The 135,595-nt window shown below is 35.8% G+C and overlaps 8 protein-coding genes across 11 annotated transcripts; 4 read left to right on the top strand and 4 right to left on the bottom strand.

Annotated features, from left to right (window-relative positions):
• Positions 1-4,629: 4,629 nt before the first annotated feature.
• LOC123865777 (partitioning defective protein 6) lies at positions 4,630-16,099 on the bottom strand. The gene is made up of 7 exons (XM_045907009.1): positions 15,864-16,099; positions 14,570-14,795; positions 7,760-7,887; positions 6,792-6,889; positions 5,949-6,117; positions 5,290-5,426; positions 4,630-5,030 (listed from the first exon to the last, which is right to left on the bottom strand). Exons 1-7 carry the CDS (start codon positions 15,921-15,923, stop codon positions 4,910-4,912), a joined length of 939 nt encoding a protein of 312 aa, XP_045762965.1. The 5' UTR covers positions 15,924-16,099; the 3' UTR covers positions 4,630-4,909.
• A 444-nt stretch (positions 16,100-16,543) lies between these two features.
• LOC123865778 (coiled-coil-helix-coiled-coil-helix domain-containing protein 7) lies at positions 16,544-19,649 on the top strand. Its single transcript, XM_045907010.1, has 3 exons — positions 16,544-16,700; positions 16,793-16,891; positions 17,500-19,649. Exons 1-3 carry the CDS (start codon positions 16,650-16,652, stop codon positions 17,617-17,619), a joined length of 270 nt encoding a protein of 89 aa, XP_045762966.1. The 5' UTR covers positions 16,544-16,649; the 3' UTR covers positions 17,620-19,649.
• Positions 19,650-20,264: 615 nt separating this feature from the next.
• On the bottom strand, positions 20,265-30,446 carry LOC123865776 (ethanolaminephosphotransferase 1-like). 2 transcript variants are annotated; one of them, XM_045907007.1, is made up of 10 exons: positions 30,417-30,446; positions 30,124-30,288; positions 29,289-29,357; positions 28,193-28,421; positions 27,052-27,205; positions 26,231-26,339; positions 25,865-26,022; positions 24,892-25,069; positions 24,166-24,342; positions 20,265-23,761 (listed from the first exon to the last, which is right to left on the bottom strand). In XM_045907007.1, the coding sequence occupies exons 2-10, from the start codon at positions 30,178-30,180 to the stop codon at positions 23,699-23,701; spliced, it is 1,194 nt and encodes a 397-aa protein (XP_045762963.1). In that variant the 5' UTR covers positions 30,181-30,288; positions 30,417-30,446; the 3' UTR covers positions 20,265-23,698. The 2 variants fall into 2 exon arrangements, with proteins under 2 accessions (XP_045762963.1, XP_045762962.1); XM_045907006.1 differs by having other exon boundaries at positions 30,381-30,444.
• A 1,841-nt stretch (positions 30,447-32,287) lies between these two features.
• LOC123865775 (caspase-7-like) lies at positions 32,288-37,038 on the top strand. Its single transcript, XM_045907005.1, has 5 exons — positions 32,288-32,888; positions 34,153-34,331; positions 35,652-35,806; positions 36,105-36,488; positions 36,793-37,038. Exons 1-5 carry the CDS (start codon positions 32,447-32,449, stop codon positions 36,980-36,982), a joined length of 1,350 nt encoding a protein of 449 aa, XP_045762961.1. The 5' UTR covers positions 32,288-32,446; the 3' UTR covers positions 36,983-37,038.
• A 20,354-nt stretch (positions 37,039-57,392) lies between these two features.
• On the top strand, positions 57,393-90,454 carry LOC123865123 (uncharacterized peptidase C1-like protein F26E4.3). The gene is made up of 9 exons (XM_045905969.1): positions 57,393-57,723; positions 75,267-75,406; positions 75,764-75,944; positions 83,515-83,693; positions 84,550-84,733; positions 86,088-86,219; positions 86,720-86,916; positions 87,233-87,372; positions 87,845-90,454. The coding sequence occupies exons 1-9, from the start codon at positions 57,713-57,715 to the stop codon at positions 87,980-87,982; spliced, it is 1,302 nt and encodes a 433-aa protein (XP_045761925.1). The 5' UTR covers positions 57,393-57,712; the 3' UTR covers positions 87,983-90,454.
• Positions 90,455-90,459: 5 nt separating this feature from the next.
• Positions 90,460-92,969, bottom strand: LOC123865124. The gene is made up of 5 exons (XM_045905970.1): positions 92,801-92,969; positions 92,610-92,729; positions 92,048-92,135; positions 91,698-91,784; positions 90,460-91,117 (listed from the first exon to the last, which is right to left on the bottom strand). The coding sequence occupies exons 1-5, from the start codon at positions 92,851-92,853 to the stop codon at positions 91,055-91,057; spliced, it is 411 nt and encodes a 136-aa protein (XP_045761926.1). The 5' UTR covers positions 92,854-92,969; the 3' UTR covers positions 90,460-91,054.
• A 164-nt stretch (positions 92,970-93,133) lies between these two features.
• LOC123865126 (protein CASC3-like) lies at positions 93,134-111,903 on the top strand. Of its 3 annotated transcripts, XM_045905973.1 has the most exons (19): positions 93,135-93,526; positions 93,828-93,941; positions 95,600-95,700; positions 97,373-97,517; positions 98,241-98,335; positions 99,822-99,953; positions 100,310-100,558; positions 101,228-101,321; positions 102,060-102,159; positions 102,611-102,844; positions 103,158-103,234; positions 103,589-103,672; positions 103,792-103,879; positions 104,365-104,426; positions 104,710-104,799; positions 104,948-105,063; positions 105,516-105,601; positions 107,493-107,668; positions 111,745-111,903. In XM_045905973.1, exons 1-18 carry the CDS (start codon positions 93,437-93,439, stop codon positions 107,663-107,665), a joined length of 2,130 nt encoding a protein of 709 aa, XP_045761929.1. In that variant the 5' UTR covers positions 93,135-93,436; the 3' UTR covers positions 107,666-107,668; positions 111,745-111,903. The 3 variants fall into 3 exon arrangements, with proteins under 3 accessions (XP_045761930.1, XP_045761929.1, XP_045761928.1); XM_045905974.1 differs by lacking the exon at positions 111,745-111,903 and having other exon boundaries at positions 93,134-93,526; positions 100,313-100,558; positions 107,493-109,428; XM_045905972.1 differs by lacking the exon at positions 111,745-111,903 and having other exon boundaries at positions 93,136-93,526; positions 107,493-109,428.
• LOC123865127 (facilitated trehalose transporter Tret1-like) lies at positions 109,751-129,553 on the bottom strand. Its single transcript, XM_045905975.1, has 8 exons — positions 129,260-129,553; positions 123,743-123,972; positions 122,963-123,133; positions 117,247-117,399; positions 116,522-116,648; positions 114,109-114,344; positions 113,529-113,723; positions 109,751-112,955 (listed from the first exon to the last, which is right to left on the bottom strand). The coding sequence occupies exons 1-8, from the start codon at positions 129,342-129,344 to the stop codon at positions 112,689-112,691; spliced, it is 1,464 nt and encodes a 487-aa protein (XP_045761931.1). The 5' UTR covers positions 129,345-129,553; the 3' UTR covers positions 109,751-112,688.
• Positions 129,554-135,595: the final 6,042 nt, after the last annotated feature.

Below are 135,595 nucleotides of genomic sequence, written 5' to 3'. Positions count from 1 at the left end.
TTTTTAAATTAGTCTAATTGTAAGAGAATTTGGTATTTTGTTAAAAAACCCAAAAATATTCATAACTCTTAGGGCAATTTAAATATGGCCATGCTGTAGAAAATTTTTTTGCTGGAAATGACCTCCTCTATCTCCCTATTGCGTTTGATCCACGACTTTTTGACCACCCTGTATATGTGAAATAAAAATAATTAAGTACATTCGTAAAGAAAAAATAATGATTATAATAGAAGAATGTCACAGAAAGTGTAAAATATCACTAGATCCATAAGAAACAGCTGAATCCAAATCTATATACATTATACATTTTTAATAATATAAAGAAAACGAGTATAAGGGCACAACTCTTTTGTTTGAAATAATTTTATGGAGTTTTCTGCCTTAGTTCTGCAAAAACTATTTATTTCTAAGAAAGTTTTTTGAAATCAAGTTGGTAGGTAAGTATTGTTACAAAAATAATTTGATAACACGCACACACATTTGATAGTTCATTTAAAGAATAATAAATGAAAATACATGAAAAATGATCTTATATAAAAAAATCATATAAATTGGAAGAAGACTATAATTGCCGATGGAATGATTTTTAACACATAATTCATAAAATAATCTTTGATATGTGCAAAGATATAATATTGACCTTACATACTAAATACTTAGTATATGCCCTTAGTTACATTAAATACTCTTAAAAAACTAAAGTTTTAAAGTAAACTCCAATCACTAAAATACTTTGATCTAGACGATAAACCTGTAGTTTCTAAAGCATGTGATATACTTAATAAAAGATCATATTATAGTCATATAAGTTCTTAAGAATTCATATCACACCTGGACTGATAGCCAAATACTGAAAAATCATTTAGTATTTGAGCGCATCTTAATAATTATAGACTTGTTTCTAGTCTCATTAACTAAGTTTATTTTTTACTTATGAGTTCAGATGCATTTCCACGCTATTTGCAGAAGAGGTGGGTGTTCTATAAAATATTTCAATGAAATGTTATTATTTACGCTAATGATCCAATTGGCAAGTTTAGATATTTTTCACCTAAATTCTTGTATCAAAAATCTTTGTCGAGTCGTTTTTGACTCGGGAGATTTAGCAACAGTGTTGCCGTTTGCTAATACGTATTATAATGCTTAAATCACACATTTTTTAGATTATAATTTGGTAACTAAAGTTGCCAAGTGGAACACTAGCCTTAAAAAAGAATAAACGAAAGACTTTGATTAAGTAATTCATACAAAATTCTATCAAAATTATTTCCTACAATTACCTAATATAATTGCGACAGTAAAAATATCATTTAAAAAGTTCGTATAACATAAATGATACAAATATAATATTATACTTATTATAGTAACTATTAAGGGTACCACAAGGCACGACGTTAGGCCCTTTATTCTTTACTCGTGTAGCTAGCTACATCACAAATAAGTTCGAGTGCAAATTATTACTTATTTTCTTAACATTGGCAACATCCTGACATAGAGATTCAAGGCACAAAATGTCTACAGTGGAATGTAAAAATCCAATAAAAACAATAAAAAAAAATAAAGAAATAGAAAACACAGAAGTTTATGTAATAATTATGTATTGCTCATATCAATTAGGATTTTATTTTACAAAATATTAACGGTGTTCTATAATTTTCTAGCACCGTCCATGGAAAGTGATTATATATATTTAATAATATACTATCTTAGTGCTTACCGTCGATCTTCAATCACAAAAATAGTAAAATATGAACTAAATTTCAGATTTTCAATCTAACATAAACAATTTGATTTATCAACACAATTAAATTGTCGATCGCAACGCAATTAAATAAAAGCCCACGACTATTATTTTGTTTAAAATAATTTGTAGGTTGTCCAAAAAATATAATTAATGATTAGGAACTTCAGTATATTCACTTGTTACTTAGTTCATATTTTACGGCGAAAATTTCTGAAAATGCATTTTCTAGTAACAAAATGGATGGAATTTGACACATATTCAATACAAAACATTTTACTACATCTAAATTTATTGTCCATGATTAAAAGTTCTAGATGTGTAACAATCGTCGTAACTCTACAACTTATAAGGTTTGTTACAAAAAAGCAACAAAATATGAATTTACACAATTTTATTTATATCAGAAAAATTTAATCTTGTTGATAATTTATTTTCTGATTCATTAGATAAGAGATATAATTTATCAAAAAAAAAATGTAAATTATTGTGAAATAATTTTGCTTGATAAAATTAATAAATTACTTACTATAATGTAAATATAAATGGTCAAGCAATTATATCATTGAGGAGTAGTATTTATTTCAGCCAACAAGTAAAGTATCGACTAAATAAACTAACTACGAATAGCAACAGTTCTCATCTAAGTGTGAATGATTATAAACAACAACATTTATAACGCGAGTACCTTCAACACAAGAGTGTAGAGAGGTTGCTTAGGAGATTTAAGCAAGCGAGCTCCAACTTAGACCTCATCACTGTTTTCTATTAAGGTGCACTAAATGGGTCTAACCGCGAAATTCAAATTTAATTTGGTTTTTCGCAATTTGTAAACTAATACAACAAAGTAGGCTTATGGCATTCTAATAGCGACAATGGCAGTATCATCTCCACAGGTTTATATAAAAATATTTACTTGAAAGTGTTCAGTTTAAGAAATTAATCAAAATAATGAGTTTGACGTGAGTTACTCACAAATTAGTCGATACTCTGACTAACATATAACATTTCATGTGAAAGTTTTAGTATTTATCATGATGATCGCTTTTACTACGATTCGATAAGTTCACTTTTTAAACTACTTCAAAACATCAATAATTTGAATTCCGAGAGTATATTTTAACGATTTTTAAACTATTTTGCCTCAATAATATTGATATGCTTTTGAACACAACGCATACTCATTAAATTCCTATTCATATTCATATTTACCTAATTATAGCAACTTTGATATTGTTGTTCCTTATAATTTTCAATAGTCGAGTTCTTTTGATTAAGATGGTTCATTTTCGAGACTGCATCATAAAATGTATGTTATTTCATTGCTTTTCACTATAGTAATTCGATTTAGATGAACAGTCTAATATGATAGATGTTTGTGTTCAATTTTGTTAAAATTATTTTTCAATACATTTGCTCGTAAGTGGCTATTACTGCACCGCTATTAAAACTATAAAGTAGACTTTTACCATCCTTAATTTATAGAATTCTTACTACTTTAGATTGGGTATCGTATAAGAAGGACAATAATAAATTATAGAATAAAAATAATTTCAAAAACCGCGTCATTTAATCCTATTGCGCGATTTGAAGCAATTTAATTTGTTTTTAAAATATTTTCAGTATTGCTTAAAGCAATTTCCATTTCAAATATTATAACGTTTCTAGTGCTCAAAAAAAACTTTTAAGTACATTATACCTTATTATTGTATACGAAATAAATTCTATAATGGAATGCTCACTGCACCAGATTACTATAATGGAATGTTTATGTACCACATTTGGAGGTGCGGAATTACAAATTAAACAGTAATAATAAAAAAGGCCGCCTCTAGACCCATTCTTTAAGAGAAAGACCCTAGCGCGCTGCCCAGCGCCTTCCATACAAACGAAGTTTGTTTCTCATTTGAATAAACTCAAACAAAAAACAAAATAAACAAACTCAATGAAATATTTGTAGACACGTTGTAGAAACAAATGTCTGTGATTTATCAGATTTCCGTAAAATGTAGTGTCGTTTCAACAGGTTGTACGTATATAAATCTTTGCGCGGGTGTAACTATATTTGTATGGAAAGCGCTGTGGAGTCCATCCTATTCCACGTCAACCAATAATATTAGGAGACCCTTAGACCAAGAGTTACTTAGCCAAAGCATTCAATAGTGGACCAATCCAGCATCAAAAATAGATGATCATATATTACAGCACCGCATTTCCGCTAAATGTGGATGACGTCACCTGCACGTACCATACGTGCAGGTGACGTCATCCACATTTCTCTGACATGTCCAATGCGATGCTACAATGGGCGATCGGATTTGAAAGAAAACTAGTCATTTACCTACCATAGCGTATAAGAATTTATACGCCATGTAATATGAACGTACAGTACTACCAGTTTTATAAGTTACAAGTTACGCCATTCAAAAATAACATTTCTGCGAATAACACAATGTTATTTTTGAATGGCGCGAAAATATCTTAGCCAAATAGCGCGCATCCGTCCGCTATTCGTTATTCGCTATGCGCAATGTTTTGTATGCGTGAATTATGAGCGAGATAGAACGAGTATCTGTCGTTCTTATGTTTAAATCTTAACGTCACATACATTTCTCCTTTTACATGTATAGAATACAGGGTGTAACCAGAACGCTAGCGAAAACTTGGCGTTATACTACCTTAACACAATCCAATGCCAATAACCAGTTGCCTTATTTAGTATTTTCCAAACCCGTTATGTATAGCGTGCAAAACTCGGATCAATGGCCCATCTACGACGCAGCATTGACTTCGAGTGACCTATTTACGGAACGTTCGTTGACCTCTAGCGTCAGTCATTTTATTATATTTACAATATATTGTATTATTTTATTTACAATATATTTGTACAATATATATGAGTGTGAATTTTAAAAATTACAGGATTAAAAAAAAATCAGTTTTTTATGGTATGTTATCAGTAATCATCAGTACTATCACCTGTCTTCGTTTTTGTTAGCGTTCTGGTTATACCCTGCATATATAGAAGTTATTATTGCTTTAACGTAAATGAGCAAATGCTTTGGCTGAGAACGATTATTCAGGCCTTGCTTCGCTATAGAGGGTAAATGGGCGTGTGCAAGCTCAAGTCGTGGCTTGCCTCGCGCGGCGGTACCAGTGCAGTATGTACTATAGGTGCAGGATCTGGCCGTCGTCCTTGCTGGGCAGGTGCGGGAAGGCGGGCTCGGGCTGCTCCTCCAGCGTGACGGCCGTCAGGTCGACGATCTCGTCATTGTCGTCTTGATCGAATCTGGAACAAGGTATAAATTAATTATAACTAGCTGATGCCCGTGATTCGTCCGCGTGGATTCGGGTTATTTTTTAAATGCCATGGGAACGCTTAGATTTTCTGGGATAAAAGTAGCCTATGTCTGGCCCCGGGATATAAGCTAACTCTGTACCAAATTTCATCAAAATCAGTTAAGCTGTTGAGCCAGGAAAAGCCAGCAGATGAACAGACCGGCAGACAGACACAATTTCGTATAGACAATATTAGTATGGATTAATACCTGTCTTCGTCGGTCTCGCTGGGCGGCTGCGAGGCGCGGGGCTCGCGCGGATCGGGCGGCGGCGGGCCGGCGCGCTGGTTGGCGGGCCGCACCGTTATTATAAGGTTCGACGAGTTGGCCACCATCATGTCCGTCACCTGGACAAACGATCCATTTAAAAATTGTTTAGTTAATTTTAGGTACATAAACCTGCTTCTAATAAAATTATCCTTCTTCTCCAATTAAAACTAAAGAGGATAGATATCCGTGGAATCACATTCGTGGAACTAACTTTCTACCTATAGCCTGCTACTGCAGTCATAGAAACAATAGTTCATATGTTCATAAATATAAGTGCCAGAATTGTGTGCAAGGCGCAGAGTGTGGAGTGCAGGGTTACGGGTGCGGCGTACAAGGACATTCTAACAAGCACTATCAGAGTAATCAACATTTAGAACTGTTTTTAAGTGGCTGTCATGATACCTTATTATTTACGACTCCAGCAAAGCCAAATTTTTAAGTTTTGTAAGTTTTTCCTAAATAAGTTTTAGTTTTGGTTCAAATTGCATACGATCATCATAAATAACTTAAAAAAAGAAGGGTGGTACTTAGTCCATTGTCCTTGGACAGAGGCAATGCAGCATGCAGGAGATTAGCAAGTTCTATCCCTATAAAGTCACCTGGTCCAGAGTCTTGTTGGAGACGTCGATGCCGTTGACCTCGAGCACCTCGTCGTTGACGCCCAGCAGGCCCGTGGACTCGGCCAGGCCGCCCGGCACCAGCCGCGAGATGAAGATGCCAGGCGAGCGCTCCACGCCGTTCGGCGTCACCCGCACTGACGTGCCATCTCTGGAAATTATTAATTCTTTGATTAATTGTTTTGACTACTAACGCTTTTATCCATACTAATATAATAAATGTAAAAGTGTGCCTTTGAAGTTAACGCTTGACTACGATCTCACGATGGTAAGTGATGATACTTACGATATGAGTGATGATACATACGGTGATGAGTGAGCTAAAGCTGAGATTTATAGTACACTGTTAAAAAGAGACAGCGGTAAACCACTCGCGTAAATCTGTCTCGTTTCAACTGAAACTTAGGTCTAAGCAAAGTCAAAATGCGCTCTATAGATTTCAACCTAAGATGGAAGCGGTCTAACTTCTACTTTTTATCCCGAAAAAAATCAGAGTTCCAACATAATTTTTCAGAGGAAGAAATATTAAGTTAAATAAACTATTGTAATTGAAAAAAATAAGCTGATATTTCGCTTTGCAAATGTTAAGTTACCAATGTTTCTCATGTAATCATTATTAAGTTTTGGGTGAGTAATCCTAAAGCTGAAAAACTGTTTCAATCAGATAAAATATATGCTACTGGTATTTAAACTTATAGGATGCTGAAATAACCGAATTTGATAGTATGATTGAACTGTTTTGGAGAACGGTGTTAAAATTAGGAGAAAATATAAATAAAGTTTATGTTTTTATGTTATTTCAATTTTATGTTTTCAATTAGATACCTTATAAAGAATCCTAAAGGTCTGTCAAAGCCATGCTTTAGTAATTTCACTCTTCTGCATGTCTCTGGAACTATATCTACATCTATGATTGCTGACACCTGAAACAATTACATTTAATTACGTTAATTAGAGAGTATAAAATTCATCGCCAGTTGGGCGTGATAATTTGATAACTACTAACAATTATTCATATACTCGAATTCCTGGCGAAGAAACGTTTTGAAGAAGTATAGGTACTTCGTTAAATCGATGAATGCGCAATGGCGTAAAAGAAGAAATATAGCACGAAAATCTTGAGAAGGGCTCATTGTGACAGTGTGCTTTGACAGATAATTGCAATCCAGTTCCGATTGGCAGACACTTTTGGCTTAAAAGCACAGTAGTACTTCTTCAGTATAGTTCTTGCATTACAGGAGAGCGCGTAGCTCCTGCTTGTGCAGTCGTATCAGTAAATGTCTGCGTTTGCGACACCGATTTAACTTTGCTGTATTTGACTCAAAATATATACACCCGGCCTCTCTCGGGGTGAGGTGCGGTTGGAGGGAAAGAGTGACATGGACAGATAACGTTGTTTCCGTCATTTGTGGAAACAGCACTATTTTCGGCTCCACCCACTAACGAGCTATCGCTTCGGTGAAGCGATCTCTTAACCCATCAAACGTCTAGTACACACTCGTGTGTTTACGATCTTTTTTGGTCTGTAGCGTCTTGCAAACACCTGTGTATACCAAACAAAACGCGCTCACATAAATTTCTTTTATATAGCATGCGAAATATTATCTAGTTTCTAATGGTCAATATTTCATACCCTAACTTTTAAATACAAAGCCGTATGTTTGCTTTTTATATGTGAGGGCGGGCAAAAATAAAAAAATTGTGCAATATGCTTGGACACTCAGCGGTATTACAATTTGCGCGAGGCTGGACGTTCGATGGGCTAAGAAGAAAATAGATGTCAAATTACTCACCATTCTAAAGTCGTGAGGATTAGATATTGCGAGCCCTTTGTTCTTAGCCGGCGTGCCGCTCAGTATTGACGAGATTATGTTTCGCGGTCGCATCGTGCCATAGCCGTTCAGTTCTTCCAGACTATCTCCTAGAACAAGGAAAGAAATACTTTAGTTGGAAAATAATAATTTCTAAAGCAGGCTACTCACTGACATGCCTTACATTGGCCCAGCGGCATGATGCCGCTGGGCCAATCTAAGGCCGATATCTACAGACTTTGACTTGGGTTAAGTTTCAGTTAAAACGGGATAGATTTATGTCGGCAATATAACGCTGTCTCGTTTTAACAGTGTCTTAAGTCTGAGCAAAGTCAAAGTATGCTCTATAGATCTCAGAGTGTTACGAAATAGAGAGCGCACCTTTGTTTGCGGTTTCAGTTTAATTCTGTGGTTTCAACTGTTAGAATACCTTTGTGTAACACTAAAACTAATTAAACTATAAATATTATAAGTTATAACTGATTACACTTTTTAAAATGTCCTATCAAATAGCCATTTTAATTTTAAATGTTGGTTTTTGTAGTTTTCTCGATTCAAATCTGTAACTAGATAGTAGAGATGACTCTGAATTCTTTGAACATGTCTAAATAACGAGAGCAAAGGTGGATACAATAATTAAGAATAGTTTTCCTCACAAAGTTAGTTGTAAATTTCTCGAGCAGTATTGATATAATAAATAAAGGCTTTGACCTAGATAAGTTACTATACGCCAGACATGGTGGTTTTGAAAGGAAGTACCTACAATGATGTGACTAATCAATATGGCATAGAACTCTATTTGGTAACCTGCTTCCAATGTCTCATTACTTGACATTTTAGTCTTTGTTCTAATATGCTTGGTACTACATATTATATGAGGACTTGGTATTTCTTTGTCATCCATTGGCTAATATCATATTGACAAGACAAATCACGTTTTTAGGGTTCTAACCCTGAAAAAGAAAAACGGAACCCTTATAGGATCACTTTGTTATCTGTCTGTCTGTCTGTCTGCATGTCGTGTCTGTCAAGAAAACCTATAGAATCATTAAATTTGGCAAGTAGGTAAGTCTTATAAGTTATAGCACAAGTAAAGGAAAAAATCCGAAAACCTGAATTTGTGACGACCGTTGAACCGTGACGGACGCACAGACAGACAGACAACAAAGTGATCCTATGAGGGTTCCGTTTTTCCTTTTGAGGTACGGAACCCTAAAAAAACCTTTTTTATACAATCTTTAAAACTGTTAAATAAAAATAGCCTTAATTATAATCAACGGTCAAGGAGTGGACTGAAATCCGAAAGATTGACGGTTCAAAGTTCAAACCACATCCGTTGCACTATTGTCATGTTCCTAGCACAAGCTTTACCTAATATTCTTAGAAAAAAAAACATTCTGCGAGATTATGTGGTATTATTTCAAATGCTTCACATGTAAACGCTCTTTTAAGCGATTGATTTAACACAGTATAAAGCAGCTACTGGCCTATACAATAAACAACAAGCATTTGCTGTAATCCGTTAAACCAGATCAATCTGTTGGTAGGTAACCTACAACGTGCAGTATACACTCTATGTATTGCCAGCCCACTCGCAACTAACTACTTAGCAGATTATACCTAGCTTAAGCCCGTGACTTGGTTTACCTCATGTATGCATGTCTAGGGTTCCGTACCTCAAAAGGAAAAACGGAATCCTTTATAGAATCACTTTGACTTAGTTTTTGATTTATCGTGCAAAATGTCGGAAAAATACCCGGGTACGGAACCCTCCGTGCACGAGTCTGACTCGCACTTGGCCGGTTTTTTCATGTTTTGAGTAATCTTCACTGCGTCACGTTTACGTCACACATAAACCGTCTTTACGCGTCATTTACTTTGAATAAAAGGCTTGTAGTTGTAATCAACATGTACATTGTACCTATTTACCTCAACATCCGAGATTCTTTCAGTACTTAGGTATGTAAAAATATAATAAGTAGGTATCTATATAAAACTGGCGGGTCTCATGTCCGAGACTTCATTCGCATGGTTTGGGTTTCGAAAAATTCCGTGAGAACTCTTTGATTTTCCGGGATAAAAAAAAGCTTATATTCGTCTCTAGCATGTAAGCTACCACCACATATGTACCACATATGTGGTGGTATATGTATATGTATATGTATGTAGTATGTACCACATTTTATCAAGATCGGTTAAGAATGAAACGTAAAAGGTAACAAGCCGACACTCTTTCGCATTTATAATATTAGCATGGATTAATATGGATTAGATTGGATAACGGTCATTACGAGTATGTTAAGTACGTACCTATTAACCGAAACAATGTTAGAAACGCGTTACGCTTACGTCACGACTCACAAGTGCATTTGTAAAAATTTGCAGATGCACCTCGTGCACAAGTAGGTACGCGAATTGCATTTTTATCGTATTTCAATATACCTATAGTACGCGACAGGTCGAGATGGCAATCGGGGTATGAGGCGCGGGGACCCACGCTATCCCGCACCGGGTTAACGCGGGGGCTGTGCGGGTGTGCGGGGCGTCTCCACCCCAATTGACATCTTGACCTATCACGTCCTATAGCTTGCATTCTGAATGTTGACCGTTTTACAACAGGACCTAGGACTCGTATCTTTGTCGCACAGTTAAACTGAAATTCCACGTAGATTGCGGGCAACACCAGTTTTAAACAAATAGGACATTGTAAGCTCTATGAAGAGATCACTTCATAGAAACCTTGAGGAAAAAGCTCTTGATCTTAGTTGAGAGGTTGAGGCATTCTATGAATAGAAGTGCATTGTAATGAAAATTTTATTTTCTTCCAGGTTTTTCCGATAAGTTTTTAACTCATACTTGGTAGAATAGATACTAAAGTGAATTAATTTTTAGCTAGGTAAATAGATTGGTAGAGAACAAGCACGGCATAAATCCAACTTAATACTTATTATAAACGCGAAAGTGTGTCTGTCTGTCTGCTAGCTTTTCATGGCTCAACAGTTTAACAGATTTTGATGAAATTGGTACAGAGCTCGCTTGCACACCGGGGAAAGGACATAGGCTACTTTTCATCCTAGGAAAATCAAAGAGTTCCGCCGGGATTCTTAAAAACCCCTTCGGTTTAACCAATTTATATGTTTGGTACAGAGGTAGCTTGCGTCCCAGGAATTGACATAGGCAACTTTTTATCCCAGAAAAGAAAAGAGTTCCCACGGGATTTTTAAAGAACCTTAATCCACGCGGAAGAACTCACGGAGATCATCTGGTATTTTATATTATTTGATACTTGACTAATGTTAGAATTTGTTAGCCTTGGGGCCATTGGTTTACACAATATTTGTGAATTTGAATTATGTATGTACTTTAAATTCAGAATTTTATTTACAAGGCTCTGATAGACAGATGGCAATGCGCATTCACACAAGTAGACTCGGAGACCTCGATTCACTCGGTCAAATATAAAACGGACACTAACGGGAATTGACTGCATCATTAAATTAAAATCCTTAAACAAATTCACAAAAGTAGGGTAACAATACATAGTACCAAAAAATACTGACAAAAACGTTATAGGTAGATATCTAATTCTGTACATTCGCTACCTCATTAAAACGATGTGCTCTGCTGGATAAGCTTATGGCATCTGAACATAGTCAGCGCACCGTGAAAGTTACTAGATTAAAAACCAGCCAAGTGCGACTCAGACTCGCGCACTGAGGGTTCCGTACTCGGGTATTTTTTCCAACATTTTGCACGATAAATCAAAAACTATTATACATAAAAATAAATAAAAATCTGTTTTAGAATAACAGGTAAAGCCCTTTCATATGATACCCCACTTGGTATAGGTACATTTTGAAAATTGAAACACATTTTAATTTTTTTTTTAATGTAACCACAAATTCGCGGTTTTCAGATTTATTCCTGTACTTGTGCTATAAGACCTACCTACCTACCTTTCATGATTCTAGGTCAACGGGAAGTATCCTATAGGTTTCTTGACAGACAGACAGACAGACAACAAAGTGATCCTATAAGGGTTCCGTTTTTCCTTTTGAGGTACGGAACCCTAAAAATTAATAAATTTTGGTGCAAGGTAACAGAAAAACTGCACATCGTCGCTGCGCATGAAAACTCCGCAACGTGGAAAATCACAAGTTTTCAGGAGATCCTTTTAAACTTCAATTTTTTGTAAAAAAAATGCCCTTTTTAACCCCCGACCCAAAAAGAGAAGATAGGAATCCGAAAGATTATAAAGCACGATGATTTGATATTAATGACTGATTCATCATTGGTAAAGAATTATACCTATGTCTTCAATCTTATATACTGGAAACATGGTTTCTGGCCTGGGTCAGTTTTAGTGGTCAGAGCGCGGCGGTGCGAGATTCTATTTTTAGTTCCTTGCTTTAAACGCACATAACTCCGAAAAGTTAGAGATGTGGCCCCGGGATCGAACCTTCAACCTTCCGAATAGGAGGCGGACGTCTTAACCACTAGGCTATTACGGCTCTTTTTAACCCCCGACCCAAAAAGAGGGGTGTTATACGTTTGACGTGTGTATCTGTCTGTGGCATCGTAGCTCCTAAACTAATGAACCGATTTTAATTTAGTTTTTTTTGTTTGAATGGTGGCTTGATCGAGAGTGTTCTTAGCTATAATTCAAGAAAATCGGTTCAGCCGTTTGAAAGTTATCAGCTCTTTTCTAGTTACTGTAACCTGCACTTGTCGGGGGTGTTATAAATTTTTAATTTACACTTGTAGATCGAAATCACATGGCTAAAAAGATTGTCTCTTAAACTAGCACACATTTTAAACGGGTTTCTACATGTAAATACGCCTTTTAAACCAGACAAAATGACATAATATTTTAATAATACTGTCATACTAAATGCTAAAATACTGGTACCTAAGTACAGCACTTCGATACAACTCAAATCAGCATCTATGTACTTCAGTTGTACTCTAAATATTGTATCGATCAATGCGAAATTGGGTGTCTGTCTGTTAAGGCTATTCTCATGGCTCATTTTCAAAAACCTAAAAAAGTCGCGAGAAGTTCTCGCGACTTTGTCTGCGTGACCTAATGTTTTGTAGTTTGAACTGCTTGTTTTTTATAAATCATTAGCTGATCAGCCTGGCGTCACTCGGGTGAAAAATATACGTCATATGAGGCCTATGTTAGTTCTGAATAAAGTATAGCTTCTAAAGGTGAACAAATTATTAAAATCGGTTCATTAGTTCCAGAGTTTATAGATTACAAACAAACAAATCTTTCCTCTTCATATTATTTATTATAAGCAAAGTACAGAAAAACGTTTCAAAATTTCATGAATGCCTACTGATGATGTTCAACAAACAAACCTCACAAGGATGATTGGACACCTTATCACAATACACACTTAACAAGTACAGGAGTGTCACATTCTATGCTAATATGCCATTGCAATAATGAGTGCCATATCCGACCTGTACAATGGGCCACAAATTGAAACATAATATAAACTCTGCTGCCTTAAAAATAAGAGCGATTTAATGATATACATTAATTATGCTCTAAGGTCGCCCATTGTACGTTCGCGTCAATGCAATATTCGCACATGAAAGTAACCATATAATAAACATTAGCATTATACTTTGCAAGATTCTATAGTTATTAAAGCAAGTCACCTTATTACCTCAATTGGGAAATTAGATAGAGAATCAGCTTTTAACTGGACTCTTGGAGCAATTAACGTGTGTCCTTCACAGGCACTTGTGGAGGAACTTTATTGATTTTACTAAGGATGTTACGATCCTTAATCAATATACACATAGTCATTTAAAAAAAAACAGGCCAAGTGCGGTGTCTGACTCGCACACGAAACCATTGTACAAGAAATAACACTTATTTTTTTTTGTGAGGTAACTGTAATTCACAGTTTGAAGATCTTTCCCTTAAATTATGTTTAAGACATTACTACTGCCAAATTACATCATTCTAGATCCCCGGGAAGTACCCTACAGGTTTGATTCCCTTGGTGGGTCTTGACAGACAACGAAGTGAGATATCCAGAGAAAACAAATCTCACTTTTCCCCTATCGCAACCCTATAAACAACCATCACTAATTAGAAAAGCTTTATCCTTATACTAGGTACTTGACCACAGCTTTGCATGGGAGCCTACCCATTCTATAGACAAAATATGATATTAGAATATTGAAAAACCTTTCTCATAAAATTACTAAATGATAATGAAAGCTGTATTGAATTGCACTGAGTTTAGGTACCTACCAAATTTATTTTTACCGAAATCAATCCTTTTACTTATAGGAAATAAATGAAAATGTATGTACTACATAATTTTTAAATACTACATATCAAAAACTACAGAACCCGCAGGATTCGATTGAGAACCTTGCACACTTGAGATGTGTATGAGAACATGTGCCAGTATTTCATAGAAGCTAGTTCTGTGAAATACAGGTATATGATGTCCCAATGATTTGACATGCTTTCTTAGTTTAATCAATAATTTTAAACAGCTTATTACACGTATATCTGACAAAGGGTGTGGACTTAAGATATTTTGGAAGACCATCTATTTAAAAATTCCTAAGAAATAATTTGTTTTAACATAGGCAAATAGCTGTTAAGGTTTGGAATGTGTGTAAAACCTTATTTAGCCCCAGTTTTTTGTAAGTGTGTGGATAAGAAAGACAGAGGGCTATGTGTAGTGACACTCTCTCCAAATAGCCTGTGCCCAGCATTCAACATGTACAAGATTATGATATGGATGAAATTTGACATACCTTTTCTTTGAATAATAACCCTGAGAAGTGGTCTTGCTGTGAGCAAAGCCCTAGCCAAGTTATCATCATTGTTGATGGGCAACAAATCACCATCTCGAGGATCTGTATAGCTGATCAGGAAAGCCACATCATGCAGTCTATGAAGTTTTTCTATTAATGCTTTGAAGTCCTCATATTTTAGTTTCTCGGACCTATTCAGTGAAAACCGACGGAATTCTGCATCAAACTGGAAAGACAATTTTATTTTTATGTAAAGCTGTAATTAAACTTGAAACATCACAGTATTTTTATAACAAAACAAACAACAAATTATTGTAAAGCTGGAGAAATAAAACAGACATATATTAAAATGTCTGTTTTTGATATGGCTGATTGTGTTTGATATGAAAACTGTTTTCGCCATATCTCAACAAATCAAAATATTTTATCCCAAATCGGTTAACACTGTAAACTAACTTATTATATTATCAGAATATATAATAACTATTAACATTATCGAAGTCAAAGATTAAAGAACCTCATTTGTAAACTTTCTTATTTTATTGAACATCGTTGGTCAATAGATTGGTGTAAGTTTACTTATATTTTATTAACTTGATCAAGATGATCAAGTTAATACAATTACAATTTTAATTATTACTTAACTTAATCCAAATTGTGACCAAAAAGCTATTAAGAAATATTTTAACTAAAGTAGGTACTTAATTACAAAATGCCCATCCTACGCCTGGATAAAGAAGAAGGATTCATAATGATGATATTATGACATATACCCACTATAGCTGTAAAGTTTAATACAAGCAATTAACTAAATGAAGGAAAACTGTCCTGAAGGTTTATTTAACAAGGTATATAAACAAAGGTTTATTGCACCAAAAGAAGTAAGCAAAGTATTATAAGTTTTTAAATTATCTCAACACCAAATAATTTAGTTATTTTCTGTAATATGGAAAGAATATCTGTGAAGCTATTTTCAGATTGATTCTAGTCATGCAAATTGCAAATAAAGATAAAGTATTCTGTTATCTACATAGTTTTATTAGAACTTAAATTAATTGACTATTAATTACAGACCCGAAGATCAATTTGATTATTTACTTTAACATCAGTTATCCCTGGGTCAAGTTTTTATCAATATTAGGACAGATAAAATGTTACTAAACAGTTTTATAACAATTTTCAGATTTGATGGTAAAGTCCAGGGGTAGGAGACTCAAATATTAAGTAGGTTTATTGCAAAATATGAATCACAATCTTTAAAAGTAAGGAAATTAGAAATTTTGCTCCCACATACCTTAGTCTTAACTTCAACACTTTGGCTGTCGATTCGAGCGGCGATTTTGTTTTTCGACATCTCGAAAGCATTTATCACAATACTAAAACAAGATTATCTTTGAAATATTTAGGCACTTATTTTGATAATTATTAACATTGTAAAAAATCAAAAGTTTCAAATTTATTAGACTTCATTCAACACCACTCTCGCGTCGTAATTTTGGACAGTTCTGTTTGGTTTACAGAATATTTCTTGCATTAGTAATATTTGACCAATCATACCAGTGCTGCTAGCAAACATACTAGCAAAAGCTGGAGTTTCATTGGTTGAAAGTTTGAAACTTAAACTTTTTTGCAGAGTGCTAATAGAAAACAAATAGTTCCATAAAACGCATACCTCAAAAACCAACAATAAAATATTATTTTATAAAATAAATAATATAAAATAAAACTTTGAACTGTATATTTTGTACCAACTTATGGAAACGGGTTATTGTAAGTCAGTTAAATATAACACGTTAGCCGATATATAGCCTCACAGGGGATTGTACTGGTTCAAAAAGACTAGAGTCCAGAGCCGTAAAGCAAGTTATAAAAAAGCATAGATATGATAGATTAAAAGAAGACGTTTAGGTTTTGGTTCAAAAAGTTTCAAACATAGAGTAGGATTAACAAAAGGCCCCACAGACCCATAGGTACCCAGAGCCGTAAAGCCATTATTAGCCAGTTAAAAAAACAGTCGTAAAAATAAAAATACAGATTTTGTTTTGAGCCGAATAAGAGAAACAAATATTTTAAAGTAATAATGAAACAGTTAAAAAATGCAGATGCGGAGCGCTTAAATCCATGTTTAAAGGTATAAGTCAGATTTCAACTAGTTTTACTGTATGAACTTGTGTATGAATTATATAACCTATTGCCTAAACTTTACTTTGTATCTTATTGCAGGAGCAAGAAAAGTCGTATCAGTGTCTTAATAAAAACGGATTTGATCGCGAAAAGTGTGAACCCTATTTTGATAACTATAACACCTGTAAGAAATTCTGGGTAAGTCAGTTATTTGTTTTCAATTTTAGCAATTGCAGTTACCATACTTATGCTCTGGGTAGGCAAGCCAAATCTACAAACTATTGTACATTTAAAAATTCATTATTTCTAAAATCTCTCCATTCATCATATCAATATTATTATGAGGGATCTATGGCCTAGGTGACAGCAAGTCATCCGTGAGCAACTTTGACCTGAATTGTTAACTAGATGAACCTTTTTACGTCCCTAGGAACTTTCAGAGCATGTAAAACTCTCAGTCTTCAATTAATTTAAATAAAGCTGATCTGGGCTGTACTCACGTGGTTAATTACCACATACTAAGCCCAACTAGTTAAATAATTATTACTATCACTAAAATCTGTAAATAATTGTTAAACCTAAAAGTTAAAATCCCATATTCTTAATTGAGTTGTATGGGGAGAGAACCTTGAGCTACATACTTCAAAGACAATATGTGATTAATGGATCTCTATCCATAAACTTCATTACTAAATTCACTAAGAGGGATTTGCACTAAGTCTGCGTCTTTTATGTTCAATATATTAAACAGAGCTCTTAAATGGTTGCAGATGGTGGTAAATAGATAAAAAATATTTTGATTTTAGGGTAAAGTGACAAAAGACAGGAGAGCCAGAGGTATAGTGCCATATTTACCTGATGTTGAAGACAGGGAGAAAATAAAAGCAGAATATGTTCAGAAGATGGGAGGAAAAACTAATCAATAAATAATAATCCAATTATACTAATGGTTTATGAAATGTGTGGTTGTACTATGAATTCTGTCCAAGAAAGAAACAAGATGTTTGAAATTAGAGCCTTATTTAATTTCACTTGTTTTGTAACTTTGTAGTATTTGGATTTATATTGAGTGAATAGATAGGCAAATCTGATATTAGCTTTTAGGCTATTATGACAGTTGGTCTGTTTATGCATAACACTAAAGCTGAGGTCAGACTGCTCATACTTAAGGGCTTATACACAAAACTGTGATGTGTCACATTGAAAAACCTGCCAGCTCGCACGTCGCGTCGCAAGAACTTGCGAATTGATTCGCATCAAATTCGAAGGAATTGTCACCTTATCGTGGAAGGGAAACGCCTTGCCTCACATAATCACATCGCAGCAATTCGTGTCACATCTTTCTGCGTTGCGAATACGCATCGCGTCGCATCACAGTTTTGTGTACAGTCCCTTAGATGCAAGATGTTGTAAGTCTTAGCAAAGTCAAAGTATGCGCTCCAGTAGTCTGGTTATTATTTTGTTTTCTATGTAGCAATATCAGGTATTGAAAACATATCCAGCACACAATTTTTTTCAACAGCAATATTGTTGTCACCACAGATTAGGCAACATACACTAAAATTTTAGAACCATTGATGTTGGAAGAGCCGGTTGGTTGGTTCAGGACCATCAATATTCTTACATAATCTTACAAATATATCAAAATGATAGCATTATAAGTATCAATATCTTTTCGCACTGCTGACATCCCTATTGTATATAACATAGACTCTACATAATTTAGATGTCAGAAGAATTCTGATCTCAGCCTCAAACTACTAGAATGTTAAGACCAATTATTCACAGCTGTTGCATAGTAAACATACCTTGTCACATTACATACTTTTCCAAATTAGATCAAAATCGGTTCAGTAGAATTTGAGACCACACAGGGGTGAGACAGAGGGCAAAACTAGTAAGTATGTAATATATTATTTCTTATATACTAAGTAATAATTAAATAGATATACAGTAAAATTGTGGCTTATTCTATTGTACCCAATCTGTAAACTAAATTGACAGGTTCAAATCTAGTGTCATCCTTTTCCACAGGCTGTATTATGAAAGGTATAGTTTTAGTTAAGAGGTTTGTGTATAACAGAATTAGCCACATGTGTGTAGCTAATATTTAATTTAGTTTATTGTTTGCATTTCATTAATGTTAAAGGCTGATGTGTAAAAAAGTACCACCTTAAGAAATATTATAATAGTAATTTACTACTATTTTACTTACTACCTCATTAGTAATTTATGAAAAGGGTGCATAATAGGGGTTATTATTTGAAACACAAGTTTAAGAACCTAGCGAGGTTTTTGATAGTGTCACACCTGAGAACTAATTATGTGCATTTTCCTACACTACCTACTGTATCTAAATTCTTAGCGAAAAATTCGTAAGTCTATGTTCTAACCCATATCTCAAAATCATAAAATCGTAAGTAACATGTTTTGTCGTAAGCTTTTCTTGAGATTGCTTGCAAAAGATTGTTTCTGGTTTTTGTTGCTGATTTTACTGAATGTCAGATGGAGTCAAATTCTGCAGTTTTTTGTAAATACCACACAGACAATTTAGGGTTTTACGATATGAGCGTAGACTAATCACCTTATACCTATACCCTATAGTATTTTACTGTGTGTTTGTATATTTATACAGTATTGTAAATACTTTTATTTTATGCACAATAAATTACAATTAATATTGGGTATCATTTTTTTTTCTTCAACCTTCCGTGGTATTTAATATATTAAACAAAAATGGGGATAATCAAAAAATAAAACAAATAATTTCTTTCTTAGTAGGTATTATATTGTCACATGATAGTGTTTAGTGAGAAGCAATGACATGCCAGTCTGTGTAAAAGCGATTATCTAGCTAAGAGCTAACTAAGCTATCACAATCAAGGCAAATTGGGAAGAACATGTTCCATAATACAACCAACTAGACGCTAGAAGGATTTTTACAATAGCACAGATTTGAATGTAAGAAAAAGAAAAATCTTTTTCACTGCATTTATTTCTTTCTACTTCAGCAAGAATGGGATGAGCGATTCAATCTTAATTTAGTTGACAAAACAATAGACAGTGACACAGTGTGAGCGATGTGGTGTTATTAGTGGGAGGTCCCCTGTTCGATTCCCGGCAGAGGAAATTTAGAATTTTATAATTTCTAAACTTTCTCTGGTCTGGTTTGGCTTCGGCTGTGGCTAGTTACCACCCTACAGGAAAACCCGTGCCGCCAAGCGATTTGGCGTTCCGGTACGATGCCGTGTATGGGTACCAACAGGGTATGGGTTTAATAAAAACTACCATACCCCCTTCCAGGTTAGCCAGCTTCCATCTTAGACTGCATCCTCACTTACCAGCAGGTGAGATTGCAGTCAAGGGCTAACTTGTAATTGTAATAAATAAATAAACATATCTGGACTCCATTACAATTTTAAATAAGTATTGTTCCTATTATTTTCTTATCAAACAAGATGCACTGATTAGTTTACCAACTCAAAATATGTCTTCCAGAGGTCCAACAAAAATCCACCCATTTAACGCCTAGTATTGTTAGATATTTAACATTTAAAAGTTAAGTATTTCAAATTAGTTATGTACAGAATTCCATTTCATCGCCTATCATAATTGCTCATGAAATTCTTAACACTGCTTTCATTTTGATTTTTACAACTGCAATGGCAGAATCATCAATCACCATATTATTACTTAGTTAAAAATTAAAATATAAGAATATACTCAATAGTCTATTTTCAGAAGGTAAATTTATAAAGTACAAGGTAAATAAAAATGCCTCTTTTTACTTATTTATAATATAAAAAATAATTGATTTGATTGTAGGGTGCCCGGACCAATAGTTGACCGGCACCCAGTAGATGAACAAATCTGTTTTTATTTAATTATTTACCACATACAACTTAGCACTGGCTTTTGGTGTACTTTTTTTTTGCTTATCTCAGTCTTTTTGAAATATTCATTATTTGCTGATAAAGCGGCAATAGAAATACATTTTTCGTACATGCTTTATTCTTTTTGAGTAAAATTAGTAAGAATAGTAATAGATAATAGAATAGAAGTAGTAAGATTTTATTATTCTGAACCACTATTTTTTTAAACATTAAATCATGCATTTTATATTGCTTAAAATTACATTTTGTCCTGGTCTTAATTAGAATAAAGGGAATTTTAATTACCTACTTTATTTGCAAGCCAAATCATACTGAAATAATTTAAAAAAAAAATCGCCTTTTAATTTTTTTAGTTCATAAATAGGGCGGATTTCAGTCATACTTAGGGATACATCAGTCACAATCATTGTAGGAGGCACTTTTTCAATATTTTTGCAATTTTAGCCTAGTTTGCGTTCATTTAGAAAAAATAAAAATAACTAATTAATCTATTACCTACCCAGCTTATGCTGTGCAGCAAAACATTAAGAATTCAGTTCATGAGGTTTGAGAATAGGTAATTATAACAAGTTGAATTCAGCTTATTCGTTCATCTATTGGTCCAACTACCCTACCTATGCAGATACCCACTAATAGTTCTTACTAATAATACTGAAATTTTCAGTAAAGTTATTTATACAAATTAATCTTGATAAAAATGTCAAAGAGCTGATCGATAGTTTTATTTTTCACTTTGTAAAAAATATACCGACCTACTATGATAGGATTCCATAACTTAAGAGGTAAATTCGTATTTACAATTTTTTTCCTTACAATACTGGGATTAAAAACTAAATACTAACAAACAAAACGAACAACAAAATAAATAAGAAATATATTTTGTCATAAATTGTAAAATACTGCCAATAGCATATGTAGCTAAAAATAACACATTTGTTGTAAAAAAACTTTTTCCCTAACATTTAACATTAATTTAACTATATTAATTATAACTAACAGTTATATAAAAGTAAAAGATATTAGTAGGTATAGAAATAAGAAAAATATTGAATGACTCATCATTGGCACTTCTAGTTGAGTCTGATTTCTGTGATTTAATTCCCTCTTCATTCATGAGCGAATCCACTGTATAGTCTATAATCATAATGTAATAAATAATATTATCCTGTCAAGAAACATTTCAGAATCTATTCTAAGCATTTTATATTCCCTTGTCTATTAAATAAAATCTATTAGCTTTAAGCATCGAGTATTATAAAACACAGATATGTAACCACAAAAATACTGCGCGCGCAACCGCTTTGCGTACTTTTGCTGATCGTATATTACATTATAGTTAGTCGAGCCGCACGTGGCGAATTTTTTATTCTGAATTTTACTGAAATTCGGCAATGAAAATATATGGATCATAATCATCCGATACGACGTCCACAGCTGGACAAAGGTGGGAATTCACCTTCCATACAAGGATGGCATTTTCATTAAATGCGTTGCTTCTGACCTCTTGCGGCTCGACTCGTGTACGATCCATTTTTATCGTCAAGTGACAATCTTATGAACAAAACTCTCTAAAAATAGTATGATATTACTAAAATACAAGAATAAAATATAATTGTTAAATTCGTTAAAGCTGATCGCTCATATAGCTACAATAAACTATAATAATATAACTGACGAAATAAAAATGCGTTGCATACTGGACGTGCGACTAGATGGGAGATCAGCTTTATTCAGGTTTTGCGTACATGGTTATTCGCATAAAATATTCTTTATATTATGTTAAAGGCCAAGGACAAATCTAGCAAAATATCGCGAGCGGAGTTTTGCGCGCCAAAACTTTCAGCGCTGATATGGCGCGTTCTGATATTTCAATGCGTTAAATTGAACGAAAACAGAATTACGCGCGCGATTTCCTGCAAGGTTTGTCCATGGCCTTATCATGAATATTATCATAACAATCAGTATTTTGTAATTCATATGAAAATAATAATAATTTCTTTCGATTTTGGTATATAGTGTATAATGAGGATATCCTTAAATTATTGTAATTAATATAAAATAAAACACATAGACGCTTAAAATTATTTTTAAATAATCCATAGACAATGCGTGCTTTAAGCATTTAAATTAAGAGTGTACACTGAATAATAAAAATTATAGAAAAAAGATATAATAATTTTATTCATAGTGTTAATTCTGTTGTGCATATGTGAACATACACAATAATATCTTAACTAATCTGAGAGGCCTAAATCGAATGCTATCCTTTTCCATAGGGAATATTATGAAAGATATAACAATACGTTCAGATCTGTCCATTTAGTTTAGAAATCGTCAACAGAATTAACCACAATGTCATTTCATACACATTCTTATATAAACAACATCAAAAACATCAGTGCTGATAAAACAAGATTATTATAATTATTTACAGATAAAAGACGGTGGTGTTTATTAATATATTATTAGATTAAAAAAAAATACATTTTTTTAAAAGACTGATTATTATTATTTTGCAAGGAAAAGAATTACTATCGTCTTAAAAATAGAATTGAAAGAAAAACTCTAGTTTGTTTTCGGAAATAACAAAAACGTTGTCGTGCCTCGTCAAGGTTTTGTATCATTACGATTTACGAAAATTATTTAACGTTTAGTTTGTTTTTATAAATAACAATTTAAAACAAACACAATCTGCTTTGTGTAATAGCTAACTTTGATTTTTGCAATGCTTTTAAATTCGTGGTAGGTACTTATAACATATTTTTTTCACTAGTAACCATCTCAAAATTTTTACAATCAGTCTCACGCTATATGTCGATATTCTTATATTCATAGGTGTGTGTATATGTTTCAGCACGAATTATGTGAATGCCATGGTTGATTTCATTGCTCAATAATCTTTATGTATCACGCCATAATAACTTATTGTTCTGAGAAAGTAGTACTTTTTTTTTCAAGTAAAGATTGTTCATCAATCTCTTTAGGCAATAATGGCAATAAAGTAACTGGTTTTTATGGCGTTGACATAAAGTTCAATTTGCAATGAAAAACTATTGAATTGTGATAATGGCTTTAGTATGTTATGTATTCAGCACGCATTGTCATCTAAAAGTCAATCCGCTCGTTGTTTTATGTGGAAACAGCTTATTCTGAAGTGATCGCACATTTGTCTAACCTGGAAGTAAGAAAACAGAAATGGCCTTGTCATAAAATAAAAGAACTATACTTAATTTTAATCCTTATATCTTAATTTAGGCCTTCCGACGCTGTGCTTTTCGGTGCGAGGTCGCCACTCCAGCACCTTGGGACCCCAACGTATATCAGTTTTTCGAATTATGTGCCCTGCCAATTGCCACTTCAGCTTCGCCACTCACTCACTGAGCTATGTCGGTTACTTTGGTATTCCTACGGATCAAGCATAGCTCTCTCCATCCCTTGCTGAGGGATTCTGAGTTTTCCTATGAGGCCCATAGTTGGCGACCATATCTCGGATCCATAGGTCATCCCTGGCAACACGCACTGTTCGAAGACTTTGGTGTTCAAGTACTGAGGAATAGTATGGATAAAAAAATATCTTACCACGCAGGTTCCGTAGTGTATGTGCGCAAGGACACTTAAGCTGGTCATCGCGTAGAACACTGACAGCTCATACTGCGGTAGTGCGAGGGAGAGCACGGTGGCCATCGACAGCGGCCACAGCAACCAGTTGACCACCTCGCATCGCTGATTGCTCATTTGACTTACGATGAGACGACACTGAATAAGGATATAATACGTGTTAGTAGCTTATGCTCGGGACTATCCGCGTGGATTTAAGTTTTTAAAAATCTTGTGGGAATTCTTTGATTTTTTGGGACAAATAGCATATATCCCTCCATGGGATGCAAGCTGAAGTAACAAACATCAAAACCATGATGTAACCGTAAAACAAAAAAGGTTCAAAGTAATCAAGAATCATTTTTAACGAACTTCCAAAAAGGAGAAGATTTTCAATGTGATGCGTATTATTTAATACTTTCGTTAAATGGAGTTTTACGGCAGAGATTTTTCAACATCATCCAAACCTTCGTAATATCAGATTAGGTTTCACGCGTTTTTTCATAAGAGGTATAGAGAAAATAATTTACGCAACGCTTTGCGACCTGAATTACACTTTATTGCGTCGTATTCTGTAGAAATAAGTAGAATTCTGTAGAATTCTGTAGAATAAATGCTATTATGTTACTGTGTTATGTCCTCAACTGCAATACGCAATTTTGCTATCTTGAATGATAATGTACTACATAATAAAATAATTAAACTTACCGCTACATTGCTAAAGAGCGTCCCAATTAGAAGGAAAAGCGCGCGCGGGTCACAGTCCGGCAACCGATCAGATTTGTGAACCCAAATAGTACATACTATGAACATACTCAATAACGACCATAACGGCCGTAACGCTTCCGTAGTTGAACGCATTTTGCCTGTACGTAGTTTGTATGACCTGTAATACGAAAAAAAGAGTATACGACCTGGCTTCAATGAATCAATCAGCTTGTTTGCGTCCACTGCCGGACACAGGTCTTCCCGAGAGGGCGCCACTACACACAGTCCTCCGCCTTCCTTATCCGTCCACTTTCCGCTACCTTTTTAAGGCCCTCAGTCCAGTGGGTTGAAAGTCGTCCCAAACTGGACTTACTGGTACACGGTCTCCACTCCAAAACACGGCCATCGGTTCTACGACAGGCATGATCTGCCCACAGCCATTTCAGCTTATAATTTGTTAAGCTATTATTTGGTTACTTTTGGATTTCCATAGACCTATAACAGATACACCTAGTATCTGTTGCCACTTACATTCGACTAAAATAGGCTACGCCAGAAGACTGGCTTCATCGACCCTTCATTCAGCTTCACCTACTCGGACTTTTTTAATTTGGGTTAAGTTTACAGTTTCGGGTCTTATGTATTATCTCGTAGAAGCGCATTCACGATTAAAAGCTATGATAGCCATCGTCGTTAAGTCGTCGGCCTCCTATTTGTGGGGTCAGAGTTTTGATTCCGGACACGCACCTTAACTTTTTGGAGTTATGTGCGTTTTAGAAATTAATTATTACTTATTTTTACGATGAAGGAAACCTGCATGCTTGCTAGTTCTCCATAATGTTCTCAAAGGCGTGTGAAATCAGCCAATTTGCACTTGACCAGAATGGTGGTTTATGGTCAAAATCCTTCTTATTTTGAGAGCAGGGCCGGCGATGGGTTTATGACGATAATGAATAGAATAATTTGCACTTACAGGTAGGTGTTGTAGAGAGCAACTGGTAGATTAGTGAACACTCCCGTAGCATATATGAGCCATTCGAAGGCGTTGGCGAGAGTGTAGCTGCCGAATATGTAGCGCTTATAGAAACTGGTGCCTTTCACCCCCGTCCATAGAAACACGAATGTTGACGTCTATAAAGAGATTTTATTAGTACAATTATTCATTAGCTAATGCCGGCAACTTCGTCCACATGGATTTTAAAAATCTTATATTACAGAGAGGTTTACATTGTAGAGAAAAATGCAAACTACATGTGGATCTGTGATCTTCTAAATATTTTTATTATTATATCAGCATTCTACTTTTGTTTAATAAGACAGAGGTTTATCTATCACTTACCCACATACTGAAGTCGTAGCCCCAGGGCAGAAATAATACGCCAGTATTATATTTCTCCCAGTGACTCAAGTAAAAGTTGACTAGAAGATTCCACATTATGTAATACATTCTGTAAAGAATATTAGATATATATTGTACATAAATATAAATAGTATAGTTAGTATAGTATAAATGCGAGTGTTGGTTTGTCCTTCAATCACGCCACAACGGAGCAATGGAACGACCTGATTTTTACATGAATATAGTATACTTTTTTGCAATTATGTTTCCTACCAATTATAATCCGGGCTACTTTAAAACAATAGTCAATAGGCATCTTCTAGGTCAAATGTGGATTGGCAGACTTGACACACGTTTGAAAACACTATGGAGAACTCTCAGGCACGCAGGTTTCCTCACGATATTTTCCTTCACTGTTAAAGCAAGTGATATCAATTAATTGCTAAAACACAGCTCCAAAAAGTTAAAGGTGTGAGCACCCTTCGAATAAGAGGTCAACATCTTATTTAATCACCAGGGACCCGCCCTCTGGCTTCGCACTGGGAGCTTATTACAATTTTCGTAGGGATCTCTAATTTTTTGAAAAAAAAAAATATAGCCTATGTTACTCAGGAACAATGTAGCTTTCTAGTGGTGAAAGAATTTTCAAAATCGGTTTAGTAGTTCCAGAGATTATCCCCTACAAACAAACTTACTTCTTTATAATATTAGTATAGATAAGTAATAGTAATAGTAGTATAGCCTAGGGCCTAGGCTATCACTGCTTTGCAAATGGTCGCTAAGTTACCATTTAAGTTTTGACAATGAGGTAAAATACTCACCGTAATGGTGATATGGAGAAATCTTTTCGACCATAAATTGAGTAAAGACAGGCAGGTATGAAGAATACCGAGTAAGAATCGAGCCCATGGTCAAATAGTTCTCCTAAGGGTCCTGAAGTTTGAGTACGCCGCGCTTGCTTGCCGTCGATACCATCTGAAAATTACATAATTTTGTATTTTGATTTTTTTTTTGAAATTTTTTCACCACCCATCCGTTTAAACGATTTTGACGAAATCTGGTACAGAGTTTTATTTTTAATTATTTCTCAGTCATTATTCCACGTCTTTTGTTAGTTTTAAGTGTAATAACAATTTTAAGTAATTTATCGATTAAACTAAAAAAAAAGCACGTCACGCATTGTGACGTCACAATCCAGTATTTCATAGAAGCTCGCTACTGAGTGCGTGTTTTGACGTTTGATAAAAAGTTATTAATTTGACTAGTTAGACACTAGGTACCCTATTGAAATATGCAGGGTATCCACATAGTTCAATTCACTACGTATTTTAATTTCGTAAGTACCAACCATACGATGGAGAGGAATGCATGTAATTTCTTATATCGGTAGTACTTATGTTCAGATATCCAATTACCTCACTCGAAGAATGTCTTACATGAACACAAAAAAAATTGTTTTCTGTTATCAGTGATTAGTATTTACTGACTCAATTGATTACTAATCACTAAACACTTGTGATTTACTTAAGCAAGGGGAAATATAATTGACGAAAACAAATTTGAAACATTTCTAACACTGATTGACGAACCAATGACGGCTGCATATACCGCTGTTGCAGACCTACGGACCCTCGAATAAATCGATAAATTACCCGCGCAGTAGGTTCATAGTCAAAGCTCTTTTTAGGGTTCCATACCCGAAGGCTGCCAACGAGACCCTAAGCCTCTGTTGTCCGTCCGTCTATCAGCGGGTTGTATCTCATGAATTGTAATAGATAGAGAGTTAAAATTTTCACAGAAACTGTCTTCAATAACAAAAAATAGTAAAAATTACGATATAGCTGCCATGAAAATTACATAAAATTAAAAAGTGTTATTTCTTGTACAACGATACGGAAACCTTGGTGCGTGAGTCTGGTTTGCACTTGACCGATTTTTTCTTACAGAACTTAAAAATCTCACCTAGTGTGTACGCGACAAATAGGAAGATGGCTAATATGTACCACAATGACTGTGGTATTATCTCAGTGTGCCCATTCAGTGGTTCCGACGACGGCGTCGTTTCATTGTGGACTCTGGCACTGGCCGCTAAATAGTCGTAATCGTAATACGACAGCAGCAAAAAGTCGAGTACAGTCAACAGAAATCCAACGAACGTTAGGACGTTTGGCGCCACCCATCGCGGTACATACTGAAAAGTTAAGATTTACTAAGGCAACCTATCTTTAATTTTATCCAGTACATAACATGAGATTAAACAGGGCTCATGATATATGTATCATGAATTTATATCACGATATACATATGTATAATTATGTTTATGATATTATACGCGGACGAAATCACGGGCATCATATAAATATAATACATAATAATATGATTTTATATTTATATGATGTATAATATAATACATATAATATAATACATCATATAATATGATTTTAAATAAAATATGATGCCAGCAAGTTCATCTGCATGGATTTAGGCTTTTAAAATCCTGTAGTAATTTTGATGTTCTGGGACAACAAATACCCTATGTTCTTCTCCGGATGTAAGGTATATATAACTGGGGCTGGTCGTTAGCTGTTATTACATAATAAAACACTTATACATCTTCTGTATGGATATTCAAATAATGTATTTTCAGTGCCGAGGCTATGTGATAACCTATTGTCAAGCTTATCACAATGCTTCAAGGTCTGCGGCAAACTTTAACATCTTTGCAATATATGTATAATGTATATTCATGCTTTCATTATTTACGAGGTATATAGGTCAGGCTTTATCTTTTAAAATAAAGAAACTCTTAAAACAAAATCTAACACTTCTATGTGCAGTGCACAAGCAAATATAGTACATTGTAATTATTAATTTAATTACTTGTCAGCTAAAGTAAGGTTTCATGCAAGCATCAAGAAATAGTACCTACTTGAGAAAAGAAAGTTACATTGTAAGAAAATAATACACAAGTTATTATATTGTTTCTATCTATGTAGATATATTATTGATTATTTATTAGTTGGTAGTTGTTTATTACTTAATTTGTACTTCTGCTTACCTCAACAACTTTATTCCAAAAAGGATGCATCACATACACACTTAGTGGACTTGTATCTTTTGACATATACTGAAAAAAATAGCAAAATAATTAGTATAATCTTTATTATAGCATGTTCCCAGTATTTAACTAGGCTTCAGAGCTAATTCTGTTGTCGTTTTGACTATCTCATTAGTGTATTGATTAGCATATTTGACTATGGAATGCAGATGACAAGGTCCACAGTTGGGCCAAAACATAGCTCTAGCTTATTTTGATAGCGATCATCATCACATTTTTAATAGACAAATTAGGGCTTCGCTGCAACCATATAGCCTTATAATAAGTGATTTTGCGATCTAAGGTGAGGGCATTTGCCTAGAAGGATATTAAGGAATGGTCGATTATTAATAAAAAAAATTGGGTAAGTAACTAATTTTAAGTCCTGATCCTCTCACTAGGTTGAGTGATATCAAAAAAGTTTTAGGGAGCCACTGGATACTACAAGCTGGACCCCAAGCAGTGGTGTGGAAACTCCTGTAAAACATTTGTTTAAATGGTGTACATCCTGCAGTGGAAACCTATTGGTTAACGACGACATACATAATAAAATATTTGCTAATAAAAACTACTAGGACCTCTTATAAAATTTATTCTTGTTTAAACTTCAAATTACTTATTTAAATCTGTACTCATATTCGAGCTATAATTGGCGTTGCATTACAAAATTAGACGAAACTACAGTAGAATGTTGCGTAAATGATCGATAATTTTAAGGTTACGTTCATAAAAACGCATTACTATACAAAACACTTTAAAATACATTTCATAGAAGAACTATAGGAATTTCAAATACCTTATAATTGTCGAATCCATCGAGGTGTTCCCGACTGAGATACTTGTAATTAAACATTTTTACGTACTGACGAATTGAAAACTTTTCGCGAATGCATATATATTAAATCACTTCTTGAATATAAATATTGGGTTTGAAACACATTATTCTATATTTTTCGAGTAACTGTAACGAAATTAAACTTCAATTAATTAGAGCGACATTTAAATATTAAATTAATTTAAAAAATTTCGGCAACAGCGGAACAACTAAATTACCAAATTCTAAAGCCCAAACAAAACGTGATTACATACCTACTCCAAAGAGTATGTAATCAGTAATCACTACGTTACCTACTCTTTGGCGCAAACCACAGTGCAGTTGCAGTGCAGCGCGCAGCATGACAGATAATGACAGACAGTTGCAGTGTTGCCAACTCTTTAAAACCGTTTGTCGCTATGCCGCCCATATGCCGCCTTTGAAAAGTCCCCAAATGTCGCCAGATGTAGAAAAAGTTATTGAAATCGCTGAAATCAGAATACAAAATCGATACAAAATAAATCAGGATCTTTTAAATATTTTTTGTTTGTTTTATAAAATCAAACTATTTCATTTTCATAATGACATCAAGGAACTGACTTTTAGAGGAAAGTCAGCCTTATTCTCAAATATACAAGTTATCTGTAAGAGTGTAAGACGTCTTGGTGGTTGACGACGAGTGGTCTTCCTTTCACGGGTAAAAAGTTTTTCAACAAAGACGCTTTTCAAAAGGCGCTGAATGTTTTTTTTGGCCAAAAGGGAAAAAAGTCACTCGCATCTTTGAAATGTCATAAAATCTAGCAAATAAGTAGTTAGCTAAATAGGCAACAACACATGGCTAGTAACTTATATTATATAGTAACTTATATCTTATAGTAAAATAACTTATTTGACAGACTATTAGCTTTATTCACAACAAACATGAGTTTTAACTGACTTGACTGACTTTAACTAAACCCGTGACTTCCATTGACCCGTGACTTCCCGTGAATATTTTTATAAATTGAAAAATTGAAAAGAGCAACCGCCGAGTTTCTTGCTGGTTCTTCTCGGTAGAAACGGCATTCCGAACTAATGGTAAATTACTTGACGATTCAAAAGCACTTGTAAAAGTTTATTTGAATAAAAATCTATTCTATTCTATTCTATTCTATTCTATTGCACGGGTGAGAAATTTCTCAACAAAGATACTTTAAAAGTCGTTAGATCTAGCGACAAAGTTGCTAAATTGGCAACACTGCACAGTTGTCTCTTCGGAAACGTTAGAAACGCCCAAACGCCTGACTTCTGACATGCTTCTGACAGTTCTGCCAACTGCATTCCAGAAAAAAAAATGAACTGAATCGCATCGAATCTCAAAAATGCTAATTTTTGTAAAAAAAAAATAATCTCTAGGGTTCCGTACCCAAAGGTATCAAAACCATTGATTTTGAAAGAGAAAACGTAGCAGTATTAATGTCACTCTGCTGTCTGTCTGTCTGTCCATGTGTCACGGATTTCTAGCTTGTAGACGAAATGAATTACAAACAAACTAACAAATCTCGGTATATTGTAAACAATAGAAACGGGAAACATTGGTACCTATACATAATAGCAGCGGTGTGAGTGACACAGCTAAATACATAATGTGTGCTCCCAAAGTGATAGGACTTGGAGTTACGTCGACTACTAGAGGTACGCCAGCTACTAAAGTTAGAAGAATTTGTCTGTCTAACGAAAGCTGAGAGGACGAGGAGGATTCAAATGTCTTTTGTACTTATAAGTACTGTTTATAAATAATAATTATCTGTTTTCTAAAAATTAACGTACCTTATACGACAGATTACGTATACCTGGTAAGACGGGTAGTACCGAGCTGCCCATAAATGCAGCTTGAAATAGGACGTTTTCACGCGCGGCTTAGAAAAACCGAGGAGCACGCTTAATTCGTTTTCGAACATCAAAAATTGGGTTAACTGATGCCAGTAAAATATCCTCAAACTAGATAGAACTACTACCTGTTCAAAGTACCGCCACTTTAGGGTTCCGCTAAGAGCTCCGTAGCAACCAATTATTATTTTTATTTTTAATTTCCATCTAAGCAAGCTTGAGACTTGAGTATTCAGCTCATGTGGGTGTGGATGTCGAGTACAATATTTTAATTAAAAAAATATAATTTTCACAATATCATCCGATACTTAATATACGATATCAGTTAAAGGTATGATAAGATAAACTTTAAAAGATCGATAAGTATTTTACAAACGAGTGTAGCAGACGGTAGTGTTGTGTTTTTTTTTTGGTACAACAAACACAAATAATATAAATGGAACGTTGGAAGACTCACGGGTATATTCCAACCGAAGGAATACCATCGGAGGGATTTTACTATGTTAGTCATAGAAATCCTGGCGTTTTCCTGACGGACGGAGTTATGAATGCTCCGCCTATAGACCGCGGGGTGTCAGTAGAAGATTCAAGCGCCGATGATGAAACTAAGTCGCCAAGTGATGAAATACATGAAACAGTAAAAACAATTCCTTACAACATCAAGGCTTTGAACAAACACGAGCCCACATACAAGCTAGAAACGTTCGAGAAGAATTACCTCGTCGTATTCAACCAAGAAAACATAGAGGGGTATAAGCCTAGACATGGCACAGAAAAGGATGTGGAAGCAATTGAGCAAACATTTTCCAAATTCGGATTTGAAGTCGAAGTGCACACTGACTTTACTAAAGCTGAAATATTAGACGCATTAAAAATTTGTAAGTTCTTATTCAGACCAATCTATACCTAGTTATTATCCATGCCTCAAAAGGGAAAAAGGAACCCTTATAGAATCATTTCGTTGTCTGTCTGTCTATCGTGTCTGTCAAGACCCGTCAAGGGAATCAAAACCTATCTAAGGGCATTTCCCGTTGACCTAGAATCATAAAACTCGGCAGGTAGGAATGTCTTATAGTTCAAGTTAAAGGGAAAAATCCGAAAACCGTGAATTTGTGGTAACATCATAAAAAATAAAGTGTTATTTTTTGTATGATGGTACGGAACTCTTCGTGTGCGAGTCTGACACCCATTTAACCGAACCCTTGGTTTCCATTGAGATCCATACATGTCAGTATATACCTAATAATAACTAGCATTTATTATTTATTTGTCTTGGCTAACTTGTTCGTGTTCCAATTCATTCAAATATTTTACCGCTATATACTGCTATTTTGACTTCAAAATCTTCACTCATAAAGGATTTCATTTCGACTGTCGGAAAATGTCGATCGTTTTTCCGACATGGCACAGACAGATCTGGGCATACCTCATTTTGGACACGCTTCGCAGTTCCTACCAAGACTAGGTACTGTTAAATGTGGTGATTATTATTGGGATTTTGTGTTTTCGGCCTGTTCTTCTATGGCTAGATGTTTTGAAAAAAAAAAATATCGCTGGAAACTTACTGGCGTATAATCCTTCATCGAAGAATTAATCGATCAAAGCTCGATCAAATGTTTCCACCTTAAAGATTAAATCACGCAGGCCACAGGCTCATACGGCTTTTTCTATTTCTTATATTTTCTGGCCGCCTGTTCATGAGATCAAATACATACCTATTCTAAGGTTTGATCTTTTTATCTTACATTTATCATAGATTTTGATCTAATAATAACAAGGCAAGTAAAGATAGTTCTCGTACGTCCATTTTCTCAGTGACGTATATTTCTTATCACTGTTTTGCAACAGGTATTATGATTCATCGGTGATAACTATTAAAAGTCCTCTTTGTAGTTAGGAGATTAGGGGGTTTTGGACTTACCCACGACTCTGATGATAATATGATAAGAATAGTTGTAAGGATTCTACCTCCGTGCTCTCTCATGCAGCTAACTGCCTAAATGTTCATGGGCGGCGGTAATCACTTAAAATCAGGTGACCCGCCTGCTCGTTTGCTCGCTATTTTATTATTTAAAAAAAAGTTTGGCGGTTGAAACGACGATGGCGATAAGCTTTTTGAAAATTCAGCTTAACTTGTTGCAGTTAGAGAAAAAGATTTCACGGACTACGGGTGCGTGGCGGTTGTAGTATTAACTCATGGCACCTACGACGGCCTGCTTCGTGCCAAGGATCAGCAGTACAGCGAAACTGAAATAATTAATCACTTCAAAACACACGATAAACCCACGCTCATAACGAAACCCAAGCTATTGATTATTCAGGTACGAGTATACATAAGTGGCTTTTCCAGACGTTTTGGTTGCCCGTAAGTCGGCTCCGGTTACCCGGTGGCGAAGAGTAGGTAACTAGGTACTAAATATGTTTTTTTGGGTTCCGCACACGAAGATTGCCAATGGGACCCTATACCGTCAATCCGTCCGTCCGTCTGTCTGTCTATCGGCGGGCTGTATCTCGTGCTCCGTAATAGTTAGACCTCCATATTCAAAAAATTCATTAATCAAAACACACGACCAGTGTGTCCAAGCCAAGTTCTAATAAGAAATTTTTTCTCATAAAAAAGGCGACGCACTTGCATTTACCTTACACCTCCAGGTTTAGATCACAGAAATTCATGTGTACCTTTCAACTTAATCGGTCGGATTCGAAGCAAATTAGCTGTGACAGACGGACAGACAGACGGACACACGAGTGATACTATAGATAAGGGTTTCGAATTTTCATTTGGACATACAGAACCCAAAAAAGATAAAAATGGACAGCGAAACACTTATCACCATATAAAGGAATCTTGTAATAGGTAGGCACTTATTAATGTATTTTTTAATACAGTTGCTCAAAAAGTGGCGTATTGCAGGGACGTATAGCGTTCGGGATGTGGGCTATTACATACTCGTGCTTTTTCTTTACCTTTCCCGCACTCGTGCTTTTTCTTTCCCAACTGTCAAAATATTAAAAATAAAAACCAACCATGAAGTTTTTACTAAAAAAATTCATAGAAGTTTTTATGATTCATGCAAATACGTATTTCTAATAAGAAGCTACTAATTTGTTTCAATATCAGATTTAATGATTTGATTGAATGAGTTTGGTTAGGTTTCATTTCATTTCATCTCATTAAATTTCATTTTCATTTCATAGCAATAAAAAACTTCTACTGAAGACTTGGCTGTATGGGCATAGTTCCCTTTGCCTACCAGAATGGGTGAAGAAAAAAAAACTCTGCTTATATTCTACGGTTGGCGCCATTTTTCAGAAATTTTCTTTGCGAGTTTAGTTGTTGGTTGCCTAAAATGAGTAATTTCGACCCTAGTTTTTTATATCTATTAACAATAAAGTTGTTTTAAATTAAATTAAGTTAGTTGAGTTTATTGTGTTTTTATTATTTTATTAAATTGCTTCATTTTTTCGCAACTGCATTAAAAATAGTCGTTCTGTACACGTGCGGAACCGTCATTGCAACTCGTTCCGACTGTCAACCCTCGCCTTCAGCTACGCCTCGGCTCGGGTAGACATTTGTCGGAACTCTTTGCAATGACAGCCTTTCCGCACTTGTAATGAAATATACTATTGTGTGTTTCCAGGCTTGTCGAGGTGCAAGGCCAATACCAGGAGTGTTCGCAAGACAAATAGGGAAGATTCATAGAGACGTTGATGACGACCAGGGACCTTACACGCTGCCAATCGAATCAGACATGTTGGTTCTTCACAGCTCTTACATGGGAAATCCTTCTCACAGGTATGCTAGAATTAGGTCTATTATTGCGATAATAGAAGCAGGTAGTAGGCACTTATCATAATTTGTCGTAGGGTATCTACGGTCTATAGAACGCACTTTGACTTTGCTCAGACTTAATTTTCAGTTAAAACGAGAAAGATTTATCGCAGTGATATCGCTGTCTTCTTTTAACAGCCTGAGCAAACTCAAAGTGGTTCTTAATAGATCTCAGCCTAAGGACTAAGTGCTTCGAGTGACATAAACTTAGAGGTTCTTTGCTAAACCTTCAAAGAGTTTTTATTTTTCATTTTAATTACAGGGATGAGCTACACGGTTCTTGGTTCATCCAAGCCCTTTGTCGAGAAATAGATCGGCTTTCTCCTGGCATTGACATCGAATCTATTATGACCGAGGTTAAAAAAGCTGTAGCAATTGATATGGAACACGAGGAATACAACAGGGTGACAGGCGATATAGATATAAATAAACAAATGCCCGTTATGTCCTCCACTTTGATAAGAAAGTTGTATTTTAAGAAATATAATATAGACAGTGGCCCCAGCTTGTCGCTGTGTGACGGGGAAACGGAAACTTATAAGAACGAAGTACTAGACGGCGCCGCGCCAGAAACGCCTTTGTTAACTCAGTTTGGCCCTTGTTTGTGTTTCCTACCTCATTTCAACTATTTAAAACAATGTCTCAGGTAAGATTCATTGCGTTTTAATGATTCTTCTAATTTGAGGATAGCTCTTTTCTAAATTCAATACGATAAATCAGAGCATGACCTAATTATAAGGTTAGGCAGGTAATCGATCTCGGCACAGTGTTATGGTTTGTAATATATGTCTGTCCGATTGTTACCTTTTTTAGATGATGACAATAATTTACCATGAGTAGGTATTAAGTACGTATATTTAAATCCCATGGGAAAACTTAAATTCAAAAACGCAGTCATGTGCATGGACAATAAGAAGCATTTAATTTAAATTAAAAATTCATTTTTACAGACATTTCGTTGAAGAAAACCCCGACGATGAGAGAGCAGCTTCATACCTAGAAATTTGTGAAACATTCGAAGATATTACAGAATTCAATACGTCAAAAGAAAAAATGATAAGACTCATTTCCCAATATCTCGAGAAGAAAATCCCGGAAATCGAATATTTAAAATACCTTTATTTGTATAAGAGTGAATGATCTCGTAGGACTATGTTATTCTTTTATCTTTACCCAATAAAATTTTGATACTCATTCGACTGTCTTTCTGTTGCCATTTTGGATGGGTATATGTACAGAGATATCGTGCATCTTGGAAACGAACATAATTTTTTTTAGGAAATGTCTAGACATCCACAAACGGCCCATTGATTTAAAAATTATACAGCCACAAGCGAAGTTATTCTATTCAAATTTTAACTATAATAGTTTGCAAGAACAAATCTTAAAAGCTAATAAATACTTGTGGCTGGATATTTTGTATCATTGAACGATCGCTTGTATCTAGACACTTCCTACTTTTTATACCGGAAAACCACAGCGCCTATGGGATTTTTAAAGTTGTTGGATTTTTTATTTATTACTTAAGTATTTTTCTAATTAATATTATAACGGTGCTGAATTAAACACCGTTTTGAACTCATATTAAATGCACCAAAAATGCACTGGATCCATGGACGAAAATAACGTTTGATTATTTTTTTAATTTTTTTTTTTTTTTAGAATAGAGTATAGGTAACCAATACATTCTATTTTAAAAAAAAATATTCAATACATCAATATAAAAGTCTTTTATTTATTTTAAACTTGACATTGGCTAATCTTTGTAAAGCCAGAAGAAAGAGAGAAAAAAAGTCTTTTTTTTGAGAAAAAAGGGCGGGAAACTGCATACTTAGCGGACGTGTTTTCTTGCTTTTGCTAACTTGTAAATAACTACAAACCTGACATTGGCTAATCAGTGTAAAGCCAGTCGAGAGAAAAAAAGAGCCTTTTTTTAAATAAACTTAAATCTATTAAAACAAAAAAAAATTGTTAAGTTGTATTAATTTCTTAAATATTAAACATATTGAGTAATAGCATTTTTGCAGACGATTTCGTGTGGGAATATTCATTTAACCATTTTTTTAATTAATAGCCAGACACAAGAGCTAAAAGCAAAACGTTTGTACCTTGTCCTCTAAATCTCGTCATCTCAGACCAACGGAGCGTCATACCGATGCGTCACCTCAATAAAATTCTGTTATTGAAAAATTTATTATTTACATACAAATTATACTACAAAATTAATGCATAAACAAACGAGACGGTCAAGTGCGAGTATTTCTCGCGCCCTGAGCGGGTTCCGTGCATGTTTCAGAAGTAAACATGGGATTTAAAATTCCTGCATTTGGTTCTCAACATACTATCTTACTAGTAAAGTATAATATCTATTTTATTTTTTGTGAGTGTCCTGTTAAAAGTACTTAGTAGATATTCGATATTTTCTGGTTGTTGGGTAAGATATGGACAGTGGATGGTCGTAAGATATACCTTATACCACACGTACGTCTATAGGTCGTATGTCCAAAGGTTCTGTTTTTATCATTATGACGTACGGAACCCTAAAAATGCAGTCAGATAGGAATCCGAAAGATCATAAAACACGATGATTTGATATTAATGACCGATTCATCATTGGTAAAGAATTATACCTATGTCTTCAATCTTAAATGTGGAAACATGGTTTCTGGCCTGGGTCAGTTTTAGTGTTCAGAGCGCGGCGGTGCGAGATTCTATTTTAGTTCCATTATTACCCGACTACGGCAAAGCCGAAAGGAAGGGTTATGATTTTAGCAGTCTATGTATTTTTAATTGCTTTAAACGCACATAACTCCGAAAAGTTAGAGATTCCGCCCCGGGATCGAACCTTCAACCTTCCGAATAGGAGGCGGACGTCTTAACCACTAGGCTATTACAGCTCTTTTTAACCCCCGACCCTAAAAGAGGGGTGTTATAAGTTTGACGTGTGTATCTGTGGCATCGTAGCTCCTAAACTAATGAACCGATTCTATTTTAGTTTTTTTTTGTTTGAAAGGTGGCTTGATCGAGAGTGTTCTTAGCTATAATCCAAGAAAATCGGTTCAGCCGTTTGAAAGTTATCAGCTCTTTTCTAGTTACTGTTGTAACCTTCACTTTGTCGGGGGTGTTATAAATTTTTTATTTACACTTGTTTTATTAATTATATATAAATAAGAGAGATTAAGGGTGTTTAGTAAACTTCACCCTTGGAGGTTGGAGGTTAGTGCACGTCCATTCTGGAATGTATCTTTAGAAGCTAGATCATTTAGTGAGATCACAGTCAAGCAATAGGTACTAGGTGACAAATAAAACCATACCTAGGTCAGACCGCTGATTACCCATAAGACAATGTCAAGACTTTGATGATGTAGTGCATAACAACTCTAACAAAAGGTGCATTTTGCACCTGCTAACAGCTCAGCCAAGGTGACTCGGGCATATCGAGGTTCTTGTCCGGAATGACATCAGCTGTGGGTGTGGTGATGATACAATTTGAAATTCAATGTCATTCACTATAGTTTTCCGAGGATTTCTTAATAACTCTTTGATATCTCCAACTGTACCTATTGAATCGTATTTTACTATCTAAGTAGGTAGGTATTATGTGTGCCCAGCGTACATAATATTATGTTGAATGTTAGAAATCATATGAAAAATATATATGAAGAAATACTTTGTTTGTTAGAAATCCCAGTCCCAAAGACATTAGTAGATAGGAATTGGCTTATCTGGATCAGGGATCATTCGAATGATCCCTAATCCAGATAATCCAATTCCTACATTTTGAATACTGAAAATGGTAGTATTCGAATGCTTGAATAGTGAATGATACCATATTTAAATACTGAATAATGGGTATATTTGAATACTTGAATACTGAATAATGGATATATTTGAATACTTGAATACTGAATAATGGATATATTTGAATACTTGAATACTGTATAATGGATATAATCGAGTACTTGAATACTGATACTTCATCGAATGGATGAATACTGAATAGATACTTCATTCGAATGCATGCATACTGAATAGTTACTTCATTCGAATGAATGAAAGCTGAATAGATACTTCATTCGAATGCATGAATATTGAATAGATACTACATTCGAATGCATGAATACTGAATAGATACTTCATTCGAATGCATGAATACTGAATAGATACTTCATTCGAATGCATGAATGCTGAATAGATACTTCATTCAAATTCACTGAGTGACTACGGAGGTAGTATAATATATACGGATAATAAAACAACCGAACTTCAGTACAAAATTTTATTCTCTAAACACCATTTTCTTAAACATAGTACATTTTTTAATGCGCATATTTTAGTATGAAAAATACAACTATATGAATCACTTGCCATATTATATTTTTCATGTAAACTTAACAAATTGGGGCACTCTTTATCTTCTAAATTATAAATTGTGCTATTTTGTAACATTTGCATTAACCATAACCGTTTTTCAAGACCTTCGACATAAATTAACCTTCAAAGTTTTATCTATTATCTTCAAAGTTTTATTAGAGACAATTTTCTGTTCTATATCAGTTGAATAGATTACATTGGATGATAACACGCGACTAAAGTGAACTATTTATTTATTCATAAGGAAAATTGTCACCATGTCTTTAAATATTGGAGATTGTGTAGAAATAATTATAACTGAAAAAAGATTACACGGTCTTCATTTAGTTAAAATTATTGGATACGAACAATACGATGCCATTTTAATACCCTTAAATAAAAGTAATTCAGGTATTTATTTCAAAGTTCGATATCATAACCAACAACTATCGGCACGAATATTAAGAGTTGAAAAACAGAAATTTGTTGATTTAATAGATGAATGCGAATAAGCTAAATATTCATAATTCGCTTTATTAATTCACATTTTTAGTATACAAGTGTATAGTCTAGCATAAGAGTATATGCAATACACAGTATTTTAAATATACCTAACCTAGTAGACATTCAGTATTCATGCTCTCGAGTATATTTTCCACCATTACCCATTGTTCAGTACTTATAATAGTCATTAGTATTCATGCATTCAGAGTGAAGTAGCTATTCAGTATTTATGCATTCGAATGATTTATCAATTCAGTATTCATGCATTCGAATGAAGTATCTATTCAGTATTCATGCATTCGAATGAAGTATCTATTCAGTATTCATGCATTCGAATGAAGTATCTATTCAGTATTCATCTATTTGAATGAAGTATCTATTCAGTATTCACCCATTTGAATAAAGTATCTATTCAGTATTCATGCATTCGAATGAAGTATCTATTCAGTATTCATGCTTTCGAATGAAGTATCTATTCAGTATTCATCCATTTGAATGAAGTATCTATTCAGTATTCATGCATTCAAATGAAGTATCTATTCAGTATTGATGCATTCGAATGAAGAAACTATTCAGCATCATGCATTCGAATAAAATATCTATTCAGTATTCATCCATTTGAATGAAGTATTTTTTCAGCATTCATGCATTCGAATGAAGAATCTATTCAGTATTCATCCATTTGAATGAAGTATCTATTCAGTTTTCATTCATTCGAATGAAGTAACTATTCAGTATGCATGCATTCGAATGAAGTATCTATTCAGTATTCATCCATTCGATGAAGTATCAGTATTCAAGTATTCAAATATATCCATTATTCAGTATTCAAGTATTCAAATATATCCATTATTCAGTATTCAAGTATTCAAATATACCCATTATTCAGTATTTAAATATGGTATCATTCACTATTCAAGCATTCGAATACTACCATTTTCAGTATTCAAAATGTAGGAATTGGATTATCTGGATTAGGGATCATTCGAATGATCCCTGATCCAGATAAGCCAATTCCTATCTACTGACATTAGGTAGGTACATAAAGTTTCAACTCCATCGTAGGAACAATGAGCGATCGCATAACTCTGCGTTGGTAAGTAACGAATAAACAGACAGACAAATCACACTATCACACTAATATTATAAAGGAGTTTGTATGTGTGTGTGTGTGTGTATGTTTGTTACTCCTTCACGCAAAAACTACTGGACGGATTGGGCTGAAATTTAGAATGGAGATAGATTATACCCTGGATTAGCACATAGGCTACTCTTTTTATCCCGGGAAATCATAGAGTTCCCACGGGATTCTTAAAAAACCTACATCCACGCGAACGAAGTCGCGGGTATCAGCTAGTATGTATTATTTTAAGGGGTCGGTAAAAAGGCTAACGGGAAATGACTGGATGAGGAAGGTTACGGACTGGGTGTGGTGCACTCTTTAGGGAAGGCCTATGTCCAACTGTGGACGTCCACAAGCTGATGATGGTGATGATGATTTGACGATGACGCCTTTAAAGCTTACACATGCGCCAAAATTAACCACTTTATAGTGCGCCAGTTTGTGGTGGAAAGATAAAAGCTGTTTGTTCAGCCAGGTTCAGCCACTCTATAAAGAGGGCTATTTCAACCACCTGCGCTTAAATGATTTACGAGTTATTTGGAAAATTTGCTTTAACTGCTTTGCTATTTTCAATTTCAGTTGCTACTTCCTACCCATAAAGAATATAAACAAACCTAATAACGGTAAAAATTCTTTTTTAGATTTCCGTACCTCAAAAGGAAAAAGGAACCCTTATAGAATCACTTCGTTGTCTGTCCGTCTGTATCTCTGTCCGTCTGTCTGTCTACCCGTCCGTCGTGTCTGTCAAGAAAACCTATAGGGTACTTCCCTTTGAACCTTTGAGTAGTTAGGTCTTATAGCATAATTAAAGGAAAAAATCCGAAAACTGTTTTTGGTTACATCACAACAACAAAAAAAAACATGAACAACTAATTTAATTATTTTAATTTTCAAAGCAAGATAACTAACTATAGCTATACCAAGTGAGCTTTAATATGAAAGGGCTTTACATTCTAAATCAGATTTTTATTTATTTTTATGTGATTTATGGGGCAAAATGTCGGAAAAAAATCCCGTGTACGGAACTCTCGGTGCGCGAATCAGACTCGCGTTTGGCCGGTTTTTGGTTATGTTAAGGTCCGTAGTAGGTACCTATATATTATAATCAAATAAACAAAAGCGAGGGTGGTAAATTGATCATGTACTGCGAAGCGAAATCAGTGCACAAGACCACAACAAGACTGCATGCATCTGATGCATCACATTGTATTTGCAGGTATCTGACGTAAATGTTCAAGTTAAAATTAAATGACCTAAATTACTTCAGAACATCTCGAATTGACTCATACTCATTTGTAACCTTACCAAAATATAGGTAAGAAATCATCATCGTTAACCAAAGTTAGAGGTGCGTGCCTGGACTGCCGGGGAACCCTAAAAACCGAACCCCGGACCCCCCCGACTAGAAGGCCGACATCTTATTAACCACTAGGCTATCACCGCTTAGTACGTAGTTGTAAGAAAATGAAAATTGTAGCTAGAGGTAGGGAGTATTCATGAATTATTATAGGCTATTAGGCCTCATTCGCACGAGAACTTTCTTAGCGTCCGTTGAAAAAGCGTTCAAATAGAACAAAATATGCATTACCATGTATCTGTTCACACGTCAACGCTTTTTTAAAGCACACTTTGTTTATTGTCAGCGCAACGCCGGGTTTTAACGCAACGCTTTTATAACGCTCGTGCGAATTAGGGCTTACGTTCTCAAATAATCTCTCTCTCTAGCAAATTCGTACAGTAGTTTCTGAGATTAACCCTAAAAAACACGAACTTAGCGCGGCGGGGGACTTAAATTAATTTAATACTTAGTGATCATTGATGTAGCTACCTACTTAAGAGGAATCTAATAGGATAGGTAGAAAAGTTGGGAAAAGCAATAAGCATTAACACTCAGACAAGCAACCAGGAATGTGGCTCAAAATAACACCATTGAACAGTTTCGCAGATGGAATATTGCACTTGGATTATGAGTTTGAGGAATGGAGGGTATTGCAGACTTAAGACACTCGTTTCTGGAGTTTCTTACCTAAAGGACTCTTTGAAGATCTTAATATGTGTGAATTGAAATTGAATTAAAGGAATGATGTTTTGATTTCCTTAACGAGTCTTGACAGACAGATAAACAGACAGTGAATCCTATTTAAGTCCTTTTTTCTCTGGAGATACGGAACCCTAAAAAATAAAAGTCAGTTCATGTCGGCTTATCAGTTATCGCATTTACGGAAGTGACAGCAGTTGCGATTTAAAATATGGACAAAAGAAAGCGAGAAAAGCAAGATGGCGTGTGATAAGGGTAATTGAAATACGATATTTATTTTATTTTCGACCGACACACGCCAGTTTTAAATTGGAACTTTCTCCAGATAATGTTGCTTCTCGTAAATAAGCTTGTCCGACGTAGATTACCTATACCTACTACTGAAGGTGTCACGGAATTCAAAACCTATGTACCTATAGTCCGAACAAAATTACTTCTCACGCACTATTATAATTCTATGAGTCAACTGTCATGTCAATAATACGGTTCACCTTTCAAATAAGGACTAAACTCCATTGATTTTGAAGCGCCACCCCTAAAATTGTACTTTAGACATGATATTTGACACATAAAGTTAAAATGGCGCGTGAGAAGTCATTTTTACGCATTATAGGTATAGGTACCTATTTGGTTAGTGATGAAAAAAGTATGGGTGTGATTTACATACCTACCTAACCATACATTTTTACCGCCTAAAAACATTAGTTTTTTGTAAAATAAGATGATGAGATGTACCGTACTTTAAAAGTGGAGTAGGTGCGACAACAATAAAAACCAAAGCATAATTTATTTATTTATTGAAATGCACCTTGCGGCTTTCGGAGGCATTCGAATTTCGAATGCACAAGCGGGCAGCGAGTCGGTAAGCTGAAGTTGGGTTATGACTCTAGGTCGGACTCTATGTCAACTTAAAACGCGCGAATTTTCAAATTAGTCCTAGAAACTTTTTTTGGTGTGGTTTTTGGTGACGTGAGAGTGAGACGTGATGCCCTAAGGACGGATTTTTTTTGTACTTCTTCTGGTGCCCCCTCAGACGTTGATGCCCTAGGCAATTGATTAATTTGATTAAGGGTTAATCCGTCACTGGATAACATGTCTAGTTGTTTTTATTAAATTGTATCTAATTTGCACAATTTGTAAAATATTTCGTGTTATTAAAGTTACCTCAATTTGCCGGTTGAGTCTAAAGGTGCCCACGCACTTGAACTGAACTGCAGCTGAACTGCGCGTCGCGGCAGCGCCCCGCACGATATTCTCTCCAGCCGAATTCCTCCAGAACAGAACTCGAATAGCTCCAGAATATCTGCAGTTCAGTTCGAGTGCGTGGGCACCTTTACTACGTATACTAAGTAGGTACTAAAATATTACAGGGGGCACAGTACATAATGAAAGACGTTCGTTCGTCTGCAAACCACAAATCGCTGTAAGAATACCTGCTTGTAATGAATACCGATCGTTGTGCTAAAGTTTATTTTTAGACTATATTTAATGCTACCTACCTAATATTATGTACCTACACGGTTTAAAATTTGCAAAGACATGTTTCTGAATACCTTATACAGCTCTAGCGGGTAACTGCACTTCCGGGTGTTTCTTACCGTACTGCGGCAAAGTAGACATATTATTATGTATTTAGTTCTAGTTTCAGTGATTAGGAGGTAGGCGTGATCACTTTTTATAAGGGTTCAGTTTAGTTCCGGATTAAAAACGGATTTATAGGATCGTGCAATCTGTCTGTCGGTCACAGCCGATTTGCTTCGAATCTACTGGACCGACTAAGCTGTTTGATATAATATACATTATGAATGTCTGTGACCCAAACACCCAAACATGGACGTGTAACGTAAATAAATGAATTTAGCATAATATGAATGTATAAAAAAAACCGACAAAGTGCGAGTCAGACTCGTGCACTGAGGGTTCCGTACTCGGGTTTTTTTCCAACATTTTGCACGATAAATCAAAAACTATTATGCATAAAAATAAAAAAAAATCTGTTTAGAATGTACCTACAGGTTAAAGCCCTTTCATATGATACACCACTTAGTATAGTTATCTTACTTTGAAACACTTTTTTTTTACATGATATAACCACAAATTCGCGCTTTTCAGATTTATTCCTGTATTTGTACTATAAGACCTACCTGCCTTTCATGATTCCAGGTCAACGGGAAGTTATAGGTTTCTTGACAGACAGACAGACAGACAGACAAAAAAGTGATCCTATAAGGGTTCCGTTTTTCCTTTTGAGGTACGGAACCCTAAAAATATGAACGATCAAATACGTTTATTCATATATGGTTTAACACAGATAGGAAAACACGACCTAAGTTTTTTGCCACCATTTCTCGCTAACAGAACATTCACTAGACAGAATCTAGATTTTAAAATCAAGCTTTCAAGAGGCAGTTCAGATCACGTCTGAAACTAGGGTCAGCTCAAACAATACATGCCGCTTTCGTTACACTTTCACTGACCTCTTACCTCGAAGTTACTTTTGATATGCACCGTCGAATACCTGGAATTTAGTGCAGGTTTTTAAAGGTTCTGTAGGTTCGAATGCAAAACGAAACCCTCCAGGATTGTTGTTGTTTGTCTGTCTATCACAGCCAATTTTCTCCAAATCTTCTCGACTGATTAAGTTGAAATTTGGTACACAAGCTTTTCTGAAGTATAGTTACCATTTAGTTATCAGTTTGATTGATTTTTGTACCTACCGACCAACCGATCCAATATCTGAAAAAGAAAAGGAAAAAGAATCAGGACTAGACACTAATAAAGACGACCACATCCAAGATAATATTACCAGTCATCTATTCATTTGAGTAGAGATACCGTCGGAATCAACTTACCAGTAGGTACACTAAGGTCTAGTTGCCACAGAATTGAAACTAAGATACCTAATAGAAATGGTACTTAACTACCTTTTGTCTTTAACACCGGAAAAACGTGACAATGATTTTTATACCTTAACTCGAACATAAGTCCTATAAACACCACTAATTTTTTTCTACCATAAAATCTGAATTCAATAAATAATTAACACGTTAATAAACAGTTTAAAAAAAATAATTTGAGTGTCCTGAAATATCCATGAAAATAGCAATTTAGGTATCTAATTGGTCAAAATATTGTTATTATGAGACACGTAACGGTGATATAACGTTCGGTATCTAATCATATCGTAAGTATAGTGTAACATTTGTTTATATTTTCAAAACAAAACAAACTTTCATAACGTTATTAAATTAATGTGTAATACTCAGTGCGATTGTGTAAGGTTTGAAGTGAATAATCATTAGGTATCAGTTTGAAACATCATGGTTATTCTAAACGATTGGTCGTTAATGTCAATTCGAATTGTGTACAAAACTGTTCATCAAATGAAGAACGAAAAGTCAAATTCGCACATTCAAAACAATAAACTTTTCCTTAATTTTGTATGCTAGTTAAAAAGTAATGGTGTATAATTCTAAAGTAATGTATCAAAATTAAACTGTAATGCTATCAAAATACATCTGTTTTTACACTAACATGCACTGATGTTTCACTAGACATTTCTGCACGGCGATAATTAGAGTAATTTACTTACCACTTCCAGACCTATTCAGAATTCTGGGGCAGGTACCGTAGAGTACCTAGTAGAGTACCTAGTTAGATTGTTTCTAACCCACGGAGCTTTGGTCTAACCTGTTTAGATTGTAACTTGTAACATGAAACTAAGAAGAACAAAAAATGTAAAACAAGAATGACATGACTACAACAATGACTCTAAAAGTACCATAAAAAGTCATCTGAAAGTTGCTCAGTATAGGAGAGTACCTAGTCTGAGAGTATAGTAGGTATATAATTCCTTGTTCTGTATAATTAAGCTGATCCCTTATGCTTTTGGCAGATCCCAAAAAACCTTAGTTAATAAAATTAGCTGCGGGTCAGCTAATTTTGGGCTTCGCTCGAGTAGAAAATATTATGAAAATCGACGAGGGGGTAGAATTCCTAAAAATCCTGAAACACATACGTACAATATTTCTTTATTTTTAACCGAAAAGTCCAAATAAATACCAATTTTAAAGGAAATTACTCGGAAAATTACATGCCATTTAAGTCCCTTGGGGCTTTGGAGCATAATTTTCTGATATGATGATGTTGAAATACCTACAGAAAACATTTTTTTGTTACCGGTACGGGTAGCTAAACTAGAGAATTTTTAAGCATATTTTGGATTTTTATAGCTAAGTATTTTTTTATAGTATTTCCATTCATCGTATAAATTCTCAAGGTAGGCATGAGTATGTTACTTACAGTTACATTAATACTACGAATATATTTTATTTATGTAGACATAAATAGCCCAATAAAGTAGGTATGGGCATGTGAGTCACGCTAATTGAATAACTAGCTGACGCCCGTGACTTCTTCCGTATGGATTTAGGTATTTAAAAACCACGTGGGAACTCTTTGATTTTCCGGGATAAAAAGTAGCCTATAGTCTTTAACTTTATGTACCCCTATATCTCAAAATTTAAAGAACCCCTGACACAAAAACCTCTATAACAAAACTAGAAAAGAGCTGATAACTTTTAAACGGTTGAACCGATTTTCTTCGATTATAGCTAAGAACACTCTCGATCAAGCAAACTTTTAAACAAAAAAAAAAAAACTAAATTGAAATCGGTTCATTCGTTTAGGAGCTACGATGCCACAGGCAGATACACACGTCAAACTTATAACACCCCTCTTTTTGGGTCGGCGGTTAAAAATCACGTCAATCAGTTGCTCCGTTACGACGTGATTAAAGGACAAACCAGCAAACCAACAAACAAACACACTTTCAAATTTATAATATGGGTAGTGATGGATTAAATAATAATTAATGACCAGACTCTGATTCAATTACTGAAAATTCAGACGAAGATTTTTGTTTGGGTGATGCATAGGTACCTAGGTATATATTTAGGACCATGTTTATTTCATAGAACTTCTTAAGTGATTAATAACTCGCCGATGACTATTATTTTATTTGTAACTATTATTATTATTAAGTAATTATTATTTGCTCCATTATTCACATAGTAACATTTAAAATATTCAATTACCTCATTCATTGACTCAGGCGAATATATCTTAAAATAATAAATTATGCTACCGGAAATATACCTTATACTTACTTAATTAATTCATATTAATTGTCAAGTTGTTTGTTCTTTCCTAAGTTTACTAGGAAAATTAAAATATGTATGTGCGCATAACGTTATGTTTTTCGTAGGAATTGTATGTAATTTAAGTAAAAATGACAGTTTAAGTAAGTAAAATTGCAATTTAAGTAAAATTTAGAAATCTGCTATTTTACGTAAATTCCGCATTTTAACATATCGAGCACCAACATATTTCACGATTTCCGTACTTTGGTGGTAACATTGAGACATGCCAAATCACGATGGTTTTCTGTATCGGTCCATACCTACTCCATAACTCCATACCATCGATTTTGCAAGCGCCTGGTCCATAATTATGATCTTCCAAGAGCTTCTGATCACTTTACTCATGTGCTCTGGTGATTTTAAATACGATAGGAAGATGATTTGTACCTTTATGAGAGCTTTAATCGGTTTAATCGAGGCGTGATAAAAGTTTCACACAATTAACAATACTTAGGTACAATTTTTAAATAACAGGGTGCCACATTTCTTTATTGACAGAAATTATCGCGCAATTTAGAACAATGTGCACAATTAATTGAATTGAAAGCTATCAAAATTCACACAGCTGTAGTAGATTGAATAGTGCATTGATTTATGAATTCACAATTCACACAGCCGATGCGGTCGACTTGTGCTGCTGACGTTATTCGAATTTTCAGCACGGAAAAATACTTGAGGCTTTCGAGGCAGTGTGCGGTCAATTTAAATGGATTTTAAAATCTTTTCACATTATATCATTTATTACTTGGGTGAACGGTCTACCGTAGGTACAATAAGGCTATAAGGGTTCATAGAATTTACTTTTTTTTCAAAGGATATTATAGCCTTGCTAGGCTAGGTAAACAATAAAGCTAGTTACGATAAAAGTGCGTCATTATTTTCGATTTAAGTTCATTCTCTACTCTGACCGTTAAAAGCTGTTGAGGTTTTTCTAAGTCTATAAAATAGGTCGATAGAGGTCTGGTTTTAAAAAGTGTTGTTTTTTTTAAATTCATTGACTAGAGCTTCGCTGCAATCAGACCTGCTGGCAAACTTTATGATGCAGCCTAAGATGGATGGTGCAAGCTTTTTAAGAAAATGCCTAAAATAATAAAAGCTCAGAAGTTAAAAGTGTAGGCAGAAATGTATCAGAAAAGTGTATATCTACTGCTATCTATTTGGGTAATTTCATAAAATAGGTTTGTTGAATTTACAAGCATCTATACTTAGGTATCTATATTGGATACACCAAACAAAATGAATGTGGAGCACATACCAACTAAACACTAAGTAAGCACGAGTGTTTCAATGAAAGACATGTAGATAGGTAAATAAATATCCACTATAAATTAAAATTGGGGCTGTCACCGCAATCAATTACCGTCCCTTTCGTACTGAGCCCATAAATCAATTAACATGGCAATACTCAAACTGGTCATCACACTTAATAACAGACTGGAGAGTTGTTTGTTTTTTATTTTGATAAGGTACAAACAAATGCGCACAAATATTTGCGATTATACCCATGATACCATGTTCTTCGAGACCACGAGGAACCAGACCTAAAAAGTCGATCGCCTATCCATTTACTGACTTGGATCCACGATGTTTACCCATCAATATTAATCCTAGGCAATTTTAATAATCTGTTTAGCTGATCCATATAGCACAGCTGACGTGAGCACCTGGATCGAACCCCGACCCCTCGAATAGGAACTTGACTAAACACTAGGTTTCTTCTCTCTGGGCTGGTTTTAAAAACTAGGCTGTCTCCGTTTCAAAATCATAATATTAACAAAAAATACGTTAGGTGGGCGAAACCACGTGTTTCAGTTAGTTAATGACTTTCAATGAGGTTAATCATGCATAATATTATGTTCATGGGATGGGTTAATTCAAACGCATGGCGCTTACTAATTTCTTTATTGACTGGATGACGCGCGTGGATGACGACCGAATTGATAGCCTGATTTAGCATTATTTAGGGATGCTCGATAAATATTGGAATATCTGCTAGATTACCTTCGCTATCCGATTGTTCGAAAAAACAAAGGGATCGAATAAAAACAACTGTTTAAACAGGTAAGTAGGTATGTATTCGAAATGATCAATTGTTCGAGTTATGAATATATTTTTATTAGTGGCCTCGATTCGGAATGGCGCAAGCGTATTTATTTTTATAAACTATTGCAATCATCATTCAGGTATTCAGGACATGGAAATTTATTTTTCAGGCCGAAGATAAATTACATATTGAGTTCTCTTTAAACTTATTTGTGTATTTTCAAGCGTCAATTACCTAATATTAAGATATGAATATTTAAACGATCGAAGAATCAAAAAAATATTTTCGCTAATACCTAAAAGCTTACCTATATTATAACCTACCCTTACATTAAAATATTATCTTCTTTTTTGAGGTAAACAATAATTTATTGCATTTCATGACGTGCCAGTTAGAGTGCCTGTCCAATGTTTTTTTTAAATTAATAATAAGTAATTAAGAACAATTAAGTAGGTATCTAACTAAAAAAAAAATCACTTAATTTTCCTTCGATTTTATTACGGTTATCTTATGAGGTTTCTCGACTTAGATATTTTATCATGTATTTAAAATAACTCATGATCAAGATTTCTTATAAACTTAAAACATAGGTAGGTAACTTACTGCATTTTAATTGATGATTTATGCTGTATGGACAAAATAATCAAAACACAATAACTACAATTATTTATATTTTTAAATTAGATAGGTACATCAGTTTTCGAGAAAGTAGAGCTCTACTGTACCAGTAAAATGGCTTAGAAATAGAACTTATTTCTACTAGCATACTTATGAGTATGAATAAAAGCGTAATTTCATTTTATTTAATTTCAATTTATATTTTATAATTCAAGCGTAATTTAATTTCAGTTTACTAGCGTACTTATGAGTATGAATAAAAGCTTAAAGTCGCCCTCATTTCACACCTCGTGATTTCTAACGCAATTGCGGCTACAAAAAATACTAAGTACTTTAGTGTTTATGTTATCATTGTCCGAAAATACATTGTTAAAAATACTTTATTCATATTTGAATCTTAATGGGTGCGAAATGAGTTCCACAGCATCACCACCTATAAATAGTTTAAAACTAAAGGTGCCCACGCACCTGAGCTGCGCTGCGCTGCACTGCAGACTGCGGCACAGTGCGGCAAAATATTATTTCTATCATTTTGTATGGAGCATATCGCACTAGAGCGGCGCTGCCGCGCATCGCGGCTGGGGAGAATATTGTGCAGCGCGCTGCCGCGACGCGCAGTTCACCTGCAGTTCAGTTCTAGTGCGTGGGCACTTTAAGCGTCCAAATGAAAGGCAAGGGTCAACGCAGACGGTCTGCATTTGGACTGGGTGGATGCGGTATTAGTGTACTTGACATACCTTACTTAAGATTACTAGGTATACATATAATTGATAGCGATTTCTGTATTACTTACCATTACGCGTTTCTCTATATTTTTTCAATTAATTGTTATTCTATATCTTAAACTTAGTCAATAATCGTTTATCTCTGCATAGCTTATGCCCAACAACAATAAATATAATATACTTTAGTAAGTTCTTAATAAAATTTGCTTTAGGCCAAATTTTGAGGCAACTAACGAATTCGTATAAAAGTTGAAAAACAAGAAAATTGCAAACTTTGAAGCAAACTTTACTTAATGATAATTTTAAATGTATTTGAGGCAAAGGTTACATAATAATAATTTCAAATACGGTCTATTAGGTGGTTAGGTTTAAAAATATTGATTAATTTGAACATCCAACGTTGATTTGCGTTAGTAAAACATCGTCCATTTTAATCGTGAGTACGTATACCTATACCTATCCCGTCTGTAAATTTTGATTGGAAGTATTGGAATAGCATGCGCTTACGCTCGCGTTGGAGCGACCATGGAGAGCACTCTTAAACTGCATGAAAATTGACGTCCGACTGCACAATTTAGGTAGATTGGGTGTGCAGTGACTGGCAAGCAATGTAAACTGCACACGGACAGTATGTATACCTAGTCGATGGGCAGTTTGATGCAGTTATGACATTACTGCACTAAAATCGCACCCAAACTACTTTCTACAGTTGGCTTGCAATTCAAATGCAGGCCATCTGCATATTATACTCTTAGTACTATGCTACGTTCATTTAAGCTCGTTCCAAAATACGACTGTGATTGTGCTTTCTTGGAATGTTGACTTTTCAATAGCGTGAAATGCGCAGGTCTTTAATTGGTAGCTGAGTATTCATCGACGTCATAACGTTAGGCATCCAAAGACTTTTCTCCATTGAGAAGATTAGCTATAGTGAATTGTGATCTCATCTAATGGTAAATGATGATGCAGACACTTATGAACGCGAGATGTGGCATCCTAGATAATACTCGTACCTAATGATGTATGGAAGTATAGGTACATATGCCTGGGTAGAAATCTTTTTATACATATAATAAAATTGTAGAAAAGTGGTGTCTGTACAGTGGAAATATATAAAAAAAAGTAGCAGGGGTTGTTATTATATCGATGCCGAACCCGAAATTGTAATTAATTTTTTTTTGTCTGTTTGTCTGTGTGTTTGTGCACGCTAATATCAGAAACGGCTTATTCGATTTAGATACGGTTTTCACTAATATATTGTAGTAAGCTTCACTTAACGTTTAGTGTTTATTTCATGTCAATCGGTTCATAAATAAAAAAGTTATGTCAATTTAAAGAATCACGGCGACATTTTTAACGTGCATGCTGCCCGAAAAGTCACTATTCCACGCGAACGAAGTCGCGGGCACAGCTAGTATGAAATATGTACCTGAATATCTTGTAAGAAATTTTAATTTTTTACCCACGACGATGGAACACAGATTAGGGTAAGAGGTTGCAGGTGTATATCTATCTATGACTGTAACAATTTTACTCTAAAACTACACAACTACTTACCTAATATAAGCTTGAAAAGTTGTACTGATTTTGATACGGTTTTCCACTATAGTAAAAGAGATTAATGTAACGCATATAAGGGCCAGCGGATGTTGTGATCATGGGTTTTAATTTTTATCACTTAAGCTAAGCTGAAGTTTTATGATTTTTTAAAAAGATTCACCTAGTATTTTTAGTACGTTAATTAGGTGTATCGATGTAGTCGTAAAGTATTGTTGCATTGCAACCATAACCTCGAAATTCCAATCATCTTGAGCCAAAATAAATAAATATTAAATGAATGAACGTGTTAATTATTACTTTATGACAACAGAAATATATTATTCATAAAAGATGAGACATTAGTGTGACAAATGGCTTTTAGATCTATATTTGACCTCGGTTGCCTTCAAGGAAATTGCATTCTGTAATGAAAAACATCTGCTTGCTTGTTATCAGAAAATAAGTCAAACAATACACGTACTATAATTGGCATTATTACATGTATTTATGGGTATTGATTTCTGAGAAAATGAATATGGTGGAATGTGGATTCATTCTCAAGTTTAAAACTACTAGGTACGTAGCATATACTTTAACTGGATGATTTCTGTACCTTAAATATGTTTTGAAATAATAATAACTGAAGGAAGCTTTATTATCGATACATGTAGAAACCAAAACAGTACTCATTTTTAATTATTTGTCCATCTGTTTGTTCGCATATCACGCTGAAATTACTGAACGGATTTAAGTGCAATTTATTTGGCATGTTTATTTATAGCTAATATCTACCTACTGAAAAATGAATTAATAAGAGTAGGTAGGTAATACTCTTGACTAATTATCATTAGATTATCTTTATTTCGAAAATAGGGTTCCTACGGGATAGGGAATGAATTTTTTGTCGATGCTACTCCATAATTACAAGTAGTAAGTACTTAGTCGTCAAATATGGTTATGAATCGACTTCGACAACTATTTTTCATTGGAAATGTTGAATTATCAAGTTAGTTTTATGTATATATAATAATATAATAATATTACATATAAATACAAAACATGCATATACATAGGTATATAGTGATATATTTGTAGTTGGGGGAGGGTACTTTTGGCTTATTGGGCTTTATTTTCGGTCCCAAAATGATTGATAAAATATTTTCCACATCCTTTCCAAACTTTTGTAGAGCAAACCTCGTGATACTGGCCCTTTTATAAATTAACCTATTCAGTATGCAAAATTTGAGCATTCATGCGATTCCTTTGTGAAATATCTATTTAAATGACACCATTGAAGATCTTTACGCTGCAGACGGGTTAAAGTGCAAAAGGTCTAAAAAACTGTGTCGCTCAATGCAGCCGTTTCATTGAGGACAATCATATTGCGACCAGATCCAATCATTTATTTATTTTAATTTTTGGAATGTAAATTCGAGTTGATATATGCCGAATTAGTATAGCTATTTATATAATAAATCAAGTCAGCCAGATATAAAATAAAAATATAAGAATCGAAAAGACCATAAGCACGGAATATTAAGAATAGAATCTAAAATAAGTAGATATAGGTAGATAAATGGAAAAATGAACTAAATATGGAGACTTCCAAATGATATAATCGAAAAACTAAAATAGTATCTTCAGAAATAGCATTCATTCATACATTCACGATACTTAGTTCATAAACAAAATGCGGAAGTTATTTTGTTTGCTAATTTTAGTCGATAATACGCAGGCTAAGGAATGCAAGTATGTGTAGGTACATTTTGAGTGTAAGTCCGGTAAATTGTTAGGAGTTCTGAATCTGAAAGGAATTACTGTTATTGAACTTCTTAAATTAATGTTTACGTGCTACCTGTAATTGCGCAATTTTATCGCATCTAAAGATAAAATTGAATCTTCTAATAGTCATTTAAAATTGTAAAATTCATTACATCATCTAAAAATACTAAATCAATCCAAAAATTACATCCCAGTAAAAAAATTCATCTGACTTTTACCTAAACTTTTTCATCAACAAAAATGCGAAAATCCGCTTAAATCTTACTGCGCCAATAATAGTGAATTCACGAAATTACCCTAACACCTATAAGAAAGGATTAAATAAGTAATACACGATATTGCTACTTTTCTATTAGTTTAATAAATAATTTACGAAAATACAAGTCACAAAACAAACAATGAATCTTAAGATTAAATAGACGATTATCCGCCCTACATTTATGATTATTGGGCGGATTTTTTTTTTTTCAGGGAAGGAATTATGAGTTTAGTCACTAGGAAGTAGAAATAGATTGGTTGTTTTTCATACTTTTTGTGGATATCTACCCATCTTTTTGACTCTTCGAGTGAGCCTTGATAGAGACACGTTCAAAAGCTGATAGAGCGTCACTGCCACTTATTCTCACAATAGTAATTACTTACTGTAATTTAATTATTACTGATGCCTATAATACTAGTAGGTAATGGCATCATTGGTGAATGATGCCTTTGTGCCAATCAGATTGACTTCATGGTTCGTTAGTTCTATAGTAAAGGGTTGTCAATAAGGTGTTTGTTTAAATATTGATATAACTAGAGAATGCCCGCGACTTCGTCCGCGTGGATTTAGGTTTTTAAAGATCCCGTGGGAACTGTTTGGTTTTTCGGGATGCCTATATTAAATGCCTATGTCAATTACAGGGACGCAAGCTACCTCGGTATTTTCATACAAATCGGTTTAGCAGATGGGTTTTAAGAATCCCGTGGGAACTCTTTGATTTTCCGGAATAAAAGTAGCCTATGGGACGGACATAGGGATATTTAGCTAACCCTGTACCTTTCGTCAGAATTGGTTAAAATGTTGGGCCGTGAAAAGGTAGCAGACAGACACACTTTCGAATTTATAATATTAGTATGTATAGATACTTAGGTACCTAATGCCAGCGATATCGTCCGCTTATGTTTTGGTTTTTATTCTTGGTTTAACGGGATAAAAAGTAGCCTACATCCGGGATGCAAGCTAGCTCTGTACCAAATACATGATTCCTGCATCTTCGTCAGTGTGGATTTAGGTTTTTAAAAATTCACATATTTTTTTTGTAAATTTTTGTTACCGCGATTGATGTCTACCACCAGAACAGATCATATTTTACCAAGCTGATTCAATCGTGAATCGAACCCAGGGCCTGCAACGCATCGTATGCTCTATCTAGAAGTCGTTGAAATCTTCCGTGAGAAACTTTCAGTTAGGATATTAGGTACATAGTGATTGTTTTAAGCCTGTTGAAGTGGTTGTTTCTGGTAATGGTGATTGTTCAAACTCTGCAATGTTCGGTTGCGAGAATACTGCATGATTCAGGCCGTCTTTGTATTATCGCACACCTTTTTGGTGCTATAAAGCGATTTAAACATGTGTATGTTTTGCCGCGATATTAAATCAGGTGGTTGCTAACGCCTGCCGCAGTTTCATTGCGACGTCTATATCGAACTCACGTCTTGACTTTTCAAATACAAATAAACGCGCGGAGTGAACGTAACGAATTATTTTTTCATGAAATAAAACGACAAAAATCTGCTAGTGTTTATTTTTTTTAAATTAACTATGGGCAGATGATTATTTTAAAATGTCCGTGGAACAAAATATTTAAGTAGAAAATTTTTATTTGTTAAGTTCGCTCATTAGAATTTTCCGGCGACTTTGGGTTCTTCGACTGTGCTTCCAGCTTTTAGTAACAAAAGCTAACATGAAGAATATGTAAGTACAACACTGTTTTGCATAATGTTAAGATTTCGAAGGGATAGACATGTTAATTCGTATCTTTAAGGTCCATCTAACTGAAAGCAGCATCCTGTTCTACATTATCTTACTGTTAAAGTTCTTGTTAAAGAATGAGAAAATGTTAAGCTGAAAACGAATAGATTTTAATAATAATGTATCTACTCATGGTTTAAACTGTTTTCAAGGGCAAACTTAAGTAGGTACCTATAGGTTAAATCAAAAAAAGCTGTTGATATTTTGTATGAAGCGAAGTTTTCAGTCAGAGATGAGACGACATAAGACTTGTGTTTTTAATTAACATAAAATATTAAGGCTTCTTGATTAATTCAATTTTTGATTTTAGAATAATTTTATGTATAAAGTGTTTGAGTGTAGGCGATCCAAGTAGATCCGTCACTCTATATTCAACAGTTACTGTATGCTTATCAATCAAGGCCCATGTAATAGGTACCTGCCTACCTACCGATGATTCCATAACAGCTGCACAATATGAAGATAGTCTGTTTTGTATCTAATTGAATCTAAATTCTAATATTACCCAAGCAAGCTAATTCTTCATTCCCAACCACTTTCTCATGATACCTTGTAATAATTTATTCTTGACGGGACAAAAAATTATTATTTCATAAACTAATTAATTGTTTATGGTGGAGATGGTGATGGATGGGTTCGTTCTTCGTACCTATCTGTCATATTATTTGCATTCACAATTTGAAAATCATATCTCACCAAAAAAATTTCATGTAAATTCGGTTGCCAAGACTCACAAGTTCATAATGCTTACACTGTTAAAAAGTTATAAGATCGCTAGATGAGCCAAACCCCTAGCTGAGCTTCGACTTGTACTGCCCATGAGACCTATCCCAAGTCCAAAGTATATAGCTCCTAATTGCTCTTGACTGTATCACATTTAAAATAACAAATAACTCTACTTACAAGCTTTGATTCTACAAACCTTACATCTTGGTAAAAAAAGTATGCCTTGGCCGTTTAATGTTTGTGGATTTTTTATCTGATATATCATTTAAACCCGGAATAGGTACAAACTATTCCTTATGGTCTTAAAATATTTTATGTCACGTGATAGTTTCGCCCCAATCTATAGGTACTAATAAATAAAATTGGGGTGTCTGTCTGTAATTTCGAAATAACTACCGCATATTAAGGTCATGTGGTTATTTGAACGATACTATAACTGAATCACACGTTTTTAAAATTTTTGTCTGTCTGTCTGTCTGTCTGTCTGTCTGTTTGAAAAGGTTAATCTTGGGAACGGCTGAACCGATTTTGACGGGATTTTCACAGACAAGTAGAGAATTGACCAGGGAGTAATATAGGCTACTTTTTTAACCGACTTTCAAAAAGGGAGTTGTGTTTTTCTACCTATGTACACCGAAATCTCCGAGATTTCTGAACCGATTTGCGTCATTTCTTTTTTAATCGATAGAGGAACTTTGCGACATTGTTTCATAAAAAAATTGGAGTCCAACTCCTCAATCCTGATGCTGCAGGGGATCTGACCAATCCACGCGGGCGAAGCTGCGGGCATCAGCTAGTTAACTAAATATTTAAAATGTTTTTGTGCAAGTGAGCCGTAATATTAAAACCAATAGTAAATATAGGTAACCTATAGGTAAGTGATATCAGTCCTAAGTCCTAACGTAATAAACGTTATCTAGCTTATCCATTGATAAGGTATCGCAGAAAACCAATATGTGATTTATAAGGGCTAACTAGTTCAAATTACGTACTCATTTTGCTCTCAAATGGTAGGGAAAAATGAAGTAAAAAAATAATTATGGACAAACAATCACGATTCTTCTCAGCCACCGACTTTAATCATTGAATTGAATTTGTTTCGTAAAGTTCTTGATGGAATTTACATGTTAATAATTGTAATTAACAAACCGTCTTTAATGTAGGTGCAAAGATTTCATTGTAATAATCAATAGGCTATCATCACTGTTAATATACTATCATCATCATCATCAACCGATGTCCCCACAACAGATTAAGAGACTTATTTCCATTGCTAGACATAGCCGTCTCTTGTAGGGACTTCCACACGCTACGGTGTTGCGCCGCCTGAATCCAGCGGCTTCCTGCGACTGGTTTGATTTCTTCTGCCCACCTAGTGAGGGTTCTTCCAACACCTTGGGATCTAACGTCTATCGACTTTTCAAACTATGTGCCCTGCCCATAGCCACTTCAGCTTCGCAACACTCTGAGAAATGTCGGTTACTCTGGTAATATACCTATTACCTACTAATAAAAGAGATCTACAAATTGCTATTGCACAGATAACGAGTCATTTATTGTTTTCCGTTGAGTTTCCTTTCTCCAACTCCGAAGATTTTCATGAATTAATTATTCTACATTTGATGGTAACGCATTGAAAAAATCTGAAATTTACGGTCTGGTCTAGATTATAATGATTTACACGAAATAACCTCGCCAAAAAAAATCGTATTAGTTTCCTCGTACCTGCCTCGGACGGAAAACTAACTACGAGGCCTGGCACGGCCACGAGCAGCGTATAGTTTCCATTTTGGGTATGACCTTTTGCATAAAATGGGACGCTTTTGATTTACTGATTAGGCTGGGACCAAACCTTGAAGTAGATTTTTGTATGTATCCTTTTGACGTAATCGCATATAACGCTAAGAGAAGTATTTTACGACATAATTTGCAGTGTTAAGTTAGCCAAACGTTCAGAATTTTATATTTAAAAAATTCAAAACATAAAAATAAAAACCGACTTCAGCAATCTTAAACACTAAAAATTCAAAAAATATTTAATTTATTACAGAATAAATTACTATGTACAAAAAAAACATTAAAAAAATATTTAATTTATTACAGAATATTTTATTATTATTTAATATTTATTATAGTTATTATTTTATAATATATAATATAAATATATTTTAATATTTATTAAAAAGTCCCATGATAATATTTTTGGTGATCTGTAACATACTTACCTACTTATTATATACCTATAGAAACTAAAAAAACTCAAAAAATTTAATGATGCCAAGTTTTTAGGAAAACGTCCTTTTTTGGGTGAACTTAGGATTTCAATTCAGGAAATGTTTAATTTTATTACGTGTCCTGCTTTTAAAAACTTGAAGAGGGTAACCCTCTCTAGAATTAGCATGACTATTATAAGCACAGTAAAGCCATCTTGGCCTTACTGGCGAAGGTTAGGTTGTCAAAGAACGCTCTCTGTAGATTTAACCAGATCGTTGTTATCTTGATCGATAGAGCTTTTTGCATTCCGACTATACCTATATATAATCAGATTACCTTGCTGGCGCCTATTCATGCGTTATCAGTTATCACCAGCAGCGGATGCGTATGTAAAAAATGGCGCTAACCTATGATGATGTCATCCCTTCGTCATACTTCTGATGTAGCCGAATCCCGCTGGTGACGTCAAACGCGCCGCTTTTTGAGTAGACGCGCACGTTTCCTGCGCCCCCTGTGAATCTTGTAGGGTATTTTATTATCGATGCATAAGCTAAATCCATACCGATATTACAAATGCGAAAGTGTATCGCTCTGTCCGTCTATCCGTCTGTCATTCGTATAACCGATTTTAACGTTGTAAAGAGATAGCTTACTTCAGAAAGCTTGTACCTACTCCAGAGACGGATGTATACTGTATAGGTTACTCTTCATCCCGTTAAGTTAAACAGTTCTCACTATATTTTTTGATAACCTAATTTCGGACGAAGTCTCACGCACCAGTACCTAATATAACAAGTGTAAATTAAAAAATTTCAACACCCCCGACAAATCATTTTCAAATAAATAATTATGTAAGTATATCTAGGCAACTTCCATCTGACATTTGTCAATTGACACTTGAATATTATGAACCTAAGGGTTATCTAACCTTCCTTTCTACAAGAAAACTAGAAAATAGCTGATAACTTTTAAACGGCTGAACCAATTTTCTTGGATTATAGCTAAGAACACTCTCGATCAAGCCACCTTTCAAACAAAAAAAAGTAAATTAAAATCGGTTCATTCGTTTAGGCGCTACGATGCCACAGACAGATACACAGATACACAGATACACAGACACACAGATACACAGATACACACGTCAAACTTATAACACCCCTCTTTTTGGGTCGGGGGTTAAAAAGGAAAAACTGGCTAACTAACATCTTTCAGGTTAAATAAACTGATGGGTTTAGAAATTATAGATTGTTTATAACGTTTAGTAAGTAACGTAGACTTGCGAGGAAAGGATTTTGAGGGAAAATGCTAGTTTTGAATAAAGCCTAAAACTAGACTATTAATTTGGTTTTAATATAAACTTTCCAATTCAAAGATAATGTTGATTGCGTTGTGCAATTACCCCCTGATCTCTACTCTATCACGCCTAATAATTTAATTGTTTTCAATTACCATAATCGCGACAAAGATTGGTATCTGTCCCTTAAATTTAGCTATAATCTGTAATAATTTAAATATCTTCGCCTTGACCTGGTGCAGGGGTACCTACTCGTTATGTAGCGGACAAACATTTTAACGAGATAGCTAGGTACTAACTATATGTAGATAGTAGATACTTATACTTATAATATTATAATGTGCAGCACTTGTAAACAAGACACAGTTTTGAACAAATATTTGTATAGTGTTTTTACATAAGAGTTTTTCCTAATCATATAATATTTATAATTCTAATTATTATTTAATTCATAAATATTCCTATCTTCCTTAAGTGGGTTCCTAATTCCTACCCAGGCTGGCTATGGAAATTTGTGATTTTGCGTGAAAATTCTCTCTATTCTCTCTAAGTACCTAATATAAATAAATATTCTTCCTTGTAAAGAACGAGATTTGGAATCTTCGGTTTAATAGTTATTAGATGTTAGTGATAATTACCGAGACCAACGGCTTAACGTGCTCTCCGAGGCACGGAGGACACGAAAAGGCCTAATTGCGACCTCCAAAGACGCTCACCCATCCAGTTACTGACTTGGTTAAACGTTGCTTAACAGCCGCAATAGATTGATAATATGCGTTCTCACCATTAGTTCTCACAATTAGGGTACACGCCTCTCATTTAAACCCCCATTAATAAAGGATTTTGAAGGACGGGATCTCACAGTTAAAAATTACGGCGCTCTACGAAAGCTCTCGTAGCACTTTATAAGAAAGTAAGTATTGCATATTAGATAGATATTTCATTCGTCGAGTTGGTATAACAAGAATTGTCAGAGATGAGTCACAAACACGTCTCAAACAAAAAAAACGGTCAAGTGCGAGTCAGACTCGCACAAGAAGGGTTCCGTACCATCGTACAAGACATACCTAAGACTTTTATGTAGAACACAGCACAAACGAATTATTTTTTGTGATCACATTTTAATTTTTTTTGTGATGTAACCATAAATTCAGTTTTCGATTTTTTTCTTTGGTCTACCTACCTACCAAATCATCATCATGATTCCAGATCAACGGGTTCTCTATAGGTTTATTGACAGACACGACAGACAGACAGACGACAAAGTGATCCTCCTAAGGGTTCCTTTTTTCATTTTCAGCTACAGAACCCTGAAAAGCTCATATTAATTTTATATTTAAGGTGAAATGCAACACGCCACGTTAACGAACCTTAACAAAAGCTGTTTTTTATTAGCGTTGAATTCTAATTGGGGCTTGGTCTTAATTAAGCAAAATTGGTTTTAATTAAAAATAACTTTTGGTCGAAATTAATTTAGGTTAAATTTTAATATCACTTACTTTTATTTGTACTTCGAATTAAAAGATTAAGCACTTGGCGCCACCGACAAGTACTTAATTATATTAAACGCACAGCTTTCACGCTATATTAATGATCTGTCAGATTATGATACTTTAAGAGATGGCGGAAAAGACCTCTAACTGAATTTGATATGTAAATTATTTAATATTTGAATTATTTAATTTTAGATAAGAATATTTAAACTCTCTAAGATAGTGTCATTAATTTTTTCGAATAATCTACTAATGATATTTACACTAATCCATATTATTATTATTATTTAAATGTCAAAGTATATCTGTTTGTCGTCTGTTTGTCTGTCTACTACCTTTCCACGGCCCAGCCATTTCACGCATCGTCTAGTCTTACTAAATAATATAACATAGGTAGTTCTTAAGGGGTTACTGGAAGAGATCACATTAGTGCTAAGGTCGCCCGTTGTTAAATTAAGTGTATCCTGTATTCTACTCTTTGTAATTTTGTTAACAATAAAGCTGTAATACTATGTATTAGACTTGCAACGAATATTCGGTTACTATTCGGTATTCGGCCTATTCGGCTGCTTTTATTATATTCGGCCGAATACCGAATATCTACATATTATTCGGCCGAATACCGAATACTTAAATAATATATTTTGTCATAGAGAAATAATTGGTAAAATGAAAAATTAAAATCGATTGATTACGTATATATTCATATTTTCATTTCTGTTATAATCATTTAAGTAGTCATTGGTGCATAACACAGGTACATAATCATCTTCTGAATTGGAAAAATGGAGGATTCTATGATTTGAATTATTGTGGTAATCAAAATTTAGAAGGGTAAGGTTTTCATTTCTTTTATAATCATTTATTAAGTAGTCATTGGTACATAAAACAGGTACATAATTTAATCCAATTTAATAAAAAAATCCAGCCGAATACTTTTGCCTAATATTCGGCTATTCGGTCAGGGGCCTCGCCGAATATTCGGTATTCGGTATACTGCCGAATATACTATTCGTTGCAAGTCTACTATGTATTATAATAGGTAGGTCTTATTAGGGACTGTTAAAAATATTTCATACTTATTACATCGTTTGTGTTTGAAGTTTGCTAATATTACGTACTTAGTAAATAGTAAATATACCTACTAGCAAACTTCGAAAAGTCTGTGTATTATTTTATGTATTGTATATTATAGTACAAACAGTTCTAGCTAAGTACCTACTTCTGCAATTAAAAAAGCGCAATTAAAATGCCATAAACCTACTTTGTCGTAATAGTTAATAAATTGCGAAAAACCAAATTAAATCTGGATTTCGCTACTCTCTTGGACTACAAGTTGCAGCATGTTCAATATGTAGAGCACTTTCTTATGCATTTGGGTCACTAATGTTCAAGTGAGTGTGCTTTCGTGGCATACCTATTCCGGAACTGAAGAAGAAAGAACTAAATATTTACTTAATGAATTAAAAATTTGACTGGGCAAGTGCATGTCAGAAAAAATTGACGCCCATTATTTCGTAGACGGAAGTTTTTTCCCCGTAAACTGTCTTATTTATTACTAAGTATCATTGAACGGATCGGGCTAATATATTATACAGAAGATAGCTACTTATTATAACGAAGGCATCTCTTGCCAGCAGGCCTAGTTGCAGCCAAGCACTAGTTTTTAAATTTAAAAAAAAAAATTAGCTTCGAAAGGATTTTTAAAATTTAACCCCTAAGGAGGTAAAATAGAGGTTTTGATATAAGTCCGTTATTTTTCAAGTTATGTCCATGAAAGTATTTTGGTTTCGGTTAAAAGTAAAGCAATAGGTATTTCAGGACTTTAGGAAATTCTAATGGAAAGAAAAGGGAAAATTTAAAGGAGTTTTCACACGCAGGTATAGAGGATAGAGGTACAATGATTGCTAAACGGGATTTTTAAGAAAAAAATTCCACATGGACGAAATCGAAGGCAAAAGCTAGTTAATCAAAAAATAACAATCCAGTATCCAGGTCTATATTAGTGTTTATGGCATGATGAAACAGGTGCAGAGAAGTTTCAGTAGGTAATGTTTATATCAGCCAAACCAGACCATAATCGGTAACCTACTTACTTAAATCACCTATGGAAATGCGCAGATTCTACGATTTATAAATATAAATCTACTTATAATAATCGACCCATTTCCTATGATGTTTAATAATAAACATCTTAACCTGATTCTCACACAATTTAAAAGGTGACCTAGTTTTTATCGCACTTTGCGGGCACTAAAAGATATCTATTTTATTTCGTGAGCGTGTTCATACTTCAGTCAGACAGAATAAACTTTTTCAGTAAAGTGCTAAACACACAGCATGCAACAACAGCGCGGCACGACACAAATGTATTATTGTATGTGGAATCGACAAGCGGTGATAGCCTAATAAAGTATTAGGTGCTATCCACCCCTTGGCAAAGGTCTTATCCATTAGGCCCTAATAGATAAGACCTTTGCCTCCTATTACGGTGGTCGGGGTCTCGATTCCAAAAACGCATGTCTAACTTTTCAGAGTTAGGTGCGTTTTAAGAAAGTAAATATCACTTAACTTCAACGGGGAAGGAAAATATCGTGAGGATACCTGCCTACTTTCTGTCGGACGTCGCTGCTGTTGCAACGCGCGCACCCGATTTTTTATATTGAATGAAGCATCCTAACTTTATTCAAAAATGTATATGAAAATAAACTATGATCTTTGACGAATCTATTTATATAGTTTTGGTAACAATCCATTTATTTGATCTAACATAAAAATAATAATAAACAACACTCCAAATTGCAGTAAGTAGCCAGGCAATGCACATAATAGTCTTTTTCAATATGATACAACGAAAAATTGGTTTATTTTAAACATGTATTCAATTATGTGAAAGTTTTTCCTATAATGGTAAATTTAGCGCTTGAAATCTTAAATTTCTTGATTTTTGTGTAAGCGCGGCCTTAAGTTCTACCTATCTACTTCTGAAAAATATTTTCTTCCTTACGTATTTCCGTTTATCCAGTGTCAGCAGCTTAACCTGGATTTACAGAATCTAAAAATTCATTGCTCATAAAGAAAGGAATCTGTATCGTTTTTATTTTCTTATCATAACAAATATTTTATTGTTTTGTTTTGTTCGGGATGAAGTGTTCAAAAATAAATACCATTTCGAAAGCGATAAAGGCCTTGAACTCATTTTATTTTTATTGTCTATAGGCATCACACAACTACTTAATCTTCTATGCGATTCTAAATTAAATACAATATTGTTTGTTATGTTTGGATCGGAAACATTTTTTTTTAAATTCTTATGTGAGCGTTATTCATCACACTATAAACCCTAAAAGACTTAACTTGAAAGTATTGACTGCCAATTTTTAATTTTATGATTTTATCAGGGGGCACGGCAGTGCCCCCGCCAAGACGAGCCAAACGGCGGCCGGGGCGCTACGTAGTACCTTTTTCTCGAAGTGTTTCGCCGTATTTTCGACCCGTCATAACTTCGGTCTGGATGACGCTAGAAAGCTGAAATTTTCAGTATAAGGTGTCCTTAGCAAATTTACCAAATATACTAAGTATCAAATATCTAGCTTTTATGGTTATAGATTTATTGATACCTAAAATACGCCGTTTTCGTCCCTCACTGATGATCATCACAATTCATAGTCTGTAATTCTAGGGTACTTCCAGAAGTCCTAGAAGGCTGAAATTTGGTATGTAGACTAGAAATTGCATATAAACTACAGGAAAATTAAGAAATTGGCAATGCCCCCCCTCTACGCCTCTTATGAGTAAAGCAAATCTGTAAATTCTGTCGCTAGAATTCTGATATTTTCAGGATAAGATGTCCTTGGCAAATTGATTAAACTCATTGAGTATCAATTGTCTAGCTTTTATAGTTTCAGATTTATTGACAGTCAAAACTTCTAGTCTGTAATTCTAGGGTACTTCCCGAAGTCCTAGAAGGCTGAAATTTGGTATGTAGACTAGAAATTGCATACAAACTACAGGAAAATTAAGAAATTGGCAATGCCCCCCCTCTACGACTCTTATGGGAAAAGCAAATCTGTAAATTCTGTCGGTAGAATACTAATATTTTCAGGATAAGATGTCCTTGGCAAATTGATTAAACGCATTGAGTATCAATTGTCTAGCTTTTATAGTTTCAGATTTATTGACAGTCAAAACTTCTAGTCTGTAATTCTAGGGTACTTCCCGAAGTCCTAGAAGGCTGAAATTTGGTGTGTAGACTAGAAATTGCATACAAACTACAGGAAAATTAAGAAATTGGCAATGCCCCCCCTCTACGCCTCTTATGAGTAAAGCAAATCTGTAAATTCTGTCGCTAGAATGCTGATATTTTCAGGAGAAGATGTCTTTGGCAGATTGATTAAACGCATTGGGTATCAATTGTCTAGCTTTTATAGTTTCAGATTTATTGACAGTCAAAACTTCTAGTCTGTAATTCTAGGGTAATTCCCGAAGTCCTAGAAGACTGAAATTTGGTGTGTAGACTAAAAATTGCATACAAACTACAGAAAAATTGAGAAATTGGAATTTTCCCCCCTCTACGCCTCTTATGAGAAAAGCAAATCTGTAAATTCTGTCGCTAGAATGCTGATATTTTCAGGATAAGATGTCCTTGGCAAATTGATTAAACGCATTGAGTATCAATTGTCTAACTTTTATAGTTTCAGATTTATTGACAGTCAAAACTTCTAGTCTGTAATTCTAGGGTACTTCCCGAAGTCCTAGAAGACTGAAATTTGGCATTAAGTACAAATTTCAAGAATTATGAACAACAGATAAATTAAGAAATCGGGTCCCCCTTCATCCCCTCGTATATGAGATGCATATCTGTAAAATCTGTTGCTCGAATACTAAAGTTTACATGATAAGATGTCCGTGGCAGATTTATCAAACGTACCAAGTATCTGTGTTTCCTGAAGTCCTAAAAGACTGAAATTTGGTATATCTGCTTCAAAATTGAGTTGCAAGATTCCACCCGAACAAATATACTTACATACGAGTACATTGCAAGTTGAATAAAAGCTTTTAAAAAAAGAGGTAACGATAGAGAGTGGGCCATGAAAATGATGTACCTACAAGAAATAGATCCAAAAAAAATTTAGGGCACCTGCCAAAAAGAAATGAAATCCCACCAAAAACATTTCATGTAAAAAGTTAGCCAAGACTCACAAGTTCATAATGTTTTCACTGTTAAAAAGTTATGAGATCTCTAGTAGAGCCAAGCCCCTAGCTGATCTTAGATTTGTGCTGGCCATGGGACCTATCCCAAGTCCAAAGTAATATAGCTCTTAAATGTTCTTGACTATACCACATTTATAACAATAAATAACAAATCACTCTACTTACAAGCTCTGATTCTACAAACCCTATATCTTGGTAAAAAAAGTACGGCTTGGCCGTTTAATGTTCGTAAAACTATTACATGACATAACATATTAAACGTTAAAAGTTATTAAACGGCCAAACCGTACTTTTTTTACCAAGATATAGGGTTTGTAGAATCAGAGCTTGTAAGTAGAGTGATTTGTTATTTATTGTTATAAATGTGATATAGTCAAGAACATTTAAGAGCTATATTACTTTGGACTTGGGATAGGTCCCATGGCCAGCACAAATCTAAGATCAGCTAGGGGCTTGGCTCTACTAGAGATCTCATAACTTTTTAACAGTGAAAACATTATGAACTTGTGAGTCTTGGCTAACTTTTTACATGAAATGTTTTTGGTGGGATCATTTTTTATTATTACAGATCTATCTGTCTATTGTTCCTAAATCTTCTTTTCATACATTTATGGTAAAGTAAACTATTTATTGCGTTAATTTTAATAGGTATAGGAAAATGATTAAATGGGAATTTCTAGTTTATTTAAAAAAAAATTGCATTTAAAATAGATGTACCTACTTAAGGTAGATAAGTGTGTTAATGATCGCCATAATGGCTTGTACTAGCATGTACATTTTGTCACTTTTAAACATTTTTAAAACATGACTACAGAAAATAATGCGTGTTAACGTCGTTAATGTACCTACCTACTCTTAAATATGCTTCTACAAGCTTCTACATTAATATCATTGCCAAGATATTTACAACAAATATAATTATGTATCATAAAAATTAAACAATATTTTTTATGGAATATAATTCAAAATTTTAAAAGAAACATACTTAATGTTTTGAAGTAAAATAGCACTTTTGTCAAGATAAAACAAAAATTATGAAACTGGTCTCAGACAAGAGTCTCGGAGCTCTAATCGAAAAACCTAGAATTAGAGTAAGTACTACTAAGTCAGTAGGTATATAAAAATGTTGAAATATCGACGATATCAATGCAAAATTTCTGTTTCAAGTCCATTTATAAGTTCGTATAATACGCAAATTGATTTAAATTCACAGGACATACCTACTTACAGATTGCGCAGGAAATTATTCTGTGTGTTTACAGTTCGGTCATCGAACTTCAGTCCACGTTAGTTTTTTATTGGCTCGTTTTTTGCATATTTTTTGTAGATATAACTGGACTGTGTATTGTATAATATTCATGATGAGATTTAACTACATCGCCTTGGTGACAGTGGCGCCATAGAGTTTAACATTATGGGGTTCCGTTATGAACAACAAAAACCGGTCAAGTTTCGGTGCTAGTCGGACTCGCACACGAAGAGTTCCGCACCATCATACAAGAAAGACGCACCCAATACTTTTATGTAGAACACTGCAAGTTAATGTGATTTAGTAAATTATTTTTTTCTTGAACACATTATAATGTTTTTTCGTTAAGTAACCACAAATACCCGGGTTTTAAATTTTCTCCTTTATTTGTGCTTTAGGACCTACCTATCTGCCTAATGTCATAATTCTAGGTCAGCGGGAAGTACCTACCACCCTATAGTTTTTCTTGACAGATACGATAAACAGCAAAGTGATCCTTTATGGGTTCCTTCCTCCTTTTGAGGTACACTCTGTACCTACATAAGGGCTGGAAGTTTAAAAGTACAGAGGTAAAAACTTATTAATACTGTTTCCAAATGTTACGACAACCTAGGTACTTACCTGTGTAAAAATTTAACTTTACGATATACTGTGACTTATTCAGACATCTGTATAAATATGACCTATTTTTATTTCTTTTGAATAGCCGTGCTGGCTATTAAATAAATTATTGTCATTGTTGTAACATTACGAAAACATTCCATTAGAATTTGGCATCTACCTCCCTGCAAGTTTTCTTAATTTTACTATAGGCAATTTAGTATAGTTTAAGGCAAACACTAATTTTATTTTAACTCGGTATAATTTATTCGCTTGGACTTATAATTAGACAGTTGCCTGGGAATATATCGTTTGATGTTAGTTTTGAATCTGTAAAGGTTGATAAGTACCTAAGTAATATTGGTTGTTAGTTTTTATGTAGAAGGTACCTACCGAACCTAATGATCCAATTGTGGGATTTCACTCGTACTATATTACCTACTACTTAATATTATTATGGATGTTTGTTACTTCTTTGATTTGATTTGGCTGAAATTCGAAATGGAAATAGCTTGTACCCTGCATGAATTAACACGTAGGCTACATTTTACCACAAAAAGTTAAAATGTTCCCACGGGATTTTTAACCGACTTCCAAAAAAGGAGGAGGTTCTCAATTCGTCGGAATCTTTTTTTTTAAATTTTCAAAAGAAAAATAAAACCGACTTCAAAAACGACAACCACTAAAAAGTAAAAAATAAGTTTTGTTGAGCTACACGTGTAATGTACCTATAAATGAAGTCGGGCGAGCTTCACACTTGGATTTCTAATTTTGTTCGCTCGACTTGATACCTAGGTACATTACACGTGTAGCTAAACAAAACTTATTTTTTACTTTTTAGTGTTTGTGGTTTTTAAAGTCGGTTTTATTTTTTAAAAATCTAAATCCACGTTGATTAAGTCGCGGACATTATCTAGTTTTTAACGCCTATTTAGCTATTCAATCAGGGTTCAGGTTTAAAAAACATATGGCCAACATCTACTAGTTAATTTACGAGTATGTGTGAGAGTCGCCCCCTTATAGAGCTATTAGGTATTAGGTACGCAACCCGGCCGACTAGTCGACAGTGCGTAATGGCTCTTACTATCAATGCTTCTACCACCTTGAAATTATTAAAATTTCGGTGAACCAATTTTAATGTAAACACCATAAACACGTGAAAAGTAGAACTAATAGATAGTAATCTTACATTCAGGCTCTTATAGTCTAGAAAATAACGTCTACAATTGTATGTTTGAACAATTGACGGTCGTCAATTTTAAGAATGCCAAGGTTGTTATTCCTCGTGTGATGTCAAAAACGTTATCAGTCGTTTATCAATATTTGGGCGTGATTATGCATTTATCTAATGAGAGCGGCGAACGCTAATATATTAAACCCAATAAGCCATCTGCTTAGCAAAATGAGAATTTTGTCGATAAGTACTCTGTTTATTTTATTTTATTCGGTTACACGTTAACCTTTGACTGCAATCTCACCTGGTGGTAAGTGATGATGCAGTCTAAGATGGAAACGGGCTAACCTGGAAGGGGATGTCAGTTTTTATTAAATCCACACCCTTTGGATTCGTATCGGAATGCTAAATCGCTTGGCGGCGCGGCTTTGCCGGTAGGGTGGTTACTAGCCACGGCCGAAGCCTCCAATCAGACAAAACATCTATCGGTTTTTCGAACTGTGTGCGCTGCCCTTTGCCACTTTAGCTTCACAACCAGCCTGAGCAATGTCGGTAACTCTGGGTTAGCTAGGGATCTCCATTCTCCACATTTCTTTAACGATCCTGTAGGGAACAGGAATTTAGAAAATGTAAAATCCCAAATCTCTGCCGGGAACAACTCGATACAGTATATAGCTATATCTAGGTAACAGAGGCTGCGCGCTGCTATCCGTTTTATCATAAAATACCTTGTATAGGTCCTACGCGGGCACGACCACCGCCAATAGCCAGTAACTACGGCCTACGGCTGGTCCAGATCTCTGCGGCCACTAGCCGTGGTTGTAACCACATGGTGTGTGAAACTTTGCGAATATTCGCCAAAGATTAAGAGGATTTTTAAATCGGATGATAAAGTCGTTTTATTGGGATTTCATTTTGGTTGTAAGTTGATAATGGAATTTGATGGAAGCGTGTTAACTTGAAAGAGGTAAGTAGGTAGGTATGGCAGTTTATTACAATAGTAATTGATGTCTACTTTTACGTGCTCGTGTCGAATCGACAATCAGATGAGATCGCAGTTTACAGCTAAGTCTGCGTTGATAAATAAGAACTAAAATATGAGGAATACATGGAAAAATTGCTGTGATACACAGATGGGCATACCGATTGACGGACTAGGCGAAACTATATGCTTACTTGTTTTAAAAATAGCCTGTACCTAACTGTAGCTAGTTTAGCAATTAATCTTGAGCACAATTCCTCGAAGCTAAAAGATGTGACCCAGATAAAGAATAGTGGGAAAGACCTGACTTAATTAATTAAATTTTTTATTAACAGACCCAGCTTATGACCTAATTTTGAAACATCAATTTAGTCAGCTGCTACAACTTAACCTAGTTTTAAGCGTACCTACTTAATAACTAAGGTAGAGTTCCATAACAAAGTTGTATTTTTTGTTTCGAACCCCTATTTGCTAATAGGTAGTGCGTTTACTGACATAACCCAAACTATTAGCAAGCTAAAGTGGCAGTGGGCAGGGCATTCCTGTCGTAGAGGCGATGGCCGTTGGAGCCGGAAAGTCCTTGAGTGGAGACCACGTATAAGCGAGCGTATGTGGGACGCCCTCCAGCACGATGGACTGACGATATAAAGCGGCTGGCGAGAAGTGGCTGGATGAGGTAACAGTGGACGTCCATAGGCGGTTGATGGTCATGATGATAATAGTGCGTTTATTCTAAGCAGTCACTTCATCAAAAACCAAGACTTGACTAAACGACAAAGGCCAGTGGTGGGCAGCAGCAACACGTCCAACGCAAGAGTTGAAAACTGCGTACTTTTTTATTTTTTATTCAGATACAAGCACTCTCCTGGTGGTAAGTGATGATGCAGTCTAAGATAGCTAAGCGGGTTAACCTGGAAGGGAATGGCAGTTTTCATTAAACCCATACTCCATTGGCTTCTACACGGCATCATACCAGAACACTAAATTGCTGGGTGGCACGGCTTTGCCGGTAGGGTGGTAACTAGCCACGACCGAAGCCTCCCACCAGACAAAAATTAAAATACGTAAGCGTAGTTTGGAACGTTCTGCAATAGGGGACTGGCAATATAAACTGGGTGGCGGGAATTCGCTAGGTGAGGACTGAGGATGAAGAAAGCTGAGCACCAGATTTAGTAAACGGTAGTTTTTCGTAAAACTAATACCAAACAAAAGCTTTAGGATACACAGGTACAGTGCGATGATTTGTGCGGACGACGCGATGTACCTATTGCGCTAAGCTTTAGATGTCGAAATAATGAAACTATCGTAAATCAAGGTATACTAAACGTCAGATTTGAATTTATTACAGCACTATAACTTTAGCACTGCGTGGAGTTAATATGAACTTTACACAAGTAAGAATAAGGCATCTTTTGATTAGGTAACTGTGGTATGTTCGATTGGTGAAATCGAAGCCCTTTTCGGTTCTTTGTTTCGGTGTCCACTTCAGTGTCACCAGGTTTGAGTTTCCATCAAAACGCAATGAATAAATAATAATGTTATAGAGGTAACAGAATACGATCTCTCGCCTGATTGATTTATGCTGTTTCAATTTACATGATGTATCACGTGCCATCAAATAAAAAGAAATCTGACCTTGAACTTGTGCAGTGGGTAATTTATTGATAGGTAACTAACTAGTTGATGACCGCGACTTCGTCTAGTGTCGTCTTTTCTCAAGTGTCCACTAGAAATAAAACTTGCAGTGGGCAACACTGGCTAGTTACTCGCATTGTGTTAACACTTCAAAGTTTTTACATTGGATAGTAGGTAAAGCAATTTTTTGGAGGACGACTTCTGCAAATTGCTACCTAACTAGCAAGCATAAGTTTATCTCCATAAAATGACAGATTTACTCACAGGTAGACCCTCAGTATTTATTTGGGGGCCGTATATGGCTCGTGTTTCTGACATCATTATCATTTTTGGAATGACCATAACCCACTTCTGAATCTACGTATCCACTCTCAACTTAGCCGTTAATCTTAATATTAAAAGCCATAATAAATTATTGAAATGACACATTGCCCTGTGAATTAGAGCAATTTTTATAAGTAGGTAGTTACACATAACTACATCTGTGGTTACCACATCACACATGTTACCAGTCTATTAAAAATTAAACTAACTTCAATACTACCTATAAAAAGCAGGATACATAGGTGTGATTCCCCTTTCCTTTCTAAATACATTATAGTAATTATTGTGATGCTTTTGTGCTAAGAGAGCAGCCGGGCGATTCAAAACACTCAGTTCGGTAAGTTACCGAATGGAGTATCCTGAATCATCCGGCAGGTCCCTAAAGTCTTAAAATCAATCAATCTTGTAAGCCCGTGAATTTTGTTGGCCCTGCCATAAACTAATTAGGCTAGGTCTATTTAGGCTTCAAATTCCAAACACCAGTCTCAGTTTTAATCAAGTGCTTTGTACAAAGTGTGGTGTAAAATCTTTACTTTTCAGTAAGGCTATGGATTGAATAATGTTTCATGGTATTGTTCCAGATCGCACCTGTTGTTATTCTGCGCGGGCTTGGCCGCGGTGGCCGCGTACACAAGGCCAGGCTTAACAGGGCCCTATTGCGGCGCGATCCCCAACAGATGTTGTCAAGGCAGAGAGGACGGCTGTTCTGCACCTATACGCGGTGAGTGAGACTTTATTAACCGACTTCAAAAAGGAGGAGGTTCTCAATTCGTCTTTTTTTATGTATGTTCGATGCATGATTTCGAGTAATTATTTTTTACTTTATTTTATTATCCAGATATACAAGTTGACAGTCTTTAACTTGCCTGGATGTAAGTGATGATGTAGTCTAAGATGGAAGTAGGCTAATCTGGAACATGGCAGTTTTCATTAAACCCATACTCCTTTGGTTTCTACTCGGCATCTTACCGGAACGCCAAATCGCTTGGCGGCACGGCTTTGCCGGAAGGGTGGTAACTAGCCACGGCCAAAGCCTCCCAAAAGTAAGTGATTATAACGTAAGTTTTTGTTGTTCTAGACTCCCTTTGCTACTGCGACGACTTTTGTGATCGCGGTTCCAGAGATGATTGCTGCCCTGACTACTTCGAGGTCTGCAGACCCCAAGTCACAACGCCGCCCCCTGCTCCCATCATTGCCTGCGAGAATAACAACAAGTACTATCACGCTGGAGACAAGATCACAAGGGGATGCAACGTGTGGTAAGTTATTTTAAGGACACTCAGATTAAACCATTTATAATAGGTACTTTCCGTTGACCTAGAATCATGAAGTTTGGCAAGTAGGTAGGTCTTATAGTACTAAGTAAAGAAAAAAATCCGAAAACTGTGAATTTGTGGTTACATCAAAAAAAAAAAAGTAAAATATGTTCATGAGCAAATAAAATTAGTCAAATTAATCAATTTTCAAAGTAAGTTAACTAGGTATACCAAGTGAGGTATCATATGAAAGTGCTTTACCTGTACATTCTAAAAAAGATTTTTATGCATAATAGTTTTTGATATATCATGCGAAATGTCGAAAAAATATCCCAGTACGGAACCCTCGGTGCGCAAGTCTGACTTGCACTAGGTCGGGGTTTTTTTAAATTTATAGACTAATCGATTGGCTGCAATCAGACCTGCTGGCAAGTGATGATGCAGCCTAAGATGGAGCGCGCTTGCCTAGCAAAGGCCTTTTCACTCTTGACTGAAATGTACCTGTAAATCCTGTAAATCCTACAAATGCCGACTCGACACCGAGCTGCATTCGGATTAGCTCTATGCGGAAGTGCGCTAAGCCTTAAACATCAACATTGTAAAGAATTTTTGGAAAATTTTTGGAAGTATATCTGCTTGTATCTTCATTATGTATCTTCCTATCTATCGATTTTACTTACAAAGCCTGTCGTTGTATCTTTGTTTAATAATTTAGCACCATATCCATATAATTAAGCAGTAACCTCCTAATCAAAACGATAAAGGTCAGATTCGTTTGTACATACAATCAATTAGATAGGTACCACATAGTTCTTACATCAGGTAGGTTGGTATGAGTCTGGCTGTCAATAACACTTAAAAACTCTTAAATGAAAAGATTCGAAGATTTTAGGGTTCCGTACCTCAAAAGGAAAAACGGAACCCTTAAAAAAATGTTACGATAAGTTTGATGATCACGGTTAATTGCCTCATCTAGTGAGTTGACAGAGTGACTCCTTTTTTACTCAGACTAAAGATTCTGCGCGTAAATGCATCTAGGTACTTTATTCTTGGTGCCATTCCACGCTGGCAAAAGCAGCTTTATGGTTTACTAACTTTTACCTGCAACTTTGCTCGCGTGATATAGTAACCTATAGGTAGGCTAGAACTCGGGGATAATGTAATATCTCTATCATTGAAAGAATTTTCAGAATTGGATCATTGGTTCCGGAGATTACAACCTACTCAATTTTACAGAACAGTTCGTAAAATCTAAGATAAAAAACTAGGAACGGGTATTATGTAATAATATTAGGTATGTTGCTCTCATCACTATAATAATGTTCCAATATTGTCAATTTCACTTTAGTTCAATCATCAATTTACGATTAGGTACCTAATTAATCATGAAAAATACATAACTGTTGCTTATTGATGCTTTTAACGAGGGCCAATTGCTGAAACAGCCTGCTGTTACGGACAATTTAAAAATTCCATAACAGTTTGCCAAACAAATTGTATCAACGTCACAGGTCAATTTTAAGACATAACACATGTTTAGTCACCGCGAAACCGAGTTCATTCCCACTTACTCCGATTTTCTGAAGTATACCCATCCCGATTACCGATAGTGTTGAGCTTCTAGGAACACATTATATCGTCCAATCTCAACTTTGGACAATGCCTCGAATCCAGGGTAAAAGCAGCTGCAAAAACTTAGCATCCTCAACAAAGACAAGCGGTACTTTACGCCGGAACAGCTTCTTACCCTGTACCAAGCTCAAGTTCGATCATGCTAGAAAAATTGCAGCCATTGCATGGGATGGCTCTGCCAAGTACAAACTTGAAGCACTGGTTAATTCTAAACTTCGAAGTTAGGAACATCAGCGCAAAGTTGCCTAAATATCGGCATTCTACAGGATATATTTCGGAGAAAGTGCACAAGAACTTTTTGACCTGGTTCCTCCTTCACCTTTCTACCATCGTTTCGCAAGGCATCGTCAAGGTCTGATCCGTACGTAGTTGTAATTCACCGGACCGCACGAAGCGTGTTGCTTCGTCGTTTCTAATCCGAACCGCTAGGAAATGGTACGCCTATCCGGTATCAGTTTTCTCCTCCACTTATAATATGGGTACCTTTAAGTCAAGAGTGAATAAGCATCTTCCGAGCAAGCGTGCTCCATTTTAGGCTGCATCATCACTTCCCAGCAGGTGAGACCTGCAGACAAGCACATGTCCATAAATTAAAAAAAAAAAAACATTTTTCACGGATAGAAACAGGTAGGTGCTTACGTGAATGTTAGGTAGATTACATTTGATTATAAAGTTTGGCGGTTAGACTTGCTTGGTAAAGGAATTTGACCATGTCTTTGATATTCATATTTTTCTGTTTTTTTTTTTATTCACTTGAGTGAAAGAAAGATTTCCTTTTGTAAATCCATTAAAATAGAAATTACAAACCGATAGAAGTGGTCTTATTTTAAAATGCTGACATTCGTCAGACATGGCGGTGCGCCAGTGGATCAGATTGAATACCTGGGTCACAGCTAAATATATCTGACCCAACGTCTCGCACCTTGACGCCTTTCACAACACAAAAGCGCGAGGGATATGGGTCATAGATCATACTCGTACAATGGACATGCATGACGCATTAGGATTGTTCCTCCTTCTCCTTTCTCATTTTTTTTCGGATAACACCTTATTAATGGTATTTTTCCCACTTAGCCTGTTCTCCGCCGTGTGATAAACAGAGTAGATGCCAGAGCTTCCTAACACTTAGTCCGTAAATCATCTTCGCCTAGTCTGCATGGCATCTTTTCTTCGATATTCTCTGTTAGCATGAGCTTTCCTATGCTGGTCGCATATAATAATGGAGTCAATGAAGCCTTTTCGTCGGAAGTCCTCAGAAACAGCTCCGATTTTTTTTTTAATTTTCGCTTTTTAACACTATTTAAAATCAGATCATCAGAAATCATGTCAGGTATGAGAGTTCATAATAAAACTAGTTAGGTACAAAGATATGTGGCTAATTCTGTTGTATCAATTTCTAAAAGTCTTAACTAAATTGACAAGTCTAATCCTAGTGCTATACTTTTTAGGAAGGAAAAAATTTAAAACGAATAGTAAAATCCTGTCATTTTAGTTTAGTTTAGAATTCAGAGATTTAGCTACAATATGTTGTTGTTTAAAAAGTCTATTAATTATGCTATACAGTCACCACTGTAGGTAAACAATAACTCTACAAACACCCGGAAGATTTTGTCAATTCCATTGATACTCAAGTAGCTATTGAAATAAGTATGGTTATCAAATAACATAATAAATGATGTAACTCGAGTAGAATTTTAAGTCTCGTTTATAAGTTTATGGCATGACGACTACGTATTGGGTTGGCGTCGCACGGTGGTGACGCGTTTTCCAACCGTGTCTTTAAAATGACAGATATTATTTTATAGGTAGGTAGTTAGGTTAGCAGAAGATAAAGGGTTAACAGCAGATTCCCTAGCGCACTCCCCAGTTCTTTCCATGCAAACGTAGTTTGATTCTCATTGAAATATTAAACAATAAACAATCAAACTCAATGAAATTTTGAACTGAAGATATAGGTAGGTACCTACAGTTTAGAAACACATTTTAGTAAAATTGTATTAAGTAGTAGATTTTAAGTACTCTTCGTATGTAGGTAAATTGAGCCAGTGTAACTTTAAAACTAGGTACATTTTTTACAGAAATCTAGAGTACCACAGACGCAGATATTAATTTCTAGAACGTGTCTACAAAATTTGATTGAATTTGATTGGTTAGTATTCAATTGAGAACCAGATTGAGTCATTTAATAGTTTAGTTTAGAGAATGTGCTCAACAGAATTAGCCACGTTAAAGTTAGGTATACTTATTAGTTATTTACTTAGCTAAGTGAGACGTGTCGTAAGTAACTACTCGTAAGTCAAATAAACGTATCATCCCGTGTCTTCAATTTCATCTAGTTGCTAAGTCACTCATCATCATCATCATTATCAGCACGGGTCTCCTCTCAGAATGACAAGGGTTTGACCATAGACCATATTAGTCTACTGCGCTGGCCAAGTGCGGATTGGTTCACTCATACCTTTGAGATTATTATGGAGAACTCTCAGCCACGCAAGTTTCCTCACAATGTTTTCCTTCACCTTTAAAGGTGCCCACGCACTTGAACTGAACTGCAGTGACGTACGCGCGTCGCGGCTGGAGAGAATATCGTGCGAGGCGCTGACGCGACGCGCAGGTTCAGCTGCAGTTCAGTTCGAGTGCGTGGGCACCTTTAAGCAAAAGTTATACCTATTACCTACTCAAAACATAAAACGCACATAGGTCCGAAGAATTAAGAGGTGCCTGCTCGGGATCGAACTCGGAGTAACCGCCTCCGAATAGGAGACCGACGTCTTAACCACTGAGCTATCACCGCTTATTCACAGCTACTGTACCTATAAACCGCCAAGTCGCTTCTGTATAAACCGTGCCTTTAATGCAATTGGGCATCATGATACAAAGTCATATGAGATCGTGGTCAAGCGCAAACATGTCAAGTCCAATAAAAAAGCTAATGGCCAGGTTCAAGTTAAAATTGACCTCGTGTCGCGTGTCTTTGTCAGATTAGTATGTCCTTAATCGGTGGATCGTAATGGTGTATGCCGTCATCACTAAAATCGAAAATGATCGAACTAACATAATACTTATCTACAGCTATAGTCATTAGTTTAACATAAAATGCGTTTTTAAATAAATTTTATTTAATACACTCGACGTTTCGATACTATTCCGCATGAGATAATCCAAATTACATAAATATACATACATACATATTGCCTTCATATTGCCTCCTATTGTTATTCGTAGTTCCTCAAAAAATATTTTAACTTACACCCTAATACCCACATACCTAAGTGTATTACCTAAGTGTATACCCATAACATATCTATGACCCAATTAATCAGTCAAACACATGGTTTTTGTTTGCTTTATCTATAGTCAAATTCTTTTGCCCATTGGCATAGGTGTGGTAGCTACTTCACTCAAGATTTTTTGATTATGCTAAGATTGGATTGCTGTACTAGCCATATCACGAAGTCACCTTATCTACTATCTAGCGTAGATATTATATGAAAGATATCTTGGAATAAAGTGACCTGTGATGTGGTTACGTTAGATAATTCTGTAGCGAATTGGTTTCAAGTTTTTAAACCGTTCGTCGTTACGAACTTTTACATTACAACGTCGTTATAAGTATGTGTTCATATAGCCTGTTCCAGCAATCGACCCTCATTAAAAGCAATGTAGGTAGATATTTTTTTTATTTTTTGACCACTTAAAACTATCATTACAGGCTAACCTTTTTGTGAATATTAGGCATCTCCCAAATTACCTAGTAAGTATTTTATTATTCTTTAAAAAAAACAAAAAAAAATGGTGTGTGAGGTCTGCTAATCCGCACTTCCGCTGCCAGCATAGTGCACGATACGCTAAAACGTCCTCATTCTGAGAGAAGATTCGTGCTCAGTAGAAAGTCGGCAATCATAATATAATATTAATGATGATGATGATCACTGGTAGGTAATATTATCGTACCCACTCCTGGCATAAGCTAAGCTTAGCTTGTGGGGAAAATGGGCATATTAGTCATGCTAAAACATGGCTAAATATATAAAAAAGGTCTGTGGGAGGCACTGGCATGCGGCTAGATGTGGGCTAGATCATGTAGAGCGCTAAAACTCGTTTTTCTACAATAATCACTTTGAATGATTGTTTAGTAATGCAATCAATAAAGAGTTGAAGTGGTCATGAGTGATTGAAGTATTATAGAAGTAAGTAGATAATAATTACAGACTCGACCTCGGTTGCTCGGGAAACATAGACCATCACCTGTTTTCAGTACATTCTTACTCATAATAAAATCGAAAATGGATACATTTTTCTCACGTTCCATAGAGGTTTCTCACTAATCCAGTTTGTCGCATGTAGAGTTAGAGCATAGACCTACACCTTCTTTACTTAATTATAGGAATAGACTAGATGATGCCCACGACTTCGTCCGTGTCAATTTTGTTTTCTTTAAAAAATCCGAGGGAACTCGATGATTTTCCGGGATAAAAAGAAGCCTTGTTAGGCATACCCCTTTCCGAGATGCAAGCCGTCTCTGCACCTAATTAATATCTAATACGCACGACTTTTTCCATGTGAATTTAGGGTTTTTTATAAATCCAATAGGGACTATAATATGGTTTTCTGGGATATAAAGTATCCTAAGTACTTAGGTAAGTCCGTCCTTAGGACGCAAGCTATCTCTGGACTCTGTAGCTTTCATCAAAGTCGATTAAAATGATGGACGTATAAAAGGTAGCAGACAAACTGACTAACAACAGAAGAGGACTCTGATAACAAACAATCGGTATTTCAAATTTTTATCACATCTCAATTCTGCGAATTCATATCTACTTGTTATCTTGATACAGGAAGCCAAAAAAACAACAGCTATACGATACTTTAATGTTATCGCTCTAATTTCTTAATAAAAATATACTTATGTATCCTATTAGAAATGTTATGGATCTATTTGTAGATATATCATTTTGGATATGAATTTACAGAAACTATAATCTAGATTTGTGTCTGGAAAGTGATAAATGACTAAGTAAATATTGAAGCAAAATCTGCTTGTCTGCGAGATCAGCCCGCGGCGAAAATAACTACCTACATATATAGACGTATCAAGAAAATACCTCTCTACAAACTGTTCAGTATCCCGGAAAACAAAAAAGAAGATTCTAGTCTGCAATTTAGGTTCCGGTCGAAAATGTCTAGTCTCCTACAATGTCCTAATTCCTAGTACCTATGCTAAAATGCTCAGTGTCCTGTTACGTCCAGTCCCAAAATATCCTAAACGTCCACGATATCCACATACCAATGGTATTATTAGAATTTAAGACATGTTGATTAGTATAGATGTTCATAAATACCTATATCGAATACCATACACAATAAAGATTGCATAACAACAATTAAATGACTAATTGATACAAGTGGGATTCCAACTAGGAAACGCGAACTATTTTTATTGTTATTATTATCTCTAGTGTTTTGCAATTTGATGTAAGTGTCACAAGAAATAACATAGGTACCTACATAATCTAATTTTATTACCTACTTACTTAGGTAGTCCTAGTCAGTAGGTGTCATAAAACTAATAGTAGACCAGAACTTTTCCTAGAACTTAAAATCTAGGTCAGGGTTGTTTTGTTTTCTACTTTCACTATGAACACATATTTTTTATAAAATATAAATGGATTTGGAAGATGTCCGCAGCTTCATCCGCGTGGATTTAGCTTTTTAAAAATTCCGATTTTCCGAGACTCAAAGCCCGGAATGCAAACTATCTCTGTATCAAAATCGGTTTAATAGATGGGCCGTGAAAAGTTAGCAGACAGACAGACACACTATTGCGTTTATAATAAGTACAGTACCTAAGTAGGTATATTAGTATACAGGAGGGGTTTAGGAGGGGGGGAGGGGGTACAAATAGAGTGTAGGTATCTAAGAATTTTTGTTGTATTTACAGCGTATGCTCCCACGACCCGATTACTCAAAGAACTGCTTTCGAGTGCGAGACCGACCCGTGCATTATGAGCGAGGAGGTCTTGAGAGGAGTGGCTTCAGATTCCTACTCCACGTGGCGGCCTTACAACTACACGCAGTTCTATGGGAAGAAACTGAAAGATGGACTTGTTTATAAGCTAGGTAGGTACCTACATGTTCATATCGCGGACCTTGGTAATCCAATTTTATCATTATCGTACGAGATTTAGAAAACAATATGAAAGTGAAAGTAGTCCATTCTAGTGCTTAAGAGAAAGTACTGACATCAGTCGTGACTCCGTGACCTGTAGTGCTTTGACTGAATGATAATGTTTTGTTTAGCTCCAAATTAATAGGTATAACCTGATCATTAATGTTCCATTTTAAAATTAACTGTTATTAGGTACGAGTACCTACATTAAAAACTGATAGGACTAAGGCTGATATCTATAGAGTGCACTTTGACTTTGCGAGATATGGTTATACCACTGGCATATAAATTATTTTCGTTTTAACTGAAACTTAAGTCTAAACAAAGTCAAAGTGTACTCTATAGATATCAACCTAAAAGTAGCGCTGTTGTTTTCCACAAGGAACGATGTGGAGAGAGAGCCTTACTTTTGGAACATGTTATAATTGAGTTGAGATTTGTGTACAACCGAATTAACACTATTATGGATATTAAATGTGGTTTCAGCAATCAGCACGTACATGAGGTTCCGGCGGTTTCAACCCCATTTTAATTAGCCCCAGAAATACATGTCTAAAATAGTTCAGGTTAAGTTCGATTAGGCTTTCGGCTACCTGCATTGCTGAGTACAGCGATCCGCCGATATCCGTAGCGTAACAAAGGTCGAGTGTGTGAAGCTGAATGAAGGGGCGATTAATTACGTAAAATTTTAACTTAATAGAAACGAAGTGTTTCCAATTTGGCTTTATTAACAATCAAACATGTTACCTCGAGGTACTTAAAAGCTCATAAAACAGATTTCAAAATTCACATTTTGATATTATTCAGGTACTCTTCTCAGCGACCAAGTGAGATCTTCAACAGTGCCATTGCCAGCACATAAGGAAGGTGTACCTTATCTCAAGAACTTCGACGCAAAACAGACCTGGCCAGAATATATATCTCCTATTGTGGACCAAGAATGGTGTGGATCCGATTGGGCTATAACTGTTGCCACTGTAGCTTCTGACAGGTACGATTTTCCTATAATATTATCATTTTACTTGCGTTATAAAAATCATGTCACTAGAAGGATGTTAAATATACATGTGAAAGGAAAAGAGAGGACAAAAGATCAAAGAAAAGGTGGATGGGTTGTGTGAAAGAAGATAATATATGATGATGAATAATGCTTTGAAAGTGAGTGGAAGTAGAAGACGTGTCGCTATGTTGTGCCTACCCCCGCATACTGTGGGATACGGAACGATCATTTTTTCGAAAAACATTCGAAATTCAATTCGAAAATGTTTGCAAAAACATTCGAAATTCAATTAGAAAACATCCAAAACATGATTTGTGATTGGTTGGTGCCTCGAAATGGTTAGTGCCCACTGAGATTTTCTGTCTCTATAATTTGTATGGGATTACGCAACAGAGAGAGCGCTATAATACTAACTTCTTCCCGTAAATAAAGTAAAGTATACGTAAAATAGAGCCTCGATAGCTCAACGGTTGAGGAGCGGACTGAATTCCGAAAGGTTGGCGGTTCAAACCCCACCCGTTGCACTATTGTCGTGCCCACTCCTAGCACAACACGCTTAATTGGAGGGGAAAGGGGAGCATTAGTCATGATTAGCATGGCTAATATTCTTTCAAAGAAAAAAAATAAGTTCCTTGAGTTGCTGTTTCTTGCATTTTCACCTAGTAAGTAAGTACGCCAAAGCGTCAGAGTAAACACAATGAGTTGGTGCTTTCCTACGTTTCAGCTTTAAAATTCTTGAAGAAATCTTTTAGAGGCTCGCACTTTTGTTATAGCGAGAGTAGGTATCTTTAGCTTGAGTGCCTTGTTTAGGCATTCTTGTGTTTGAAGAATAGTGAGATGCAATGTTTTGTTTGTAGTTTAGCATCTAAGTATAAGTATTTATTTATTATATTTGGTGCCTAAAAGTTTACAACTATACAATCATCAACCCTCCGATTAGGAGACCGACGTCTTACGGCCGAAATCACACTATCACACTTCACACTAATATTATAAAGGCGAAAGTTTGTATGTGTGTGTGTGTGTGTGTGTGTGTGTGTGTGTATGTTTGTTACTCCTTCACGCAAAAACTACTGGACGGATTTGGCTGAAATTTGGAATGAAGATAGATAATATCCTGGATTAGCACATAGGCTACTTTTTATCCCGGAAAATCAAAGAGTTCCCACGGGATTTCGAAAAACCTTAATCCACGCGGGCGAATAATATAACAGCGTTGCTAAGTAACTTATCGACAAGTTAAAGGAACATTAATTTTGGCCGTTAATCACTAGGCTACCAGTACCACTGCGTTTAACCGACTACCAAATAAGAAGGGGATCTCAATTCGGTGCGTTTCTTTCAGATTTGCAATCCAATCCAACGGCGCTGAGAAGGTGGTGCTGAGCCCGCAACTCTTGCTGTCGTGTAACAAAGAACAACAAAGCTGCAGTGGCGGCCACATTGACCGAGCATGGAATTACGCGATGCTATACGGGTAAAAGCAAAATATATTTTACCTAAGTATACTTTTTAAATTCATATTTTTTTATTCGAGGACCATCCTGACTTAAGAGTGCTGAACGTGGTCTTATTAACTATATTAAAATACATTTCTTTTCTGTGTCTGTGTCTTAGCAGACTCAATTTAGGAAGTAACCTCTTTATAAATTAGCTCAGGTGGAAGTGGTGCTTATTAATTGCAAAGACTGCGATTGTAGAGTCTATAATATTTCTTGAGGATGCTCCGTTGTCGAAGTAAAGTTCCAAAAGAACTGTGTGGTGTGTATAGCTTGCTTTTCCTGCTTATCTGGTAGTGGGAGGCCGGGCGATGCATATTGCATACTGTCATACATCAATGGTTGTAGGTACCATACAGATTTGTCTGTTTTAGCGGATTATAACTAATTGAGCTTGTGGTTCTGCCACGCCACAAGTAATCCCTGCTTCTATCCAACACACCACAACTTCCATGTTAAGGTGACAGTTATTTTTTAGGCTTGTGGATGAAGAATGCTCACCCTACAAGGGGAAGATGACCCGGTGCAAGTTCTCCAACACACGCGACTTGGTCGGGGAGGGTTGCCGGCCAGTGGTGTCTGCGCGGACCTCCAAATATAAGGTCGGACCACTATACAGGATTAAGAACGAAGCCGACATCATGTATGAAATAATGACCTCTGGACCAGTGCACGGTAAGTTCATAAAGTTTTGCTAATTATTACTAGATAAGATAGGTATAATAGGACATAGGCTATTTTTGGTCCCGAAAAATCGAAGATTTCCCGCAGGATACTTAAATATATGTTTAAAGTTTAAACGATTTTTACTAATGTTACAGAGATAGATTACATCCCAAAGACTGACATAGGCTACTTTTAGACCGGAAAATCAGAGTTCCATGGGATTTTTAAAAACCAAAATCCATGCGGACGAATTCACGGGCATCAGTTCATTATGGATAATAAATAGTCTCCGCCCCGGTATAACCTGTATCTTTAATGTTTTCAGCGGTGATGACGGTATACCAAGACTTCTTCCACTACCGCGACGGCATCTACCGGCGCAGTCGTCACGGGAACAACTACTTGAAAGGCTTGCACAGCGTCCGCATCACTGGCTGGGGTGAAGACAGGGGCGATAAGTATTGGGTATGTTTTTAGTCCTAATATGGAACAGTACCCGATAGGAAATATCGAACTTTAGAAAGAGATAATCGGCCGCTTCGGTTTCGCAGTGCTGTCTCTGTCGTTGACGACCACCCTAGCGCAGTGGTAAGCACTGTGGCCTTAGGTCCCGGCAAGGGTTTGGAATTTTATGATTTCTAAATTTCTGGTCTGGTCTGGTGGGAGGCTTCGGCCGGGGCTAGTTACCACCCTACCGGCAAAGCCGTGCCGCCAAGCAATTTAGCGTTCCGGTACAATGCCGTGTAGAAATCAAAGGAGTGTGTGTGGGTTTAGTAAAAACTGCCATAGCTTTTCCATATTAGCCCACTTCCATTACGTCAGACGTTTTGTTAGAAGTTCCCTAACTGTCGTAAACTATGACATTAGACCGAGCCCCTGGCGGATAATAAGTCGCATAGACAATAAAATACTAAAAAGAACTCATGTTTGTTTACAGATTATCGCCAACAGCTGGGGCTGCGATTGGGGCGAGAACGGTTACTTCCGCATCGCTAGAGGCGAGAACGAGTCCGACATCGAGTCGTTCGTGGTCGCCGCGTGGAGCGAAGTCACTGAAGCGTACAAGAGAACATAACACAGGAACTTTCTAATCACACCCCTTTGCGTGGTCAGCAAGCTGATAAAGACCAATCGGGGGTGGATTTTGTTGAATAGTACACGAAATTTTCCATAAGAGTACACAGAAATCGAATAATAAAATCAGTTAAGTACAAACAGCGTCAAAGCTAGGTTTGCACCCGCCAGTGTCAAGCTCGGATCCACCGTTGTGGGCATGATGGGCGTGCCCACAACCCTAATAGACTTGTGACGTCACACTTTCACAGTCAATCGTGTTTGGTGTTTGGTGGTGGTTTTGCTGAGTGTATAGTTCCCTATAGGTACACTCAGCAAAACCTTGGTCAAAGCGTCATATCATAAAATAGATATGACGCTTTGACCAAGGTTTTGTAAACATCTCCTTTGTATGAATACGCGATATCAATCATGAGCGATTTCATACTCCGACTCGTATTTGGCCGATTTTTGGGTGGCTACTACCAGAAACTTTTTTGAGGGTTGGAGCCGCGCCTGGTCAGTGTAAGCAACTATGGACGGGTGCAAACCTAGCTTTGTCGCTGATTCTACAACTTACCTACAAGCTACAAGTTACTGACTCAAAACTCTAGAGACAAGTCAGCGTTGGTACGCTTGGTACAAGTGGTAGTTGCACTTGACTCTCAACAATCGACCATAATGTAAGACCATAGTATAAGGCAGTATTAAATTGAGTAAAGAAGCATCTTTTAGATCTAGACAAACGCGTCTCACCTTGGACTACATTATCACTTTCCGTCAGGTGTTATTGTGGTGTTATAGGTATAGATCATAAAAAACCTATTTACTGATTATTTATATATCACTCTTAACTTAGCTGTAGGTATAATATTATATATTGTTGGATCTCAAAAATATAAAACTACACAATCAACCGCTTTTTGAGATGGAGTATTTGGATGCATGAAAATTACATACCTAGTTTAAGAATTAAACTACTATGTTTTGACGCATATATTTTGATACTGAATAGTGGTATAATAGAAGGTACATACATCTGTGAGAATAGTTTTTGAACAATGCAATGTGGCTTATTCCGTTGTAGCAATCTCTAAAGTAAACTAACAGGTCCAAAGGGTCCAAATATATTGCTATCCCTTTCATTATGCTCCCTGCAGAATATAACAACTAGATTTAGACCTGTCATTTTGTTTAGAGATTGTGTACTTGTAAAAGAATTAGTCACAATGTTATAAGTAAGTAGATGATAAGTCAAACATCCAAAAACTCAACAGCCAGGTTGAGATATACCTACTTAACTTAGATGTTTTTTGATAAACAATTAGAATTAATACGGAAATCGTGTCATGTTAAAGTATTGAAATATGTAGTACCTACTTAGGTAGCAGTTTATATAATAGTACTTAATTTAACTGTTGTAGAAAACCTAAGTGTTTAAAAATTGTAAAGTGCCACGAAATTTGAATAAGATTTTATTTATCCACTATTATTTTGTAGCTAAGTAATTTGAAACGGTATTTAAAAAAATAAAACTTTGTTATAGTACCTAGACACAATATTTGAACAAAGTTCATTGCTAAATAACTGCCATTTACCGATTATAGATTTATAATTAATTATTTATATTTTTTAAGGCCATCAAAGTACGACTGGAATTTTAAGTCCTTTTTATAACGGCTTCCCACGGTGCGTGATATTGCAGACGGACGCGGACCAATCCGGGAACACTGTGGGAAGACTATCGTCCGTGGTAGTGCAGACACGTCGTCCGAGCTTTTTGCGCGGTGCGCAGCTGTCCGCATCAATCCGCACAATCACGCACCGTGCGAATCAGGCATTATTCCGAGTTTAACGTTTCGACATTCGAAACCAACATTTTAGAGGAATGCAAACTGCGATACGGGCTCTAAGGTTGAAATCTATAGAGCACACTTTGATTTTGCTTAGGCTTAAGTTTCAGTTAAAACGAGACAGATTTATGCCACCGTTATAACCCTATCTCGTTTTAACAGTGTCTTACGTCTAAGCAAAATTTAGCCTAAAAGCTAACTTATTGAGCATGTATCAGCTCAGAAGTGGAGACGAGATGTGACTGCACTTTAGATTGCAACAAAATACGATAAATTCAGCCAATCACAACAATTCAAATTGTAGAAAATCAAAACTTTCACAATCTCTTGCTATGTTTGACACGTCTCGTCTCTATTTTCAGTTGAAGTCGGCTAAGAAATACGTAACATCACAAACACTAGATACTAACGACCGAAATTAATATCTATCTGTAATCTGTTAAGTTACTTAGTAAGGCAATTTAGTTTAGAAAAAAATACCATACAATTTTGCGAAACCTTGCGAAGTCATTTATGGACAGATTAGAGATTAGTTTATTAATTTCGGCCGTAAATAATAATAAATTAATAGATAAATTTAACTAGCACTGTCTACAACACTAGTCTTAGTTGTCAATATCAATAAAAGATATGAAACGGTATTTTAAAAATAACTTTATTCTCTCATTAAACTTATAGCTACTTAGTTTATAGTTTATACACTTAATAGACAGTATATATTTTTAGAATAACATTTTAAATGTATTTTATGGAATGCATAGTTTAGGTACATGTTTTAATATTGCACTAAGATATTATGAGATTTGTGCATATGCACCTATGCAGCTGTTACTGTAAAAGGATTGCACTGTACCAAACAAAATTGACATGTAGTTAAACCTGCATTTTCAAACACAATGCATATTTATATTTTTTTAATTATTATTGTTGGTCTAAATAATTATACTTAAGCGTTAATTTTAATAAAATTGTAATATTTAACAGTTAATAAAAATAAATAAGTATCTGATTTGTGTTTTTCTTTTTTCGAATTTCAACAAACTAATGCTTTATGAAGCATTTTTAATTAGGTTACTATCATAAAGGACTAAATAACATTGCAGTAAAATCCTCCCACATTAAAGGTTTTTTTACAATTTTTACTTACTTCAGTAGGTACCTTACCTGAATACCAAGTAGTTATTAACCTACCTTTACAAGCAGAATTAGCATTTTAGGCTAGATATTTAAATACAATTTTGCTAACTTGTTGGTTTAGGCTGGCTTTTACTCTTCGCAACTTTTTCTACATTTGCAGCTCGTACCTAGAATACAAGTTTAAAATATAAGATAACATTATTTCCAAGTTCAGACAAAACTGGGTAAGCAGGAAATAACTATGAGAGGTTAATCTACAGGTCCTGTCACTCAATCCCAAAACCAAAAAAGAAGTGAGAAAGTTTGTGTTTGGACCCTATATTTGTGTGTGTCAGTAATTTTTAGGGTTCCGTACCTCAAAAGGAAAAACGGAACCCTTATAGGATCACTTTGTTTGTCTGTCTGTCAAGAAACCTATAGGGTACTTCCCGTTATCCTAGAATCATGTAATTTGGCAGGTAGTTAGGTCTTATAGCACATATACAGGACTAAATCTGAAAACCGCGAATTTGTGGTTACATCATTTAAAAAAAATACATTAAAATGTGTTTCAATTTTCAAAGTAAGATACCTATACCTAGTGTGGTATCATATGAAAGGGCTTTACTTGTACATTCTAAAACAGATTTTTATTTATTTTTATGCTTAATAGTTTTTGATTTATCGTGCAAAATGTTGGAAAAAATACCCGAGTACAGAACCCTCAGTGCGCGAGTCTGACTCGTACTTGGCCAGTTTTTTTCTTACCTGCAAAGATTGTACTCTTTTATGTACAGTCATCATAGAGTTTGTTATTGATGTTAGCTTCTCTTTGTTTGTTGCTATATCTGCCAGCTGAAAGAAATATTAATTTCCATGTAAAAATGTCAGAATTCACATAACATAATAAGCATCAAAAGCATCATACGAGTATAAAGCAAAAAGGCAAAGAAATGGATAAGAAAATTTGAGTTAATACTGAATTGTCATCCAGTTCTAAGGTAAGTTTAAATTTTCAAATATCTGGCTTGGAAGTTAGTTTAAATTGATTGTAAAATTTGTACTGAATAGAGAAATAAAAGTACAGAAAAATATGTTAGTATGGTTTAAAAACTTACAAGTGCATCTAACATTGCATCATTTTGTAAATCTTCCAGTCGCCTTCTCTCTGATGATATCATATTGTGTACAGCTTCTTGTTTCTCACTGAAACCAGTAAAAATTTGATAACATAATACTTACAGTATTATTATATACCTACTAAGTGATGCCAATGACTTCGTCTGTGTGGATTTAGGTTTTTTAAAAATCCAGTGGGAACTCTTTGATTTTGCACCATAAGAAGCATATAGCCTACCACCACTATGAAAAAGTAAACAAAGCTTAGTTTGGGTTGTTACCCAGATGATATTGCGCCTCGGCTTCACTTAATTTGCTCCGATCTGCTTTTGGGAGTATGTACTATACTATCAAGAAATAGGCGCAACCATAGACATACAATTTTCGCTTCGCTCAGGCGCAACAACACCCCTACCCTATTGCTTCAAATTTCCGAATTCAGCAGTTTAAGGTGTGTGTAGATATGAGTCAGCTTTCATTTTATACATAGGATTTAATCTGAATTCTCACTTCAATGAGGTGGTGGTTTTATATGGCTGAACTAGGTTATGTTGTACTTACGTCAATTCCTTTAGATGCGTATTTAAAGTAGCCAAAGGTGGTTCGTATATTTCCATCACGCCTTTCGCGAGAAGTTGTACAGTTTTTAGGTCTTCTGGTTTAACAGGACTTTCGCTAGAACTGTAAAGGGTCTTCGATTAAATTAAAACTTTTGTTGCAGTTAAAGCACAATTAAAAACGTAGGTACTCACATTTCCGTAACTTCAGCTGTCGACATTTTAGTATTTATTAAGGAATAAGTCATAAAATGATTAAATAGTATAAGATTGGTTAATTGCTAATTTCCAAGGACATACATAAGTAAAGTAAACAAACAAAGCAAAAAAACTTTTTTTTTGATTTTGAGTCTGTCATGTGTGACAGATACACCTGACAGTGACATCTCCACCGACTCACTAACTCTCTTAATATAATGTTTATCGCATATACTACGGTACTCTGTGACTCTCCTTTAATCTATGCTTGGGGACGCATCTTTAATTTAAATTATATGACTATGGTTAGGTATAATTATGAATGAATTATGAAATAAAACTGTGATTTGTTTTGAACCAAACGCATTCATGTATTTTTTTAGGATTAAATTTGAAGAAAAGCATTATTAATATAATACGTGGAACGGAACATAAATTTTATGGCCGCTAGATTTCTAGCTTCTAGATATCTTGTTTTGACGTTATTTGACGTTCATAATTCTTTCATTTTCCGTTCCCCAAGGAGGGGATTTACGCGAATCTTAAACCATAATTGCTTACATATCGTTATAATAACTCAAAATCAACGTTATCAACCTGGAAGTCTTACAAGTGACCCGCGGGGACGCCGAGATGACGTCGGTGGCCAGGAGGCGAGAGCCTGACGATTCTGGGGAATATTCCGACACCTCGCAAGATATCGAGCAGAACAACTCGGGGAATGTGAGTTGGACATTCGCGAAGCTCAAAATATTTTGTGAATAGAACTTTCATTTTGGCGCTAAAACAGTTGCCGCCGCGCACTTTCTCTCGCGCAATCGCATGTTGGAATGCATTTCTTTTTCGCAAAATTGAGGTCACATTGGATACCATTCACTGTAAAACTGCTGATGTTGGACAATTCGGGTTTGACCTAAACAATAATCAGTCGTAAAAATAAACAGTAGTTTTACTTGAACCTGCTAGAGGTACCAATAATCACAGTGTGAAAATGCAATTGCTAAAGGTTGCTGTACATTTACAGGATGGGCAGCATGAATCCTATTATGATTCTCAGGGGAGTGATTCAGACAGGTCTGATCCAGAGATCCAAGATCTAGAGACCCGAGATCCAGAGATCCAAGATTCAGAGAAACAGGTAAGAATATTTAACCTTTAGTATCAATTTTCAATAAAATGTTTTATTCTTTGAATACCTAAATTAGAAAATTACCACACTGACTTTTTAAATAGTACTAACTATACTAAGTGTCTAGTTAAGAACCAATATTTCCTTAACTCTTAGCTTGAACTGAACTACTTTAAAGGGTGCATTTCAATTTTTTAAGCGATGTTGGCTTTTCCCAGTAGAATCTGCTCTCTGACGGAGAAAAGGTATTACGGACAGGCAGACTGTGTGTGTAGGCTTGCAAAGTATTAAATTTATTTTCATTTCATAAAGTTAAATTAAATAATTCCTAATAATTAAGTAGAAATTTTACTCTACAATGCTAGTGTGCAATAGAGAAAGTTTTGCATTAATTAACTTGGTTATGTTGTGAATATTAAATTGTAGGAAATTAAATATAAAACGTAGCTTTTGCTTTAAGTTTACGTAATTAATTAGGTATCACCACTACATCATTGTTATGTAAATTCAGCAATTGACAGTTAGAAATTGAACAGTTATACCCAATTTGAATAAATGATTTGACTTTTGAAACATTTTCTGTAACACTTTTCTTTATTTCCTTTTTATTAGAATAATTCGTAAGTAAATTTTTCACATATTTAGTTATATCTGGTACAATAGGTTGCAGATATTACATTTTTGTCCTTTTTACTGGTTTTTGTGGTTTTTACTTATTATTATAACAATACAATAAAATATATCCATACCAATATTATAAATGTTAGTGTGCCTATTACATTTTTACAGTCCATTAGCTTATCTGTTTTAACAAAACTGGTATTCTGGAGATGGACAAAAGCAACTAGTACAACTTACCCTAGAAAATCAAAAAGTTCTTACAGGATTCAAAACATACATCCACATGGACAAAGTTGCTGGCATCATCTAATAATTCTAATCACACTAATATTATAAAGGCGAAAGTTTGTATGTGTGTGTGTGTGTGTGTGTGTGTATGTTTGTTACTCCTTCACGCTAAAACTACTGGACGGATTGGGCTGAAATTTAGAATGGAGATAGATTATACTCTGGATTAGCACATAGGCTACTTTTTATCCCGGAAAATCAAAGAGTTCCCATGGGATTTTTAAAAAACGACGTCCACGCGAACGAAGTCGCGGGCATCAGCTAGTAAATAATAAAATAAATGAATGATTGTGATCATTTATTGCATAACAGAGTACATAATTATAAGATCTTATTATATTACAGTCTGCCAATTTCTAATGTGTAACATGGATGCAATAAATTATTTAAAATAATTGAAATATTCAGTAGGTACTAGATACCCATGACTTTGTCCGCGTGGATCTATATTTTTAATCCCGCTGAAACTCTTTGATTTTCCAGGATAAAAAGTAGCCTATGTATGTAAGCAATCAGGTTCAGCAGTCTCCGTTCCCAGCTAAATTGGTTCAATCATTATGACATGAAGAAGTAAAAAAATCTGAACTTCCAAACTTTAACTTTAATTCATAATATTATTAGGATTAGGATAGTTTTAGCTAAACTAAATCATGACTAATTTGAAGTAAGTTATATCACAATAACTAATTAATTTACTGTAATTAATTAGCAAATTCAGTTATTCACTTTAACTAAGCTAGTGCCTTTAAAATTTTTAGGAGGCTGAGAGACGTGTAGATGATGATGAGGACCGAAGCAACCCCCAATATATTCCTAAAAGGGGGACATTCTATGAACACGATGATCGAACTGCAGCCAGGTATGTATATTGAATTGTTTTTTTATTTTTTATCCATTCCTATACAAGTTAGCCCTTGACTGCAATCTCAACTAGGGGTAAGAGAAGTTGCAGTCTAAGATGGTAGCGGGCTAGCCTGGAAAAGGTATGGCAGTTCATTAAAGCCCATACCTTTAGTCATAACTACGCGTCATCGTACCAGAATGCTAAATCGCTTGGCAGCGCGGCTGTGCCGGTTGGGTGATAACTAGCCATGGTTGTAGCCTCCCACCAGATAAGACAAGATACCATTTTGAAAATATAAATTTCCAAACTTTCCCTGCCGGGAATCGAACCCGGGACCTCCCACTTATATGACCACAGCGCTCACCATTACACCATGGAGGTCTTTACTATGCTCAGAAGAGTACTGTCGTATTTGAGGTGTAATGTCAGACTTGTACTTCAATTCAAAATTTCTTTATTATACTAGATTGCAGCTTGAATGGATCAAAAAATTCCAGAAAAGCAGGCACTGCTTTGGCAGTTCCTATGGTGCTGCAAATGGGCAGTGGTAATCACTTAACATAAGGTGATCCACCTGCTCATTTGCTCGCTATGTTTATAAAAATGCACAGCTGTTTCATCAAACATCTGAGTGGTGACCATCTCACTCTCTTACTTTATTCCTGTGCTGAATTAAATGTTTAGACAGTAACTAGGCTATAATAAGGTCTATTTTTGTCTAAGAATAATGTTTTAGGATCAGCTGCAGGAACAATAAAGTATAGAACATTGGCCGAACTGCCCAGTCAGGCGTTAAAAGCATATTAGCGTAATACGAATCTATTATGTAGAAAGTTTCTGTTCAGTATATTTCTACTACTTTGATCAATTACTTCTTAGAAGTCATTACGAGTTATTCTTGCATTAGATATTTCTAATACTTAATCAGGTTTGATTTCTTTTCTGATTTACAATTACTTGACAAACAGCGATCCACCCCGACTTCGCATGGCGTGGCACAGCCATGGAAGTTCTTAGATGGAACGATTTTTCTGACTTTATCTTCATACTAGTAGTTTATTCATGCAAAATGTTCATAAATTGGAGTTTATAACCTTCTATGATAACCCCTCCCTCTATTGGCGAAAACCGCATGAAAATCCATAAAGAAGTTTCTGACGTTAGTCTGAACAAAGTCGAACGCGACGCGGCGTGGGAGTAAGTAGGTAGTGGATATAACAGATTTCGTGGGGCTCCGTGTTTATCCATATCCATACTAATATTATAAATTCGAAAGTATGTCTGGTTGTCTGTTACTTTTCACAACTTAATCAATCTTAACAAACATAGCTTGTGAAGAACGGACATTGGTTACTTTTATCCTGGAAAAGCAGAGTTCTTCAGAAATTACAGATAAAGTGGCGGACATTAGCTGCTAATACAATAAAGATAAACGGAAAACAACTATAAATTACATCTGTACTCTATGCCTTAGTAATATAATTAATATTAAAGGCATGGTGATTAATATTAATAGCAAAGGTGGCCACTTCCATTGTAATCCAGATCCATACCATAACATGTTCCCAGGATGTTTTTGATAGATATTTATTATTTTGTTCTAGATATTCAAAACTAGAGAAACCAAAACTTTAAGAAAGCATAGTAACTAATTAAATATATTAATATTTTCTTTGTTTCTTATTAGTGGCGAAGAACCAAGTGATACGAACCAGGAGACTGCCTCAGAAAAGAAGGAAGGAAGCGAAACGCCGTCCGACAGGCGCCGACCGCCGCGCAAGTCCGACACGTTGAATAAATGGTCGCACGACAAATACAACGAAAATGAGCAGGTATAGTACCCAAATCACCCCACAATACATGAATATAGAACATGTACTTACAGAGGGGATGCCAGCCGGGTAACCTAGTCTCATCCCCTGAAATGGACATATTCACTGGAATGGACAAGTTCGCTGGAATTATTTTTTGTACCGAATCGTAGCTCCCCACCGAGCGTAGCGGGAATTATCACAGTTAAATCGTCTTCCTGTTGATACTATGTTGATAGATCTCAACTTAGAAGTTTGCAAGTCCAGCGTACTTGTATTAGTTATAGAGGTCAGCAGTCTCATCTTTCACGTCTGGAGTCAAGACTTCCACTCAATCATGTTTGGACATGGGTTCTTCTTGTGTAATATTGTCAGACCTACTGCGTCGATCGGAGTCAGTGAATATTTATTTATGTAGTTGTGCATTACAATTGGCGTCACGAAAAGAGTTCTAGCTTTTAGGCCGACCGCATATTGTCAGAAATTGTCTGTCACAAAAATCTGACACATGCAGGAATTGGCATTTGCTGATGCGTTTTGTACTAGAATTTTTTTTCGCTTCGTAAAATGCAATACCGATACCGCACAAAAACAGGTATGTGGGACTCCCTCGGTCCGCTGGCTTACCTACTTTAAAGCCCAGCAGCAAATTCTACGTCTAATTTATTATTTATGTCACATTAATGTATTCTATTTTTTTCTCTTATCTTTAAAGATCGTTTTACAAGTGTGTTTTTGTCCCAGATGCCAAAGTCCCGTGACGAACTGGTCGCGATATACGGGTACGACATAAGAAACGAAGATGCCCCGCCTCACGCCAGACGCAATAGACGTTATGGGTATGTCTATAGAATTTACAGAGTTTTCATGTCCAGTCTAGTCAGTCAGTCAGTCCTAGTTTTGTATACTAAACTTGCAAAAGTTGACAACGAAAGTGACAAGAAGACTTTCCAATGGGCACTTGGCCGATTGTTATTATATAATTTAAAAAAAAAAATACGAGACCATAATGCAAACACAGAACAAAAAGCAGAAACACAGAAGAATAAATTTTCACATTTCTCGGTTAAAATGCACGAGAAAAGTGAAAATCGCTGCTGCATATGTCTTGTAATGGTCTTTAAAGTTTTAATATTAGAGCTCAATCGGTAGTACACAAATATCTTAACTCATTTTTTATTTAAACATCGTGCTATCCTTTTCATCATTTTCTCTGCGGAAAAGGTTAGCCTACCTACAGGTCTAAATTATCAATTTAGTATAGTGTGTTGTGTATAACCGAAATAGCACCTATTTCTACTTTTATGCATATTGCTTAACTATTTTAAATTGTATTCCTACCGATCATCTTAATAGTTCAAATATAAATACTATTTCATTTCAATTGCAACATGGAGGTACAGAAATTGGCGGTTAGTGGATTGTCATTGACTTTCATAGCTTAAAGTGCATGATGCATGCATGAAATTAATTATGATGATTTACAATTCATAATTATTACAAATATGATTGTTATTTCTTGTTATTTTTTTTTACTAACTAATTTTAATTGAATCATTTTTGGCACACGTTTTTGCTTTGTTCTGTTCATATTATTTTAATGTTTGGGAAATCTTGTTTTAATTGTTATAAAATTCATTATTTAATAGTAAATTGTTTTGCATGTTGCTTATGTAATCTAGGTATCTGGGTAAAATAATAGTCTTTTAATTAACATATTTAGTCTGGTCTGGTGGTAGGCTTCGGTAGCCTAGGCTAGTTACCACCCTACCGGCAAAGCCATGCCACTAAGTGATTTAGCGTTCCTGTACGATGTTGCAAATAGAAACCGATATGGGGTATGGATCTAATAAAATTGCCATACCTACCTCATCCGAATTAGCCTGCTGCCATCTTAGACTGCGTCATCACTCACCACCAGGTGAAATCGCAGTCATAGGCTAGCTAAAATATGCAATAATGCTATAAAATAGCGTTTCGTGCATTATACATATGCATATAATTATGCTAATGCATATATTCCGATGTCTACTACTAAATTATGTCCAGAAATTTATTCTAATAACTACCCTCATATTTATAGATGTAAAACTCAATACCTATTTTTAACCGACTAAAAAAGGAGGAGGTTCTTAATTCGTTGAAATCTTTCTTTAAAGCAATTTGTAAGAAAAATTATACAGTAACCAAACGCATTTGATGTTAGCAACGAGTTGCTTCACTAGGCTTTTGTCATAGGACATTAGCACCTAGAGATATAAACCTATTTGTGTCAAGTCTAGTGAGCAGCTGTGCTCATTTAATTACACACGCCATGGTTTTCAGTCGCGGGCCGAACAAATATACGCGCACTTGGGAGGACGAGGAAGCGTATAAGAGGCAGGTCGCTCAAACACCGCACAAGAAACCACCCAGCCCCGCTGACTTCCCCGAGCTCAATGCTGTCAACAAACCCGGGTAAGTTATTTAATAAATTTAGCCGTTTGTTTTAACATCAGAATTCATAGACCTCTCGCATACTTTCATAGGAAAATGTTGGTCATTTAAGTTAGGTTGACCATGGAGGCATAAGATGCCACAGGCGCACCACGAACACGTTTTCGGTAGAAAAGGTATTCCGAACCAGAGGTAGATTCTATTGACGATTTAAAAGCACTAAGTAAAAGCTAATACCTTGTCAAATGAAAAAAATAATCTTATTATTACTTATTTTTTTTTGTTATGAATAAATAAATAAAAAGTTTTGTTGTCGGACTAAATAATTTGTTGACCGATTACAATTATTGATATGCATAATTTTTTCCAATTTGTAGCAGAAAGCCTCGTCCGCGCCCACGGTCGAAGTCTCAGCCGGCATCCAACGAGTCATCTGAGAGTGGGTCGCAATTAAGGAGAAACGCCTCGATAAAGGTGGCGAATCCCAAGCAGAAGCCCGTGAAACCGACCGTGACCCGGCGTGAGGTCGACGTGAAACCAACCTCTCAACCGCCGAAGCAACCTCTCAAGGACAAGATACACATACCTTTGGAGAATCTCACTATCACCACCACTGTTAATAATACGTATGCTTTTACAACTGTCTATTGCACTAAACTTGTTTTCAGCTTTAAAAACTTGCGAACATAATCAACATCATGATCAACCCATCGCTGCCTCACTACTGAGCACGGGTCCTCACAGAATGAGAAGGGTTTATCAAATTCAAAATTCAAAAATATTTATTTCTGTAGACCAATTTTAATAAAAACACCTTTAAAAATAACACCTAAAAATGTCTACCCACCCCAGTAAGTGATTACTGGGTGATAGACATTAAGCGTGTAGTACAGTAAGTAGTATTGCTATTGTACTTGTGCAGGCGGCCCCGTTGTCCGTCCGCTGGTCCAGTGCGGATTGGCAGACTTGACACATTTTTGAGATCATTATTGAGAACTCTCAGGCATGCAGGTTTCCACACGACGTTTTCCTTCACCGTTAAAGCGAGTGATATAAAACACACGTAACTTGAAAAAGTTAGAGGTGCATGCCTGGTATCGAACCCCTGACCGTAGGGGGCGGACATTTTGACCGCTAGGCTATCACGGCGGCGAACATAATACTGGATATATCTTATATTTGTGGAGATTGTATTTGTGCGATTATAGTGATGCGGCATCGAGTTTTCGAAAAGCAACTAAAACGCCGATCGCTGTCCATTTTACTACTTATAATATGTAATATTATCGCCGTAGGCAAGGCCCGCCGCAGCGGAAGGTGAATGCAGCCGTGGCCCAACAACGGCCGGTACCAACCGAACAGAACAAAAAGAAACCGCTTGTTACACAGGTTCGTTCTACATCTTTTAAAATCATGTTTAAATACTCAGGACGGGGCAATTTCTTTGGGGAAATGAAACATGTTATGGAAAAGATATTCAGAAACTGTCCTTCAATTTCAATCATGAAGTTTGACTTGAACTTTGTCATCTGTCATAAGTATAAATAAATAAATAAATAAAACCTTCATTTTCAATCACCTTGTTACATACATAGGTAGTATCTTATCTCGAACAATTTGCGTGCTTATTGGCGTAAGTATAAATTAAGTATAATTATAAGTAATTGGCGTAAGTAAAAAAATTGTACCAAGATCAAGAACTGCCTATCTTAGATTTTTAGATCTGTAATTACCACTGTTACATACGGCATACTAGACATTTTCATTACAAATTGAATCTTATCAGTTTGCACATAAGAAACAAATTTTATCAACTGCATATAATAACTGCACTTGTGGCTTGATAATTTTTTAATTCAAACGACTGTTTGTGGCTTTCTAGATACTTCCTAACTAACTGGAAACCTGGGAGGAGTATGGCAGTTTTCATTAAACTGGCACGGCACGGCACGGTTTCTAGACGGCTTCGTACCGAAACGCTAAATCGCTTGGCGGCACAGCTTTGCCAGTAGGGTGGCAACTAGCCACGGTCGAAGCCTGCCACTAGACAAACTTATTGCCAAATGAGCCTAAAATACTATCATCATACTACATAATCGTATGTATAGTTTGTTGTGTGTCCTACAGCCACCGCTGCAGAGTAACGCGGCGAAACAGCCGCCGCAACAACAAAAGCCGCCGTCACAACAGCCACAACCACCGCAGCAACAACAACAAGCGACGGCCGGTGAGTAGTATCCACGTCTCTTAAGCGGAATTTACATTACGAAATTAGTGGTCCGACATTAGTTTCCCGACATTAATTTCATTACTAAAGCACTTGTAAACGTCATATCGTGAAACTAATTTTGTGCCACTAGTTTCGTAATGTAAATTCTGCTTTATAATGACTAGTTGCCCTGCCCCTTTTTTCGCCATTCACATTCTTATTACAGACACGTATAGAAACATTAAAATATGACCCCAGAAATAAATTAACACAGAAAAACCACATACAAATAAAAATAAAAATATAGGCAGGTACTATTTGGCGGCCTTATCGCCCCTAGCGATCTCTTCCAGGCGACCAAAATACTTATTGTTTGTTCTAGCTAAAGTCACGAATGATATCTTGTTATATTATGTATAGATTTTGGAGCCATAACTTTTTATCTAATGTGAAATGTGTAATTTATTAGGTGGAGAACCTCGTGGTGGCAGCAAGCGTTACAGTAATTTACGCCAACGCCCGTTGGCCGAGACATATTCTCCGCAACAACAGCCGCCTCAGACGCAACAACCACCGCCGCCGACACAACAGCAGCCGACACAGCCACCACAGCAGCAACAACAGCAGCTCCAACAACAACAACAACAACCCCCACCACAGCAACAACAGCCGCAACCACAACAACAACATAGATATCATGGCGGTTAGTACTGTATTTCTGTATCTATATAGCAGGCGTTTCATGGGTCTGCACTAAAGCTGCAGGGATAACAGAGGATGTTTACTATCGCCAATAAACTACTTTACTAAGTTTATGGACAATAATAAAATAATAAATAAATAATTATTGTTTATTGGTTTATTGTACTAAGTTGGCAGAACCAATTTAATTCAATTTATTTTCAATAAATGAATTCAAGTTATTGAAAATAAGCAGTTTTAATTTTATTGGCTATATGCTAAGACAATAAACTTGGATAATGGAAGTATTGATGTATTATTTTGTGTTTTCCCAGAGTTTGTCGGTGGTCAGCCACCACAGCACCAGGGCAGCCCGGGACCTCAAATGCATCCACAACAAATCATGCACCCGGTATGTATATACTAGGGCAAGGAAATAAAGTTTGATTCAAGTGGTTAAAAATAAACAAATGTAATAGTAGTTTACGAAATAGTTCCATAATAGGGGTTATTAAAACATGAGTGTGAGTTTAAAAAACGGCCAAGTGCGAGTCAGACACCGAGGGAGCGGTGGTGTTTTTTAAAAATCTTGTGGGAACTCTTTGCTTTTCTGGGATAAAAGTTGCTTATGTCTACTATTGGGCCGTGAAAATCTAGCAGACTGATAGACAGACACACTTTCGCATTTATAATATTAGTATGGATATAGATATAGATAAATTCATATTCATACACTATTGTTTACTAGTGATATTGTTGTCACAAGGTACACAGGAACGCAGTGGCGCAGCCGCCGCACGGGCCGTCGCCGCCGCACCAACCTTTGCCGCAACCACAGCACACACAACAGGTACCATATTTACCCGACTGAGAGACGGGTATCACCGTCGTCATTATGATCTCATGAGTCTAAGCAAAATCGAAGTACGCTCTATAGATTTTAACCTAACCCATTGGTGCAATTTTCAGCAAGTTAGACTCGGCATACTGGACCAGCAGCAAATAGTCCAGCACCCACACCACACAATGCACAATATGCCTCAACCACACGCTATTGGTGAGTGACATTGTAATTATTTATTATCACTTTAAATGACATTCAGTTTTCGTAATTTTTCCAATAATTTTTCGTAGACTATTTTCGTAGTTCTATTAAAAATTGATGACCAGGCATAATGCTCTTATAAATTGTGTATCGCAATAAGGATTCATTTTGTGAAAATGAACAGATACTCATATAAGAAAAGAAAAAACGTTTATTCTTTGAAAGTTGTGCCACACATTACTATTTAAGGTTTGATTATCCCGGCGTCTAACACTTAAGCATTAAAGCCAAAAGCCTCAAGCAGCATAAAGCAAGCAGAATAAGCAGAATAAACTATGATATGTATGGCACAACCCCAAATAAAGGTCTCAATTCAGCATGATAATGATGGTGATGATGATAATTAGCAAGCCCACACACTTGCACTTGTAATATTATTCAGTAAAATAAATGATCAAGTTTACACACAGGGAATAGAAATTTTCGTTTAATTTCAGGACAGTTACAACCAGCACAAGGATATGCGCCGCCGGCCATGATGCCGGCACAATATATGCAGGTAAATATGTTTTTTGGTAGAATATACCAGGTGTAACCAGAACCGCGCTAGCAAAAATGTAGGGTTATTTTTATTACCCGAATACAATCCAATGCCAATAACCATTTGCCTTCTTTTGTAGTTTTAGTGATTTAGTATTTTTCAAACCCGCAATGTTTAGCGTGCAAAACTCGGATCAATGCCCCATCTACGACGCGGCATTGACTTTGAGTGAGATGAGGTAGTTTAACCTCTGGTTAAGAAATTTTCAAGCAGACAAATTGAAACAAATGTTTTATTACAGCAGGGTGGTAGCGGGGGCGTGTTTGGAGCAGCCCCTATATACCAGCCACCGGCGGCCTATCCACACCAGCTTTATCCGCACCATAACTTTGTAAGTTAACAGTTTTTTCTTGATTTTTTTTTTTCTGTTTCGGGTTGGAGTTCAGAGTCTGAAAAGGTTCAGAGGCCTTTTAACGTGTCACCAGCTGTGTGTGACTTATCATTAAAACACTCCATCGCATGGGTTTTTTAAATTGCAGGGCACACAAGCAGGCGGTGTAACGTACTACACCTGTACGGAGCAGGAGCAACCGCCGCGCCAGCCGCGCCGCCCCACCGCCGCCATACCCATCGTGCGGCCTGCTCATCCTGAGAGGTAAGGCGCAAAGCACACCGCTAGAGTTGAGGCGTGGAGTATTTCTATACTACAAGACTACACCTCAAACCTAGCTTTATATTATTTGGCATAACGGCGGCAGATTGTTCCTCAAGTTTTGTTTTCAATATACCAATTTCAACAATATGACAAAGTATGTATGTCGATATAATTTCAAGTCCACTCTCGTGGCCTGCTTCCATTAACAAACTACAGAGTTTCTAAAAATCCTGAAAACCCCCTAGGAATAGAATTTCCAAAAAACCTGTTTTAGTGAGTGCTGTTAATATTTCAAGTTTCTAAACCCCAGCGATATGCTATGCATTGATAGGTCAGCCAGTTAGTCAGGACGTCTTTTTATATGTTAAGATAAGTAATAATAGATTGTGTGTTTGCACCTAGTGAATAAAGGGATACCATTATGTAAACTGAAATTGTATTATCAATTACAGGCCAGCGAATTCGTCTGAAAAGGACAACATAGACAGAATTGTCGAAAACATGTTCGTACGAAAGCCCTGGCCCGCGCATGGTGCCGGTGAGTATCATTCTTAACGCTTTTCATGTTAAGCTTATGCTGAGGCGCAAGCTACGTAGCTTTTTTGAGCAGATTTTTTAATGCATGAACATACTGACAGCTGCATACTGTTAGGTGGAGAGGTGTCTGGTGCTCTAAACAAAAACTAAGTTTGATAGACACCCTGTTTATTTAGTTTACTGTCCACACGTGAGTCACTGAGTTCTTGGGTTACTTGGGGAACCCTAGTGAAGGGTTTTTTCGGCCCGGAGTCTCCCTCCTTCAGTCCTTTTCTGAGGTCCAATCAGCAAGCAATAACCAGGTCCGAAGTGGGAGCAAATGAGACTAAAGAATTTAGAACTGACTGATTTGGTCGATATGTAGCATTTTTATAGGCCCCATACTGAGATCGACAATTTATTATTATTATTGATGTCAATTAGGAAATAGCAATTCAGCAATAAGTGGCCTAGGCTAGGATTGTAAAAGTACGTTGCGGCGCAGGAACGTGCGACGCAAACATGTGTCTGTGCTGCTCTGCATCGCGTTGTATTGACGGTCAGACGGACAAACAGACAGACAGATAGACACACCAAGGTGATCCTATAAGAGTTCCGATTTTCCTTTTGAGGCACAGAACCCTAAAAAGACTAAATTAATTATTATGGGTGAGAATTGCCAAAAAATTACAAACTGTAAATGAGGTAAACCAACTCGTTATTTCCATAGTCTGACTCTGACTTTGAACTCATTTTGTTCATCAACTCAGAAACATCTATTCTTTGTAGTAACTGACAGAATAGAACCATTTCTAATACTTATCTAAAAATCACTGAATTTCAGATATTTGTTACTTTTTGGAATTGAGACATTGAGTTCATTAGTTTTTCGTTAATTATTATTTTAATATTCTTGTTAATTAAAAATATAAATTATTATTTTCAATTTAATAAAGAGTTCAGCCGTTGGACGAAAATGTATTTGCAAGCATTGCTTAATTCGCGTTTGAAGAACTTTAATTGAAGAAAAGTTTACAAGAAGCCACAGAGAAGTTGCATTTTAAGTTGAATTTTATTTTAATGTTGGTATTGTTTTGAACATTATTATTTATCTTTAATAATATATTCAATTATTCATTGATTAGAAATTATATAGTTTATACATAGTTAAATAATTCGTTATTATGAGATATATAGTTGTACTGTAGTGCATGCAATGTAAAATTATTGTAATAACTAGATTTTATAGTAACTAAGCTTTAACCCACGGCTCCGTGGGCGTCCTCTGGCGTTTTAGCTTTGATTTGTAAACAAAAGATTTGACTAACATGGATAAGGATGCTGATAGTATTACTATGAATTATTATAATATTAGTATAATGTTGAGTAATGCGTTACTTATACTTCATAGATTTTCCATTTTCGTGTGGAAATATGTTTTTTTCAGGTATGAAACCTAAAAATTATGTCTGTCTCCAGGATTTTAGCTCTGTACCAAATTTCGTCAAAACCGGTTAAAAAGATGAACCATGGAAAGCTAGCAGACAGACTGATGAGAAAATGCATTGTGTGTGTCCATTTACGCCTGTAGCAACTGTAGCGTCTCTAGCACATCTTTTCGCTCTTGTGACAGTGTGCGATGAGCTTAAATAAAATATTTATTTTTTACTAGATCATGCCTCCGATTTCGTCCGCGTGGTATCAGTTTTTAAAAATTCCGTAGGAACTCTTTGATTTTCAGGGATAAAAAGTAGCCTATGTCGTTCCCTAGGATCCGAGCTATCTCTGTATGTCAAAATCGGTTAAACGAATGGGCCGTGAAAAGCTAGAAGAAAGATAGATAGAGATAGAGATACTTTCGTATTTATAATATTAAGTATGGATTCGCTGACAGATCCTGTGTTGTGTTTCAGACGTGCCAAAAGATAAGGCGCAAGACAGCAGAAATTCCCAGGAACCACAAAGCAAAGAGACTTCTCAACCCAACAGCCTATCCTCAAGCTCAATATCAACCGACTCAAAGCCGGAGAGGACAGAAAAAACGGAGAAAACAGAGAGTGAGAACCCCGATAGTGCAGAAGCCTGACGGGTAATGTATGAGTATTATAACAGGAGATAATTTCTTGTACGCCGTGCGAGTGCTCGAAAACTTTGTGATTACCAACTTTGATAATGATCTTTGAGCCTTAAGCTGAATTGTCAAAGTTAGTCTAAACAAAAGTGTAAGTCTTATGTATACGTTGGCCCAACGTACTCAGCGAATGCACCTCGGCGTATATTTGCAGCCAGCGTTGGCCGGCTTGTCGAATGGAGACAGCTTAGGTGCACATAACAAAGTATCTTGGCGAAATTCGCAAACAGCGTTCATATGTTGGTCGGCACTCGTGGAACGCGTTGGTCCAACGTGGATTTACGCGTAGTATTAGCAGGTAAATCTTGAACATTCCTTTGAGTGAGTGGTTTCAGGATTCAGGAAAACTTAAGCGGCAGTGACTGATTAAGTTTTATCTTTAAAATTTTATAGTTTTTACGTAATTTTCTGTGAAGCACGCAAACTTAGGCTAAAGGCATACTGGCGGTGAGAGGCATATCTTTCCTTAAATGTTCCAATGTTACCTAATAATGTTTGCAAACTTTACCGAAAGGCAATAATTCTATTTATAACAAGATGTTTGGCACGTGTCTTTTTTAATCTATCTTTAAATAAAACAACAAAATTTTCAAAGTGATTTTGATACATTCTTTCCCCTTGACCTTTTAACATAAGTTCATTGCTCCTATTGCCCGCCTTCCATTGCGAACGGAGCGGGCTCTGTACGGAATTCTTTTAGCTCGTTTTGGTAAATTAGAAGTGCTTTCACTGCAAAAGAGTGAGCGGAGCGGAGTAAAAGAGTTACAAAAGTGGTAAAAAACTAGTTTTAAACGGACTCGTACCCTCGCACCTCCCAACCGTTTCTCCTCATGTATCGTCATTCCGTCGGTAGTCTCGTCACTAGAACCGTTATCTTAACTAGTGTCGTCTTTTAAAGAATACCACAAACACATTTTGGAGTCGACACGGGCCCTTTGGTACTGGCCCACCCCGGAATGCGCGCTGCCAATGGAAGCATCCCATCTCATGTTACGTCGAGCTCACGCCGCTAAACCCGGTGAGAATGGTAGACATCAGTTTTCTGTGAAACTATTTCTTAGTGGAAGACCTATTTGGCTCCGTTCCGCTCCACCATTTCCCGCCCATTGTCAAAGCTACCTGGTTGATTCCATAATATTTGGTCAGTCGCTTTCGCTGCCACGATCAAAGTTATGTCAAAATTGCCTGAACAAGCTCGCACGGCTCTAAAAGATGGTCTTTCAAAAACTACTTTTGTTTCTTTTATGTACAGAAGGCAATAAAATATTACTTAAGAATTATATAAATCTGAGAAATATACTCCTAAAACTAAATCTTTTCGACAGGAATTATAAAAACACGACGTAGATTTAGGAAAGGGATAAGCATATAATATTTAATGTGACCATCTTTTTAATTTGACAAGTATGGAATTTTCTAATAACTATTCTATGGCTGTGTTCAGCTCTTTTCGGGGTTGGAATGTAAACCTTTAACATTTAGTACTAAAATAGGCATTTCACAATACAAAACTAGATTCACAAACCACAAGTCGAAGTCTCAATTTCATGTGAGATCTGATTGTCTTCAAAAGATTGTGTGGTCAAATTAATATGAGATTATTTTTAATTTATTCAAATGTAGGCATTGTCGTCGATTCTCATGTTTTTCTGTTAACTACAACTAAATTGGGGTGTCTGCATCTTTTACTTTTTAATATTGCTAAAAAAGAATGGAACATGAATTTTAAATTCAAAGACTAAGCTGTTGATTGCGGCTGGCAGCTAAAGTCACGAGGCTTGTCTCTCCCTTTCTTGTTACATTGTTACTAATCAGACGCGAATACTCTAAATTTTAGTTTCGCTCAGAATCAGTATCAATGAAAATTTTTGAATCTGTTTATTAGAAGCAAATAAAAATAATGCAGACTAGAAACTAGTTTTTATGCAATTAACTCAGTTTATAAAGGCTAAAGTTAAGTATATGGGTAATAAAAATTTGAAGCAAACATGAATATTAATGCCTACATTTTCTTTAAGTAAAAAAACATAGCGTGTCCAATTGCAGCAATTTATTGAATGGATACCTTTATGACTGTTTTGTTTGTGATTGTGAATCCAGTTTGTATTTGAGATCCATAGATAGAACTTATATTCTAGAAAAACGTAAATAACTTAAATCACCCAGATCTAGAATTATAAAAAACGTGGAACTCGGTGTACATGTAGTAATTAATAAATAGTTAATTTTATAATTTAATCATTTTAATTTTTCATTGTTATAACTTTTATTATATTCATTGAAAAATAATATAACAATATGTTATAAAAACCAATTAATTACTTATATGATTTAATAATCACAGTTTGCAAATCATTGATTAGAGTCCAATGACTACAAAGCGATGATATTATATTGATGTTTGTTTAAATTGTTATTGGAAATATTTTTATCAAATAGACCATAGACATTTTAAAGAATGAATCTAATGAGATAATCAAAATTTGGATTAGTTAAATATTGATTTTTTGCGCTGTTCTGTTGTCACTTCAATATTTTATCGCATCGCGCGCCGCGCCAGCCTAGAGTGGGCGTTAAAGGGTCATGTAAGCTTTGATAATAAAAATGAATATAAACTTTTGAATGGAAATTTAAATTGTTTCATTCGTTATGGTACTTCACCAATGTGTTTATCAGATCAAAATAGCATGGGTACGTGTCGTCATTTAATATGATTTCACAAACATATATACATATTATACTTACAGATAATTATCATAAACTTGAGTTTAAAATTAATAAGATTTGAGATAAAGTTTGAAAATGTTTTATTTGTATAAAATGTATATATTTAAAAAAAATTAAGCACTAAGTCATACCATAAGGAAAATCTTGGACCACGCCATTATATTTTTTTATTCAATGAAATGCGTATAAAATACTCTATCTCCGTCTTTTCCGTTTTCAGTGTAATAAAAAGAGATAAATATTATTATTGACTATACTAGTAATATTTTTGCTCAATCCACGTGTATTTAATAATAAAAATAAGCCATTTGTAGTATTTCAGATGGAAAAATTAAATTGTATTCACGCTAATAGAGTTTTCGCAATGTCAATTTAGATGTTGGGATTAATTTTGCGCTTGTACTGTTAATTTCCTGTTTTCGTGACTAAGAACTCGCCAGGGGTCTTTAAATACAAATAAAAATCGAAAACAAAAAGCGCAAGAGTGGTCCTTAGTCTATCTAGCTTTAGAATTATTTATCAATATTTTAACAAAATATCACATTATGAAATATACGTACACGTTGTCATGTGGTAAAGGTTAAGATTATAAAATATAATACCTATGGTATTTGGTTGATTAATCGAAGGCGCGACTCAATTTTAGATAATCTCTTACAGCTGAATACCTAAAAGTATCTTAATACTTAAGAGCGATCAAAACTGAATGCTTTTTAATATTTTGTTGTATGAATAAAATGCCATAACATTCAGTGCGACAAGGATCTTTTGGCATTTGAATGACATTGACAAAGGGGTGTAGTTGTAGAACAAAGGCTGCCGGAAATCTCATCAATTTTGGGGAATATGTTTAAAATGTCAATGTTGAAAATCGAGAAGTTTAATCTTATTTTAACTGTATAAGAAATTGGAAAAGCCGCCCCTGTTGGAACGTACGTAGGAACAAATAATAACAATCATGGACTTGCAATCTATAATGTTTACCTACTCAAAAACCTACTACCTAGCACTTACCTAGTGCTAAATATAGCTATAAGATGCAGAACAATGAAATTCAGATTTTTACTTAGCAACACCACAAGCAAAGCGGACAGCGTGACACTTCACAAGATGGCGGCGATTTTGGCCACGCACCAAAAGATCCTTGTTGCACTGTAAAGACGTTTGAGTATTCAGTCGTTAATATATTTATTGCCATGTCGACCTGTCGCGAACTATACTTATAGTTATAAGAGTGCTTACATTAGTAACTTACTTGAGTCCGCGGCTTAGGTCTATCAAATTAATGCAGCACTGTCTTGTTACAGATTTTAATATCTCAAATTCTACTACGGCTATTAATTGAGGTAACTATTTTAAAACTTCCAAAATATTTATATGAAGATACATATTACTAGAATGAATAATGATATTTGTATAACAATAAAGATGTATCAAATGTTGTTTTGACTAGTCCTTATTTAAGAACCATGACAGCTTTTGTGATTGAAAGGGAAATTCACTGTCTTCAGAACTGTTAATGATGTTATCAATGATTTAGTTTTTAAAGATATTTAAAAAAAATAAAGTTTGAAAATGGAAAAAAATGCTTTTGTAAACAAAATTGGTTATTTATTAAAATAAGTAAAACCTTCTAAAGTTGAAGTTTCTTTGCCTAACTAGGTGCCTATTTACCCTTAGTAACTTCCTATTTTTCAACACGCTTGGTAGCAATGAAAGTAATTTTTTTTATTGAAGTAACTTAATTTATTATTAATTTATCACAAATATCACATTGTAAAATATGTTACAGTCCTAAAATTACTATTTACATGTAAAATCTAACTATGGTACTTTTTACATTACTTAAAACAATCAATTTGTGGATTATGCAGGTATTTATTTTGGGCTTTTTGGGGAAAGTAGTAGTAGATACTTAGCGCTTTAATACAATAATTTACTATTTATAAGTTAACAGAGATTCTATGTTTAGATGGGTACGTAGCGATTAGCGAATGATATCTTCTCATTAACGAACTTGATGCGTATTGATATAAAATAATCCAATGTTGTCACTTGACCTGGGGGGTTAGCACATAAATTGTGTAGCTTTAAAACTTTTGTGCTAGATCGGCAAATTTTTATCTTTTCATCAAAACTAACATAGCAGATATACGTACCTACGTACGTACGTAGCTACTTAGTCATTCTCAAAAAAATCTTCCATATTGAAACAAAAATATCTTAATTACTAACTAAAATCATAGGAACTTTACACATGATGAGTTTCAACAATCGATTCCTCTTTTTTCCGCCGTTTCTTTCCTTCCAAATCGGCATAGATGTCTTCTAGATTCCGCATTTTCGTCTCAGGGACGCAGAAGATGAGGTAGAAGACATTGGCTAAGCATATAAAGCTGAATATCCAGAACGTGGAATAGTAACCGATCCAGGTGTTCAGTGGAGCGAAGAGTTTCAGGAGTGCGAAGTCGGTTCCGAGAGAAATGGCCATGATGAGTGTCGCCACTGTACCTCGTAGCTGTTAACAAAGAAATCTTGTGTAGATTAACCTACCTTTGGCATAATCAATGGAGCAGCTAATTGAAAGATTACAGGTGCAATAGTTATTGTGGACAATTCCGTTGTATATAATTTCTTAACTAAAATAAATTGGCAGGTCTAAATCTAGTGCTATCCTTTTCGGCAGGGATTATTATGAAAGGGTTACTTTTTTCACGTTTTAAGTATCGTGAGTGGTTTTCATTATAAGTATAGATTGTTATGGCTATACTCACGTATTTAGTCTACATATCTGTGAGATTACTAAATGTATTAATTAGTAATCTCACGGATTGTGTACCAGCCCTCAACGGAATTAGTATCTAACACTGAAAGATAATTGTAGGTCGTAGGGCAATGTATGAATGGGAAGGGTAATTATGAAATAATGTTACAAGTTACAACCCAGCCTCGACGCACAGTGGTGAATTCAATTGCAAATGCAATTGAATTCGCCACTGCAAATGGCAAATTCTATGGCGCGACCAACACTGCGCCATAGAATTTGTCGGCGTTTTAGTCAGAAAAGTTGATAGAAGACAATCTGACCTACCTGGAAGCTAAACATTTCTGTCATGATAACGAAAGGCAGCGGCTGCAATCCCGACGCATCAGCGAAGATGCAAACACAAAGTGCCATAATGGGCACCCAGCCTGGCATGAACACGCCGATGCTCTGCAGGTAGAACCATACTCCTAGAAGGCACATGCTGAAGCCGGCCACCACACTCGTCACGGCTAGAAGAGGCTGCGGAAAAGAAAATTCATAAGTCTCTGCGGCCATTTCCTCATTTCTGAGGGTCGTGATTTCTTTCTATCACAGATTTTTTTATTCAGATAGGTACAAGTTAGCCCTTGACTGCAATCTCACCTGGTGGTAAGTGATGACTGATGATGATGTAGTCTAAGATGGAAGCGGGCTAATCTGGAAGGGGTAACTATGTCAGTTTTCATTAAACCCTACTCTTACTACCTACTCCTTTGGTTTCTACACGGAGAGCTAAATCGCTTGACGGCACGGCTTTGCCGGTAGGGTGGTAACTAAGCACGGCCGAAGCCTCCCACCAGGCCAGATAAGTACCCAAAGGCATAAATAATAAAGTATTTTGTGGTGCTACCACATTACTACTCACCTTTCTTCCCGTCCGATCTACAAGTTGACATGCTAAAAACGACCCAAATATCTGAACAGCAGCGAGTAAAATCGACTGTTTGTTTGGCGTAAGTGCGATGCTGGTGTGTGGATCCTTTCCAGCTTCCGCAAAGATGTGGCTGGCGTAGACGAGAACTGCAATACATCCGCAGAACTCGCGCGTTAAATTCACTATTAGAGCCACCCAGAAGGCTTTGAGTGCAGTTTTGTCTCCAACTGAAAATAAAAGAAATTAGAATTAGCATTTTTTGTCGACTATTTGAAAGACCTTGGCGTGTATTCAACGACATGCCACACCATGTAGATGTGCGTACACGTGCGTAAAAAAGCGTAAATAATAAACGTATTTTATTTGTCTTCTACAAGTTAAGTAGATCGGTCACTTATCTACATTGTGTTCTATTTTACTTATATAAATCACTTTGTTTCTTCGGCACTGACGCATGCTACCAATTGACCCTAAGAACGGCATTTGACACCAAATAAATAGAAGCAACCCAATTAAGTGGTGAATTGAAAATGATGGCCGGGCTCAGATATCAAGGACAGGACGAGAGGTCACCGCGCCAATTGAAACAATAAAATGTGTTTTGAAAACAATTTTTTGTTTGCATCCGCGTTTTTCGACTGCTGAAAAATGGGGACAGACGGCTTACTGGATGTTAATATTATTTGAGGTGGAAAGTAGGACGTCTTCTACCCAAGCGTAAAAGATACGGTCTTATGGGTTTTGTAGAAACGCTTAACAAAGAACGTAGGTACCAATACTATCATTTTTAGGTAAGCAGATTCATAAAGAATTTGATAAAATGGCTTTTCTATTATGATGTCCGAAGGCAGGTAAATTCATTTGACTATCTACTTATACCGTACTAGCCACCCACCCCGACTTCGCACGGGTGCAATTTAGAGTTTTATTTATCGTGAAATGATAATGTCTACACACGTGTCTGTCAGAAATCTCCAGCAAATAAAAAAATACCTAATTGCAGTACCATGACAGCAGCGGAGTTTCTGAGATTCTAAAGTTCTGTTCATAGCCTCTACATGTGCTCTATGACTCATGGTGCATTCATCCCATATAATAAATGAGGCGCCTTGTACCTACTTAATAATTTGCCAAGAGGCCTATTTATGCAGGTAGAACATGTGGATCGTTGGTCTAGACTCTAGTCTCTAGAGATACGGATAGAGACAGACGAATGAGCAGTTTTTCGACAGTTGCAGCAATACCTAACGAAGCAACTGCTTGCGCTATCTTCCCTGATTGTCTGTTCTTTGCAAATATTTTTGGGAGAAACGTCTTCCCCGTTCCTCTCGGCGGCTAATCGGGTTAATCTCAAAAACTACTGTACGGATTTTCATACGGTTTCCACTTTGACTTTACGGTTTAACTTTCAAAGACTGGGTCGCATTTTATCTTTTTTTTTTTAATTTAAAAAATCTTTAAGATTTTCTCGTTATCAAAAGTAGGACACCACAAAATAATTCAATCCGTAAATGTTAGGTAGGATGTGAGTTGTGACACGTTTCATTTTACAATAATTTTGTAAGCTTGAAAGTGTGGTTTATCTATCTCTGAATGAATAGGAGACAGTACCTTAATTATATACTTAGATATTACGTAAGATATATTATAGTCTAAGAGGTGGTGATTATAATCTACTAGATTCACTATAGTATCAATTATTATCATTTTAACTTGTGTTGGTAGGTAACTAAAGTAGGTTTGCGTATACTCATAGTTCGAAGCGCCGCCGCCGCCACTCCGTTGAAAATCGTTGAGTGCCTGCTCTACGATGTTGCTACGAGTAGGGACATCGGCGCTTAGCAAGGGTCAAAATAATAATAAAATGGATCCTTCGGCATACGACGACGCTTAATATGGATTTTTATCCCAAAAAATTCCCTGCCATGTTATTATTAAAAAGAACGCAGAACAAGACATCTAAACTGATTTTGAATAGATTCCGCAAATCTTTCACCGGTTCTCACGCCTTCCTATCAATTTCGAAGTGAATTAACCTTCTACCTTAGCGCAATAACATACATAACAATCTAGGTAATTAAGTTACCTAATAAGGATAATATTGAAGGGAAAGGTACAGCGTAAACAGGAATGAGGAAATTTCTAGATAGGTAGGTAGGTATGTAACTATGCTTACTTCAAAATTAAATCCTAACTTATTGAGATACTTGACGTAACTTGCCTCAACTAAAGCTTAGACTAGACCTGAGCCATTGGTAAATTATAAATTTCAAAATTGACCCAGTTGGGAATCGTATCCGGGACCTCCTTCTTTTAAAACCACAGCGCACAAAAACTCCTAAATAACATTTTCATGACCTAAAACAAACTAGACAAATTGTTAGCTATCTAGGTAGGTACTTACAAAGCAACCTAGGTGAGAACTTTGGCTCGCAGGTGGTCTGTTCGATGATCAGCCGGTCCACCTCTTCACTGATAGCCTTATCCGTGTGAGGCAACGACCGCAACCAGCCCAGCACTTTGGCTGTTTCCTGTAATTTAATTTTAGAACTTGAAAATCTGAAGGTAGGTAGATTTTCCTAGAAACGAATTGTAGGTAATCGGTCATGGAGTTTAACGTCGTGAGAAAACCTGCATACCTGAGAGTTCTCTAATCAGCAAAGTTAGAGGGACGGTTAGGACGTTCGCCTCCTAATCGGAGGTCGGAGGTGCGGTCTCGGGCACGCACCTCTAACTTTTCGCAGTTATGTGCGTTTTAATTAATTAAATATCACTTGCTTTAACAGTGAAGGAAAATGTCGTGAGGATACTTGCATGCTGAGAGTTCTCCATAATGGTCTTAAACGTGTTAAAGTCTGTCACTCTGGCCATCGTGGTAGACTACGGCCAAAACTCCTCACTCTGAGAGGAGACCCGTACTCTGTAGTGAGCCGGCGATGGGTTGAGCATGATGATGGTAAAATGAAGAGTGCTCAGCTGCTCACCCAGTGGTTGCATTTCAAAGTCTATGTCAACAGTGCCGACTGTAGTCCCGGCACCAGTTCAAGTGAACTATGGGATTGAGGGCATAGACTTGCAACGTTGGACTTCGTTTCAATCAGTAACGTCAGCAAACATTATTTTTCTCACCTCATTTTTTCCACACTTGATGAGATAGGAGGGCGTCTCGGGCAGTCTCAGTAGTATGCAGAAGTGTACCAGCGGGATCGCAAGCAGGATCCATAGTACAGTTTGGAAAGGCAGCAGATCTCCCAATATGAACACCACTAGATTACCAGCGGTCTGTAAAAATTTTTTGAAGTCAATCATTTTCAACCCCCAACCCAAAGAGAGGGGTGTTATAAGTTTAACGTGTGTATCTGTGTATCTGTCTGTGGCATCGTAGCTCCTAAAGTAATGAACCGATTTTAATTGAGTTTTTTTTGTTTGAAAGGTGGCTTGAACGAGAGTGTTCTGAGCTATAATCCAAGAAAATCGGTTCAGCCGTTTGAAACTTATCAGCGCTTTTCTAGTTACTGTAACCTTTACTTGTCGGGGGTGTTATACCTAAATTTTTAATTTACACTTGTATTCAAAGGTCTTCACGTATTTTTTTATTCATATGGCTTGGTGACATAGTTTCAATACCATTATTGAATTGAAATGTTGGATATTTGAGAAATAAACGACTGAGGATCCTTAGAAATCAAATTTACCTTGTAAGTAGATATATCTAATATCATTTTCCTTAACTTTCATTCTGCGAAACTGAGATTATCTACAAATTGATTTACATAGACGTGACGAGATACTATTGCTTTTAGAGCTAAATTGCTATGGAGTTAAAGTACAAAAATGCGTAGGTACCTACCTACCTACTGTTCTCACGCTTATTGATATTTCATACTTACTCATAATAATAAATCATAATGTACCTAGATTAATTGTCATTATTTCGTGTTACACTGTGATCGGTACCGCGACGCCTTAAAAGTTGAACCTAGATACAGTACAGTTATAGGTATGTACGAGTATAATCAAAGCACGTAATTCTACCTATTGACTGAGGAAAGAAAATGTACCTATATATCCAACAAAAGATACTCGTGGAAAGTTATATTTATTCAGGATATTAAAAATATAAGTACAACTAGTGTTTTGCTCGGTGCGCGAGCTGCTAAAGCAGCTCGCGTGACGTGGTTAGGTTTATGAGTTGTATTAAACCGATTTTTTTTATATACGATACACAAATTACCCCGAAAACCCCATAAAAGACACCTATATCAATTTTTTTCTTAAAAAGTGCACGCCCGCCATTTTGGAATTCAAAATAAATGTCGTTATCAAAATCAGCACCCTGGAAAACTCTGAAAACGACATCCATATCAATTTTTGTAAAAACGGGGTAGTTGAGGTTAATTAAGTAGGGTGCGTGGGTGCGCGGACCACTAAAGTGGTCCGCGAGCATGCAGAGTTTGTTCCAACGAGTAGACCTTCGGACCCTGATCATCTTTTGCCAAGAAACCACTCTTCCATCTTTTATAGCCTCCGAGATAGACACCGACGAAATTTGTACGGCGGCCATCTTGTTTTTCCAAAATTTTCCACTTTTCCTATTAATCGCTTACTACATTCTTCAAAGATTGCGAGTTTCAACGAAATCGGTTGGAAAACAAAAGAGTTGCAAAAATCACGTCGGCCGCCATCTTGTTTTTCTGAAATGTCATAATTTTTCCCTACTCATATCGCGCATCCGAACATATCTCCCAAACATCAATGTATCGTTTTCCGTCTCTTTCTAGGAGAATGAGACATTCATAATCGCCATACAAAATGTATGGAAAAATAAATTCCGCCATTTTGAATTTTTTTTCTATTCATCGAGTAGACCTTCGGATCTTGATTCTCTTTTGCCAAGAAACCACACTTCCATCTTTTATACCCTCCGAGCTGGACACCGGTGAAATTTGTATGGCGGCCATCTTTTCTTCGCCATTTTGAATTTTTTTTCAGCTTTTTGGCAATTGGATGACGTCATGAATGACATTTGCTCGAGCACCCCCCACCTATCTTCAATACCTTAAGCGGACCCTTCACCCGTCTCCGATATCCTCAATCATCAGCTTTCTCCATAATTTTGGCTTACTAAGTTTTTGTTTTCTATATAACACCATCAGTGAAAAAAAAATTTTTCATACAAAATTTTACAGGAGTTTCTTAGTTGAAAATCTCGAAAATCTCCCCAAAACTGGCAACACCGGTTGCATATCTCCATACTGCCAGCCGAGATACACCATCGATTCATACATACTGACTTTCCAAAATGTTGCCAACTGCCTCAAAAACGTGATCAAAATTTCGAAAAATTAAAAAAAATACAAAATGGCCGCCAACTCGTTTCACAGAAAGATTTTACACGGTTTCATAATTTTCCTATTAACTACAGGATATACCGCGCCCGATGACGTTTCAATCTTTCCTCTCGCTCGCACCCACGCGAAAGGGGATACCGTGAAAAAGACCGTGTCGAAAATCACTTTTACTTTGATAAATTCCAGTGTTGCCAGTCTCCGGTGACAAAAATACCCAAATGTCATTTGTACGAGCAAAACACGTAATCACTCATACTCGGATTTTGCTAAAAGTGCGTATTTCGATTTTTTACAATTTCCCGAAAATCTTGAAATTTCCCTAAAAATGGGGTAATTTTTTCCCACCGATCTATACCTCGAGCCTATACGTACAACCGCTTCATAGAAGCCGAATCGCTCCGATGTTGCCAACTTTGAGATATTTAACTTTTAAAATTGCGTTTTTTCGTACCTCGAACAAAACGGCCGCCATGACAGCCGCCATCTTGAATTTTTAAAAACCACTCCCGTTCTGTCAAAATACAGAATAATCGTGGGCGAAACCAGAAAAAATAATTATCCTCGATTACCCCGTCTCGGATCTGTGGCGCCGCGGTTCGGGGTCGAAAAATCAAAATTTTCAAAACGCTGCGGCTCGGCCGCCATCTTGTTTTTCAAATTTTTTCTACATTTTCTATTAACCGTTTACTACTTTCTTTAAAGATTGCAAAACTCAACGAAATCGGTTGGAAAACAACGGAGCTGCAAAAATCACCTCGGCCGCCATCTTGTTTTTCCGAAATGTCATAATTTTTCCCCAGAGGGTTCCCCAAACCGAACACAATTCCCCTACATCATTATATCATTTTCCGTCTCTTTCTAGGAGAACAATTATGTCAATGAGTCAGTCAGTCAGTGAGTGGTAATCGAGCTATATATAGTATAACTAGTGTTTTGCTCGGTGCGCGAGCTGCTAAAGCAGCTCGCGTGACGTGGTTATGTTAACTTTATTATATTTAACCAAATTTATTTATTAAAGAAACACAATTCACCACAAAAACCCACAAAACGACACCCATATCAATTTTTTTCTTAAAAAGTGCATGTCCGCCATCTTGGATTTCAAAATAAATGTCGTTATCAAAATCAGCACGCTGGAAAACTCTGAAAACGACATCCATATCATTTTTTGTAAAAATGGGGTAGTTGAGGTTAATAAAGTAGGGTGCGTGGGTGCGCGGACCACTAAAGTGGTCCGCGAGCATGCAGAGTTTGTTATATTGAGTAGACCTCCGGACCCTAATCATCTTTTGCGAAGAAACCACTCTTCCATCTTTTATACCCTCCGAGCTGGACGCCGGTGAAATTTGTGTGGCGGCCATCTTGTTTATCCAAAATTTTCCACTTTTTTTATTAATCGTTTACTACTTTCTTCATAGGTTGCGAGTTTCAACGAAATCGGTTGGAAAACAAAAGAGTTGCAAAAATCACGTCGGTCGCCATCTTGTTTTTCTGAAATGTCATAATTTTTCCCTACTCGCCTCCCCCACCCGAACACATCTCCCCTACATTATCGTATCGTTTTCCGTCTCTTTCTAGGAGAATGAGACATTCAATATTCGCCATACATTTTCTATGGGAAAATAAATTCCGCCATTTTGAATTTTTTTTCTATTCATCGAGTAGACCTTCGGACCCTGATCATCTCTTGCCAAGAAACCACACTTCCATCTTTTATACCCTCCGAGCTGGACACCGGCGAAATTTGTATGGCGGCCATCTTTTCTTCGCCATTTTGAATTTTTTTTCAGCTTTTTGGCAATTGGATGACGTCATGAAAGACATTTGCTCGAGCACCCCCCACCTATCTTCAATACCTTAAGCGGGCCCTTCACCCGTCTCCGATATCCTCAATCATCAGCTCTCTCCATAATTTTGGCTTACTAAGTTTTTGTTTTCTATACGACACCACCAGTGAAAAAAAAATTTTTCATACAAAATTTTACAGGAGTTTCTTAGTTGAAAATCTCGAAAATCTCCCCAAAAGTGGCAACACCGGTTGCATATCTCCATACTGCCAGCCGAGATACACAATCGATTCATACATATTCACTTTCCAAAATGTTGCCAACTGCCTCAAAAACGTGATCAAAATTTCGAAAAATTCAAAAAATTACAAAATGGCCGCCAACTCGTTTTGCAGAAATAAATTACATCGTTGTACAACTTTTCCAATAACTAAAGGATATACCGCTCCCGATGACGTTTCAATCTCTCCTCTCGCTCGCACCCACGCGAAACGATCGCCCCTGAAAAAAGACCACGTCGAAAATCACTTTTTCTTTGATAAATTCCAGTGTTGCCAGTCGACGGCGACGAAAATACCCAAATGTCATTTGTACGAGTAAAACACGTAATCGCTCATACTCGGATTTTGCTAAAAGTGCGTATTTCGATTTTTTACAATTTCCCGAAAATCTTGAAATTTCCCTAAAAATGGGGTAATTTTTTCCCACCGATCTATACCTCGAGTCCATACGTACAATCGCTTCATAAAAACCGAATCGCTCCGATGTTGCCAACTTTGAGACATTTGAATTTTAAAATTGCGATTTTTTGTACGTCTAACTTAACGGCCGCCATGACAGCCGCCATCTTGAATTTTTAAAACTACTCCCATTTTGTCAAAATTCAGGATCATTGTGAGCGAAACAAGAAAAAAATAATTATTATCGATTTCCCGTTTCGGATCTGTGGCGCCGCGGTTCGGGGTCGAAAAATGAAAATTTTGAAAACGCTCCAGCTCGGCCGCCATCTTGTTTTTCCAATTTTTTCCCCATTTTCTGTTAACCGTTTACTACTTTCTTCAAAGATTGCAAAATTCAACGAAATCGGTTGGAAAACAACGGAGCTGCAAAAATCACCTCGGCCGCCATCTTGTTTTTCTGAAATGTCATAATTTTTCCCCAGAGGGTTCCCAAATCCGAACACAACTCCCCCACATCATTATATCATTTTCCGTCTCTTTCTAGGAGAACAATTATGTCAATGAGTGAGTCAGTGAGTCAGTGAGTGGTAATCGAGCTATATATAGTATAATATGGAAAAAGAGGGATACAGCATGGAATAAGGGTACCTACCTATACAGTGTACATGAGTATGGTATGAGTACGTATGGGTACACTAATATATTATTACCTTGGATGATACAATATACTTGGATGATACTTGGATTCAAGATTATTACTTTACGTTATTCTATCTATGAAGGGAGTTATAGGAAAATATCGGATACGTGGATTTTACTTATTAGACGACAACCTAACTGCAATTTATTACCTAACTACCTAGTTATACTGCGGTTTGGTGGGGGCGGGCGGTTTCAGAGTTCATCACAGTGGGAAGAGCTTGAGTGCGGATGGCTAAGAACTGGGTGTGGTAAGGAAAGGTCTAGCACGTTTACAGGTTGAAATGATGATGAAATAACGTATAAGCTTTTGATTGTTTAAACTAACCTGAGAGAATATGACAAAAGTGCCGGTCATGCCTCTGATGCTGTCTTCGCTGATTTCTTTGACATAGAGGGGGCACACCACGAAGCCGCCTCCGGACCCGAAGCCAATGAGAGCACGTGCCGCGATCAGTGCTATTGGATGCGTGCAAACAAGCTTGACTATCCAACCGAGCTGAAACAAAGGGTGCCTTTAGCGATGCCACAGAGTATCTGGGTCAAATACTCTCTGCTCCTAAGTATGATCTATTATAATTAACCATTCAGGGCAAGCGGTGATAGCCTAGTGATTATTGGTCGAAATTATTAATCAATCCTATCTGTGATCTGTAGACAAGTTACTTAGCAAGGTTGTTATTTGTAAAAAAATGGTTTGGCATTTTTTGACGTCTGCCTTATTTCGATCTCGGGCACGCAACCACATGAGTAGATATCCATAAACTTTTAGGAGTTTGGAGAAACCACCAATTTGGAAAGCAGATACTTAGACGAGCCAGCACTTAAACTCTGTACAAAGGGCAGTTATGAGCCTCCTGAAGGTTTTGCGGGATGAAACTGGATGGGATACGACTGCGCAAGAGTAATGTATTTTCACCCAGCATAGGAAGCGAAAGGTTGACTGATGAACTAATAGCGTGGTGGAACAGATATCCCTGCTGTCGCACCTCGCTTTGTACCATCAAAAATATCGATAAATCACCCACTGCGCAGGTACAAGGTCAGTGTTATTTTTACTTGACACCTGACTCGAGCTGTACCGATGACGTCAATCTCTGGTACTCACCGATATAGGCAAAGTGGCGCATAGTAAAGCATTTTTCCTGCCAAACTTGTCAGCTGCAACTCCATATATGAATACAGCTATGGGTGCAAATATGAACATGATGGATGCCATCCATGAGACGTCTTCTTCTGACAGTTTCTTAGGAGAAGGCGAGGTGTCTCCCATTAACAAGGCTTTGTTGGGTGATATCCAGCCCATGGCCGTGCCGTAGGCCAGGATTGGCATGCATACTGGAACAAAAAAAAACTAAGTAAGTACCTATAGTGTGCGACAGATTGAGATGGCAACCAGAGTGGGGACGCCCTGCACACCCGCACAGACCCCGCGCTTACCCGCTGCCGGTGACTTAGGTACCTAGTCGCTCACAAAATCTAGAAGCTACTTAAGGTAACTACTTACTAGATTTTGTGAGCGACTAGGAACCTACTAGTTTTTTAAAACTTGTAACATGCAATAATTAAGTTATCTCTGTGTTAATTTGCGACTTGATTGGTTCAGCTCGATATATGTGCCAAGAATACTCGCTGCATTTCCGCGCTGGACAGCCAGGCTGGTCCGCTGCGCAAAAAATGAACCAGTCCTTCTGTCACCCGATGAGGTCGGATAATGCGATGAAATGTCTCGTAAATGCACTAAGCTATTAAATAGTTAATTTTTGAACCATAATTTTATTAATACAAGAATATTATTATGTATAAAACAAACGCCAAAAAGGTTTTATATTCTCCTGTTTCTCCCTGGAAATTACGTTATGAGATAGTTTCACATTTAATTGGTAAGTAATTGCCTCTTAGTTATTAGTAAAATTGAACTGATAATAATTAATTTATAATAACTATGAGCACGAGCGCCTGCGTATCTCATGTAGAGACAGAAGGTAATTAATCAAATGAGTCAACCCCTATTTAATTAAGTTTTGGTTTCGTATCTACCTAAATTAACTATACGCGAAAATGATCCAAGTTTAATAGTAAAATAAAGTCTCGATAGCTTAATGGTTGAGGAGCGGACTGAATTCCGAAATGTCGGCGGTCCAAACCCCACCCGTTGCACTATTGTCGTACCCACTCCTGGCACAAGCTTTACGCTTAATTGGAGGGGAAGGGGGAGTATTAGACATGATTAGCATGGCTAATATTCTTTTTAAAGAAAAAAAGTTTTTAAGTATCATCATCTTCTTCATCATCTTTTCTGTAATAGTCATCTTATTTGCAAAGGATTATTTTCAGCTATTTTTCATTGCACATAAATAAATAATACCTAATACGTACACGTGATCAATATTTTTATTCACATAAATATAATTATAACGTAGTGATTACATACTCTTTGAATATAATGTCATCACCATTGTAGCATAATTTTAAAATTAAACAAAAATGTACGATTACAGAGTTCCTACTTTTTATATTTTTAAGATGGGAATCGATGTTTTTTTCTTTTTCTTTTTTTTAAAAGAATATTAGTCATTTTAATCATGACTAACATTCCCCTTTCTCCTCCAAGCCTTAAGCTTGTGCTAGGAGTGGGTACGACAATAGTGCAACGGGTGGGACTTAAACCGCCAACCTTTCGGATTTCAGTCCGCTTCTATAGCCGTTGAGCTATTGAGGAGTTGGAAATATCTTGCGAGGTGGTAGGTATGTATAGCTAGTCATCGCAGTACAGAGCTGTGTCTATACCTACTTATAAGTACACTATAGTAATTAAACAAATATAATTATAACCATCTATTCTACCTATAATAAAAATCTATATTTGCACGTGGAGATAGGTATTGGAATTATTTGGCATCAGTCTCTTATAACCCACGTGAGAAGGAAACAAACGCGATACGATTTGTTAACTTTTAGTTTTTGGATAAGGTAAATTATAGTTTATTATTGATGGAATAATTACTCAGCCATTATGGAAAATGTAGTATTATGTACTTAAGTATGAAAATTTAAGTTCTCAATTATATTAATCGTAGGTACTTACCTTTTTTTTTATTGAAAATATTACAAGAAAACGTAAAGCTAGCCTTATCTAATTCCTATACAAATCATGTCCGCGTGGAATGTTGCTAAGAATACTGGCTGCATTTCCACGCTGGACAGCCAGGCTGATCCGTTGCGCAAAAAATGAGCCAGCCCTTCTAACACCCGATGAGGCTATTAAACGCGGTGAAATGTCTCGTATTTTTTTTAGCATTTAGACTCGATGGGCCCTAGGGTCTCCTGGAAGGCAAACGGAAGAAAAATGTAACTCTCAATAAGGGAGGCACTTGCGCCGCTTGCCGTTTTCAGCCATTTCTGCTGCGGCTCCAGGTCTTGATGCTGTCGTAGGTATGAAGGTACGTAGGTATTTGGTATTGTTATAATATCTATGTTTTCGTAAGACCGCATCCGTTCTATATACTTCTCTATTTCCTATTAATAGCTGTCTAATTAAAGATATATTTTAGGGTTTTCTAAGAACAAATCTATTTTTAAGAGAAGGAAATGCAGGAAGATATTCAATTGTTGTTGAATTAGGGTAAGCCAAAATTTTTCTTCAGAAAAATGTTGAATTCCTAAAATGCTGAATTTGCAAAATATTGAGTCCTAAAATGTTGAATTTGCACAATACTGAATTTTGGAATTGAAAAATGTTGGATCCCAAAATGTGGAATTTGCAAAATTTTGATAGAACGCTGTAATACGGTCCTTGGGTGCTGTAACGTTGGTTCATATTATTCTATAAATATTTCTAAGATATTCAATAGGATATTTCATAAAATGAAATGTTCTCATTTTATTCCATTTCTTGGAAAGGCTGTAGCAAAACTTTCCTCAGTCAATAGTCAACTATCAATAGTCACAAGTGGTGAGGGACCATATTGAATTTTTCCTTTTACTTGTGAGAATATGTAAAAGAAAATGGTTTAGGTTATCTGGTTATCTGCCCCTAATAAGGGCGTCTTGTGGTTAGACAGCGGCCTTCTATTAGGAGCGTACGGAGTTCAATCCCGAGCACGCACCTGTAACTTTTAGAAGTTATGTTTGTAAACCAAATGATCACTTGCTTTTTAACGGTTAAGGAAAACATCGTGAGGAAACTGTAAGCCTGAGAGTTCTCCATAATGGTCTCAAAGATGTGTGAAGTTTGCCAATCCGCACCTTGCCAACGATGGTAGAATATGGCCAAACCCTTGTCATTCTAAGACTGCTCACATGACATGCTCACTACTGAGGCATAGGACCCATGCCTCAGTATTGAGCCAGCGATGGGTTACAAGGTGGATGATGATGATGATGTACTTTTATATGATGTGAACACTAACCAAAAAATAAATAAAATTCACTACCAATCAAAATAATATGTATGAAACAAGTAAATTAAAAATTTAGAACACCTCCGACAAGTGAAGGTTTACAGTAACTAGAAAAGAGTAACTTTCAAACGGCTGAACCGATTTTCTTGGATTATAGCTAAGAACACTCTCGATCAAGCCACCTGTCAAACAAAAAAAAACTAAATTGAAATCGGTTCGTTAGTTTAGGAGCTACGATGCCACAGACAGATACCCAGATACACACGTCAAACTTATAACACCCCTCTTTTTGGGTCAGGGGTTAAAAAGTAGTTCGACACTTGTCAAGGTTTCACAATTTGGACATCAAAATTCATACCAGTCTTAGGGAGTCGCTGGATTCAGGCGGCGCAAGACCGTGCCGTGTGGAAGTCCCTGCACGAGACCTATGTCCAACAGTGGACATCTATCGGTTGACGATTATGAACTATTTAATGTAAACTATGATACTTATAGTTCGGTCACCCTGGCTTAGCATGAGCTTGTGCTAGGAGTGGTGCCTACGACAGAGCGTATTGTTTTCTGACGCGTTTCAAAGTTACACCTTTCGGGAGAAGTCCGCACCCTGATCATAATATTAAATGTCTTTGCTAGGGAGGCTTCGGGTTTTGAGATTATAACTTAACTTCAAAGTTACTACTCAACTCTATAGATATATGTACCTACTCGTACACGACGTATACTTAGTATAAATGAAAACTCTACAATTGTCATTATAGATTTTATCAAACAGAATCGCCATCAGCACAAACAGAACAAACAATCATCTTATGGTATCTTTAAAAATATCTAAATGTATTATTTACAACATATAAAACCTAACCACGAAAAAAACAAAACGATTCTAAAAAACTGTAAATAGGTACTGTAAGAGTGCCTACTTTTCTCGATTTAATTAACTATACACAATTTTTCCAGAAATAAGTATTGTTATAAATTATTACCACTCCAATGCGTGTCAGAATTTGGTCAGAAATCAGAATATGCCGTAGAGTTCCGTATTTACCAAGTTGCTAAAAACTTTGAAATACTGACCGTATTTCAAAAACGGTAGTTTTTCCAAAAAAGTCTAAGAAATCTCATAATAGTTTTAAATTACCTATTTAACGAGTTACTCGAGTAAACCAAAATGGCATGTTTAAAAACTTTGGGAGTCAGTTTGATAGAGATTTGTGTAAATAGGTATACCTATCCTCAAATATAAAAATTAAAGGAACTACACACTACTTTATTGTTACAAAATTATGATAATAGAAATTCTGCTACTGAGGTGGCCTGGTACTCAATTATCAATATTCTCTTAGGTAGATGTCTTAAATAAAAAAAGAAAAGCCCTGACTCCTGACTCACTCATCAACATCCCGCCTTTAAAGAATCATTGGACTTAGAAAGCTAAACTTTTGCACAGGGGTTCCCTCTAAAATATAGACGAGGCCGGATTTTTCAAAATTCCCACGGGTTGGCAATAAAGAGGATTTATATTTTCGCCGACTGAAGCCACGGGTGGTCAACAATAAAAAGTAGACGCAACTGTTAGGAACCTAAGAACTTACTAACAGTGAGCTTTGGGTCGGCTTTATTTTAAGTTGGGTAAAGGGTGGTTGGGTATAGGATGAAGAAGGGGTTGGCTAGCGTTACGGAAATTCGTCGTTACAATGAACAATGGGTTATTATTATTAACAGGGCTCTCTCCGTCACTTACTCCATACAATCGTAGTTCCAATTTCATTGGAATTATAAGCAACCAAAGTCCATGAAATTTAGCAGACATATTCTAGAAACTAATATCTATTAGCTAAAATTACAGGGGCTCACAGATTTGTATGTAAATTTTTAAGACCGCGTAACTTTGAAACCGAATATTTTAACAGAAATCAGGAAAACCACAGGTATAGATATTAGTTTCTAGAATATGTCTGCTAAATTTTAATGACTTTGGTTGCTTAATATTCAAATGAAATTGGAACTACGTTTGTATGGAGCGAGTGACGGAGAGACTCCTCTTAAGCCGGCTAAAAGGTTAAGTTAAATGTAGATATACGGCTTGAAATATTACAATAAAATAATAATGTAATTACTATAGAACTGTGCCATGTGGTAGTATTTTTTTAACAAGATACCTCTCAGTTGGAAGAAACATTAATTTCTTGGTTTGGAAGTTACAGGATAAGTAAGATACTTACTGACTATTGACATTAAAACTTGATTGTGTTTGCTTCCGTGATGTTCTGCCTTTTCAGACGTAACTTTGTACATTTTATTCACCATTTTTAATATCACTAATTAAGTTTCACTATAAGCTACAAAATTGCCTTTCAAATTATTATTATTTGTTTTTTTTTTTAATAGAAATAATATTTTAAAACTATAACAATTTTCGAACTATATTTCCAATTTTGAATTTTCGAACGCGGTTGTACGAATCCCGTTTCCCGCGTGGACCAAGCGTTGTGGAGTTGCGTACGCGCACTGACGGGGTGGTTGGTTTTCCCGCGCTTTTATAATGGCGTCTCTTCTTTACATTGTTTACGAGCACGAGACACTTTTCCTGAAATTTTCAGCCAACCTAACATTACTTCACGACGTACATCTTTTGATTTTATTAATATTACTAGCTGTGCCCGCGACTTCGTTCGCGTGGAATAGTGACTTTTCGGGTAGCATATTTTGAATTACATATACCGTTTAAATTGACATAACTTTTTTATTTATGAACCGATTGACATGAAATAAACACTAAATGTTAAGTGAAGCATACTACAATATATTAGTGAAAACCGTATCTAAATCGAATAAGCCGTTTCTGATATTAGCGTGCACAAACACACAGACAAACAGACAAACAGACAAAAAAAAATTAATTATAATTTCGGGTTCGACATCGATATAATAACAACCCCTGCTACTTTTTTTTATATATTTCCATTGTACAGACACCACTTTTCTACAATTTTATTATATGTATAGATTGTCATTTTCGTCATTAAAATACAGTAAAGTCACTGACGTAAAGAAACAATAGTTGTTCTACGTGAAATAAAGGAGATGGTTTTTGACCATCCCGTTACACAAAAACCGGCCAAGTGCGAGTCGGACTTGTGCACCGAGGGTTCCGTACTCGGGTATTTTTTTCGTCATTTTGCACGATAAATAAAAAACTATTATGCATAAAAATAAATAAAAATCTGTTTTAGAATGTACAGGTAAAACTCTTTTATATGATATCCCACTTGGTATAGTTATCTTACTTTGAAAATTTAAACACATTTTAATTTTTTTTAATGATATTACCATAAATTCATGGTTTTCAGATGTATTCCTTTACTTGTGCTAGACCTACCTGATTTCATGATAGAGATCAATGGGAAGTAGGTACCCTATAGGTGATACCCTATAAAGTGATCCTATAAGGGTTCCGATTTTCCTTTTGAGGTACGGAACCCTAAAAATCCCATCTTAAAATCGTCAGGCTCGGCGCAAATTAAAACTTCGGTCTAAGATCTTCTCATAATAATTTAGAGCAAAATAATAGTAATCAATACAATTATTACTTTCTTTGATTTTGGAGGCTAACATATTATTTTGCCTGGAGAAGTTTCGAGTAAGCGCTCAGGCCTTTGTAGAGAAAGGGGGTATATTTTTTTTCTAGATAGTTGATCTAAAATGGGCGTAAAAAATATATTTTTGGTAGGTATATAGGTACTGATTACCTGTACCCAAAAAACGTTATTCTGTTGTTTTTGTTCAGAGAAGGCTCGTAGTCCAATTATGTGTAATGCTCGTTTGTACCTACCTATGTTCGTGATTATCCCAAAAGTCGATGAACCGATTTTTTCAGGAGCAGTTTGTTCAGAAAAACCTGTAATGAATTACGAGTAGACCTACCTACGTCTACCTTATAAGTACCTTTTAAATTGCGTGTATTCTTAGCACTCCTTCTTATTACTTCAGTAAAAGGATGTTTAGGGCATTAAGCGCCTAGAAATAAAATGTCTGAGCTGCTTAGTGATTTGTCGTGTGAACAAATTCCGGCGACGTCTCTTTAATTCTAGTAGAAAAATACAGGAGAAAGAAAGATACAATAATTCTTTGAAAGTTGTGCCACACATCACCAGTTGTACCTACATAAGGGTTTGGTTATCCCGATTTAAGAGGAGTTTATTCGTAACGCGCTCAGTATAAACGTAGTTTGGTACTCATTTGAATATTAATCAATCAAAGTGAATGAAATTTTGTGAACACGTTCCAATGTACTAATAAAAAATCTTTGGTTTGGCAGATTTCTTTATTAAAAATGTATAGTTTAAAAGTTATGTGGGTTCAAAGATTTATCAAATGAGAATCAAACTACGTCTGTATGAAGAGAGCTGTGGAGTGTGCCAGGGAAACTTCTCTTAATTTTTTTTTGTCTAGGTAAAACTAGGAAATGTCTTGTAGCAGAAAATACATATAATAGTCTTACGTGCTGTACATAGTATTAAATCATAGATATTATTTATTCTACATTATCATAGGATTTTAAAGAACTCCAAAAAAGAAGTAGGTTAGATTATTTTTATTCACAGTTTATTAATATATCTAATTACTTAAACGATTTATTGTTGGTTAAGAAAAGTTGATAACTTGTAAGAATTAAAGGAAAATAAGAACCCCCACAAGGATTCCCCTCTACTAAGAAAACAAACTTCACCTACGTTATCTTAGTCATAAAATATCTTGCGTCAGTCAGTAGGCAGCTACCTACATACTATTAACTTAAGTTACTGATCTACTGAAATAATGCAAAAATACCTACTTAAATGTAAAAATACATACAATCAGAAAGTATTTGCTTCATATGCCTAGGTACAGATACAGAGGTAGGTAAGTATAAGTAGGTACTTACATAGGTAATATTTAATACTTGATGACATATTTTTAATTTATAGATCACTGTTATATAGTAGTAGGTGACTATTCTTAGTTGCTACCTATTGCAACCCATGTATTGTCTTAAATTCCCTTATATTATGCGATATAAAGTAAACCGCGGTTTCTCAATGAAACGTGATACCGAAGCGCCTTTACTCTCATAGTCATTTGGGATCATGATGGTTCGGCAATACGATATAACAGGAGAGTGATTAGTAGCAGGACTCACGGATTTGCTTGCTTATCGAGAGACCTCTGCCCTCCAGGCAGCTACTTATTGAGAATTTTACTAACAGGCCATTATTTTTTTTGGCTAAGAAATAAGTTTGGTAGCCCCTAGATCAATATTTCATTTCATTCATTACTTTGCGTGGTAAAATTGCATTTACGTTCGAATTTGAAAGGAATATCGTCGTGATGTGTGACCAAGGCCCGCTGTATCGATACCAAATCGAATTCTAACTATTTCGGTTAGGTTTATTCCCTGCTACGTATTTGGTTTTCCTCTTTGAACGCCCGATAACTTGTAACGTTCGTGATTGTATAATCGATTGTCGATTAAATTACCTCATGTCAGTTGGTACAGTACCTAGTGGCGACAGCGCATATATTCGGTCGAATGCATTTGGTTAAGAGAAGATTCGCACCTACTCCCCAGCGCTTTTCATACAAACGTAGTTTGACTCTCATTTTTTTTTAACCGACTTCAAAAAGGAGGAGGTTCTCAATTCGTCGGAATATTTTTTATACCTAACTAGCTGTACCCGGCATGCGTTGCAATGCCGTAAAGAAACATGTTTTTTTTTTATTCATATATATAGTTTTTTTGATGCAGGAACCATCTCGGGCGCCCTCAGAACACCCTACTAAAGTTTCATAACAATCTGATCAGCGGTTTAGCCGCCTATAGAACACAAACATACAAGCATTGATTTTTATATTTAAGATTATTGTTATTTAGATACAAGTTAGCCCTTGACCGCAATCTCACCTGGTGGTAAGTGATGTTGCAGTCTAAGGTGGATGTGGGCTAACCTGGAAGGGGTATGGCAGTTTTCATTAAATCTATACTCTTTTGGTTTTTACACGGCATCGTACCTACCGGGAACGCTAAATCTCTCGGCAGCACGGCTTTGCCGGTAGGGTGGTTATTGGCTACGGCCGAAGTCTCCCACCAGACCAGACCAGAGAAATTATAAATTTCCTAACCCCTGCCGGGAATCAAACCCGGGACCTCCCAATAATAAGCCTACAGCTCTTACTACTGCGCCACGGAGGCCGTCAAATTTATACTACTAATAACACATTATTATTACCAGATATGCCTATTAGGAATATTTTGTTAGGTCGAGTTGTTTCTGCAATATCCTGTTCTAGGTTTATGTGGTTTTCAAGTTGATGCCCACAGCGTACCAGCTGCTGCTGTTATTAATGATATTGTTTCCAAGTGTACAGTAACGGTACAAATTAAGTACTAATAATGCAGGCTATACACCGTCAAGTGTAATATCATCCATTAGGTAGGTAGGTATACCTATTACCTAGGCGATAGATCAAGATGGTAATCGGGATATGAGGCGGAGGGACGCCCCACACACCCGTACGTCACCCGCGGTATCCCGCACGGGGTTAACGCGGGGACTGTGCTGTTGTGCGGGGCGTTTCCACCCCGATTGTCATCTCAACCTGTCGCGTACAGCTATAAGGTGCCTGCCGCTTGAAGGCGTGATCATAATCATAATATGCTTAATCTGTGCATAAATGGTGTGCACAGGAGGAGGAAGGTATATATGTTTAACAATGGATAAATTAGAAAAGGCTAACAAAGAATTATACTTCTATAGGTACTAATATCTAAGAATAAAAAGGACAGATTTGTTTGTTTATTTACTTGGAATCGATAGACTCTGAAACTACTGAACCGATTTTAATAATTACTAGCTGATGCCCGCAGCTTCGCCCGCGTGGATTGGTCAGATCCCCTGCAGCATCAGGATTGAGGAGTTGGAATCCAAATTTTTTATGAAACAATGTCGCAAAGTTTCTCTATCGATTAAAAAAGAAATGACGCAAATCGGTTCAGAAATCTCGGAGATTTCGATGTACATAGGTAGAAAAACACAACTCCCTTTTTGAAAGTCGGTTAAAAAAAGTAGCCTATGTTACTCCCTGGTCAATTCTCCACTTGTCTGTGAAAATCCCGTCAAAATCGGTTCAGCCGTTCCGAAGATTAGCCTTTTCTATTAGACAGACAGACAAAAATTTTAAAAACGTGTGATTCAGTTATAGTATCGTTCAAATAACCATATGACCCTAATATGCGGTAGTTATTTCGAAATTACAGATAGACACTCCAATTTTATTTATTAGTATAGATTTCACCATTAGAAAACTACTTTAGCTAAAAGTAACAGCATACTAAAAGACTATATACTATGTGTATATAGGTTTATCGAATTTAACCATTAAACCAACTAGTCTCCATTTAATCCGCTATTTCATCTTTGTATGATAATAATTTTATCATGGACTTTCGCAAAGTGACGCCTGCTTATTTCTAACATGCAAATGATCGTATTGGATCATATTATCATGTAACTTGGCAAGTATAATTTCGACGAATAATTGTCGATTGGATCAAGTAAGGTACTAGAGGCCATCATACATTCGCTGCATTGAACGATAATCGCTCCCCTAGATCAAAAGTTCTCCAACTCAAAAACCCGTCTTCTTGGATAACCTCATTTTCTGATCCTAATCTCGATTGTCTAAACGGGAATGAGTGTATTAAAGCACATTAGTTAATTCGTTCTAAAAAAAATATTACTACATTAATATCTTGTATAGATTATCAAAAATCTGTTTCTTCTAATTTCTGAAAAAGTGTTTTTTTAATAGTTGTAATGGTTTTGATCTAGAGGGGTGCGAAATTATACTTGGATGGTGTGTGAGCACCATAAGCAATCAAATCTCGTTATTGTTTCTGTCAGGTATTTAATAACAAATTGATTGAGTCATTTTGTAATATGAACATTATTAAATAGCAAATAAATCAAAGCCGAAGCTCGCACTTTGCTTTAATTAATGTCATTTGAAAAGTTCAAAGTATTTATTTATGTTATAGCTTACACACCCCAGCTTCGCACGGGTGGGGCACGTGTAGACTCCATGTGAATGTAAACCTTACCTAGTTGGGTATTTGTGTAACGAGAGAGCAAAGTTCGTTTTTATTGCAAGTGCCGAGTTTGAGTGGCGAACAAGCCAAGAGGAGTCTAAGAATTCAGACCAAAGTAAGGGAACTAAATGTACAATAAACAATTTTGCTCTCGTGTGACCCATACAGTTCATTTTTCACTATAGGATATAAATTTATTATATTATGTAGTATCCTTGAATGGCAATTTTGGTCGGACTATGATATCATATTTTATATCCAATAGTGAAAAATGAGCTTTATTGTTTCTCAGTATTATTTTATGGTAAGTAAAATAGTTCAACGTTACTTAGTGAAAACGGACAACAAGCTCCCTTACTTAGAATCATTCTTAGTTCCCATTCTAATGGCCCGTAAAAAGTTGCTTGCTGCCTTTCAATGTTTGTGTGTGATC

This window comes from Maniola jurtina, chromosome 5, assembly GCF_905333055.1.
Source record: "Maniola jurtina chromosome 5, ilManJurt1.1, whole genome shotgun sequence".
Lineage (NCBI taxonomy): Eukaryota > Metazoa > Arthropoda > Insecta > Lepidoptera > Nymphalidae > Maniola > Maniola jurtina.
This window is presented reverse-complemented; position numbering and strand designations above follow the sequence as displayed.

Bases quoted from the DNA above. Each gene is read 5' to 3' on its own strand.
- LOC123865777 (XM_045907009.1), bottom strand. From the start codon at position 15,923: ATGTCGAAAAACAAAATCGCCGCTCGAATCGACAGCCAAAGTGTTGAA. The intron at 7,888-14,569 runs GTATGTCAAATT...TCCTTGTTCTAG, and splicing joins GGTTATTATTCAAAGAAAAG to GAGATAGTCTGGAAGAACTG. The intron at 5,427-5,948 runs GTGACTTTATAG...TCGTTTGTCCAG, and splicing joins CCAACAAGACTCTGGACCAG to GTGACGGACATGATGGTGGC.
- LOC123865778 (XM_045907010.1), top strand. From the start codon at position 16,650: ATGAAACAGTTAAAAAATGCAGATGCGGAGCGCTTAAATCCATGTTTA. The intron at 16,701-16,792 runs GTATAAGTCAGA...ATCTTATTGCAG, and splicing joins GCTTAAATCCATGTTTAAAG to GAGCAAGAAAAGTCGTATCA. The intron at 16,892-17,499 runs GTAAGTCAGTTA...TTTTGATTTTAG, and splicing joins ACACCTGTAAGAAATTCTGG to GGTAAAGTGACAAAAGACAG.
- LOC123865776 (XM_045907007.1), bottom strand. From the start codon at position 30,180: ATGTTTAATTACAAGTATCTCAGTCGGGAACACCTCGATGGATTCGAC. The intron at 28,422-29,288 runs GTAAGCAGAAGT...TTAACTTTTCAG, and splicing joins TTTGGAATAAAGTTGTTGAG to TATGTACCGCGATGGGTGGC. The intron at 26,340-27,051 runs GTGAGTATTTTA...TATTCTTTACAG, and splicing joins TTCTCCATATCACCATTACG to AATGTATTACATAATGTGGA.
- LOC123865775 (XM_045907005.1), top strand. From the start codon at position 32,447: ATGGAACGTTGGAAGACTCACGGGTATATTCCAACCGAAGGAATACCA. The intron at 34,332-35,651 runs GTACGAGTATAC...GTGTGTTTCCAG, and splicing joins CCAAGCTATTGATTATTCAG to GCTTGTCGAGGTGCAAGGCC. The intron at 35,807-36,104 runs GTATGCTAGAAT...TTTTAATTACAG, and splicing joins ATGGGAAATCCTTCTCACAG to GGATGAGCTACACGGTTCTT.
- LOC123865123 (XM_045905969.1), top strand. The intron at 75,407-75,763 runs GTGAGTGAGACT...TTGTTGTTCTAG, and splicing joins CTGTTCTGCACCTATACGCG to ACTCCCTTTGCTACTGCGAC. The intron at 87,373-87,844 runs GTATGTTTTTAG...GTTTGTTTACAG, and splicing joins ACAGGGGCGATAAGTATTGG to ATTATCGCCAACAGCTGGGG.
- LOC123865124 (XM_045905970.1), bottom strand. From the start codon at position 92,853: ATGACTTATTCCTTAATAAATACTAAAATGTCGACAGCTGAAGTTACG. The intron at 91,785-92,047 runs GTAAGTTTTTAA...TATTTCTTTCAG, and splicing joins ATGCAATGTTAGATGCACTT to CTGGCAGATATAGCAACAAA. The intron at 91,118-91,697 runs GTAAGAAAAAAA...CTTGTATTCTAG, and splicing joins AAAGAGTACAATCTTTGCAG to GTACGAGCTGCAAATGTAGA.
- LOC123865126 (XM_045905973.1), top strand. From the start codon at position 93,437: ATGACGTCGGTGGCCAGGAGGCGAGAGCCTGACGATTCTGGGGAATAT. The intron at 97,518-98,240 runs GTATAGTACCCA...TTTTTGTCCCAG, and splicing joins AATACAACGAAAATGAGCAG to ATGCCAAAGTCCCGTGACGA. The intron at 98,336-99,821 runs GTATGTCTATAG...CATGGTTTTCAG, and splicing joins AGACGCAATAGACGTTATGG to TCGCGGGCCGAACAAATATA.
- LOC123865127 (XM_045905975.1), bottom strand. From the start codon at position 129,344: ATGGTGAATAAAATGTACAAAGTTACGTCTGAAAAGGCAGAACATCAC. The intron at 114,345-116,521 runs GTAAGTACCTAC...TTTTATTTTCAG, and splicing joins GTTCTCACCTAGGTTGCTTT to TTGGAGACAAAACTGCACTC. The intron at 113,724-114,108 runs GTGAGTAGTAAT...TCTTTTCCGCAG, and splicing joins TAGATCGGACGGGAAGAAAG to CCTCTTCTAGCCGTGACGAG.